This window comes from Erpetoichthys calabaricus, chromosome 1, assembly GCF_900747795.2.
Source record: "Erpetoichthys calabaricus chromosome 1, fErpCal1.3, whole genome shotgun sequence".
Classification (NCBI taxonomy): Eukaryota; Metazoa; Chordata; class Cladistia; order Polypteriformes; family Polypteridae; genus Erpetoichthys; species Erpetoichthys calabaricus.
Genome location: NC_041394.2, coordinates 165371543 through 165515721, shown reverse-complemented (window position 1 = coordinate 165515721; position 144179 = coordinate 165371543). Strand labels below are relative to the sequence as shown.

Here is a 144179-nt window from a genome sequence, read left to right as displayed (position 1 = left end):
TAACAGGTTTGACCACCCTAACCCACTCTCACTCTCACCTCGGAGTACTGCACCCTCCACACATCCTTCTGCTGATACCAGCATAGGAGAGACATCCCCACCCATAATTACAACAGCGCAAGTGAGCAGAGAGCTGAGGAGACTTCGTGCCAGCAAAGCAGCAGGTCCAGATGGAGTATCGCCACGACTGCTGAAGGTCTGTGCATCGGAGCTGGGGGGTCCTCTACAGCGCATCTTCAACCTGAGCCTGGAACAGGGGAGAGTCCCGAGGCTTTGGAAAACATCTTGCATCACCCCAGTCCCAAAGGTATCACGTCCTAGTGATCTGAATGACTTCCGGCCTGTTGCTCTGACATCACATGTGATGAAGACCATGGAGAGGCTGCTGCATCACCTCCTGAGGCCACAGGTTCAACACGCCCTCGACCCTCTGCAGTTTGCATATCAGGAGAAGGTGGGAGCGGAGGATGCCATCATCTATATGCTACATCGATCCCTCTCTCACTTGGACAGAGGCAGTGGTGTAAGAATTATGTTTCTAGACTTCTCTAGCGCCTTCAACACAATCCAACCTCTGCTCCTTAGGGACAAGCTGACAGAGATGGGAGTAGATTCATACCTGGTGGCATGGATCGTGGACTATCTTAAAGACAGACCGCAGTATGTGCGTCTCGGGAACAGCACGTCTGACATTGTGGTCAGCAACACAGGAGCGCCACAAGGGACAGTACTTTCTCCGATCCTGTTCAGCCTATATACATCGGACTTCCAACACAACTCAGAGTCCTGCCACATGCAAAAGTTCGCTGATGACACTGCTATCGTGGGCTGCATCAGGAGTGGGCAGGAGGAGGTATAGGGACCTAATCAATGACTTTGTTAAATGGTGCGACTCAAACCACCTACACTTGAACACCAGCAAAACCAAGGAGCTGGTGGTGGATTTTAGGAGGCCCAGACCCCTCATGGACCCCGTGATCATCAGAGGTGACTGTGTGCAGATGGTGCAGACCTATAATTACCTGGGAATGCAGCTGGATGATAAATTAGACTGGACTGCCAATACTGATGCTCTGTGTAAGAAAGGACAGAGCCGGTTATACTTCCTTAGAAGGCTGGCGTCCTTCAACATCTGCAATAAGATGCTGCAGATGTTCTATCAGACGGTTGTGGCGAGCGCCCTCTTCTACACGGTGGTGTGCTGGGGAGGCAGCATTAAGAAGAAAGACGCCTCACGCCTGGACAAACTGGTGAGGAAGGCAGGCTCTATTGTTGGCATGGAGCTAGACAGTTTGACATCTGTGGCAGAGCGACAGGCGCTCAGCAGGCTCCTATCAATTATGGAAAATCCACTGCATGCACTAAATAGTGTCATCTCTAGACAAAAGAGCAGCTTCAGTGACGGGGGGGGGGGGGGGGGGGGGGGGGGGGTTAATGGATGGATGGATGGATTAATAAAGTATCTATCTATCTATTGTTAGGTATAGCTCAACTCAGCTACCCATAATGAATGCCTACACAGAGTGTTGCATTAGCTACTCCACTGTTCTACCTCTGGACCGCTAAGAACTGTTCAATCTAAAATAAACAAATAAATAAAACTTTACAACCTTATCTGCTTCTACAGCCTCTTGTGCCAGAAGGATGGCTGCTTACCTACACACCGCTGAGCCTTCCCCTTTATTGTTTTGAAGTCAGCCGCTGCCTTTTTTTCTTTTCTTTTAAACTAAGGAATCGCTGTTATGATGTGGTTATTTGCTTACAAACGCTGATATCAGTTACTGCTGCTTTCTACACTACCTCCTCGATGCTAGTTCAGATACAGATAACAAGAACAAGTACATGTACAAGTACAAGTAACTTTTCCAGGCACACCTCATAACACCCAGCTACTTTTGCTCTTGTGCGGGCGAAAAAAAAGTAAAAAAAAGAAACCTTCTAAAGGGAAAAAAATTCCCACACGGTTCCTTAGCGGCAACCAAAACCTTTCTTTAGTTTTTAAGAGCAAAATGTATTTTTTTATTTAACTCTCACACCATAGAAAACACCGAAAACTCTCAGCAGCCTTTCACGTTTGCAAAGTTCACATCAGCCTCAAGCCTGGCACTGGGCACAAGACCCTTAGGATTTACCACTGGTTGGAAATTCTGCAGCAGTATAATTTTACATTATAGTTCATTCCTGGCCATGAAAATGTAGTGGCAGATCTGCTGTCCCGTACTTTTCCCTGCTCCACCACAGACCCAAGACCTGACAGCAATGAACCAGAACTTGTTCAAATGGTCCACTCTTCACATTGAGCCCCTGTCTCTTTACAGGAGTTTCAACATACCTCTGAACCTGACCCCTGTCCTCTGCTGTGGTCTTTCATTCAGATAGTTTGGCCCTCTATGATTTCTGAGGAGTTGTCTCCATACTACAGAATACATGCTGAATTGTCCTGTGGAAATGAATTTTGTGTAGCCAGTGGGACTCAAACAGTCATTCCTTGCTGCTTCCAATCACACATCCTGACAATGGCTCATGAAGGCCATCTGGCATTGAGTGAGTTAAACAGCACTGATGTGATCTGGTGTGGTTACCTGGGATAGACAGAGATATTGAACATCGTTTGTGACTACACTAGTTACCTGGTCAAGCGGAAGAATAGTTCTCCTGCTCTGCTCCTTCTACAGCCTAAAGTATGGTCAGAGTGGCCTTGAGAACACCTGCAGCTGTATATTTGTAGAGAATATACAGAATTTTAATCTAAAATTTTTAATCAATACATGGCAAGTTTTACAATTTAATACAAGTATATACTTAAATAAAGTTGTATCAATGGATTATTAAAAGTACTGTATAAGTAAAAGGACTAAAGATAATTAAAGAGTTAACTAAATGTGACTTAAAGCTTAAGCCCATGAGGGTTGCTTCATCTTAAGAGGAACCATCAAGGTAATTAAGGTTAAAATGAAATAAATGAGTAATAAATACCTCCTTAAAAAAGCAAGAACAAACTAATAAGAAAGCCCAAACACCTCTATTATGAAGCAGTGATAAAATCAATGGAAAAATCCATAGGACACACCTATAGTGTTTAGAATAATGGAAGAATTGACATGTACAGTATACAAAATTACTGGTGGCTGTAGTTGATTGGTTGAGATGATAGAATTCTGCATATTAAGAGTCAGATGACATGATGAATTAGATAATTAGGTAATGTTAATAGAAAAGTATAAAAGGAAATGAATTGTTTTATCGATTGCTCACTCCATGGACTGAGACATTTGTGCATACCTATGTGCAAATGAATGATTTTTCTGAAAATATAGGGAAGTTTTTTCCATAGCATAATTTGGTGAGCCAGCCAGGAGAAAGAAGAGGCTTAAGTCTCCAGAAAGTAGGGCAATGCTCTGAGAACTGACACAAACGTGGCACCAACAAAAGGTAAGCATTTTTGCTATTAAATTGTTTGTGTCGGTTTCACAGGGATTTCGCCCTACCAAAGGAGATGTAGTAAGAAACTTCTCTTTTTGATCTAAAAAGTGCACAACGGAGGGATCAATTGAGAGATTATTGTAAATAAGTTTGTAAATAAGGGAAAGCCTATAGGGTACTTATAGGTTGCTGTGATACTGCCTGATATAGTGGAAGTGTAATATTGGGGGACCCAGTAGGTAGACGCAAGTCCTCGAGTACCGCTTCATGGTAGGTTTACTCTTTCAGTAAACCTAATGAGGGGCTGAGTTAGAGACAAAAAATGTCTGTTTAATCCTGCTCCAGTGGGTTATTTGGGTCTTTGGTTCATAGTTGTAAGGTATTATTGTGCTGATCACTTTGGGAGAAACCCGGAGTTGGCTGGACGTGAGGCTGCCTTAGTGAATTACACTAGGTAGTTCCACTGAAGTGTGTGGAGAGCAGGTGAAAATCCTATTGAATACCGCTCTAAAGCTCAGGTCTGAGGGTGCAGGTTCATTCTTTGGTAACTGGCTATTGTGCTAGCAAATTAACTAGGGAGAGTTCTGTTATTCTGATGTTTTTAGACTTAGGTTTGTTTTGGTTTGTGGTAAACACATTAGGTGTTTGCTACAAGCCCAGGTGCCAGGCCAGTTTGGATGGGTTATCTCAAATAATGGATACTGGACTGGGACTGATTTTTACTACAAGTGAAAGAGCCTGCTCATTTTGTATGAGGTTAACCATAGGAGGCTCCAGGAGAAGTGCCGAATAGCATTAGCAGAACTTTGCTTTGGTGGAAATGCCAAGGAAGCATTCAATTAGGGAGGGCAGAATTAATAGGTCACTAAAAGAAAACAAAATAATAAAGAAAGAAAAGGTTAAAGATATAGTATAACTCTCTGTGATTAATGGGCAACATATACTTCAGCCCAGAGAGAGAGAGTGCAGGTTTAGAGGAGAAAATAAAATTGTATATCCTCTTTCAGTTTGTACAGGCTTTCTAAGAAAAAGAATAGGACTTAGACTAAAAAGTAAGATTTTTGTCATTGGTATGGATTTTAAGGTTTTTGTTTTCTTTGCATTGAAAAGTCAAGCAAAATGACACCTTTTATTGGCTAATTTGTAAATACATAGACAAATTGAAGGAAAAATAAATGTATGACTTTCGCGACTGAGAGCTTGCATGTATAAATTGAGGTTGTAAGTCTGGAAAAACAGTAAAAAAATCTAAGACTGATAATAAATATGTAAAGCAAAAGACCGGACTTAAATTTGGGAATGAATGTATTTAAGTGGTATAAACAGAATAATCCTCAGTGGCCGAAAGAAGGACCAGGAAATGAAAATGTTGTGGTGTTATCAGTGGCAACAGTAAAAATTCATGACATGAGAGAAAGCAGACTGATGGTGAAGAAGGAAGCATGATAAGATCGAAGATATTATTAACATACAGTTATGAAGGGATTGGTTCAAGTAAATACTTAAAAAAGAATTAAATGCGCCGTGAAGTTGCACAAGTGAGGAAACAGCGCAAGCATGAAACTTGAGAGTTGTCATTAAGAGAGATGGAAAAGGTGTATGAAAGGAATGAAAGGTGAAAAATGATGCTTTATAGTTATTGCATGACATGTTGAGGGAAAATGTTACAAGTGATTAGAATATCTTGAAGGAATGCTCTGTCTGTTTGAAAATATTGTTCTTTGATTAAGAAATGATATGTTAATGGGACTTTTTTGTCTAAAATATATTAGTATTCAATTGAATGTTCAAAGTGTTTGCTAAAAATATATTTTGCACACAAATAAAACCTGATATAAATTTACAGATCTCTATGTAAATTTGGGTTAAAATGAGTTTTGAATATGTGTAATATTTGGCAAAATGAAAACATCTCCACCTATACTTATAAAATTATTTATAAATATGCAAAACATCTTTCCTACAGACCGTGATCAAGTCTTAGGTAAAAAAGTTCTTTTGATAATTATAAAATATAAAGGAGACAATTTTGTTCAAGAATAAAATGCTGCTGGTATGTATGTGTGACACTGAGTTTGCTATGATGCTTTAGGAAAGTGCGGAATGTGTATCAAGCATAGATAATACTAGTGTGTGTGTCTGCTGACTTGTTAAATAAGTCATAAATGTGCATATATAATATATATATATATATATATATATATATATATATATATATATATATATATATAATGAATATTGTTTTAAATGCTTGACATTTAGGTAATTTAACTAGTAGTATTATGATGGTGCAGTGATTAGCACAGTTGCCCAGCAACAGGAAATAAAGGCTCAGACTTGTATGTTCTATATGTGGAATGAAATAAATGCTCTGAATTGCTAAACAACAACAATAATAAAAATAATAATAATAGAGTATGTTAAAATGCGTTAAAGACAGTTTATGTGACCTTGAAAATGTTTTGCAGTTGGATCTCTGTAACTGTAGCGCAGTAAACAAGGTTTAAGTGAGTCTCAGAATACTGTATAATTGTTTAAAGACAATTTGTGAGAATATGTGATGCTATTTGAAAGGATGAAGTGATTGATAAGACTGCATAAAATTGGGAACATACATATATATGATGCTTAAATTAAAAGAGCACTGAATTCAAACTGAAAATGATATGATTAGTTGCAATGAAAAATAATATGTGCACTACCTTCCTTTAGAGTAATGGCCATACTCTGATAAAAGGATGTTCTTATAATAATTTTATTAAATTTAAAGTAAAATGGAGACACATTCTCTAGGATAGCAAGGAACCTGATGATGATCACTAGCTTCTAATCTAGGCAGTGGCCCATACTAAGATATACTGTACAAAGGGAGGGTTAACTAACAAAAAAGGTAGACTGTGCTTTTCCCTACAGAATCAACTATCTGGGAACATGCAAGAAGCACCTCGGATTAAATCAACGAAAAAATGTACATGAACAACTAGCTTTAACAGGAGTTTCTGGGTAAAAGAAATCAAAATAATTAAACATTACTAAATTTTATATATTAGAAAATTCTTTTTAAAGCACTGCATGCAATGATGTGATGCATTAACTATCCTGAGAGCTTTTTTAAATAAATTTTACGGCATTTGATATAATATGATGTTGATTTATTTTTCCCATCCACTTGTGTTATAAACAATTTGCATACTTCAAATGTAAAATAGAAAAGAATGTTGTGTTTGAATGACTACATACCTGATGGAAGGTTTAGTTTTATTTCCTATAATTTGAAATTCTAATGAAATATTCCGGACACTTATTAAATTCTAAAGCCTAAGGTAGTAATGAATATGTTAATTTTATTAGTAGAAAAATAACAGCTAAAAGAAATATAGCTAGAATATGTATAAACAGACTGTTAAGTTTTAAGACAACATGTTAAGAGATATTAATAGATGTGTTTCAAATTTCTACTGATCTACATAACTACTGAAATAATTTCAGGAGCAAAATGTGGGAAATGATTCTATATTTTATACAAATTATCCTGCTTCTCTTTGATATAGTGAAATAGAAATTTCTTTTTTAAATGATTTATATCCCAAAACTGCATATACTTGTATGATATTCTGTAATTAGAAAATGGAAAACGGGAATGTGGATCTTAACTGTTTCAGTTTATTTTGAACTAATTTCTAAATTAATTAGGAATTACCAGTCCAGAGTGTGTAATTCTTTCTTAACTTTTGCCTGTTATGCTGACTGAGAGATGTTCTCTGGAGGATATTGGTATTCTATTGCCATCCATTTAGCGGAAAGGGTATAGTGAACACAGAGACAAATTTGGGCTTCAGAATAACTAGAAATTTTTTAAAATTTCTACACGGAACATGGTTCTTAACTAATAACTTCCACACCACTCTTTGGTAAAGTGAGGTCTTCGGGTGGTGGTCACATTTTAAATAAATAATTGCCGCTCTCACATCTTTGTGTGGGGGCGTGGTAGCGTGGCAAGAGCAGTTCCTGTGTGTGATGGAGTGGATGGCCCTGCACTCAGTGCACACGGGCAGGATTGCCCACAACCCTAATTGGCGCCAGGAGCTGCTGATTGCCGCAGCTGTGCCACGTCCCTGTTATAAAAAGGAAGCGTGAGTGTTAAGGAGAAAAGCAGATCGGAGGAGATGAAAACAAGAGAAAGAATGGATGTTAAAGAAAGGCAGGAGTGAGGTAGAGCTAGTGTGAAATGGAGGAAAAGTTAATTATCTGCAAAGCACAGCAAGGCAAATGAATTCTTTTCATAAATATGTACTTAATTGAATATTTGTAACCATTGTTTTTATTTATTATGATATTATATTATTTTAAATTTATGGTACTTGTAAAAGTTAGCTTTTTTTTCAGTTTTATTCTCTCAGCCATGTTCACGCTCTCCCTCCCCCCATCCTAATATGACCCTAACTAACATTGTCAGCATAAATTTACACCCAATCTGACAATGTTCATTTTCAAATAATCCTGCATTAGTGTGATAATGTTTTCTGATTCGTACTATTCAGGTCATCAAATTATTTCTTCAAAATGTCACATATATTTGTTTCTTTCTTTTTTGGCCCGGTGCTGTGTTGACATCATGGGCCCAAAGGTATGAGTTTATTCAGTGCGTGCAGGAGCACGCGGGTGGCCGGTTGCTGTGTGCTACAACATGTTTGACCTGCCGGCGATCAATGCACATGTACTGTGCAAGGCATGCACAGGGGCCACTGAGAAAAGAAGAGTTTTCTTTTCTCACCTTGCAGAGGAACTTCGTCGTTACTTCTTACAAGAAAAGGTGATAGAAAAAGAAAAAGAGGATGCAACATCAACAAGCTTCTGTTCTAAGACTGCCGCTTCCCCCAGGAAAGCAAGCTCAGTCAGTGTCAGGTGCCCCTTCAATATAATAGGAACCATAGCATAGAGAGAAGTGTGTACATTACAACAGGTACACATGTTGTAAATGTAGGAAGGATGGTCCTTGGGTGTGTGGGAACTGTTAACATTTGAATTTAATGATTGTATATAGCGCCAAACTGATCTCTCTGTACTATTCTTACCTCTGCATGTCCTGGAGAACAAAAGAAACACCACTATGCACCAAAATGTGGAGAATGGGCAAGATTGGGGTAAAAAAACAAAAAAACGCACTGATTACAACTGCAAGAAGGTATGCGAAAGAATATAAATAATATGAAAAATGCTGCATCAGTGCCACAATGTTTTCCTAAATGTACTATACGGGTCATAAAATGAATTATTCCAGATATCATATATACATATGTCTCCGTTTTTTGTCAGTGCGGCTTTGACATCATGGACCATGAGGTGCATACTAATTCAGCGTAAGTAGGAACACAAACTGAATAAAAAAAAAATCAAGTAACAGTGAGATACGAAGAAGCAGATTCACCAGTGTTTGTGTGTCAGCTTTTATCCCCCCAGATCAGAGTATTTCCAGTTCCATTGTCTCAAAACACCACTCACATCTACAGTTATTCCCGGTATCAAATAAAAACTAACAGCGTCAGACCTAGGTTTGGGTTGTATCGTGATCGTGACAGAGAATAAAAGTGAAAGAAAAAAAATGCTAACTTTTACAAGTACTATAAATTTACACTGGCTGTTACAGACGCAAATCAAATGTATGTTTTTATTGCATAATATTAACAATAAGAGCAGCTCACTACTCAAAACGGTAAATTTGCGAGACACCCAGGATCGAACCCGCGGCCTCTTGATTACAAGTCAGCAGTTCTTACTGTAGCACCACGGAAGCTGTCATATTATACTTGCAGCTTTTGTGAAAGTGTTTATTTGATATTTGGACTTCAGCCTTCAAACATTACACAGTTCATATCGACATTTTGTCATTTATTACTAAATCATGAAAAACGTTTCTGTTTCAACTATGTGTTTACATAGATTATTGTAGACACTGAACACACTTGAAATTATTTCCCTTATACAACTCTAGGTAGCTGACTCCAAGATAATCAAGGCTTGAACTGGGAGAACTTCTTGCCCTTTCTGTGGTGGTGGGGGGGATGGTATAGCAGGCTGCCTGCTGCTTGTGCGTATCTACACATTTACAAGACAAAAGATGCTGTTAAATTCTGCTCTGTACTTCTAAAATTTTAATTTTTATACTGTATTGAGTATTTGTTCTGTTCTGTGTATTGTATTGTATTGTATTGTATTGACCCCCTTCTTTTGACACCCACTGCACGCCCAACCTACCTGGAAAGGGGTCTCTCTTTGAACTGCCTTTCCCAAGATTTCTTCCATTTTTCCCTACAAAAGTTTTTTTTGGGAGTTTTTCCTTGTCTTCTTAGAGAGTCAAGGCTGGGGGGCCGTCAAGAGGCAGGGCCTGTTAAAGCCCATTGTGGCACTTCTTGTGTGATTTTGGGCTATACAAAAATAAATTGTATTGTATTGTATTGTGCGAAGGGATTTAAGGTGGGCCGATTTACGAGTTTTTTTTGTAGGCTTTGGTAATTCTGGTGTTAATATTAGGAGAAGATACATTTTAAACTACAAGACTCTTGCAACAAGTAAAATGTACCATTTGCTTAAATAACCATTGTTTTTCATGACAGATGTTAATTTTATTTGTGTAACAGTAATTGATACAGAAGGATGGAACAAATGTCAATATTACTGTATTAGGAACTTTGCATTAGGATTAGATATGACAGTCAAGTCAAGTCAAGTTGGGGAGCATGCACTGGTACAGTGTGTTACCGCACCCACTACATACCGAAACAACTCGGATCCTGGTTTGCAACCCCTCCAGGCAGACACGTGGTCCAGTCCCACCGTTCGGAGATGACCCTCTATCTGCCGCAGCCAGGTGTTACGTGGGCGACCACTTGGTCTGTTCCAGCCACTCGGGTCCCCAAAAATGAGGATCTTATAAGCCAGATCACCCTTGGAGAAACGAGCCACATGGCCGTAGTGTCGTAACTGACGCTCCCTCACAATGCAAGTAATGTGCCTCATTCGGGACTCCATGAGCAACTGCTCATTCGTCATTATAGGCCTGGATCTTGGTTTTTATACTGTCATACTCGGGGAGTAGCTGTTGCTGTAGCGGATTGGCTTCTTCCAATGGTGTCTGATGTCACTGCTTTCAACGAGCGTATTATGAGACTCAGATTATGGCACTCTATTGGTGCCTTGTCTGTTGTCTCAGTGTATGCTTCGACCGCGGAGAGTGATGTCTCGGTGAGGGAGACATTTTATTCACAGCTTCGCTCGGTGGTTGATGGGTGCCCACGAGGTGACACTCCTCTGGTCATGGGTGACTTCAATGCAACCACTGGCACTGACAGGGCTGGTTATGAGAATTGTCTCGGTCCCCATGGGTCTGGTGACCATGGTGAAAGTAGCTCCATGTTCCTTGACTTTGCAAAAGGTCAGGGGCTCCGAATCTCTGGATCCTGGTTCCAGCGCCCTGAACCGCATTGTTGGACTTGGTACTCCAATACTGGTGGTGCGGTGAAGGAGATCGATCACATCCTCGTGGGCAGACACTAGAGGCTCTTGCAAAACTGCAGGGTCTACAGAAGTACCCAGTTTGTGAATTCTGTCCACAGACTTGTTGTTGCTATTCTTAGGATCCAGCTTAGGTCCAGTTGGTTACCACCTACTAGGAAAATGAGCCTGGACTTGGACTGAGTTTGCACAAAGTTTGTGTGAGGAACTCTCAGATTTGGGTATGACTGCCGATCCTAATATGATGTGGGAGACCTTCCGTGACAAGACCCTGAAGGTTGCTGCGGGTTGTGTTGGTGTTACCGGTGGTCCCAGAAGGTGGTGTTTCATCTCTCAGGGCACCCTGGATATCATTGAGAGGAGTCACAGCGCACGGTTCAATGACAACTCTGGTCTGTACTTGGAAATGAGAAGGATGGCTGTGAGGGCTCTGAGGGCAGATAAAGAGGCATTTGTTACAGGAATCTGTGAGCAAGTGACGCACCATCTGTGGTCTAGTGACCCACGTCCTGCTTACAGAGGAATCGAAGCATTACGCACATCTGAATCTGTTCCTCGGAGAGTCGCAGTCAGGGCAGCTGATGGAACGGTCCTTACGGATGACACTGCAGTTGTGACCCGCTGGGCTGGCTACTTTGAGCAGTTGTTCAAAGCTGATCCTCCGGCTAGGACATTGGATATCTCTGAGTCCACGGTTCTTGAGGCTGATCCTCCAATTAGCTGTGAACCACCCAATCTCACTGAGATTGCACAGGTGATGAACCAGCTGAGGGGGGGAAAGGCTGCAGGGATCTGTGGTATCCGAGTTGAACTTCTCCAGGCTGGTTGTAAGGCTGTCCTCCTGGCATTGCAAGCAATCTTTGCCTCCATTTGGGAGACTGGCATCATCCCAACTGACTGGAAAACGGGACTTGTCGTCCCTATCTGGAAAGGGAAGGGTGATCGCCTGGATTGCAGCAACTACAGGGGGATAACACTGCTCTCGGTGCCGGGTAAGGTCCTTGCTAGGGTCGTCTAAAATAGGATCTGTGATCACTTGCTCAACTACCAGCAACCGGAACAGTCTGGTTTTACACCTAAGAAGTCTACCATCGACCACATCCTGGCACTGAGGGTTCTCATGGAGCGCAAACGTGAATATTGGCAGAATTTCTTTGCAGCCTTTGTCGATTTTCGCAAAGCGTTTGACTCAGTTCATCGAGCTGCCCTGTGGGACATCCTGAGGATTCGTGGGATCCCCTCGAGGTTGCTGGATATCATGGCCGGCCTGTACACTGGTACTGTGAGTGCTGTGCAGAGTGGTGACATTAGGACACAAATTGTATGATATTGGGTGTTAGGATTAAATGTGCTAAAATTAGATGCAATGTTTTGCAGAGTACAGTACAGTTTTTAAAATTAGTAGAACAAGGTATAACGAAAAAAAGTTTGTGGGATAGTGTTTAACAGTGGTTTTAGGAACGGGGATACATATGGTCATACAGACAGAAATAGTTGGTGGCAATACAGGACAAATTTCATACTATGGCTTCTTGGGCCTAATAATATAGAAAATAGCAAAATAAAGTATTTATTTGGCACAACACAGATGGAGTGCCATATGCAAAGAGTTGGTGAGTGTGCAGTTTGCGAAACTGGGAAGCCCAGATACAAATCAAGGAGCCCAGCTAGTGGTAGAAAACCTTAACATTAATAAGAAGCTTGGGTTGACATAACAGACATAACATTAAAGCAGACTCTATTTTAAATAGATTTGAATCTAATAAAAAAAACTGTTTAGCAATGGCAGAAAAAGAAATCCCCGTAAATGTAATTGGAAATAAGTTTCCCCTGTGTAGAGACAGAATTTGAGAATTGTCAAAAAATGGTATTAGAGAACACTAGAATTTAACACTAAGTGGCCAAAAGAGGGCTCATTTGATGTAGTGCTGTGTGAAGAAATTGGAATGTTAATTAAAAATTATAAACCAAGGAATATGAGTAGGACTACAATACAATACAATACAATTTATTTTTGTATAGCCCAAAATCACACAAGAAGTGCCGCAACGGGCTTTAACAGGCCCTGCCTCTTGACAGCCCCCCAGCCTTGACTCTCTAAGAAGACAAGGAAAAACTCCCAAAAAAACCCTGGCAGGGAAAAAATGGAAGAAACCTTGGGAAAGGCAGTTCAAAAAGAGACTCCTTTCCAGGTAGTTTGGGCGTGCAGTGGGTGTCAAAAAGAAGGGGGTCAATACAATACAATACAATACACAGAACAAATCCTCAATACAGTATAAAAATTAAAATTTTACAAGTACGGACCAGAATTTAACAGTAGATGATATCTTAATACATAATTTGCCTGCCTCCTCACTCACTCACTCACGTCCGTCCGAAGCTGAATGCACAGTCGCCTTCTGCGCATGTCCGAAGCCGAATGCGCAGTCGCCCGAAAACCTTATGAGACTGACATCCAACCCCAACATCGCGGCAGGTGGCAAAAATTCAAACAGAAAGGCAACTTCGATTAAAGCTCTAGAGGCCTGAAAGGTGATTTCGACTACAACTCGAGGCCTAATTACACATTCTGATTCAATTACGCATTCATTCAATACACCTATATCAGGTTTGTGGTGCTTATACTTATTACTATTCCATATTGTACTGGAACATTCATCATTCAATATTATACTATAGGCCTGGACAATTCATCAACTAACAGTACAAGCCTGTACAGTAATGAGTAAAGCGGACTACAATCATTACAAAACAACTTCTTCATTACTTATCATTTGTTTTTCATACACTGCTGACACAAACTCGTGCCCGTTTCATCTTGCGTTGTCAAAACGTTGTCTAGTCACATAATATGATTTGGATTTGTTTAGAGTTCTGGAGACTTCAGCCATCAAGCTGCCTCCCCCATTTGGCCATTCCACAGCTGAAACATTGCTTGGCCAGCCAATCCGATGAAAGGACCACTCTACCCCACAATTCCTGTGATCCTCCATCAGAGATGACTTTACCTTAGGCAGGCAAAATAACTTGGCAGGTGGGCCGTGGCACCAACTGCCACATTTGAGTACAGAGAAGAGAAACAGAATAGGTGAGGGTTAGTAACAAATTATAACTATAATGTTACTTATGTTTTAGTGCTAATGATTAACAACAGAGATGCAGTATGTACAGTTAATCAGCAGCTCTAGTCAGGATACGCTAAACTGAAGTAGTGAGTCTTCAGCCGGGATTTAAAAGCTGAGACCGATGGGGCATCTCTTATAGTAGCAGGCAGATCATTCCACAGTTTAGGGGCCCTGTAACTAAAAGCTCAACCTCCCACTGTTATTTTATTAATCCTTGGAATCATAAGCAAACCGGCATCTTGAGATCTTAATGTGCACTCTAGTTTGTAAGTCATGATAAGTTCAGACAAGTAAGCTGGACCTTAGCCATTTAATGCTTTATATGTTAAAAGGAGGATTTTGAAATCTGCCCTAAACTTAACCGGGATCCAGTGTAAGGATTTAAGAACTGGAGTTGTGTTCATACGTTCTTATTCTTGCAATAATTCTTGCAGCAGCATTTTGGATTAACTGGAGGCTGTATAAAGAACAGTTTGAACATCCGGTGAACACCGCATTGCAGTAGTCAATCCTACTAGAAATAAATGCATGAATTAATTTTTCAGAATCCTGTTTATTTAGAAAGCGCCTTAATTTCTCAACATTTTTATGATGGAAGAAACATGATTTGGACAACTTTGTAATATGTTGTTAAAAAATATTGTTGGGGTCAGCGTCATTCCCTCCAACAATTAACATCTCTGTTTTATCTATTTATGTGTTTAAAGACAAGTAGTTCTCATCCATCCACTCTTTTAATTCACTAACACAACTAATTAAAAATTAGACTAGACAGAATAAAAGGCACATAAAGTTAGACGTGCTGCATTTGTTTAAACAGGACAGGCAGGCATAATAAGAAATAGGAACAAAAGTGTGATCAGACAGCCCATTTGAATAAGTAGAAAAGGAAAAGAGGAGAGTAAGCTTCCCTCTGCACCACCCTCATAGGACATAAGTGAGTATCCAGTAACTACAAGAAAGATGGAATTTAAGTCAGAAATACAAATAGATGACAAAGAAGACAGGCCAGAGTTAAGTGAGGCAATCTGTACACAGACTACTAGGCAAGAACAAACTGGAAGAACAGGCAAGAAAATAGGAGTCCAGAAGAACAGGAGTCACACGCAGAAGTTAGAAGGGCATTTGATGAGTATGGGAAACAATACCAGAAGTCAGCACTAAGACAGGAATGTAGACCAGAAGCACCTGAGAAATTTAAAAAGGTTTTGAAATCAAGAAAAAAGGATCTCATTAATTAGACTGTTATTGATGAATGTGATCAGGAGAGTAATGATTTGGAGACTGTAGTAAATATACATCAAAACAAAGAAGAAATAGAAGAGGACATAAGGAAAGCAATGGAAAAAAGGAGTTTGAAGAAAGAATGCAGGCGAGTTGTTACACATGTACACTGGACTACAGATTTTCCTGTCCCTGCTAAGCAAAGTGGACTTCGGGACATAAAGGACCCGTACAGTAGATATGGTATAGGTGAAACTCAGATACCAGTTTTAATTAAAAGCAGATGAGCACATTATGTTTCATGGGGGATGAAAGATTTAGAGAGCCTGGCTGTTAGTCCTCCTGACATACATTAGGGTGGAGGAAAATGGATTAGAGCATTTGAAGAAAAAACAATGGGAAAGTCGCTGCCGCTGGCAAGAGAAGTGGGTACTAGCCAAATGGACAACACACTGGAAAACTCTAACCTTTCTGGCATCCTAGACACACCAGTGTTTGAACCAAATACCCATCAAAATGATGTATGGAGGGTCCTGAGACAGGAGTATCCTATGAAATTTAACATGAAGACACTAAAGGCAGAGGCAGTAGGAGACTCTGAGAATCCGGCTGCTTATGTCCACAAAAGAGAAAAAGACCCAGAGGGGGACCTACTAATGACTACACCATTTAGAATGACAATACTTAAACTGCTACCTGCTCCAGTAAAAAGTAAATTAGTAGATACAGTGGGACTGAACTCTAAACTCATTGAGAATTCTGTGACCATATCACTCATGCTGTGGAAAATATTGTAAAGAAAAGTGAAGAACAGGAAAGAGATGTTCAAAGAAAGTTTGCCCAACTACAATTGGGGGTATTGGTGAACAAAAATAAGAAGAAAGTGCAAACTCCATTAACAATTCTCCAGAGAAAGACAATAGAACAATGACACCAGTGGTTTCTCCAGTCCCTGCTCAATATCCGACACCTGTGAAAACTCCTGCTGCACCACTGGCTCCTGTTAATGTACATAAATAGCAACTAATATGGGGCAACAAACAGCCAAATTATAAAAACAGAGTGGGAAACATTCCTGTTGTGTGTTGGATATGTGGTCAGCTGGGACATTTGCAAAAGAACTGTCCAATAAACCCATGGGCATAAGGTTCTAATCAATTGCCTAGAGCAGAGGTCAGTTTTCTCGAAAATGAAACCAGAAAAATCGGTATTCACAACAACCCACTTTTGGATATATGAACCCATGGTTCAGGTTCAATAACTCTTGGGTTGCCCAGAGGGTCCTACTTGGGTAGGTCAGTACTCCATGTTAACATGGTGCTTAGATAAAGAATGTGATGGTATGGGTCGGCTCCATACTTCCTCTTCTATAATGGGAGTCTCTTGAATCCAACACCATCAGTACTGTAACCGAAATGACGTGGCAGATGAGGACAAAACACACAACCCAGCAAGGGGGTGGTGAAAAGTGCTCAAGTGCTTTTATTAAAACACACAACATTGTTCAAAAAAGTGCAGTGCTCAAAATGTTCCATAAATAAATAGTCCATAAAAGAAGTGAAAATCAGTGTTTAAAACACAGGCAAGAAACTTTTTTTAAAAACAGTAGCCTCAGTGCCCCTTTAAAACCGACTCCTCCTTGTCTAATCTCTTCCTGGATCTTGTAGACCGAGGAGAAGTCTACCAACAGACGCAGACAACCTTTTGCCCTGACTCGTGTCCCCATTGCCACTTTCTTAGCGTTCCATGGGGAGCCCCCGTGCCCTGCTCTGCTTGTACCGCTGCCAGTCCGTCAGCTCCTCCCAGCACAGGCTCCCTGTCCACCCACTGCTGCCAGTCCGACAGACCTTCCCAGTGAGACCACATTCCGGAGCACAATGGTCACTCCTGCTACTTGGTCACTCAACTGGAACGGCCATTCAGCCCCTTCCTGAGCGTGCTACTTCATGGGGCTCACTTTAAACTCCTTTTCCTTTCCTTTAGTTCATTCTTTTCATCTCCTTTTTTTGATTCTCTCCTTGCCAGCACTCCTGCTTCCCTTTGTAAATGCTGGGAAATGGCACAGCAGCAGCAATCAGCAGCTCCCAGCATCAACTAGGGGTGCAGGCAATCCTGCACCTGTGCAGTAAGTGCAATGCTGTACACTCCCACCACGCTAAGACACCCCCTCCTGAAGATGAGAGTCCGGTGATTATTAATTTAAAACGCCAATCAACCGCGGACCTCACTTTACTGCAAAGAACCAATGATGAACATTGAAATTGAAGGGAAAAATATCCCTGTGATGACAGATATAGCGGCCACATACACTTGTGTCAAAAAGGACACAAGCCACCTTCCTATGTCTTGCAAATATGTTAAGACAGTAGGATTTTCTAGACAACCACAGTTAATTCCTCTAACGGTTCCAGTGCACCTTTGAACAAATGGACTAGTTGCCTAAATCCCTATACTAATCTCAGACAATTCATACATCAATTTGCAAGGGAGAGATGCTTTGTGTAAATTAAATGTGAAAATCTGGTGTATCCTGAGGGCGTATATATTGATCCAGATGGTGTTCAAAAACAAATTGTAATGCAAAGTAGGAGATATTGACAAATCTGAATCTGAGTTTTGGGGAAAAGGTGGATTGCTTCTTGCAGCTACTCCTCCTAACATTTGAAAACCCACCTTAGAATATCATTGTACAATTTGAAGTTCAGACAAACTTGGGTCTGCGATGACAGCAGCATATCTTCAGTTCAAAAATACATTTAAAAAACTTAAAGTAACTGATAGTAATAAGTCAGAGGCTAAATGAACAATATTAATAATTAATATTAATAGAATAATATTAATAACTGCAAAAAAATTCAAAAACTGTTAAAAGAAAGGGAGAGAGAGAGCGTGCCTATAGAAAGGCTGCTATATGGCAGAGCACCAGGAAGAATTTTAAAGCAATCAAAGAAATTTTTATGAACATTATTCATTAATAACATATCAAAGACACATTAAAGAAAAGTTAAAGACCTTGACCTGCAGTACATTATATATGACATCTGTGTGATAGTTTTTCAGCTTTTCACATATCCAACGTTTCATTTTCTTGAGCAGTCCCTGATTTGATTCAATTACTTGAACAGACAGAACACTGAAAAAGAACTGGTCACTGAAAAAAAATATCAATCTTTGCTTCTCAGGTAGCATTTTATGAATTCGTGTCTGCTGGAGATAGTGGGGAGTTAGCATGACTGATGCATCACTTTAACATTTTTTCTGTGCCATTTTAACTGTGATACTAAACAAAGGTTAGTGTGCCTGTATAAACAGTATAACCAGTTATAGAAGACCATTAATCAGAGAAAGGAAAGAATTAACGAATTGATGGACACATTGAGATGAAGCACATCTCAACATTTGCTCACAAAACACATGTATGGAGTTTACTTGTCCTCCCGACAAAAGCTAATTTTTTTTTTTTTTTGTATGTGCTGAAAAGGGGCACACCTTTACTACTTCTGTTCCATGCTGGTTAGAACCCAGCTGAAGAATTATATGCAGCACTTGAAAGCCTAAATAAACAACAGGTAAACAGACTTAGGCATGAAAACTCAAAGACCTCAGCCTCCTCATCTTTGTGTAAATGTGGTTTGCACTAGCATGAACTGGCACAGCTTTTTGTCCTTTGGGGAAGAATATAACCTAGCACCTTGAGACTCAAAATTGAGTAAATAGATGGTATGAAAACTGGCATGAAATAGGGTTGCTTTGTAAGACTCCCTTTAGCCCTTCGCAACAGTAAAACAACTCTTCAGCCAGAAGATTCTGGAGCTCATCTGGATTTCTCATTTTAATTTTATGGCTGCTCAGCAAAGCCCACATGGGGTTAAGGGGAGGAAGGTCTTGTTAGATAATGTATTCACATAATGGGCCTCATAAAAAAGACACAAACTCCAAACATAAAATGTAAATCTACTTTGCTGTTGATACACATGAGAAAATGTTGCACAAATATAATTTATCTTTTGTCACCCACCTCTCTGAAGATGGGAAGCTCAATATTGATCCTAAGAGGAAATAAGCCAATTACAAATTTAATTAAAAAATTGTCTGCGGTGGGTTGGCACCCTGCCTGGGATTGGTTCCTGCCTTGTGCCCTGTGTTGGCTGGGATTGGCTCCAGCAGACTCCCGTAACCCTGTGTTTGGATTCAGCGGGTTGGAGAATGGATCGATGGATGGATTAAAAAATTGTGAACAACCTAGATGTGCAGTGAATTCAGAATATATTCAGAGTATTTGCTTTCTGCACACTTTATTGTGTTATAGGTTTAATTTTAAATAGATACATTTGCTGTTTGTGCCAATCACTTTATATTTAATAACTCACAATGTCAAAGTGAAAACATGTTTTCGGAAAGGTTTGCAAATTTTAAAAATCAAAAACTGAAATTTCTCATTTATGTAAGTATTCAGACTCTTTGCTATGGCTCTCCAAATTGTGGTCAAGTATATCTTGTTTGCTTTAATTATCCTTGAGGTGTGTCTAGAACTTAATTTGAGTCCACCTGTTATAAACTAAATTGATTGGACATTGTAAAGAAAAGCACACACCTATGTATAGAAGATCCCACAATTCACACTGAATGCCTGGATAAAAAACAATACATATGCAGTTCAAGGAACTCTCTATGGACCACTGCGATCAAATTGTGGTGAAGCATCGATCAGGGCAAGGGGATAAACCATTTCTAAAGATTTGAATGTTCCCAGGAGCAGAGTGGCCTCAATAACTGTGAAGTAGAAGTTTGGAAGTACCAGCACCTACAGTTGGTAATTGGGACAAACAGAGTAGCTAGACAAGGAGCGCATTGGTTAGAGAGGTAACCAGAAACTCAATAGTCACTCAAACAGAACTTCAAAAGTCCTCTGCTGAGATGAGTGAAGACAAAAATCTCGGCGGCACAGGAACTGGATGTATACCAATCTTGAGTAAAAGGCTTATGACAACCTGCATGGAGTTTGCCAAACAGCATGTTAAAGGACTCTAAAAGCATAAAGAAAATGATTATCTGGTCTAATTAGACCAAAACTGTGCTTTGGGTTGAACTCTAAGTACTAAGTATAGTGAAGACCAGGCACTGCTCATCATCTGCCCAATACCATCCCTATGGTGAACCATGGTGATGGCAACATCATGCTATGACAATGCTTCTCAGCAGCATGGACAGGAAGACTGGTGAGAACTGATAGAAGAGAAAAATGAATGCAATCAAATACACTGAAGTACTTCAAGAAAATCTGCACCAGAACACACACAACATGAGAGAAGGGCAATGATTCACCTTTCAGCACAACAATGACCCCAACTATACAACTCAGACAATGCTGGAGTAACATCAGGACAAGACTTAAACCCCATAGAGCCATCTGTAGAATGACCTAAAAATGGCAGTTTATAGACAATTCCATTCAATTTAATAAAGCTCAAGAGGATTTGGCAGGAAGAATGAGATATACTGTCCAAATCCAGATGCGTAAAGCTTGTAGAGTCTCAAAGCTGTATATGCTGCCAAAGAGGCTTCTACAAATTACTGAATTACAGGTTTGAATACTTTATATGAGTGACAGATTTCAGTCTTTTAAATTAGGCAAATTGGAAAATAACAGAAATTAGTTAACCCTTCTAGCAATAAAGGGTACTAGCAACCTTTCACAACCTGTGGAAAGATTGCTATGGCCTCAAAAAAGCATTGATACTCTTTCTCATCCAGTTCATTGTCACCGGAGGCCAAGTCTTTCTTGACAGAACTGGATACAAGGCAGGAAACCTTCCTGGATCAGGTGTCAGTCCATTCATACACACTCCCGCACTAAAGTGTTGGCTCCTAATATACAGTCATATGAAAAAGTCTGGGAACTCCTCTCGGCCTGCATAATAATTTACTCTACTTTTAACAAAAAAGATAGCAGTGGTATGCCTTTCATTTCCTAGGAACATCTGAGTACTGGGGTGTTTTCCGAACAAAGATTTTTAGTAAAGCAGTATTTAGTTGTATGAAATTAAATCAAATGTGAAAAACTGGCTGTGCAAAAATTTGTGTACCCTTGTAATTTTGCTGATTTGAATGCATGTAACTGCTCAATACTGATTACTTGCAACACCAAATTGGTTGGATTAGCTCGTTAAGCCTTGAACTTCATAGACAGGTGTGTCCAATCATGAGAAAAGGTATTTTACATGGTCAATTGCAAGTTGTGCTTCCCTTTGACTCTCTTCTGAAGAGTGACAGCATGGGATCCTCAAAGCAACTCTCAAAAGATCTGAAAACAAAGATTATTCAGTATCATGGTTTAGGTGAAGACTACAAAAAGCTATCTCAGGGGTTTAAAACTGTCAGTTTCAACTGTAAGGAATGTAATCAGGAAATGGAAGGCCACAGGCACAGTTGCTGTTAAACCCAGGAATGGCAGGCCAAGAAAAATACTGGAGCGGTATATGCGCAGGATTGTGAGAATGGTTACAGATAACCCACAGATCACCTCAAAAGGCCTGCAAGAACTTGCTGTAGATTGTGTATCTGTACATTGTTTTACAATTCAGCACAATTTGCACAAAGAACATCTATATGGCAGGGTGATGAGAAAGAAAAGCCCTTTCTGTACTCAAGCCACAAACAGAGTCGCTTGTTGTATTCAAATGCTCATTTAGACAAGCCAGATTCATTTTGGAACAAAGTGCTTTGGACTGATAAGACAAAAATTGAGTTATTTGGTCATAACAAAAAGCGCTTTGTATGGTGGAAGAAGAATACCGCATTCCAAGAAAAACACCTGCTACCTACTGTCAAATTTGGTGGAGGTTCCATCAAGCTGTGGGGCTGTGTGGCTAGTTTAGAAGTTTAGAAACTTCTCATTTCCATTTATCCTCAAAGCATTTGCATTTAATGAAATGACAGGGAGGGCTCGACTCATGTACCATTCCTATTACGAAAATAATGTCAAAGAGATCAAAATGACAATCTAAACAGGCCTATTAAAATATAAATAATACAGGCATAAACAAAAAGCAAATCAAAACCCTCAAGTTCTATCTTTATGTCATTTGAGTGCTTCTCACCAAACAATCCTCCTGACTCTGCATTAACTAAGCCATAAATAGTAAGGTAGCCTCAGCCTTCTAGAATCACATTCATGTGAGCCCCAAGGCCAAGGTCATTATAGAGACAGCTGTATGCTCACAACAGGTACACCAGGAAGGAGCTCTGTCCTTGATGTTCTAGCATGCCTGATCCTTCAGTCAGACATGCAGGACCAAGTATCGTTAGAATGGTATGTCTGTATAGATTTCCATCTGAATCTCAGGGCCAGGGCTGGTTGCCACTTGTAGCACTTCCTTTGTCACCTCATTCCTAAATTGTCAGCTTGGCCTCAGCTATTTCATCTATTAGCAATATCCTATTACATGTTACACAGGAGGTCCTGAAAACATTTGCCTGCTCTTCCTGGCTTCATTTTTGGTTTTGGCAGCGGTTCAGGTAACATGGGAAAATGCTGGATCATCTGCTCACTGCTGTTCTAGAAAAAATTTGCAATGCTCCCTCCAGACTGTTTCTCTCCCTCATGTATATTGTTGTCCTTACCGACCTCCAACTGCAGTATGTCTCATATGCAGATAATACTGGAACAAACCCACAATGAACTTTAATGGCTGCAGAGTTCTGCTCTTATTGAACAGGCACTACTATCCAATAAATAAGCAAATCAGAAGCTACTGAACTATTTGTTGATTTGGAGATTCACTATTGTCACTGACCCTGCTTTGTTTATTTGATTTTGTTTTTGAATGTCAATTTCTGTCACGCAAATTTTGTATATAGCCATCAGGATTTAATCGATATTGGATTACAGTATAAGTGAAACACTATAAACCACTTTCAGCAGATTTATGACATGCCAGAAGATATAGTGAGAACACCAGGGACACCATAGATTATTATTGTTCCCAGTAAACGACTGGGACATTGAAAGGAGAGGAAACAGAAGTGGGGATGCCGAGCGGGTCTATGGGCTAGGCTAAGAAAACAATCCCACAAACCTCTGTTACCTAGCATCTTTCTCACCAAAGTGAGATTGATTACTTTTAAAATGGATGATTTGAAGCTACAGATTGCTGCAAATGATTTCGTCTGGAATTGTTGCTTGATGATCATAACAGAGACTTGGCCTCACCTGCAAATCCCCAGCACTGCAATACAACTAGTGGACCACACAATCCACTGGCAGGGCAAGAACAAAAACACAGGTAAGAACAGAGGTTGTGGCTTATGTAAGTATGTGCACAATGGCAGGTGAATTAGCAGTTGCTGCCCTTGCTGGACATGGCTGCCCTGACTTAGAAGTTCTGTCAATCATTTGCATTCTTTTTAACAAAATGTAGAAATGTAATGTCATTTCCAGTAATGTGGAAATCAAAACTACACATCGTATTCAAGTTCAGCTCATTTAACACATGCAGCATCTGCACAAAAAATATTCTTTTGAAAATGTGATGCAAAATTTAAACACTGAATTCTTCAGCATTATAATCAAATTTTTCATTAAGAAAAATGGTTTAAGAATTATTTTTTTCATTATTAAATCAATTTTCAAATCAAATATTTGTCACACACAAAGTACACATACAGTATGGTATGTAGTGAAAGGCTTAGTTGCTGAACTCCAGTGACTGTGCCTTTCAAGAAGACTATAAAGGGACAATAACAAATGACTTCATGTTTAAGGCCTTTTAATTTGTTGGATTTTACATTTAATTGTAAATCTACACATTCAAAACAAACAAACAAACAAACAAACAAACAAAAAATTGGCACCATCTTCCAAAACCTTATAAGCGTCTTAGCAAAAGGGAATGTGGTTTGAGAATCTTATTGAAAGTTTATAATTGAATTTAAAAAATATAAAAATGCCTTTTTGCAGTAAACATTTGTTTTTTTTTTTATCTGTACAATGTTTCCTTCTTCAGTAAATTACATTTTAATAAAACTTCCTCCAGAGTCAAAAAAACTATGCAATGCACATTTTCAATAGAACACAATTAAATTAATAGCAAAAAACAATCTTTAAAAGTATTTGCAGAGTTTCATTGGTTCTTTAATAGAAACTGCAAGCCCAAATAAAGAAATAAGATAACTGCAAAAATACTGCTTTAAAGTTCAATAACATTAGGTAAATACAGGGAGCAAAGCAGCATATTTTGCCCAAAAGGTGGAACTTTACAGATGCCTTCCCACACATCACAGAATATATTATATTTGAGGAACATTATGTGCTCAAAACTAGATGGCAAGCTGATATCCCTGCTCATTATATAAATTCCATCATTGTGAAGTGTGCAGGTTAGGTTCAACCCAGATTTAGAATTGATTGCTTTCAAGCAGAGCCACTCTTGTGTTGAAATGTTATAGGACTGTACAGAAAGCATGTCTTCTGTCTGCCTGGTCTTTTTGTTTGGTTCTATCTTGTGGGTGTATCCTCCAACTAAGTAAATTGTGTCTTCAACAGAGAGCATTTGCTGCTTGCGCACATGAAAAGAACAGGCCTGAAAGCTGAACCAGCTGTCAGCAGTTGGACAGTAGCACAGGACTCTCATGTTTCTATCTGGAAAAAGAAAAAAAAACAGTACACACATTTTAGGGAGTTGTTTTACATAACAGCCATTGATTATTTTTTAACCTTAATCAGCAATTTGCATTAAAGATACCCATAAAGTACTACTCAAAATCTGAGAAAGCTTGTGTTACAATGTGAATCAATAGGTATACAGGTAAATCTTAAATTAAAACACAGCCAAATGAAAATGAAGACATTTTACAAAATAAAAGTTTGACAACATTCTGAAGCTAATTCTATTACAGCATTGTATGAAGCCAGAGACCATACTCTGCACAAAGCAAGAACCAGCTCTGTATGAGAAAACACTACACTGTTAAAGTGAATAACACCTCTACTCAATCCTTCCAAACAATAAAACAATTTAATTCACAAATGGAAACTGCTACATTTCAGAACATTTGTATGCACTTCCTTATAAAAGAAAATAGCGGCTTTTAATTATATAATAAATGCATTATAAGTCGGTCAATAGCTTATTTGATTTTTTCATTTTTTTTGTGATCAATTGTTTATTTTATTTAACAAAGTCAAAAATAAGAAGTCAAAATTTCAAATTGTGTAATCAACATGTAAAACAGACCTACACAGCATCATTCGCTCACAATTGCAACCATTCCTGCCCCTAGCCCAGTGCCATACCGCAAGGAACCATGGCAGTGTTAACTGACCAGACCACCACACACTATCCAGGTAGTGCCTGCATCATGAGTTCCTGCAAATAAATGATTTAATACACAAGATGCAATACACAACATAATACAAAATAATATCAACATAAAACACTAATATAAAAATTCTAGAAGCAAAAAAGCTTTAAATTAGAATAACAGGCAATAAACCACAATAAATTACAAAAATACATATACAACAAGAAAACCCTGAACAAGTAACAGAATTTGTTATACAATCATCCTGAGCACCTGGACTAGAGAGAGCAGGTTAAATGCCTTCCAGGACCAATCTGTTTTAAATTTAAATATTAAAAAATGTATTTATTCAGCTGATCTAATTCATTTAGACTCAGAATATCTATTGTGAAAAATAAAATAAGAATAAGAATAACTGAACAAGTAAATAACATTGTGGCAAAAGGTACTATACAGGCGTCGACCCAACACAGACTGACAACTGAGGCACAGGTAAAAATAAACTAAAATATTTTATTTTGTCTTCAGCCCTGGGACACGTCTTCCCCGTAACCCACAGACCCTAAACAGTCCATCAAAAACACCAAAAGAAAAACACCCAAAACACACTCTTCTTTCTCCTCCACTCCTCCAAGGCAGCTTTGTCCTTCTCCTGACTCTGGCGCCCTGAGTAGTGGCTGCAGGCTCCGTTTGTATTCCTCCCAGAAGTGCTCCAGGTGGTAGCTGGCCTAATTAGCAGGGCTGTGGAGTCGGTAGATAAATTCGACTCCGACTCCCCAACTCCTCTGTATTTAATATGCTAATGTATTTTCCATGTTGATTGAAGGAAGGCAACATACAGATCATTCAACCACAGAACTACTGGCTAGGAAGCTGACTCTCTACCATATTGGCCAGTTAAACAAAAAAATGAAAGCAACAAAGTTTTATTTATTGTTTTTATCAAGTGGCTATAAAGTAGTAGCATGCATAAAAATCAGTAACAGGAACTTTACCAGTTCAAAAAATATAAACCACATTCTTCGGTAGTTTTAAAACAAAAAGAAAGCTTAACTACATGAACAAAAAACAGAAAAAAAAGCTGGAATACCTAAAACAGTTTATATATTAGACTTGGACTACAGTTGAAGAGTAGAATAGCTGTTAAATGCAGTCCAAAATTAACTCAATGCAGTGTTCTAAGAAACAGAATTGCTTCTGTCAGATCCTCTTTCATAGAAGCTCTTAAATATGACTATATTATTTTTAGAGCTGAAAATAGTCGTGGGTGACGTGGGTGGGTGGCATTGTTGTTACATTGGTGACGTGTGTTCTAACTACATCACTAATAACCTCTGGATCAACAAGGATGGCTTCTTCTACAGTCAGTTTCGATGAGTGATCATACTTTTCAACTTCTTTTAATTCTTTAAAAAACTCCTGCTGGAACCTCTTTATTTGGACATTTACTGGTCGTTTATCTTTCACGCATAGGCAACGTTGCTTTGCTTATAAACCATTTTGTCCAAGTAAAATCAATTTCTAATTCTTCATTTGAAGAGGATGATTCTGAGTTACCAGTGCTTATAGCTTCATCTAGTGGTGGTGTTTCAGGTAGTAGTAATCCCTTAATGCGAACTGCTACATCATAGAGTGCCTGCCTTTTTTCCATTAGCAATCTGGTCACTGCTCAACAAAATTCGGCTCATAGGATTAACAAAAATAGCAGCTAAAAAGATTTGATTATCCAGTAAGACACTCTCTCTTTTCTTCATTTAAGATTTGATGCCATCAGCTATTAACCCTCCACTTTTGTTCAGGCAATATATCAAGCTCTTCCATCCCAAGAAAAATTTACCGGGCGTTAAATCTTCATACTGCAACCGCTTAGCGACAGTAAAGGGGTAGGAAAGTAGACTTTCCAGTTCTTTTACTTGTGCCCACTGGCTTTCAGTTGTTAAAAAATTTTCATTGTCCAGTTCTTCAAGAAAGTTTTTTAGTTCAAGAAAACGCTTTACCATCAACTAAGTGCTTCCCCAGCGTGTTGTTTAATCCAAAATGACTCCTTTTCCTGCACGTCTTTTCAAAATGGCATCTGTTTTGAAGGCCCTGGCTGCAATAGTTACTTGCCTCAATTTGCCAATTAGAGTAGCTGCATGACGATCTTTCAATCCATCTCTTATTGCAAGTTGCAGAGTATTAGCAGCACAATGCATATGTTGAATAGTAGTAAGCTTAGATGCTTCTTTAGCAATGTTATCCAAAATTTCACTATTCTCTTCGGTTTCACTTTTTCCAATACTTGCAGAACTGTCTTCCTCTAATATCTGTTTGTCACTTTCTTCATCTACTTTATTCATTTTCTCAATTGTGCTTAACATAATAGAAGCATTATCTGTCACAATACATAGAATCTGTTCCTTTTTAATTTCAAAATCTTCTAGAACAGGTGGTGTGCAAAGTTATGCTAAAGTTCAGCCCTGGGTGGGAGCATATGTAGAGAGTGCAGACAAAACCACTGAACACACATCAGGCCATAGCACATACCTACACCTACATCATTACACTTGGTTACACTCAAATGAACTTGTTAAACACATTATATCTGGGGGAAAAAATGAAAACACTTTTTGTAATGTACCATAATCCAGATTACAATATGTGAATGTCAGGTTGTATAATAGCTCAGCTGAACTTCACACTAGTAGTAACACAACTATGCACTAGGCTTTATTCTTACATCAGAGAAGTACTTAATTATGACTACTGTTTGTTAAATGGGACATTTGAACTTGCTGTATATTTTTTTATTACAATTTAAATTTATTAGGAGTCAGTACATTTTTTTCCGACTCCTCGACCCCAGGTACCCAAAATGGTCTCCGACTCCACAGCCCTGATAATTAGGCTGCACTTCCGTGTGTGGCTGCACTCCAGCCCCCACAGGCTCGTTAAGCCATGCAGCTCCTCCAGGTGGTGGCCACAGAGCCCAACAGGACTGAGCCCTGAAGTCCCATGCCTGTGGCCCCGATGTAACCCAGGAGGGCTGCCACCACGCGTTCCATGGGATGTAGTGTGCATATGCCTACAGTGCAGAATCACATTATCTCTACTAGATGCAACAGCTCCACTGTTTATAATGATGGGGAGGATATTTACACTTGCAGCTGCACTCAGTGATTGTGCTTTAAGTTTGTCTGCAATGCACCCAATAAATGCTGCACATGCAATGTCATTATCATACATGTTCAACACATCCATTTTGCTCTTTTTGATTAGGAAGAATTAGGAGGCATAATTTATGAAGATATCCTTTCAAAATGTTATTTTTAGTTATTTAATGTATTATGAACAGGTTGTTTTTTTTTCTTCTTTCCCGACAGGTGCAAAAAATGGCCAGGGTGGTTGTTGACCTTTGTCAAAATTCAGGGGTAGAGGATAAAATTACCAGTAAATGGCACCTAAACTCACTGCTGCATTTTAGTTTGATTCTCTTTGCTAGAAGGAAAACTTCATTGATTTGACCTCGATTCCCTGCACATGCACGAGTAGCGAAGAGAAAATAACCTCTAATAATGGCATCAACATCTGGCAAGAGATCAAAACAAATGCACAAAGCAAAATACTCTGTAGACAACATTTTGCATATTATTGTTGAATCAGACTCTGAAATGTCGGACTCCAATTTTGATGCAAGTAATCTGGAGATCGAAAACAAAAGTGAGGTACCAGAATCAGTTGATCAGTCCCCAGGTGGTCATGGTGCTGAACACATTCATGTAGCTGAAGTTTTTTTTTTTTTGTGGATGGTGTAGAAAGAAAGGAAGATTGCTCTTTAAGGGTTTGGCAACACATTTCTCAAAAAAGGGTGCAGATTAAAATAAATGGGGAAAAAGTTTAGTTCATAAATGCAACATGTCTAAATATAGTCCAAGATAACAACAACAACATTTATTTATATAGCACATTTTCATACAAAAAGTAGCTCAAAGTGCTTTACATAATGAAGAAAAGAAGAATAAAAGACAAATAAGAAATTAAAATAAGACAACCTTAGTTAACATAAAAAGGAGTAAGGTCCGATGGCCAGGGTGGACAGAAAAAACAAAAAAAAACTCCAGAAGGCTGGAGAAAAAAATAAAATCTGTAGGGGTTCCAGGGCACGAGACCGCCCAGTCCCCTTTGGGCATTCTACCTAAGACCAAAAGACTATTCTACAACAGTGCTTCTCAACCACTGGGTTACGACTTGCTGCCAGTGGGTTGCAAATGGAAACGGTTTAGTTACTTAGGTCAGCCAAAGTGATTGACAACATTGCATAATATTTTTCCCCATTTTTAACTGTGTTTGTTTCACCAATGGGAACCCTTTCTTCCCTGCTATTTTAACTGTGGTAGAATGATCCTTCAAATGCTGTCTGTGGGTAGTCAAGGAGCTTAAAAGGTAAAACTGAGTCCCAGGGCCAAAAAGGCTACGAAAAACTGCTCTAAGATACATGTTGTGATCCAGGAAGACAAGGAAATTGTTATCCCAAAGTAGCTGAGGAATTTACTACCTTTGATGACATACTGCATTTATCGAAGCTTTTATTTAAACTTTGTGAGAGCAGATGAAATTGTATATAGCAGCGCCCTGGCTGATAGGAATTTCAGACTCCATGTCAGCATTTGCCCAAGGTTGCAGATGTGGGAAGAAGTAATATATAATAAATACAGTTCTTACTGGATCAGTTGTATTAAATTGATTACGCTCACAGCTACAGCACCTGGTAAGCACTTCCTAAACACACCTTCTTTGATTCTTTGAGCTTAAATGTTCTTCCTTTCACTTCTGTTATGCAGATGGCCTTCTTTTGCATAAGCAGGTGTCACAACAATGAAAAAAAAGACATCATAAAGGTTTGGGGTAGCCACTTGTATAATGTGCCTTGGGTGCAAAAGTGTTAAAAATAATTGAGTTGTTCACAAGACTGAGTCTAAAACAGAACTGCCGGTATGGAGACAAGATGGTGGCTTTAAATTATGTCATCGGGCCCATGACCGGAAGCAACATCATTGGAGGCGCTGGAACTGTGCGGTATTTCCCGAGAAAGGTCTGCAAGGGATTAAGAAAGACAGTTAGTGCACCCTGCCTCCCCCTGGTCTAGCGTGGAATTACTATTACTCAGGCCCTTTAGCTGTCTCCTACTCGCACATGCATGACACAGGCATGCACATTTTCTACATGAGATCACAGTCAGCGCCGTGGGAGTGGAGCATCACAATATCCCACCTGGTAGAACATTATTAATGAACAATAACAACATTAAAAAAAGGTGTCAGACAATTTTCTTTTTTCTACTGCATCACCAAATTTTAATAAAATGAGTGGAAGCACTTTTAAGATTTTGGGATATTTAGTTTTTCTATTGGGGATTTACCCCTAAATATTGATACATCAAAATGCCCTTTCTTAGTGGATTCCTACTGTCCTCGATGGACCATCTTACCAAATTTCAGCTTCTTAGGCAAAGATAAAATGTTGCTTTTGTTGATGATTGCATGAATGTCTCATTCACTCAGTTTATTTTGTGACAGACAGACAAGACAGTGTGATGGACAGCCGGCAGCTCAAACCGGACGAAACCCCCAGGATGCTAGATGGCGACTTCCCTGCAGCTTAGCGGTGCCCCTGATTCCCGCAGGGCACTATGGGAGATGGAGTTCGGCTTCACAACCCTGCTGGGTACCGTGGGTGCCGCCAGGGGACGCTGCAGGGAGACACGGGGATTTCTGTTTCCAATATAGCCTGGAAGTACTCCCAAGTCATGGGGACAGAAGGGCAGAAGTACTTCCGGGCTGAAGAAAATACAAGTCTCTGTCTGACCCAGAAGTGCTGGTGAATCACATGGGCAGAAGGACAGAAGGACTACCGTAGATACTCGCGTATTAGTCGATCTCGCAGATAAGTCGAGTGTATTGTTTAAGCTAAAAATTACGAAATTTGTTATGACCCGCGTATAAGTCGAGGGTAAAACTTGACAATTGGCTCCAGCAGACCCCGTGACCCTGTGTTCGGATTCAGCGGGTTGGAAAATGGATGGATGGATAAAATTTGACAGCTATCAGAGATAGAGGGCGACAATCAGCTGTTAATGGCAACAAAACTCACTGTCACGTCACAGGCATTCCCTCTGTGCTTGGAGAAATGCTAGACTCGTTGACTCTGCAACTAATCCTTGTGTGTGCGTGAGTTGCGAAATGTAAACAAAGGCAAGATGGTGTCGATATGTCACAAGGGAGCTGTAATAAAAAAAGGTTTTCTCTGTAACAGGAGAAGGGATGAAATAAAGGAGTAAGAGGGGGTTGGTCGCTTCAGTGCAAAACCAGCTACAAAGATTGGAATGTCTGGGATGATAGTGAAAGAATGTGCAAAAACTTGTTTCTCATAAAGGGTTTCAGAATGTTTTAGGGAAAAGGTTAAATTAATGCAAGATGTTTTTCTGTAAGTTGTTTTGATGTCTCTAAGAAGGGTTGTTTTAGGCTTAGTAGAGATAACACATAAGTGTCCCGTGGGAAGAGGTGTGCAGAAACTGATCACTTCTGTATACACTGCTTACACGTAAGCCATTTTGGGCAAGGACACTCAATTAGTATATAAGGGAAGGTTCCGCCCTCAGTTTCTTTGGAAGCTCAACCGTGGGGAACGTGCACACCGCCCGGTATTGGACCAGGCTCACGAGTTGATCCTCTGACGAGACTGACACGCGGGCTCCCTCAGTCTACTGGTCTAGGATGATGGCTCTGGGTCTTTTGATATTACTGTAAGTCAATAGTATAATTCATATATCTATATTACTGTAAGTCAATAGTATAATTCATATATCTGTATTACTGTAAGTCAATAGTACAATTCCTATATCTGCATGTATATTGCTATTATATTGTATGTAACTGATATTATATTTGAACAAGTAAACAATTGAAGTATCGGACCTTTCCTCTCTGATTCCTGCCTGCTTATTTTCTGTTAAAACCTTTGAACCATTTTCCCAAAATAAAACAGGAGCGAAGCGAGCGCAGAAAAGAAAACACTCAGCAGACGATGTTTTGCACATTATTACTGAGTCAGACTCTGATTTTTCAGAATCGGATTTTATTGACAGTGATCAGGAATCGAGCAAGAGTGTGAGAAGCCGGCATCAGCTGATCGGACACCAGCCGATGCCGCGCCAGCTGAACGCATTCGCGCAGCCGATGCAGCTACGGCAAGGTTCGCGTGGGAGGAATACCCAGGCATTGATCCGTGGGAGCCGAACTGGCTACCGGACTTCACAAGACAGCATGGCTTGCTGTTGGACACGACAGATCACCCGCTGCTGGACTACTTCAGGCTGCTCTCTCTCCTGATGCTGCTTTTCAGCTACTGTCAGGCGAGACAAACAGGTAGGCAGAGAAATTTTTTGAATCGCAGGCTGCGCTTGCATCGCATTGATAGCGTGCGTTGCCTTGGTTCTTTTGATTCCAAATCTGGTTGCACGTGGCAGCTAATGGTATGTTTGTTATCCAAAACCTGCAAAAGCTAATGCTCAAATTTCACAGTTCAAAGTATTTCACAGTTTAAAGAATTATTTAATGAAATTAGAAAAAAACTAGCTAATTAGCAATAGTATTGCTGGCTTATAATTATTTCAAAGACCATGGGAAACGTGAAGCGTTGAGTGTACAATGTCATTACCCAAATTCTATGGACAACTGTGTTGCCCCGCAGATAAGTCGATTCTGTTTTTTTGAATGAATTTTAAGGCATAAATTTTTCGACTTATACGCGAGTATCTACGGTATATAAAGGACTAGTGGAGACCCAGCAAGAAAGCCGGAGTTGGGAGGGAGTGTAACGGAGCTGCTGGGAGGAGAGAATTGTTTAATTATTGTGTTATTATTATAGTTATTGCCAGTTTGTTGAGGTGGAGGTGGTTTGGGGCACTACTGCGAAGAAGTTAAAAATATTTTTAGCACTTTTAACCTGTGTCCAGTGTGGTTGTGGGGTAAAGGTGAGCAATAGTGCCACCTAGCGTCCACTTTATCACAATAGATTGATGTTTGGTGTACAAGTAATGGAACATTAAGTTAAATAGCACATGAGTAATGTCTCACCTGGAGTACAGTGTAGGGTTTTGGTTACTATACATATTAAAAAAAAAAAAAAAAAAATCCAGAAAAGAGCAACTAGTATCATTCAGAGACTAGCAGGTGTGAGCTATGAGGAAAGGAGGAGGAAGTGAACAGAGATTAAGAGGTGATTTGCTTAAACTCTTTAAAAATAAGAAAGGAAATAGTACAGTACATCACAGCTGTTACTGTAAAATTATTTATTTAACAAGAATAAGGGGAAACAGTTGGATATCTATTAAGATTTCAAACAAATGTTAGAAAGTTTTTCTTAACACAAAAATCACAGACACATGGAATAAATTACTAAGTAGTGTGTTGGAGAACAGGATTTTGGGATCTTCAAACCTCAACCTGATGCTGTTTTAGGCAATGTAGGTGAATATGATGGATAAGCCTGTTGGGCTGAATGACCTGTTCTCATCAAAATTGTTCTAATGTTCTAATTACATACAATTCTGGTCTTACCAACTGTCTAAGGCTCCACCACAGATTCCTTTCACTATGCAACCACAAATATAGATGTAAAGTGATTAGGGGACTTTAGAAATGACCCCAAGAGAGGGTTTGTATTATTTATTTATTTTTTGTATGTTCATCCCTAGTCTGCAAGAGTTTTCCCCATATATATTGTCTTTTCTTTACACATCGCAGACATTTTCACAATACATTAATTGGGACTGTATACTGAGCTGGGTTGTGTTTAAGTGTACCTGTACCTGAATTAGGAACTACACTGCAAAACATTTTTTCTTAACAAGTAAACATTTCTTATTTTAAGGTAATATATCTAATATTTTGCCCCAAGAGATTAAATATCTCATGTTGCAATGATACTTGCTAGATTATTTTTCTCAATTCAAGATAACTGCTCTTAAACTATCTGACTTACACTAGATATAAAGTGTAATTCCAAGACAATTTCGACTTAAAAAAAGCACAACTTTGAGAGAAAAGCCTGTTATCAACTACAGCGATGAACACAGCAGGACATGTATTCTTATTTCAAGAACCAAAACTTTCTAAGTTTGTCTTGTTTTAAGAAATGAGTAAGACACAACCCTGAGACTTAAATTAAACTCTTTATTCCAGAAAGGTTTTAGAATACAACCTTGATTTTGTTAACAACTACGCCATTTCAGATTAACACTTGCCTAATTCAGTGGCCTTTCTCTGTAAGTAGTATAATTTAACAGCTGGATTCCCTGCAAAGGGTAGTACTATATTATATTCAAATGGAAATATTTTTCTTCAAATCAAAATGGTTTCCACATTTAAAAATAAATGACCCTTGTATAAAAAATGTGTCTGGTGGTTTGATGCAAGAGTTTTTTCACTGTGTCAAATAAATGGCTTAATCCAAACACTGTTGCTCGAATTTATTAACATAAAAAGAAAAGTTCAAGAATTTAGGAATCTTTAAAAGTTTTATATAGTTCAATGATATCCCCATGATAGTACTTCACAATTACTTCAGTCATATAGTCTCACTGAAATTAAAATTAACCAGCTTCATAGCATCAACAGAAACGGGTGGATTTATCCAGGTTAGGGATTTTAATTTCAAATGAGAAAACATCTCTATCAAAGAACACAGCATCATGAAATTGAAACTCCAAACAATATAATGTGTAGTGTTGATATGGTTCAAAAGTCGTTTTAAACTCAAAGCCACAAACGAGCAGCAAATAAAACAATGCCACATCATCTTCGTGTTTAAACAGCAAAAAGCGTGAGTGCTAAGCGACTGTAGCTGTTATGTGATGTAATATACAGGATCGTTCCATTATTTTAGGAAAAAAAAAATATTTACGTCAATGACATCGTTGAGTATATGAAAAGCTAACGGTATAATTAGTTTCCTTGCAGTGTCCAATTGTTTTTGTTTGTATTTGTGTAAAAAAAAAAACAAAAAAAAAAACCAGTTAATTATTTTTTTTTTTCAAATATAATATCCAGCGCTGTTTTTGACCCCTTCTTTGTCATGTAATGGAACATACCTTTCTTTGAGCATGCGTAAACGCGTTCCCTGGGAAGCGTCCTTAGCTTTCCCGCGCATCAGATGTTACATTTTGAAACGTTCTCACTGTAAGGTTATTAATAACGTTACATAAATAGCTAAAATACTGCTTTGCTCTTCGCAGCTGATAAGTAACATATTTATGCATATAAACCAATGGATTCACTTGACGAAGTCACACTGGAAATATTAAAAGGTAAGTTTCTAATTGACATTTACTGTTGCTGCAGTGCATTCTGTTTTTATGAATCCACAAGAATTCACCTGTCCACGTTGATACCTATAATCATTACGACACAAAACAGAAGTAGTGGGGCAAGCTAGTTTCGTGTAACCATTACATAAAATTTTAAAAATAAATGTAGGTGTTTATGTTATAAATATTTATTTTTTCATTTCCGGTTTTCAGAGCTTGGTCCGCATTGCCAGCAGTAAGTCAAACCCATTTCCAGTGAGAGTTGGACTCCGCCAGGGCTGCCCTTTGTCACCGATTCTGTTCATAACTTTTATGGACAGAATTTCTAGGAGCAGCCAGGGTGGTGAGGGGGACCGGTTTGGTGGACTCAGGATTGGGTCACTGCTTTTTGCAGATGACGTTGTCCTGTTTGCTTCATCAGGCCGTGATCTTCAGCTCTCTCTGGATCGGTTTGCAGCGGAGTGTGAAGCGGCTAGGATGGGAATCAGCACCTCCAAATCCAAGACCATGGTCCTCAGCCGGAAAAGGGTGGAGTGCCCTCTCAGGGTTGGGAGCGAGATCCTGCCCCAAGTGGAGGAGTTCATGTATCTCGGGGTCTTGTTCACGAGTGAGGGAAGAATGGAGCATGAGATCGAAAGGTGGATTGGTGCAGCATCCACAGTGATGCGGGCTCTACATCGGTCCGTCTTTTGGAAAAAGGAGCTGAGCCGTAAGGCAAAGCTCTCAATTTACCAGTCGATCTATGTTCCTACCCTCACCTATGGTCATGAGCTATGGGTAGTGACCGAAAGAACGAGATTGCGAATACAAGCGGCTGAAATGAGTTTCCTCCGCAGGGTGTCTGGGCTCTCCTTTAAAGATAGGGTGAGAAGCTCAGTCATCCGGGAGGGGCTCAAAGTAGAGCCGCTGCTCCTCCGCATCGACAGGAGTCAGATGAGGTGGCTCGGGCATTTGATCAGGATGCCTCCTGGATGCCTCCCTGGTGAGGTGTTCCGGGCACGTCCAACCGGGAGGAGGCCCCCGGGGAAGACCCAAGACACGCTGGAGGGACTATGTCTCCCGGCTGGCCTGGGAACGACTCGGGATTCTCCCGGAAGAGCTAGAAGAAGTGGCCGGGGAGAGGGAAGTCTGGGTATCTCTGCTCAAGCTGCTGCCCCTGCGACCCGACCTCGGATAAGTGGAAGAGGATGGATTTCCGGTTTTCACCTTTGCAATTTATCCTGCAAACACTGGCCTGAATTATAACTTCCACTGCACGCAGTTCTTGCATTCGAACATGTTGGTACATTTAGCGCTTCTCTTGCCATTTTAGGCATTAATGAGTGGTTTGAGGCTGCCCAGCAATACTTGACTCTTTTTATCGAGCGCCATCATTGTTAAATTTCATATATACAAAGAGTTATTATGAAATAAATGTTAGTTGGAAATGTCGTTGATTTATTTGTTAGTGATTTATTTAAAAAGTTGTTAAAGACGTTCTGATACAGACTTCTGCTTGCTTAAAAATAAATTGAAATGTATCTTTTAAAAATGTGCCGAGTTCTAACTGCATTGCACGCGCCTCATGCTCTTACTGGTAGTAAAAGCGAACACTACCCAAGTCGCTTCTATTTGAGATACCTTTAAAGAAAGACTAAAATTTAGAGGCCAGTATTTTAAAATTATTATCGATTTTGAGGTATCCACAATTGTAAGCTTATTCCTTGAATATAAAAGATCGCTGCACTTGAAACTGCAATGGAAGCACCCATCCCCCTTAACTACGTTATCAATACCATACATGAGTGTGTCATATAAAAAAATCGAAGGTTTGGGAGCGACTTGTACAGCTTTGCCTATATTCTAGAGTCAGCCCTGAGTGAGACGGTGCTCTTTATTACTTTAATGGCACAGGTGAAGGCCCCAGTCTGAGTGAAATGTTAACGCCCTGCTAATTTTATACACTCACAAATTAAGTTAGTAAGTCGTATGTATCGTGTCCTTCATCAGGCAACACGGTAAATTCACCTCTGTAGGATATCTCTACTTGCCTAAAACCTCAGTATGATATACTTGTTCAGAAATGAAACAAAATGTAAAACATTTATAAAAAGGTATCATGATTTGCACTTGTACCATCTTTCAAGAAACTCTTAAACTTTTAAAAATTTGTAAATTTAGCATTTAAAGCCTAAAACCTGAGTTGGAAATGACTGCCGGTAATTGTGCAGATGACGTCCAAATATGAATGAATTACTGGTCTTCTCTGTTGCTTTCAAGTTGCAAATGTTACAGAAGATCTTCTAGGGACTCTTTCACATGAAGATCTGAACATTTCCTTCGAAGAAAACCTCATGGCCAGCAGTACATCAAGAGGTCAGCATTATTTATTTATTTATTTTAAGAAATATTGTTGAGCAAACAGTGTAGTTATTATTACTTTTGCTATGTTCTTTTTGTTGAGATTAAAGGCTTCTGTAGCAACTTTTATGTCAGAAGTGTCCATGTCTTGATGATATTTGAGATCAAGCAGGGGAGAAATATAAATGATAATAGGGAAAGGAGGACGTTTATGATATGAAAGTGATGACAACAAATATATATTTATAGATGTGGAAATCTGAAGAGTAGAAACTTGGGCTTTGTCCTTCTCAATTAAAAATTTCCATAATTCAATAAAAGCAGTTTGAAATGTTGCAGGCTTCACTGCTGTGCTCTACTAGCAACCCCACCACCATTTGTACTTGCATGTCAGAAAACAACTGTCTCACAACATGGAGGGGCATGACACACAAGTTACAACTGAAGACAAATTAGTATGTAAAAAGAAGAACAAAGGATCAATTACTTGGAGGTCACTTTTAATCATTTAAAACAGTGGCACAAAATTCAGTAATGAAGATGCTGTTAAACTCTGTTCTACTACTGCAGTTATAAAGCATTCGGCACTCAAAATGCCTAAACCATTTCAGAAGACATTGCAAGTTTCTTTTACCCCGTCTTGCCTTATGAAAAAAAAGTGCCAAGTAGCATGGCATTACTGAGGCAGTTTCTTACAACATAGCAAAAGATATGCTTCCCATCTCAACAGTGGAAAGGGATGGTTTTAAAAGACCAAAACTTTGACAAAGAATTCACTGCCTAACATGTACATTCAAGTCAGACTTACCTTAACTAACCTGATCACTAAACTAAAACAAACATTTTACGGTGACAACTGATATGAGGTTAATCCACACCTGCGAGCCATATTTAAGTGTAGCTATTCATTTCATTGAAGAATCTCATATATATTTCTCTTCTGGTTCGTCCTGCTTCCACTTCAAAACCGGTCCCGCCCACACGCAGCCGACACAGCATTTCTCGATTCCTATTCATCCTCTTCCATGTCATGCACTCTACTGGCCTGCAGAGCGTAATACATCCAACAAGTACTCGAGGTGCTGCCACGACAGTAAAGTAGCTTTACCACCTTTGCGGGAGCCACCTGTGTCTTTACTTCAGCTTCTTACACAGCAAATATCAGAAGCTAAAAATTATTGTGAACACAATCGAGAATACAACTCTTCTCTAGCGTTTGCTTCCATGGGTGCACAGATAACTTAACCTCCTGGCCACAGACCATACGGTTTTAAAATAAACGGGCAAATTTATCACCAAATCTCTCCACTATACCTTACACTTCTACCTCTCCAAGATATGGACAGTTGTGCGTTTTTGAAACAGCGCAAGCTACTTAAGTACGCTTACAACATAAAGCAAACTCTGCATGCAGCGAAAATGTACTTCTCCAGCTAGATTCCATGCTCAGAGCCATCAACCCCTTCGCTAAATCATACAAACACATGCATGAAATCGCTCAGTCCAATCCAACAGCATTTGTACAAATGGTTTTCAAGGAAAACCCTAGGCAGGATTTACGACGATACAATGCCCTGACATGTCACACCGATGTTGCAGCGCTTTTTGTTGGAGAAGATTGCGAACTGCCTGCTGAAAGGGACATTTGCATCTATCCCATAGGCAACTCCTTAAACAGATTTAAATGCTCAATATGAATTGCGATCCTATGGTTTACCCACTTTTATTCCCTTACAGAGACATTGGCTGGCACAAAGATTTACAACATGTTCCCGATAAAAGAACCGCCAAGCAAATAAGGCTTACTCAATGCCAATTTTATGCATACAGATTAGCAATGAGGAATACATTTAGTATTTTGCACTTCCAACAGCTCGTCGTAGATGCGTATGTTGAAACAGAGGGTGCATGTCTCAACTATCTCAGATTACATTAACAAGATCTGCGCATGGAATTATCAGATGCACTGCAAGCAAACACTGAAAATAACAGCGTACGTGTAGGCAAAATGATCATATTACCGTCTACATTTCCAGGAAGTCCAAGATATATGCAACAAAACTATCAGGATGCCATGGCCATAGTACGTAAATTCGGAAAGCCTGATTTATCACTTTCACATGTAATCCTGCTTGGCCAGAAATTCTACATGCACACTGAGTCTTTCAAGAAGTATTTATTTCTTCTTGATTTCTAGATTCCTTTCTCACCATTTTCCATTTCTATTCTTACACTGCCGTATGCTACGGCGGGCATCGGCTAGTGGGAGATTAATGTGTGTGTCTGCAAACAAGTTATTTCCCTGAAAACCACACTGGGGAGTACACAGCCGAAGCTCAGCAAGATACCCTTGCAAACACGAAGTTGAATGAAAAGAGGCTCGCTGCTTTTACAACCGACAATGGCAGCAAAGTTATCAAAGTGATGCAATTCCTGAAGTGCCATTGGATGTAGTTCTTTGGGCATGTACTTCATCTGGCCATTGGTAAGTGCAAGTTTAATAAAAAAAAAATTAAGTTAAATTTACCAAAAACAGAATTAAGCAGTAAAAGTGAGTTTTAAACTGCTTGCCTTTACAGTGAGTTATGTCAGTTCAACACCATCCAACCTCTGCTCCTTAGGGACAAGCTGACAGAGATGGGAGTAGATTCATACCTGGTGGCATGGATCGTGGACTATCTTACAAACAGACCTCAGTATGTGCGTCTCGGGAATTGCAGATCTGACATTGTGGTCAGCAACACAGGAGCGCCGCAGGGGACTGTACTTTCTCCGGTCCTGTTCAGCCTATATACATCGGACTTCCAATATAACTCGGAGTCCTGCCACGTGCAAAAGTTTGCTGACGACACTGCTATCGTGGGCTGCATCAGGAGTGGGCAGGAGGAGGAGTATAGAAACCTCATCAAGGACTTTGTTAAATGGTGCGACTTAAACCACCTACAACTGAACACCAGCAAAACCAAGGAACTGGTGGTGGATTTTAGGAGACCCAGGCCCCTCATGGACCCCGTGATCATCAGAGGTGACTGTGTGCACAGGGTGCAGACCTATAAATACCTGGGAGTGCAGCTGGACGATAAATTGGACTGGACTGCCAATACTGATTCTCTGTGCAAGAAAGGACAGAGCCGCCTGTACTTCCTTAGAAGACTGGCATCCTTCAACATCTGCAGTAAGATGCTGCAGATGTTCTATCAGATGGTTGTGGCGAGTGCCCTCTTCTACGCAGTGGTGTGCTGGGGAGGCAGCATTAAGAAGAAGGAAGCCTCACACATGGAGAAACTGGTGAGGAAGGCACGCTCTATTGTTGGCATAGAGCTGGATGGTTTGACATCCGTAGCAGAGCAACGGGCACTCAGCAGGCTCCTATCAATTATGGAGAATCCACTACATCCATTAAACAGTGTCATCTCCAGACAGAGGAGCAGTTTCAGCGACAGACTGCTGTCACTGTCCTGCTCCACTGACAGACTGAGAAGATCATTCCTCCCCCAAACTATGCGACTCTTCAATTCCACCAGAGGGGGTAAACGTTGAACATTATTCAAGTTATTGTCTGTTTTTTACCTGCATTTTTTATTACTCTTTAATATTTTTTGCTGCTGGAGTATGTGAATTTCCCCCTGGGATTAATAAAGTATCTATCTATCTATCTATCTATATTACTTATTTCATGAAGTGAACTTTAACTACAACATAAAATGCCCTTAGGCTAGACTTTATTTTTTTTTTCAAAAATTAAATGTGTTTTTTTACAAACTTAATTAAAAAACAAATGCAAGTTAAAATTGTAACAAATTACAAATACATGTTAATCGGATTTCTTTAGGCCTACGTTAGCTTCGTTTTAACATAAATGCACAGTATTAAAAAGTAAAAGCATGCCTTATTACAGAACATGTCATAGATTAAGACAGAGTGACCTGGCAATTTCTTCATGCAAAAGAATTGTCAGCAACTTCACCTACATCTGGAGGGGGAGGAGGAGGAGGAGGGAGCTGGCTGAATTTCAGATGCAGTTGGGTCTGCCTGTTCACCAATACACTGGAGACCAAGGCAGAAAGTAATTGGGAGGGCTCTAGAGCAAGAGAGAACACTTTCAATAATCTTGATTTAGAGGTGCTTGATGTGGTCCAGAAAGATCTGAAATCTCTAAGAATTCACAGATGCACTGTCAGGGGAGGACTGTGTCACCCTTTCATATGTCCAATCAGTGCACCAACTTTTCAACTCTATCATCCTGGTGCATGATGATGGAGACAGGGAGCTTGGCAAATCCATCAAATCTACCATTGTGGATTACCTGATTGAAAAGTATGTTGACCCTTCATTCAGCAACCTGTTGGAGATGGCATCATTTGTCAATCCACAATTTAAATTCACTTATAATGCAGCTGACAGGATCAAAGCACTGAAGTTCGGAGCTGTATTGGAAATGGAAACACTGGTCTTTGAGCAGAGCTGCTGCAGCACAAGTGACTCAACTGTGATCAACACTACGTCTAAGCCTACAGAACAGCCAACACGGGTACCACTTAAAAAGAAAAAAATCCCTTGCATGCTTTTTCACACAGACAATGACCTCCAACTGCCCTACAGCATCAAAGAGACAAACAATTGAGAATGAGTATCAGGGCCAGCAGAGTACAAAGCAGATCCCTTTTCATGGTGGAAAGAACATGCAGTCATCTTTTCCACTTTAAGCTGCCTGGCACAAAAATACCTTTGTGTTTCTGCCACCAGTTCCCCATCAAAGAGGGTGTTTAGTTGCAGTGGCAATACTGTCAGTTGTCAGAGGGCATCCTTGAAGCCTGAGATGGTTGACAGACTGGTATTTCTAACTCAAAATCTTTAGGCTAAGATGAAATGCTTAGATAAGGCTATCTTAGCAAAACCTACTTTGAAAGGCAGGCGACTTTACAAATTAGGGCTGTTTGCAGTTTTTTTTTACAATATTTTGTTAAGGAAAACCTAAATGCAGTTGTTATTGGCTACAGTTTGTTAACTCATTTGTTAAAACAGTGAAGAGCAAGTAAAAGACACGTCATATTTTTATTATTGTTATTATAATATTATTTATATTTATTATTTTATTTTAACCGTGTTGTTGGCTAAATTTTCATATAATTTTAAAAACTTTTTCAGAACACTTGGGCCTGCCATTTTTGTTTACATTTAAACATTTTATTTACATGTACATTGTGTTCTTAATCTGGAAGCAGATACAGCAGTTCTTTCAGGTACTGCAGATATACTGTAAATATATATTCATTTGTTATGTATTTCAACCTTTATTTTGATAGATAAATAAATTCTTGCAACATCTTGTATGGTGTTTTGTCTTACAAATGAAAGCCAACTCACTTCATAAAAATATCTAGATATCTATCATATATCGCCATTCAGCCAAAATATATTGAGATATGATTTTTTTTTTGTCTATATTGCCCAGCCCTACTGAGAACCCACTTAAATTTTGGTTCTGGGCAGTACTGGTTCCAGCTCCCTAAACTCCTGTACTAAAACAAAGGCAAGAACAGAGAATAGATTATGAATAAAATTACAATGGTATGAGACAGAAAAACATGTGGACTGCTAGGCTGGACAACAGCAATTCTAAAAATGTTTAGTGAAGAATTATATGTAATAAATACATCAGAATGCATAGCATTTAAAGAAAGAGACAAGTATTTTACATCTACCATTCCCTGGATTTCTTCAATGGCAATATCTTATTGGGGACTGATGCTCAGTCATTCCTTATCAAAAGCTCCCAGACTTGACATGGAATTTCCAAGTTCTAATGGTCAGCATACAAAAGGAACAGATGAGTGGCAGACCTGAAGAAAATGATTATAACACAGTAAAAAAGTGAAGCTCAAGAAGGAAGATCAATCCTCGATTCTGTAAAATCCTGGTCTGAAACTGTCAAAAAAGAAAAATAGTGTATACAGTTCCACTATAATTGCTTATTTATAGACCAATGGGTCTGAAATATTATACTTCATCTCATGGAAAAAAATGCAGCTTCAACAAAACATATGGTCATTTTTATACCACATTAAACCCATTTATGCCGAAGGTTGAAATTTTTGAGTTTGTGCATGAAATTCACATATGTTGTGTAGAAAAATATAAGGAACAAGAATTTGAAGAGAAAAAAATTTTATTACATTCCATTGTTGAGTTATGTGGCGTTCCAAAATTGGAACACTAGGCAAATCCACTTCTTACATTATACATAACTGTTGTGATGTGAGATTTTACATATAACTTGATAAATGTTTTGCATGTCTTTATTTCTAATTTAGGCAAAGGAATGTAATTTAGTGTTTGCCCCCCCCCCCCCACCCCTTAGGAATGGGTCTGTTTGAATTTTACGACAGGATTTGGGGGATGTGTGTTTTAAACCAGTTTGGCAAGTGTTTCTTTGCTAAAGTCATTTCTACCCCTGCAAATGGGCTAAGGTGTACTTTAACATATGGTTTGGGGGCAGGTGTTAAGATATTCTATTTCCCCCATTGGTCTGAGGTATGGCTGTTTGGAATTGGCTCGTCTCAGAGGCCTTTAAGTGCCATGATGTCCTATTGGCTCTCAGGGTTGGACAGAATATCTATAAATGTATGTGTTTAACCTCAGTATCTCTCTCTTACCAACCAACATATGATGAAGAAGCATCTCTCTTGCTAACCTGTGATGATGAAGACGACACAATGAAGAGAACAGCTCAGCAGCCATTTTGAACAGACATGTGGCTGAAAGCTGAGCACCAATGATGCCTTAACTAGAGATGTTTAAGTAACTGACAAGTCTGTGTGCCGCCTGAACTACATATTACCATTTAATTAGGTTGTATGGTTGCCAATATTCAAATGTACTTTGCATTTTGTTATTATTTATGAATATCTATAATAATAAAAGGCAAAGCCCTCACTGACTGACTGACTGACTCACTCACTCACTGACTGACTGACTCACTCATCACTAATTGTCCAACTTCCCGTGTAGGTGGAAGGCTGAAATTTGGCAGGCTCATTCCTTACAGCTTACTTACAAAAGTTAGGCAGGTTTCATTTCAAAATTATACGCGTAATGGTCATAACTGGAACCTCTTTTTTGTCCATATACTGTAATGGAAGGCAGCAAGATGGCCGTAGGAGACTGAGTTGCGTGTCGCGTCATCACGCCTCCCACGTAATCACGTGAACTGACTGTGAACTCAGTACGTAGAAAAGAAGGAGGAGCCCCAAAGAGCGCTGAAGAAAACACTCATTACACAATTGACAAGGCAGCGAAACAATAAGAAGCGAGTGAGTGACGCATACAAGCATCTTCATAAGACACGAGGTATAAAAAAGCACGGTGTAAACCATAAGTCTAAATTAACTTTATAGAAACGCTCCCGCTGCCGTTTGCAATACCATATTCGCGAGATACAAGTTTAATGAGAAGACACGAGGTATAAAAAAGCACGGTATAAACCTAACCTTAAATTAACTTTATAGAAACGCTCCCGCTGCCGTTTGCAATGCCATATTCGCGAGATACAAGTTTAATGAGAAGACACGAGGTATAAACGAGAGTTTGCATCACTTTGTAACAGAGTTAAAATTGCTGTAGCGAGAAACTTTTAACTGCCGGGTCTTAGCTAACATTAAATAAACCCGTGGACATCGCAACATCACACAAGAGAGCAGCTCACGTTAAGTGACTGAACGCAGCAGGAGTGATCACTTCCATGAATCAAACCTGTTCAAAAAACACATTACACAATTGATAAAGTAGGAAAAGAATATGAAACAAAGCACGGTATAAACCGTAACTTCAAATTAAGTTTATAGAAACGCTGCCGTTTGCAATACCATATTCGCCCCTGCGAAGCGCGGTGATTTTGCTATATATATTAAACTATTTCAACCATTGTATGATCTGCTTCTCGCAACTGAAAGAGGGCACCGTAGCAGAAGTTAGCCGACTTGCTCACCAACCACAAGCGTTACCTGGTAGGTAACCACCCATACAATCAGATTGTGAATCAGACTACGAATGCCTGCAATGTAATTACCCCGATCTACATGCTGTGAAATGAACAAACCACACGCCGTAGCACAACGTTAGGGGCTTCACCTCTACGTCCGAGGATCGATTCCAGTAAGGGAGTGCAGTGACTGTGTACTCCTAATGAGCCCACAATTACGGCGAAACACGTGTCGCATACTATGCATCTTCAAAGCACGGTGTAAACAGTAAGTTTAAATTGAGTTTATAGAAACGCTCCCGCTGCCGTTTGCAATACCATATTAGATGACTTTGTAACAGAGTTAAAATTGCTGGAGCGATAAATTTTTAACTGCCGGGTCATGTCGCGTGTTCTTGGGTAGGTACACCAAAAAATGTATACATTTATGCATGTAATGGGCAAACAAAAAATGTACTATACCCGAAAGCACTACAGTAGTACTCAATGTATCTTTACTTCTTAAATGTTAATGTTTTACTGTTTAATAATTTATACGCTTCTTATATGTTATTCGGATTCTTTTATCAAAATACCAGTAACAGCGCACTGCACGATAACGTGGAGTGAATATACTTGACATGACCATTCATAGTATTTATCCTCTTTCTCTGTACGTTTACCATTCGTTTGCTCAGAGGTTGATGCGCTTGCTGCTTAATGAGCAGCTCTTCACCCTAGCGTCCCGCTGCTTCTCTTCTTTCGTCGGCATCTTTTCCCGTTAAAACTGATTTTTTTTAAAACTTAGTATGTTTTCTTTAATTTTTCAGTTAAGCTGGCATTTAAATCTTCAATCTGCCTCAAGAATGATTAGCGGAGGTGGTAGACAATGAAAACGTCAGCCGTACGCATCCGCCACGCACGCACTGGTGCACGCAGCTGTGAGTTGACTCTACAATAAAATAAAATAAAGATAAAAAGAGCAATAACTTGCAGCACCGCTATTCAATTACACTTGCCTAACGCCTCTCCTAAGGGGAAATACTGTGGGATCTGGGCATCCGTCAAAGCAGCAATCACAAGCCCGATTACAAAGCGGGAAGCTGTGATTTGTCCTCTCCCTCCCATGTAACAATCGCAGCCCGTGTTGCAACGCACTATGTATGTATATGTATATATGTGTATGTGTGTGTATATGTATGTGTGTATATATATATATATATATATTTGTTCATATGTGTGGGAAAGCGAATAGTAGACGTGACGTAGTATATGTGTACCAAATTTCAAGTCAATAGGTGAAACAGTTTGCGAGCTAAAGGTGATTTAAAATCCTGGACAGACAAACGAATAGCCACGGTAGCGTATTATAGAAGAACATTTTACTGTTTAATAATTTAGATTTATATGCAATGTGCTTCTTATATATTACTTCATATTCTCATATGATAATGATGTTAATGTTGTTTATATTGATTTCTATGTTATTGTAAGTGCCCTTTATTTGTGGAAAAATAAATTTGGCAATTAAACTTATTTTATACATACATTTTATTTTTTTCTCTTGCACTCAGTGAGCGAATCCACTGGGTAATCAGCTATATATATATATATATATATATACATATATATATATATATATATATATATATATATAGATAGATATGTATGTATGTATGTATGTATGTGTATATATATATATATATATAGATAGATAGATATATGTGTATGTATGTAGATAGATATGTATGTATATATGTGTATATATATGTAGATATACAAATATGTATATGTATATATGTGTATATATATGTAGATATACAAATATGTATATGTATATATGTGTCTGTATGTGTATATATATGTTGATATATGTATATATATATATGTGGATGTGTATATGTATATATATATATGTATATATGTTTATGTATATATATGTTTACATAACCTCTTTAACACACTACTTCTCCGCTGCGAAGCGTGGGTATTTTGCTAGTTATCAATAATACTAATACATTGTTTAAACTGTAACTTAACTTCTGCTTGTCTTTTTTACTACATCTAATTGCCTAAGGTTATAGATATAGAAGGGAAGGTGGGGATAAGTTATATACAATAATACCTTATAAACAGTGGTAAGTCTGTGAGATTAGGCATTCTAAGGCTACATATTAATAATACAATAGGGGAAAGTAGAGAAATATATATTACTCTACCAAGACAAAACAATAACATATGTTACTCCAACCTGACTGTCGTTCCAATAATGGAACACGAGGCATAAATGGGTTAATACTGAAACACACCTGCCAAGAACACACTTGTTTGAAATTTCTAATTGTTCATCTGGTAGCTGTTGACTGACTGGTTAACAAAATATTCATTCATTCATTCATTTTCCACCGCTTATCCGAAGCTGTGTGACAGAGGCAACAGTCTTAGCAGTGAGGCCCCTACATCTTTTTCCCCAGCCAAACTTGCCAAATCAAACTGTGGGATCCCAAGGTGTTCCCAGGTCATCTGGAAGATATAATCCTCCTAGTGAGCCCTATGCCATAATTCACTCTTCTCTTCTACTGGTATTATTCCCTCATCTGTTAAAACTGCTGCTATAACCCCAATACTAAAAAAAACTTGGTGCTGATCCTACTAATTTCAATAATTTTGTCCCATTTCTAACTTGCCCTTTACCTCCAAAATTCTTGAAAAAATAGTAGCTATCCAAATTCACACCCACTTATCTCACAATAATTTATATGAAAAGTTCCAGTCTGGTTTTCGCCCTCTTCATAGTACAGAAACGGCACTTGTTAAAATTACCAATGACCTCCTTATGGCTGCTGACTCTGGTCTAATCACTATTCTCATCCTCCTTGATCTGAGTGCGGCCTTTGATACTATTTGTCATACCACTTTCCTTAATAGATTATCTTTGATTGGCATTACTCACACTCCACTTGATTGGTTTAGATCCTACCTCTCAGGCTGCACTCAGTTCATACAGCTTAAAACCTTTACATCCCAACCCACCACTGTAACTTCTGGTGTGCCCCAGGGCTCTGTCCTGGGGCCTCTTCTTTTTATTATTTACCTTCGTCCCCTCAGCAATATTTTTTGCAAATATAACATTAATTTTCACTGTTATGCTGATGACACCCAGCTCTACCTTGCTGGTAAACCCACCTCCTCTTCTCCACCACCCTCGCTTATTGCTTGCATTTCTGAAATTAAATCCTGGTTTTCTTCGAATTTTCTTAAGTTAAACGGTGACAAAACTGAGGTGCTCCTCATTGGTTCAAAATCATCATTATCCAAAACCAATAATCTTTCTCTTATTATTGATAACTCTGTTGTTTCCCCATCATCTCAGGTCAAGAGTCTGGGTGTCATCCTTGACAGTACTCTATCTTTCCAATGTCACATTAATAACATCACCCGGTCTGCTTACTTCCACCTACGTAATATTAATCTCATTCGCCCCTCCCTCACTCCTCATACCACTGCCATTCTTGTTCATAGTCTTGTCACTTCTCGGCTGGACTCCTGCAATTCACTCCTCTTTGGTCTCCCTAGTAAATCTCTTCATAAGCTTCAGTTAGTCCAGAATTCTGCAGCATGTATCATCACTCGAACCCCATCTATTCACCATATTTCTCCGGTCTTGCAGCAGCTTCATTGGCTCCCGATCAAGTTTCGTACTGATTTTAAGATTCTGCTATTAACATTTAAGGCCATCCATAACCTCACCCCTCCATATCTGTCTGACCACCTTCATGTTGCCATTCCATCCCGTAACCTTAGATCCTCTTCCTCCACCCATCTGACCGTCCCTCCCGCCTGTCTAACCACCATGGGGAGCAGAGCTTTCAGCCATTCTGCTCCCAAGCTCTGGAATTCATTACCTGCGGAGCTCCGAAACATCAAATGATATTCAATTTTCAAATGCAAACTTAAAACGCATCTGTTTAAAATGGCTTTTTCTTTATCCTTCTGATTATAGTGGTTTTGTTTGGTTTTAATTTTTAGATTTTCTGATGTTTTAAGTTGTTTATAATTGTGTCTTTTATTTATTTATTTAATTTATTTATTTATTTGTTTGTTTGTTTGTTTGGTGTCCTTGAGTTCTCTGAAAGGCACCTTGTATAAATAAAATGTATTATTATTATGTCCAGGAGGCATTCATATTAGATGCCCAAACCACCTCAACTGGTTCCCCTCAATGCAGAGGGTCAGCAGCTCTATTCTAAGCCTCTCCCAGATGTCTGTGCTACTCACCTAGAGTGGCCTAGGGTGCTCTGGTACTCTCTAAGAAAGAGCCAAGCCACCCTGCAGAGAGAGTTAATTTCAGCCACATGCAGTAGCAATCTCATTGTTTCCGTCATTACCCAAAGCTCATGATCATTGGGATGTAGATTCACTAGTAAACTGAGAGCTTTACCTTCTGGCTCCTTCTTCACCACTACAGATCGGTATAGCAACCATATAACTGAGCTTAACACCCCAAACTGTCTGTCGATCTCACCAATCCTTTTCCTCTCACTCCTGAACAAGACCCCTGGATACTTAAACTCCTCCACCTGAAAAAGTAACTCATATCCTACTCGGAGAGAAGAGTCCACATTTTTCCTACAAAGGACCAAGGTCTCTGATTTGGAGGTGCTGGTTTTCATCCCTTCTGCTTCATACTCAGTTGCAAACCATCCCAATATGTGCTGGAGTTCCCAGCCCAATGGAGCCAACAGAACCACATCATCTACAAAAAGTAGTGATGCAATTCTATGGCCCTGAACTGGACCCCATCCCCTCTCCAGCTGTGCCTCAGCATCCTGTCCATTTAAATCATAAACAAGACAGGAGACAAAGCACAGCCCTGGTGGAGTCTTACATCCACTGGAAACGGTGCTGAGGTTTATCCGAGTATGCAGACACAGCTCTCACTCTTATAATACAGGGACCAAACAGCCCTTATTAGGGGACATGGAAATCCATACTCTCCTAGCACCAACCACTGAATCCCTCAAGAAACATGGTCATATGAGGCGTTTACAAGTTTACAAAACACATGTACACTGACTGGATGTATTCCCATGCCCCCACCAGAATTCTCATGAGGGAAAAGAGCTGGTCCACTGTTCCAAGGCCTGGACAGATTCTAAATTGCTCCTCCCGGATCTGAGGTTCACGACTGGGCGGAGGCTCCTTTTTAGTACCTGGGCAAAAGCTTTTCCAGGGAGGCTGAGAAGTGTGATCCCAAGATAGATGGAGCAAACCATCCTGTCCCTCTTTTTAAAAATGATGACTACCACTCCATTCTGCCACTCCAAAGGCAACATTGAAAAGGCATATTATCCATGACAGCCAAACAACTTCCAGAGCCTTTAGCATCTCTAGGCGGATTTTAAGCAGCTCCACAGTGGCAAGGCTCCTGGGGTGGTTAACTACCTCAGTGGCATCCTTCAAGTAAATGATCATTGATCCCCCATCAGCTTCTGACTGTCTCCTCCTTAGAGGGCATGTTCATCAGGCTCAGGAACTCCTCACAGTATTCCTTCCACCACCACACAACATACACAGTCTGAGTCAGCACTTCTCCACCCTTACTGAGATCAGCCTGGGTGAATACCTGCCTTCCCTGTCTGAGTTGCCTGATGGTTTTCCAGAAACTGTTTCAGCCCAATCGATATTCGCTTTCCATGGTCTCTCCAAACTCCTCCCACACCTGGGTTTTTCCTTCCCTGACTGCCAGAGCCACAGCTGTTTTTGGCCAGTCAGTACCTCCCTGCTGCTTCAGGAGTCTCCTGTACTAACCATACCTGGAAGGCCTTTTTTTTCAGCCTGATGGCATCCCTCACCTATGGTGCTCACCACTGGGTCATGGGTTACCACCTCGAGAGGCACCCCCCAGTCCACCCTCATTACTTACTTGGGCTTTATCTAACCCAATTTGCCACCAGGTGATGATCAGTTGACAGCTCTGTCCCTCTCTCCACCAGAGTGTCAAGAACATACACCCACAAATCTGATGATGCGATTATAAAAATTGATCATAGATCTTTGGCACTAAGTACATTTTTGAGCCACCTTATGTTCAAACATGGTGTTTGTTATGGACAAATCATATCCAGCACAGAAGTCCACTGATAAAACTACACTCGGGTTTAGATTACAGATGCCATTCCTCTCAATCACACCGCTCCAGGTGTCTGCATCATTACCCATGTGGGTGCTGAAGTCCCTCAGAAGAACTATGAAGTCCCCATCGGGGACCCTTTCCAGGATCCCCTCTAGTGACTCCAAGGCGGCCTGGTACTCTGAACTGGCACTTGTTGCATAGACACATATGGCGGTCAGAGTCCTCCCTTACATGACATTCAGCCACACAGAGACAGCCCACTTGTTCTCTGGAACAAACTCCAACATGGCATCGACCAGGCAGGAACTCAATAAAAAATCTACTCCTACCTGACGTCATTCTCCCAGGCAATTCCAGAGTAAAGGAGAGTCCAGGCTCTTTGCAGTGGTTTGGTTCCAGAACCAAGCAAGTGGTTGGACGTGAGCCCAACTATATCTAGTTGGTGTATCTCTGCCTCACCAACCTGGCTCCTTCCCCCAAAGACAGGTTACACTGAACATCCCAAGAGTCAGTTTGTGTGTCTGGGTTCCAGTCCACCGAGGACCTGCCCTCGATCGCCACCCAGATCACACTACACCAGGTCCCTAGTCCTCCCAGGAGGTGGGTCCACAGGAGGGCAGTCCCACGTTAAGTTTTTGGGTTGTGCCGTCAGGCACTCGCTTGCAGAAACTCTTCCCAGGCTTGGCTCCGGTAACCCTATGCCGGGTGAGGTACTCTTTTTATCTTTATGGAGCTGCATTACTAGGGGCTAAAAATCGCTCTTTGTCAGACCCCTCACCTAGGAACAATTCACCTTGGAAGGCCCTACCAGAAGCTTCTGCACCAAATAACATAGCTCCCAGGGTCCTAGAATCACCATCTTAACATGGTGGAGAGGTTTGAGTGCCCCGTGACCTGGGCTAACAAAATATGTACACAAAAACATTTTAGATTTTTAAGTAATTTAAAGTATCTCAGCAATTTTACTAACATTTTCAAAATTAATTAATATATATTGCAATGTTTGTTTTATAACCTTCACATATAGTATGTACTCAAAGATCAAAACTGGGAAGATTCAGTCATTTGGACAAAAAGAATTAAATCATAAAATGACCAACAGGCATTCATACTGAAAATTTTTAAGTTAACAGATACAGTGGAACCTCGGGTCACGAACGTCTCGGACCATGTACAAACCGGGTTAGGACCAAAAAGTTCGGCAAATGTTTGCATCTGTTCACGACCACACACTCCGGTGACGAACATGCCAGTTTACCTTCCGGTTCGTATGTGCCGATGATTTCCGCACATGTTTAGTCTCTCCCTGTGCATTCCCTGTGCAGCGGCGAGCAAGAGAGAGAGAGTGGGCGAGTGAGCGAGCGCGAGAGCCCAAGCAGAAGAAGTAAACATTACAGAAGTAGTAAGTAAACATTTAGTTTACTATTACACTGTGCATTCTATGGTATAATTAACTATTTTTGTGCTTAAAAATCTTTAAAAAAATATATATTTACATACAGCTTGTACGGTCCGGAACGGATTAATTGTATTTACATACAATCCTATGGGGGAAATTACTTCGGGTCACAACCAAATCGGGTTGCGACCAGAGTTTTGGAACGAATTAGTCATGACCCGAGGTTCCACTGTATTGACAAAAGACAAATTCAACAATGCAAAGGAACATATCTTGCTGAATTTTTAATACCCTAAGTTCTTGTCAATAAGCCGCGGCTTATCTAAGGAAAAAAGTTGTGAAAATGAAAAAATAGAATATCGGCTTATACATAAGTCCGGCTTATACATCCATCGCGGGGGTTGCGTTCCAGAGCCACCCGCGAAATAAGAATATCCGCGAAGTAGAAACCATATGTTTATATGGTTATTTTTATATTGTCATGCTTGGGTCACAGATTTGCGCAGAAACACAGGAGGTTGTAGAGAGACAGGAACGTTATTCAAACACTGCAAACAAACATTTGTCTCTTTTTCAAAAGTTTAAACTGTGCTCCATGACAAGACAGAGATGACAGTTCCGTCTCACAATTAAAAGAATGCAAACATATCTTCCTCTTCAAAGGAGTGAAGCAAACAAATCAATATGTCTGTTTGGCTTTTAAGTATGCGAAGCACCGCGGCACAAAGCTGTTGAAGGCGGCAGCTCACACCCCCTCCGTCAGGAGCAGACAAAGAGAGAGAGAGGGAGAGTTTGTTTTTCAGTCAAAAATCAATACGTGCCCTTCGAGCTTTTAAGTATGCAAAGCACTGTGCAGCATGTCTTTTCAGGAATCAGCTTTACAAAAGATAGCAACGTGAAGATAATCTTTCAGCATTTTTAGACGAGCGTCTGTATCGTCTAGGTGTGCAAACAGCCCCCCTGCTCAATCCCCATACGTCAGGATCACAGATAGTCAGCGCAAGAGAGACAGAAAAGTAAGCAATCTAGCTTCTCAGCCATCTGCCAATAGCGTCCCTTGTATGAAATCAACTGGGCAAACCAACTGAGGAAGCATGTACCAGAAATTAAAAGACCCATTGTCCGCAGAAATCCGCGATATATATTTAAATATGCTTACATATAAAATCACAATTTAAATGACCGCTACGCGCTCGTGTTGACTCGGCGACGCCCAGAGCAGAAAGAACGCGCTCCGGCCGCTCCAACCGCACCATGCGGGGAGTGAGAGAGACGGCAATATCTCACACTCTCTCCCCCCTTAAAGAAATTAAATGGGCGTGAGTGAGACCACTGACCTCCCTCCCTTCTATTAGTTATAGGTTATAGTACGTTCGGCTTATCCATGAGTCCGGCTTATCTATGATACGATTTTATTTTAAAAATTCGTATGATTTTTGGTCTCCGGCTAATACATGAGTCCGGCTTATAGACAAGAACTTAGGGTAATAATATTCAAGAACTAAAAAAAGGATCATTACATGTCAAATCAACTGATTTGCCATAAATTCCATGCACTTTGGTCTCACAAATTTCTGAAAAAAATATCAGATGTACCCTCGTTATCCAGGAGACACCCTGTAAAATTATTTTAAGATCATGGTAAGATCAATAATTTCTAAGATACAGACAATTCTGCGAGGGGAGACAGGTGTCAAATTTGACATGGTTTTATTTTTTCATCAATTTCACAAGACCATATCTCAAGAACTAGAAAACCTAGCAGACTCAAATTGTGCAAACTCGTACCTTTATAAGTATGGTATGTAATGAAATTTTTGGTGCACATGACACCACTTGATAAGAGCAGACCTTCAAAAATGGAAAAAAAAATTGCATCTTTGGCTTTGCCATGTTTAGGCTTTCAGAATGCTTGCTGAATTTTTTTTAGATACTTATATAGGGCTTTTCAAAACTTTATAAACAAACAAGAAACTGCATCAGGGTTTGATCAGTTGACCTCTCAAATGGGAAAAAATCATGTTGAGTCTAATTTTCAGACCAGCTTAATGTACTCTGGGAACATCCAGATATTTTAAAAAATATTTTTCCTGTATTCTACATGATCCCTTCTCTCTCAAAAACAAGTCTTACTTTTCTTATGTGAATCTTTCATTTTTATTGTCCGTTTTTATTTAACATGGGTTAAATTCACCATTTAGCAGTAATGATAATCATCAAGTTCTTCATCACTAACTTGGATATAGGATTACTGGAAAAATTAAAATCACCAAAGGTACATAAAGCACAACACATGAACAAGAGCTGCTTGATTTATCATTACATACAACAGTACTTATAATGAAATATTAACATGCTGGTATTGCAGCAGTAGGAATGTGACCCATTTCATATCTGTTTCAATCAAAGTGCAGAGTGTAGGGCATCTTTGTCATTGAGATCAAGATGGTACTATCTCCCACTGACCTTTGTAGGTGCACTAAGCACTGCAATGACACACTGTAATGGCACCCAACAATTATCGTCTATAGTTGACCAGTGGAAAGACTGCAGGATATTTTGGATGCATAAAACATATCAGGATGTATGATTCCACTTCACTCCTGTCATGAATCACACTAATCCAATATTTTTCATCATACATGCACCAAACACAGCCGACACTCATCTAATGTGAGGGGCGCATCTGATCAGGAGTGTGACCATGAGCGGGCAGCTGACTTTGAGTTTGCCATCTTCTGTAGGGATGTAACAGTGGTATTCTAGAGTACTATGCACACTTTTGGCCATGAAGAATCACATTCTCTGTTCAAAGTCAAAGTGAACTTTATTGTCATCTCAACCATATACAAGTATACAGATAGACGAAATTGAGAAGCTCAGGGTCCACAGGACCATAAGATAAGACACTGTCATTTAATATGAAAAAAGTTTTACATTTGTGATAATTTACTGATTAAAAACTCAATGATTACTATTATTGACACATGCCACATTCAGCCTATGTTCAACACTAGACTTACCAGAGTCTACTAAAAAACTAGTAGATCCGACCCATCTTAAAACCGTTCGCACCTCTCCGCCAGCGTCTTTTGTCCTCTAAATGTACCGATAAAGACAAGCTGCAAGCAGCCGGCTATTCCATCCCCCCACTGACTTAGAACGTGCACAAACTTCTCCCAGCTCATGCCTTGATTGATTATCTGGGAGTGAAGTGGAGTTTTAGAGTGAAATAATAGATCATTATTTGGAACACATGCATTTCATGTGTGTTCTGTTTATAATCTGTGTAAACACACTGTTAAAACAGAAACTTTTTCATATTTTAGTAATAAATGTTACAAAATGTAGGCATGCTTTCATTGATTATAGCTAATACTGTTATCAATTGGTCGCTATTTTTGCCTGTTGTATACAGTCTATCTAGCGACTTTCACATCTATCTCCACTCTCACTGCCCGCTTGCCTGCGTGCAGCGTGTGTCAATTGATATACGATTTAATGTATTTCTTTTTGACAATTCTCCGAGTTGTAAAATACATATACATTATATATAAAACGAAAGTACTATATAGCTAATACTGTTATGTACTGTATCTGTCTAGTGCCTTCCCTATCTATCCATTTATCTAGTGCCTTTCACATGTGAATGTACTCTCACTGCCTGCTTGCCTTTCTGCAGCACCTGTCATATAGTGCCTTTCACATCTATCTATTTATCTACCTACCTACCTATCTATCTATCTGTCTATCTATCAACTTCTGTCTGTGCATTATTCAGTGATCTGTCTGACAGTTTGTGTCTTACAGAACTTAAAAATAAGAACAGTTATAAGGACACTTGTTCATGTTAATTGCAGTCTCAATTTTTAATTTTTTTTAAAAAGAGCAACCCACATCTATTATACAGTGACTTTCCTATTTTTCTGTCTATCTAGTGCCTTTCAGATCTATATGTACTCTAATGCCTTCTTGCTTTCCTGCAGCATGTGTTGAATAATAAACAGACTGAATCATTTTTCATTTATTTTACTGACAAAAATCTCAGATACACACACACATATCTATACTAATAAAAGGCAAAGCCCTCACTGACTGACTGACTGACTCATCACTAATTCTCCAACTTCCCGTGTAAGTGGAAGGCTGAAATTTGGCAGGCTCATTCCTTACAGCTTACTTACAAAAGTTAGGCAGGTTTCATTTCGAAATTCAAAGCGTAATGGTCATAACTGGAACCTCTTTTTTGTCCATATACTGTAATGGACTGCAGCTCGCTGGCCGTGGGAGGCGGAGTTGCGTATCGCGTCATCACGCCTCCCACGTAATCACGTGAACTGACTGTGAACGCAGTACGTAGAAAACAAGGAAGAGCCCCAAAGAGCGCTGAAGAAAACATTCATTACACAATTGAGAAGGCAGCGAAACAATAAGAAGCGAGGTTCGATTCCCGTAAGGGAGTGCAGTGAGTGTGTACGCCTGATGAGCCCAGAATTAGGGCGAAACACGTGTCGCGTACTCTTTGCATTATTTGACAGTAAGCTATTTTCAACTATTCTATGATCTGCTTCTCACAACTGAAGGCACCGTGGCGGATGTTAGCTGACTTGCTGGCCAACCATAAGCGTTACCTGGTAGGTAACCACCCATACAATCAGATTGTGATTCAGACTACGAATGCCGTGAATGTAATTACCCCGATCTACATGCTGTCAAATAAACGAACCACATGCCGTGGCGCAATGTTAGGGGCTTCGCCTCTAGCACTGACGTCCGAGGTTCGATTCCCGTAAGGGAGTGCAGTGAGTGTGTACGCCTGATGAGCCCAGAATTAGGGCGAAACACGTGTTGCATACTCTGTGCATTATTTGACATATATGTATGTATATATATGTATATGTATATATATGTTTACATAACCTCTTTAACACGCTACTTCTCCGCTGCGAAGTATTTTGCTAGTATATATATATATATATATATATATATATATATATATATATATATATATATATATATATATAATACAACTAATATATTGCTAATGCTGAAATCTGTCTAGTGCGTTCTCTGTCTGTTTTCTTATATAGTGCCTTTGCTGTCTGCCTATTATACAGTGAGTTCCCGGTCTGTCTGTCTATGTAGTAATAATAGTATTATTACTTTTTGGTTTCCCTTTCTGACTATATATTGCCTTTCCTATCTGTCTTATATAATGCCTTTCATGTCTGTCTCTTTACCTATCTAGGCAGGCAACTTGAAAGGTTGTTTAAAAAATCCGGACTCTTTGTCCACAAAGAGATGTATAAAAATCATCTACTCTATTACAAGGATTGTATAGCCCAAACCAAATCTAATTATTACACTCAGTTAATTACTTGTAATACAGGTAACACCAAGTCTTTGTTTTCTTTACTTAATAATGTTACACAACCTCCAGACTCTTTACTATCTCACCTTTACTCAACTGCTTTCTGTAATTCTCTTATGTCTTTTTTCAATGAGAAAATCCAAAGGATAAACAAGGCTTTTTCAGCCTGTATATTATTTACTGTATACCCTGTTTTTTTCTGACAGTTTTGTATCTGTTATACAGTGCCTTCCATATCTATCTGTCTGCCTAGTGATTTTCACATCTTCATGTACTCTCACTATCTGCTTGCCTTCCTAAAAGTATCTGTTGATTAATAAAAAGGCTGTATCATTTTTCATTTAGTAGTGCTTTCTCTGTCTGTCTTTTATACAGTGAACTCCCTGCCTATCTATATAGTAATAACAGTAATTTTATTATTATATAGCAGCTTCCCTGTCTGCCTTATGATAGTGCCTTTCCTTCCTATCTATCTATATATCTATCCCCTTAGCTGTTTTTTATATATTTATTATACAGTGCCTTCCCTGTTTATTTATATATCTAGTGACTTCTCTGCTTGTCTGTCTCCCTATTACGCAGTGTTCTGTCTGTCTGTGTGTTATGGATCTTAAAAATAACAGTTATACGGACACTTGTTCATGTTAATTGCAGTCTCAATTGTTAAAAAATATTTTAAAAGGAGCATCCCACATGAAAATATAACGATCTCATTAACTGACAATGTATACCATTTTATAAATTTTATGTCCATTTGAGGTTAAAAAGAAAAAAAAAAAAAAAAAAAAACACTTTTTCCCCAGTGGGAAATCGAACTTGGGTCTCTGAGGCACGGCAGGCCTGCTGCACTCTGAGTCGGCAAATCTTACCACAACATCACTGAAGCTGTTGTATCATTCTTGAACCTTTTGTGAAAGTGTTTATCTAATCTTTGGACTTCAGGCTTCACACATTCTATAGTTTATGCCTACATTTTGTAACATTTATTAATAAGATATGAAAAAGTTTCCGTTTTAACAATGTGTTTACACAGATTAATGTAGAAACGGAACACACATGAAATGCGTGTGTTCCAAATAATGATCTATTATTTCCACTCTAAAACTCCACTTCACTCCCAGGTAATCAATCAAGGCATGAGCTTGGAGAAGTTCGTACACATTCTAAGTCGGTGGGGGGATGGAATAGCCGACTACTTGCAGCTCGTCTTTATCGGCACATTTAGAGGATAAAAGACGCTGGCGGAGAGGTGCAAACTGTTTTAAGGTGGGCCGGATCTACAAGTTTTTTCGTAGACTCTGGTAATTCTAGTGTTAAGATAGAAAATAAACGTGAACATTTCTCATAAGAAAAGTAAGGTTTATGTGTAGAATAAATGAAAAATATTTTTAAAATCTGCATATTTTCAAATGTCATTACGATACTTTGAAAATGAAATCCAAAATATTTTTTTGGATTTGAGAGGTCTTCTGTTCAAACCCTGATACAGATACTTTTATGTTTATTGCTATTTCAGAAAGCCTATATAGTTAGTTACAGTATCTGAACAAGGAAAACAAAATCAAAAGTCTTTGTTGGTTACAAATGTGCGTTTCTAAGGCCTAAACATAGCTAAGCCAAAAACTCAAAATTAAATTTTGATTAATTTCAAGGGGCTGCTTTGACTTTACAGGGTCATCTGGACCAAATGTTTTAATTTTGTCACATACTATACCGATTAATGTACCAGCGTGCAAAGTTTGAGCCTGCTCGGTGGTTTAGTTCTTGGGCTATGGACTTATGAAATTTGATGAAAAAAAATAAGACCGGATAAAATCAAAAAAACACTCACCTCAGTCCAAAGTGTGTGGGCCATCGGTTGATTTGACATGTAATGACCTAGAGGTTTCAATGTAAGATATTTATACTCTCTAATCATGGTGCCACACTGTAAAACATTTTTTCTTAATAAGTAAAAATTTCTTATTTTAAGGTAATATATCTAATATTTTGCCCCAAGAGATTAAATATCTCATGTTGCAATGATACCTGCTAGATTATTTTTCTCAATTCAAGTTAACTTGTCTTAAGCTATCTGACTTAGATATAAACTGTAATTCCAAGACAATTTCGACTTAAAAAAAGCACAACTGTGAGAGAAAAGACTGTTATCAACTACAGTGATGAGTATAGCAGGACATGTATTCTTATTTCAAGAACCAAAACTTTCTAGGTTTGTCTTGTTTTAAGAAATGAGTAAGACACAACCCTGAGACTTAAATTAAACTCTTTTTATTCCAGAAAGGTTTTACAATACAACCTTGATTTTGTTAACAACTACGCCATTTCAGATTAACACTTGCCTAATTCAGTGGCCTTTCTCTGTAACTAGTATGATTTAACTGCTGGATTCCCTGCAAAGGATAGTACTTTATTATATTCAAATGGTATCATTTTTCTTCAAATCAAAATGGTTTCCACATTTAAAAATAAATGACCCTTTAATAAAAAATGTGTCTGGTGGTTTGATGCAAGAGTTTTGTCACTGTGTCAAATAAATGGCATAATCCAAACAGTGTTGCTGGAATTTATTAACATAAAAAGAAAAGTTCAAGAATTTAGGAATCTTTAAAAGTTTTATATAGTTCAATGATATCCCCATGATAGTACTTCACAAGAATATATATTTTGTTTTTCAGTCATATAGTCTAACAGGAATTAAAATTAACCAGCTTCATAGCATCAACAAAACTGGTGGACTTATCCAGGTTAGGGATTTTAATTTCAAATGACAAAACATCTCTATCAAAGAACACAGCATCATGAACTTGAAACTCCAAACAATATAATGTGTAGTGTTGATATAGCTCAAAAGTAGTTTTAAACTCAAAGCCACAAATGAGCAGCAAATCATATTTGGTGTTTAAACAGCAAAAGAACGAGTGCTGAGTAGTGATGTGTCGTTCGCAAACGAGCCGGCTCTAAGAGCCGATGCTTTGAAGCGAACGAGAGGAGCTGATGCCCGTTGAGCAGAGCCGAAGCTTCAGCCGCTCCTGCTCAGCTCTGCTGAAAATCCATTCGGCAGGGGCGGGACTTTACTTATATGGGTACACAGAACTATGGCTCATAATGCCGGCTCGTTCACGAACAACACATCGGACTAGGATCGTACCATTATGTGAAAGAAGGAAGGGGGGCAGACGCTCCGAAGACAGCGAGTGTTGGTACAGGCCAGGTACACAGAGCGACAGTGTCTCTCTGTGTACCTGTCGCTGCGACAGACGAGGAGCCAGATTTAAATGCAAGCGCATCGTGAAGAAAAAAAGAAGAGTGAAGAAATGAGTGAAAGCTGAAAAAGAAGCAGCATCTGGCTGCATTTCAGTGATATTGGAGACTGCAAAGCTAAGTGCAGAATTTGTAATATGAAAATATCCGTTACAGCAGGGTCAACAACAAACCTGCACAGACATACAAGAACCGCCCACCCATCCGTGCAACTGGAGGAGAGCGTGCCCTCTCTCCTGCCATCCACTGACCCTGGAAAAGAGCCAAGTACTTCTGCTGCAGCATCCACTGTCTTACCGAAAACTGCAGGTGTAACACGGACTTCAGTTCAAACCAAAATAAGCACATTTATTCCAAAACAAATGACGCCAAACAAACATATAAGTGTCGATGAGGAGTTGGCTAAAATGATAGCGACTTTCAACCATTTTCCATTGTGGAGGACAGAGGATTTACAGCTTTTGTACAGGCCTTAAACCCCATGTATGTTCTCCCTAGCAGAAAAACTTTGTCCCAAACAATTATTCCATAACTATATATCTGAGGATGGAGTACAACACTGTGCTTTCAGAAACCACTGCTCTGGAAAAAAGGTAGCATTTAATGACAACAGAGCTGTGGATGAGGCATTTCAAAGAATAAGTGCAGAAGCAGCAAGATGCAACCCCAGCAGTCTGTCTGCTCCTCCATCAGAGGGCCAAGAGGAAGAAATTGGAGCAGGGGCGTGTTCACAGGAACCACAAGCTTCTGCTGTGTGGAGGCTCTTTGACGAAAGAGCAACAGGAGACACTGCAAGGAGAAATCCCACAGCTGATGCAATGCTGGAGTTGAGGTCCTATCTTGAGGAGCCCCTCATCCAAAGAGCTGAAGACCCACTGAGCTGGTGGGAGGCAAAGGCTGCAGTCTACCCATGCCTGGTTAAGGTAATGGTAGGAAGACTTTGCATTGTCGCTACATCGGTCCCCTCAGAAAGAGTCTTCTCAAAAACAGGACAAATAATCACGGAGAGGAAAAATCGCATCAGCCCATCTAAGCTGAGGCATCTGGCATTTCTGAATGCCAACCTGACCTAAAAACTTTTATTCAAAGAGTCATAGGGTTGTGTTGTTATTGTTGAGTTTGGCCTTTATTTAATTTGTTTGCTGTGGTTTTGTGTTAAGTTGTTCATTTGAAGCTTTTATTAAAATGTTAAACAATAGCAACTGTGTATTTTTTGTAATGAAAAAATACATAAAATACGTAATGTCTGAAAACCATGAATAAGAAATTGCTTATACACAAACCATTCATAATTGCTTAATTAGGCTAAAATATAAGCATCCAACTGATACTAAACGAAGAGCCATTCGGGAGCCGTAAGAGCCGGCTCTTTAAAGGGAGCCGATCCAAAAGAGCCGAAGCTTTGAAAAGAGCCGGAGTTCCCATCACTAGTGCTGAGCGACTGCAGACGTTATGTGGTGTAATATATAGGATCGTTCCATTTTAGCAAAAAAATTTATTTACGTCAATGACATTGTTTATGGAGGACTATTTCGGACAAAATTAAATAAATAAATAAATGCGCAAATAAATTAAAGTTCTGTGAAATGTGAGCATAAATAAATAAATGTTTCATGAAATGAAGCCTTAATAAATAAATGTGCCATGAAATGAGAGCATAAATAAATAAATGTGTCACGAAATATGTTTTTTGTTGCTTATTTATTTATTTCATTTTGTCCGTAACATTCCTCCAAACCATCATGAAATACGACTTGAAATAAAACTGTCACTTTCACTCGTCAAAGTTGAGAGGGTGGGCTCTAACACACCCTCTAGTTATTGATTTGTTGAGTGTTACCTTCAGCCTAGAGTAATCGAACTATGAGCCATATGATTCTCAAGGTACCAAAGCGCATGCTTAAAGTTGTGCTTGTGAGTGTCCATGGCGAATATGACTGCTACAAAAAGTTGCCCAGAGTTGCTACGTGAAGCGGCAGTTTTAATTCAGGAAGCTCTAACCTCTTCATCCCCTCAGGAATCAGCACATGAGGTTTCAGCTGTAAGTGCCCCACTTGATAGCCGAAGACCTACCCCCACTTTGTCGAGTACTCACTCTACTCCTGTTCAAGATATACTACTGTATTTTAGGTGGCTGTGCTAATAGCGCTGTAAATTTGCAATAGTTATTTGTCTGCAAAATACAAACCTGCCTACAAGTAAACAGAAAGACCTGACGGTAGCCACATCACAAACGAAATATCAGTTGCTGAATACTGAAGAGCTATTAAATCTAACAGAAATATTTTGTGAATGTCGCACAATAGTTGAGTTGGAGCCATCATTTTATAAACATACTCGCCTCTTTATATTCACTGTTACAATGAGTATAATTGAACAGTGGTTATCTTAAAATGCAGTTTTCACCTACTGTCAAGTGATTTTGGTAGACTGAGAATGCAGAAATTAATTTGATGCAAAGGATGTGGAGGAAACAAAACAGGTTTATGTGCATTTTTAGGATAATAAACTTTAATATGAACAGTTGTTTTTCTTCTCACTTAACGGTATGTTATACACATATATTGTTGCAAGTGTTTGTTTTAGTACATTCAGTAACCCACAGCAGAAAGACTGTGGAAACCCTTTTGAGTTAATTTTTCATGCTATTAAATAGCTTTCCGTTACTAATTTCCTATGTTGTTATGCATGTATTTTTCCTTGATTTCTCAATATGTGACTGTATTTCATTTTTTACTTTTTTCTTAATTATTTTTCTATGTTTACCAATATGTTCTATTTTCTTATATCACATTGTTTATATTTTTCATGTAATTGTATTTTTAATTTTTTATTCTATGTAATTGTTAGTCTACTACCTTTGCCTTTTTCTGCTTTTTCTACCACTTTTTATATATAAAAATTTGATTCATTTTCATTTCAGTTTGTATTCTTCATACAATTGGTTTCTAGGGTTTTTTTTTTGTTGTTTTACCTGTTTTTTCCCCCCTTTTCGTAATTAAACAACACGTTTCTTTGTTTTTCACCACCACCCATAATTACTGTTTAAAGTAGGTTTTAAACATTTATTTATACTCTCTCTCTCTCTCTCTCTAAGACCTGTGGTTCCTTGCAGTTTAGTGAGCATATTTTTTATACAGTGTTTCCTGGTATCCTGATTCAGTTTTACCCTTCTGTAGTTATTTGTAGTATGTTGCTACTTCTAGCTTTCCTAAACAATCCTCAAAACATGGTGCCCACATTCCAGAAAGGATGATTCTACTCTACATTTAACTGGGCTTTCAGTGTTGCAGTGAAAGAAATACAGTGATGAGCACATTTATTGAACACATTCAATTTTATCTTGTTAAAAACTATATTGCTGCATGTCAAAAATTAAATGTGTTGCTTCTTTTAATTAACAGCAGAGGTAGCACGGCTATTTGCCCCGTATGGGGGCTCAAACAACCCAAGGAGGCAATTTAGGTCTACTAGAAGGATGCCTTCTCCAAGCATAGTACATCACATAATGTACACACATAATTTTTGTTGTCTAAGTGACCAGACTTCTACCAAAACACCAAGTCAAAGCCAGCCTTGCTGCCTCTGGACTTGGAGAAAAGAGGATCTCCTTCACAGGTATGTAATATTATTAGACCACAAATAAGTAGCCCAGTTAACATAATGTAAAGTATGGAAGGAGAGAAATAATTTTGGTTTTGCAGAATAATGTCAGCAGTGTGAAAAGATCATAAATGTGAAATTACATGGTTAAGTAAAATGTGTGATATTTAATTCAAACTGGAACGTCAGTCTTCTTGCATTCTTCCATTTCTCTGCAACAATTCTCTCTCTGAAATATGTGATATCTTCGGCAGAATCCATTTCATCGGCAGTAGTAAGCATTTTTCTAATTAATTCTTGTGCTATCTCGTTTACTTCCATCTCACACACAGCCATGTTGAATTAGGCATAGCCAATCTACAGAAGTCGATTAACCAATCAATAACTAGAGGGTGTGTTAGAGCCCACCCTCTCAACTTTAACGAGTGAAAGTGACAGTTTTATTTCAAGTCGTATTTCATGATGGTTTGGAGGAATGTTACGGACAAAATGAAATAAATAAATAAGCAACAAAAAACATATTTCGTGACACATTTATTTATTTATGCTCTCATTTCATGGCAAATTTATTTATTAAGGCTTCATTTCATGATACATTTATTTATTTATGCTCACATTTCACAGAACTTTAATTTATTTGCGCATTTATTTATTTATTTAATTTTGACCAAAATAGTCCTCCATAATTGTTGAGTATATGAAAAGCTAACGGTATAATTACAGTTTCTTTGCAGTGTCCAGTTGTTTTTGTTTCTTTACAAGTACGGTTACAGTAATCCCTCCTCCATCGCGGGGGTTGCGTTCCAGAGCCACCCGCGAAATAAGAAAATCCGCGAAGTAGAAACCATATGTTTATATGGTTATTTTTATATTGTCATGCTTGGGTCACAGATTTGCGCAGAAACACAGGAGGTTGTAGAGAGACATGAACTTTATTCAAACACTGCAAACAAACATTTGTCTCTTTTTCAAAAGTTTAAACTGTGCTCCATGACAAGACAGAGATGACAGTTCCGTCTCACAATTAAAAGAATGCAAACATATCTTCCTCTTCAAAGGAGTGTTTGTCAGGAGCAGTGACTGTCACAGAGATAGAGAGAAAAGCAAACAGATCAATAGGGCTGTTTTTCTTTTAAGTATGTGAAGCACCGCGGCACAAAGCTGTTGAAGGCGGCAGCTCACACCCCCTCCGTCAGGAGCAGACAAAGTGAGACAGAGTTTGTTTTTCAATCAAAAATCAATACGTGCCCTTCGAGCTTTTAAGTATGCGAAGCTCTGTGCAGCATGTCGTTTCAGGAAGCAGCTGCACAGAAGGTAGCCAACGTGAAGATAATCTTTCAGCATTTTTAGACGAGCGTCCGTATCGTCTAGGTGTGCGAACAGCCCCCCTGCTCAATCCCCCTACGTCAGGATCAGAGAAAGTCAGCACAAGAGAAAGAGAAATGTAAGCTGGGTAGCTTCTCAGCCATCTGCCAATAGCGTCCCTTGTATGAAATCAACTGGGCAAACCAACTGAGGAAGCATGTACCAGAAATTAAAAGACCCATTGTCCGCAGAAACCCGCGAAGCAGCGAAAAATCTGCGATATATATTTAAATATGCTTACATATAAAATCCGCGATGGAGTGAAGCCGCGAAAGGCGAAGCGCGATATAGCGAGGGATTACTGTATTTGTTTTTCCCCCAAATATAATATCCAGCGCTGTTTTTGACCCCTTCTTTGGATGTAATGGAACACACCTTTCTTTGAACATGCGTAAATGGGTTCCCTGCAAAGCGTCCTTAGCTTTCCCGCGCATCAGATGTTACATTTCGAAACGTTCTCACCGTAAGATTATTAACAACGTTACATAAAATACTGCTTTGCTCTTCACAGCTGATAAGTAACATATTTCAGCATATAAAGCAATGGATTCACTTGACGAAGTCACACTGGAAGTATTAAAAGGTAAGTTTCTATTTGACATTTACAGTTGCTGCAGTGCATTGTTTTTATGAATCCACAAGAATTCACCTGTCCACGTTGATACCTATAATCATTACGACACAAAACAAAAGTAGTGGGGCAAGGTAGGTTCATGTAACCATTACATTAAATTCTAAAAATAAATGCAGGTGTTTATGTTATAAATATATATTTTTTCATTTCCGGTTTTCAACTTTGCATTTTATCCAGCAAACACTGCCCTGAATTATAACTTACACTGCACGCAGTTCTTACATTCAAACATATTGGTACATTTAGCACTTTTCTTGCCATTTTAGGCATATATGAGTGGTTTGAGGCCATACAGCAACAACATGCTCTTTTTATCGAGCACCATTATTGTTAGATTTCATATATACGGAGAGTTATTAGGAAATAAATGTTGGTTAAATGTTGTTGAATTATTTATTTGTTACAGTGATATATGAAAAAAGTTGTTAAAGACGTTCTGATACAGACTTCTAACTGCATTGCACGTGCCTCATGCTATTACCGGTAGTAAAAGCAAACGCGACCCAAGTCGCTTCTATTAGGGATACATTTAAAGAAAAACTTTAAAATTTAGAGGCCAGTATTTTAAAGTTATTATCGATTTTGAGTTATCCACAATTGTAAGCTGATTGCTTGAATATAAAAGATCGCTGCACTTGAAACTGCAATGGGGCACCCATCCCCCTTAACTTCGATATCAATACCATACATGAGCGTGTCATATAAAAAAATCGAAGGTTTGGGCGTGACTTGTACAGCTTCGCCTATATGCTAGAGCCAGCCGTGCGTGAGACAGTGCTCTTTATTACTTTAGTGGCATAGGGGATGGCCGCAGTCTGAGTGAAATGTTAACGCCCTGCTGATTTTATACACTCACAAATTAAATTAGTAAGTCGTATGCATCGTGTCCTTGATCAGGCAACACAGTAAATACCACTCTGTAGGATATCTCTACTTGCCTAAAACCTAAGTATGATATACTTGTTCAGAAAAGAAACAAAATATAAAACATTTTTAAAAGGGTATCATGATTTGCACTTGTACCACCTTTCAAGAAACTCTTAAACTTATCAAAATGTGTAAATTTAGCACTTAAAGCCTAAAACCTGAGTTGGAAATGACTGCTGGTAGTTGTGTAGATGACATCCAAATATTAATGAATTTCTGGTCTTCTCTGTTGTTTTCAAATTGCAAATGTTATAGAAGATCTTCCAGGAACTCTTTCATGTGAAGATCTGAACATTTCCATTGAAGAAAAACCTCATGGCCAGCAGTACATCAAGAGGTCAGCATTATTTAAATTTTTTTTTTTTTTTTTTTTTTTAAGAAATATTGTTGAGCAAACAATGTAGTTATTATCACTTTTGCTTTGTTCTTTTTGTTGAGATTAAAGACTCCTGTAGCAACTATTATGTCAGAAGTTTCCATGTCCTGATGATATTTGAGATCAAGCAGGGGAGAAATATAAATGATAATAGGGAAAAGGAGGACATTTATGATATTAAAGTGATGAAAACATAAATATATATTTATAGATGTGGAAATTTGAAGAGTAGAAACTTGGGCTTTGTTCTTCTCAATTAAAATTTTCCATAATTCAATCAAAGCAGTTTGAAATGTCACACCTGAGCACAGGACAGCTCATGCATCCATCAAGGCTGTTGCCCCAACATGTTCACCTCACCATATGAATCTTTGTGTAAAAACATTTATGTATGTTTGTAATTTATACAAAGTCTACACTAATTTACAAATGTTTTGATAAACTTTATCATGGTGCCAGAGAATGATAGCATGTTACATGTTAATTAGCACACACTAGTAAGAATTTCACAGTACTCCTGTAGCACTTATTTAGTTCAATACAACATAATGTGAAAATACTCCATATCAATAGATAACTGAGCACATATTGTTTCTGTATTTTATCAGGAAGTAAAGAAGATGACTACTATCTTGTTTTTAGTTACCTAAAAATTTAACAATGAAAATATAAGCAGTCAGATATTTGAGCAATGCTATATTTGATTACAAATTTCATTTATGTTAAATAAAAGAAAATATTTCCATTTATGTCCAGCTTCACCAAAGTTCATAATTCATAAACAGTTTATTGATAACTGGTGACTATTTTCAATATCCTTTTCCTGTATTTAATTTTTTTTTTTAACTGGAGCTGCAGTTTTCTGTGCAGCAAGATAACTTATAAGACAGCTGTACATCTCCCTCCTCTTCTGAATGCAATGCTCTAAAAAATGCCAGACTTTCACCTACCCCTCAATCCAGTGAGCAAGGATGTTCCACAAACATTTTAAGAGAAGCCAGCCCCTCTAAAATCATTCAACTACCAAGCCCCGAATACGTACATACTTCAGTGAGTTGTGAGTTGACAGTGAGTTGGAGCAGGTCAGAAAACATTACTTTGAACTGCAGCACATAGGGAAAGAGGAGCATTGTATTCTTTCAAAGGATCTTCGCTGTAGATTAATTAGAAATACAGTGACCAACATAGTGCCCATACTGAGGACAACAACAAGGGAAGACAGATATACCTCCAAACATGAGGTTTCTTCAATGGCAAAACGTATAGTCAAGTATTATCCAATGCTACGTGCAGCTGAAGTTCAAACTTCATGGGTAAGTGTAAATAACTAGTTTTTATAGGGGTTTTAGACTGAGCAGTCACACCTTGTACTCACTTGCACACTTTTTAAAAAAGTGTAATCTCATTACAGGAACCTGTGTTTAAACAACTCCTGAAAAGGCTACAGAATATCTGCACACCTCAGAAGTGACAGGGCTCTATGCCTCAAATAAATAAAGAGATGTCTCGGCATCACCACTGACAAGCTTGATGCTGCTGAAGTCGAGAATTCAGGCGAGGCCGATTCCACTGCATCATTGGGGAATTCTATTGATTTAGCGACGCTTGTTAATGTGTCACCTTCTAGTCGTACCCAAGAAGTTACAGCAGAGAAAGAATGTGAACCATCTGGTAAGTGCACAATAGTGATGGTCATATCCCATCTTATTTCAGACTGTTTAGAAAACACAACCGATTTGATCATTCATTTATGTGTTTTTGCAGCTTTTGACACAATAGTTGACAGCCATCAAAATACAGGCCAGGCACTGCAAAACACTACAGGACCTTTACAAGAAGCCAAAGCCAAATACATTTGCAGTTACCTAGTGGCTTGATCATGAATTTAATGCACAGAGGTCATTTATAGATTCTATGGGAGGCTTACCCATGCTTTAAAGAACTGGATCATGTAAGTACATAAAACACAGACATTTGACAGAAATACTTTTGAAAATGGTTTCTTAAAACAAAATATGTGCTGACTTTGAAGAGTGTGCTTATTTTATAGGTAATGGATGAAATGTGTTGTATTCTTAGTTGGAATAATCTTAACTGCATCACAGAAGTTAAGAGAAGATGGACCAATTTTTATGGAAAAGCACAGTTTTATGGTGTAATGAAGAAGATCATGAAGCCTCCACATATGCACGATGAGGGCAGAATTTTTAGAATTCATTTTATAGTTAGTTATGCACTTTACTCAGTGTTGCAGCATGATAGGCCTAAATGAAAATAAAATTGAAGTTGTTTAAAAAGTTATGATATTTTGCAGTTGATGCTCAAAGGGTTGCACTTGTTTATGCCATATTTTTCCATGAAGACCTAGTCTATATTATAGTAAGCCAAACTTTGAGAAATTTTGATGCAAAATATTATTGCTGCTCTCTTTGCCAGTAACTGTTGATTTGTGAATTCCAGGTTCCCTTTTCTTCATTGTATTAGAAAGTTGTACTGTGTTATTCTGAAATAAATTTTTGCATTTAATTAGGGTTTTTAAAAAGCCATTTATTAGCATTGTAAATAGTTTTGTCTAGCATCATTTTAAGACACAACAGAATAATAAACTGACGGACACTATTTTTATTAGGTATAAATAATGAAGGAATATTTTAAAGAATACTTAAAACTTTAAATATGATCTATGTAAGGTTCATTTCAATTGTTCATTCATGTTCTAGCATATTAGCAGGTAAAAATAATACCAGACATCATATAATTTTTGTTATAAATCATTCTTAATTTAAAGCTTGCTGTATGTTGTTGTTTTCATTAAAAGGAAAATGTTCAAGTTATATTAGAACATAATGCAAAAGATATTTAATAAGAATTATGTTCTTTTCTTTTTTTTCATTAGTGAAAAATGCCATCACCATGTTTAGAGCTCTGCCATCCATGTTTCCTTCACTTTCTCTACCCCCAAAAAAGTTGGGAAACAAAACATGAGGCATTAGTTCATGTCCTTAAGGTAAAACTTTGCATTTTTACATTGCTTAAAGGACAAATAAAGACCGTTATTGCAATTTTATCCATCTGTGACTGGCAGCAATTTTCAGGGTTGTTTTTAATGTTAGCTACAGGAATGACATTATACATTAAACGCTTTGAATAAAAGGGCTTAACAGAATATAACAATCTTCAATTTTTAGTGATTTCATTGCTATTTCAATTGCAAGCTGTGTATAACTGCTTCTGTTAAAATTAGCACATTAATTCAGTATTTTAAATAGATAAATGTATAATAAATCTGTATAGGACTCCAGAGGATAAAATAAATTCAGCCTGTTTTCTTTGTTGGTTTTTGTTTGTCTTGAAGACCTCTGAGAACCCTGATGCCTTTCTACAGCAAAGATCACTGTGTAGCCCTGCCCTTATTGTGGACCATGATAACTGCATGCTGGCTATTGGAAGTGAGCCTGTGACAACTTTCCCTCAAGAAATGTTGCAGGAAGGTATCATGTACCTTATGGCATACTATTATGCACTACATCTAACATATCTCAAGTGCATTGCTGCTGTCCTCTCTGCAATTCAAACTGAAATATTACTGGACACAATTCATGAGAAGGATGTAACTGCGTCATAAAGGAAAGCCTTAGCTGAATGGAAACAGTTTATTGGTCAGTAATCAATGAGGCACTGCTTAAGCCTGGCCAACATAATTAACTTGATACATTTTGAAGCAAAATGATTGGTTAAGTGCAACTGTAAATTAGGTAAAGTGTGATTTAGAAACCATTAATAGAAATTGTACATACATTCCAAATAATTTGAAGGAAAAATACAAATATGCTAGAAGAAAAATTGTGTGAGCCAAATGCAGAACAGTAAATGCATGTCTAGGATGTACTGTATGTAATTACCATAATATTTGAAAATCAATTACATAAATTAATTATAAATAATTAGATTTTTTGTGGATTTTAACATGTTAAGTTGTATTTTCTTTGTCCTGTTTTTTGGCAAAGTTACCACTGTTAAAATTTTGCAAGTTTATGTTATGCATTTCTGACTGTGAGCTGTGACAAGATGAGACAGTCCTGAACTACAATGTACAATAATGATATGGATATAACTTTTGTGTTATATGCAAGGTAATCTTCCTGTGTCAACTAATTTTCATGTGCTTATGTTTTTCTCTGTTTCTGTATTGTAAACACACAAGTAGTGCTGTTGGATACTGATGTAATACTTAAATAAAGAGCAGTGCTAATGATTATGTCTTTATTGTAAGTTATTTTATGTATTCAGGAAGCCAACATACAGCGCATCACTTTTTCCACATTTTGTTATGTTACAGCCTTATTCCAAAATGGATTAAATTCATTTTTTTCCTCAGAATTCTACACACAACACCCCATAATGACAACGTGAAAAAAGTTTACTTGAGGTTTTTGCAAATTTATTAAAGATAAAAAAATTGAGAAAGCACATGTACATAAGTATTCACAGCCTTTGCCAAAATTGAGCTCAGGTGCATCCTGTTTCCCCTGATCATCCTTGAGATGTTTCTGCAGCTTAATTGGAGTCCACCTGTGGTAAATTCAGTTGATTGGACATGATTTGGAAAGGCACACACCTGTCTATATAAGGTCCCACAGTTGACAGTTCATGTCCAAGCACAAACCAAGCATGAAGTCAAAGGAATTGTCTGTAGACTTCCGAGACAGAATTGTCTCAAGGCACAAATTTGGGGAAGGTTACAGAAAAATATCTGCTACTTTGAAGGTCCCAGTGAGCACAGTGGCCTCCATCATCCGTAAGTGGAAGAAGTTCTAAACCACCAGGACTCTTCCTAGAGCTGGCCGGCCATCTAAACTGAGCGATCGGGGGAGAAGGGCCTTAGTAAGGGAGGTGACCAAGAACCTGATGGTCACTCTGTTAGAGCTCCAGAGGTCCTCTGTGGAGAGAGGAGAACCTTCCAGAAGGACAACCATCTCTGCAGCAATCCACCAATCAGGCCTGTATGGTAGAGTGGCCAGACGGAAGCTACTTCTTAGTAAAAGGCACATGGCTGCCAGCCTGGAGTTTGCCAAAAGGCACCTGAAGGACTCTCAGACCATGAGAAAGAAATTTATCTGGTCTGATGAGACAAAGATTGAACTCTTTGGTGTGAATGCCAGGCGTCACGTTTGGAGGAAACCAGGAACCGCTCATCACCAGGCCAATACCATCCCTACAGTGAAGCATGGTGGTGGCAGCATCATGCTGTGGGGATGTTTTTCAGCGGCAGGAACTGGGAGACTAGTCAGGATAAAGGAAAAGATGACTGCAGTAATGTACAGAGACATCCTGGATGAAAACCTGCTCCAGAGCACTCTTGACCTCAGACTAGGGCGACGGTTCATCTTTCAGCAGGACAACGATCCTAAGCACACAGCCAAGATATCAAAGGAGTGGCTTCAGGACAACTCTGTGAATGTCCTTGAGTAGCCCAGCCAGAGCCCAGACTTGAATACGATTGAACATCTCTGGAGAGATCTTAAAATGGCTGTGCACCGACGCTTCCCATCCAACCTGATGGAGCTTGAGAGGTGCTGCAAAGAGGAATGGGCGAAACTGGCCAAGAATAGGTGTGCCATGTTTGTGGCATCATATTCAAAAAGACTTGAGGCTGTAATTGCTGCCAAAGGTGCATCGACAAAGTATTGAGCAAAGGCTGTGAATACTTATGTACATGTGATTTCTCAGTTTTTTAATTTTTAATAAATTTGCAAAAACCTCAAGTAAACTTTTTTCATGTTGTCATTATGGGATGTTGTGTGTAGAATTTTGAGGAAAAAAATGAATTTAATCCATTTTGGAATAAGGCTGTAACATAACAAAATGTGGAAAAAGTGATGCGCTGTGAATACTTTCCGGATGCACTGTATATCGGGAAATTATATCTTAATTATGTGTCTTGTAGCAATGAATTCTTAATTCAAACCTCTGCTAAAATATTTGGTTTCAATTTGAAATGAAGACCATCCTGAAATGAGAGCACTGTGCTACTTTTACCTTATTCTTTTGTAGGTGGACTGAAATATGTTGTATATATCAGTCAAATATAGCTTAGTATGTGTTGAAATTAACTAATTTCAGGATTTTTTAAAAATCCAAGTCAATATGTCTCGCCCTATTGGCATATAATTTTACTTATTTCAAGCATTTATTTCTTAATAATCATATTTTTTTCTTATTCTGTGATTTTTGTAAAATAAATTTTCCTGTTTTAAGATATATGCTCTGAGATTAAATATTGGACTACCTATTTCAAGATGAGCTAACTTGTTTCAAGTAACAAGACTTTCATTCTCCACTGGTAGTAAGAATTTTCCACTTATATTAGTGATTTATTCTCTTGTTCCTTGGCCTTCATTTTTCAGTGTGCTAAAATTAAGAATGCAAAACTACTGAATTAAAAATTATTTTCTAATATTCAGTGTATTTCCACTGTAGAAAGTCTAATCTCAAGTAATTTTATTCTAAAAAACAGCATTTTCTACTTTTGAATACCTATCAGAGCTTTCTTATTTCTAGACTGGAACTAACTAATTTTAAGATAGTCTTGGCAAATAAAATTATCTTGCTGCATGGACAGATAATTTCACTAATATTAAATCATTTTCTCCAGAAATTCAGTGTTTATCTTATTTCTTACCTAAGTTTTTTTGCAGTGCAGAAAGTGTGAATTTCACTTTCATTTGTGATAACAATGACCCTAATAAGGAAAAACCAACCTCATTTTTTGTGCATCATAACTACCGTTTTATTCCTATCTATACTTGTGTGTTTAAATTGTACTGTATATCAGCCAACCAGAAAGGCACTGCTGAAAACCCTTATTAAATTTTAGATGTAACTCATGATCCACTGTTTCCTATTAGGCAATATGCAGATTACTTTCATTTTCTACACGTTTTGATGAATCTGGTTATAATCGTTGTACACCTATCTAGGTGTGATGAGATACTTTTCAAGTCCCAAAATACAGGATCAAAGCAATCCTGCAGCTTTACTCTGTCTCTTTAGTTCAGCTATGAAAAACATGTACTAAGTCCTCCTACTTCAGTCTCTACTTGTAAGCTGAAATCAGAGTACAGAAAGGTGGCCTGTCTGTCTTAGGTGAGGGCAGAGCAGAAGGTGGCAATTCTTTTTTCTTAGTGCAACAGTGATGCAGTGTGTTAGAATGACAAACTGATTACATAAACAGTATTTCAAGATGATTTTAAAATGTGTGCACCACACACCCCCTCCTCGAACCGCCACCTTATCGTGGTGGAGGGGTTTGCGTGTCCCAATGATCCTAGGAGCTCTGTTGTCTGGGGCTTTATGCCCCTGGTAGGGCCACCCAAGGCAAACTGGTCCTAGGTGAGGGATGAGACAAAGTGCGGTTCAAAACAACCTTCTATGATGAATAAAAATTTTGGACGACGTTTTCCCTTGCCCGGACGCAGGTCACCGGGGCCCCCCTCTGGAGCCAGGCCTGGAGGTGGGGCTCGATGGCGAGTGCCTGGTGGCCAGGCTTGCACCCATGGGGCTCGGCCGGGCACAGCCCGAAGAGGCAACGTGGGTCCCCCTTCCCATGGGTTCACCACCTATGGGAGGGGCCAAGGAGGTCAGGTGCAGTGTGAGTTGGGTGGTGGCCGAAGGCGGGGACCTTGGCAGTCCGATCCTCGGCTACAGAAGCTGGCTCTTGGGACGTGGAATGTGACCTCTCTGAAGGGGAAGGAGCCTGAGCTTGTGCGCGAGGTTGAGAGGTTCCGGCTAGATATAGTCGGGCTCACCTCGACGCACAGCTTGGACTCTGGAACCAATCTCCTTGAGAGGGGCTGGACTCTCTACCACTCTGGAGTTGCCCCCGGTGAGAGGCGCCGAGCGGGTGTGGGCATACTTATTGCCCCCCGACTTGGAGCCTGTACATTGGGGTTTACCCCGGTAGACGAGAGGGTAGCCTCCCTCCACCTTCGGGTGGGGGGACGGGTCCTAACTGTTGTTTGTGCGTATGCACCAAACAGCAGTTCGGAGTACCCACCCTTTTTGGAGTCCCTAGAGGGGGTGCTAGAGGGCATACCTTCTGAGGACTCCCTCGTACTGCTGGGAGACTTCAATGCTCACGTGGGCAATGACAGTGAAACCTGGAAGGGCGTGATTGGGAGGAATGGCCCCCCCGATCTGAACCCGAGTGGTGTTTTGTTATTGGACTTCTGTGCTCGTCATGAATTGTCCATAACAAACACCATGTTCAAGCAAAGGGGTGTTCATATGTACACTTGGCACCAGGACACCCTAGGCCTCCATTCGATGATCGACTTTGTGGTCGTGTTGTCGGACTTGTGGCCAGATGTCTTGGACACTCGGGTGAAGAGGGGCGGAGCTGTCAACTGATCACCACCTGGTGGTGAGTTGGCTTCGATGGTGGGGGAGGATGCCGGTCAGGCCTGGTAGGCCCAAACGTGTTGTGAGGGTCTGCTGGGAACGTCTGGCAGAGCCCCCTGTCAGAAGCAGCTTCAACTCCCACCTCCGGCAGAACTTCGACCATGTCCCGTTAACATTTAACATTATACAAAGTTATTGTCTTTTTTTCACCTGCATTATTATCATTCTTTAACTTAATATTATTTATTGTATCAGTATGCTGCTGCTGGAAAAATGTGAATTTCCCATTGGGATTAAAGTACTAGGGTGCTGTACCATGTTAGCCATTATGAATGTAGAGAAAAGCCAAGCAAAATGACACCTTTTATTGGTTAGCCAATAAAAGGTGTCATTTTGCTTGGCTTTTCTCTCCATTGGGATTAATAAAGTATCTATCTATCTATCTATTGAGTCCGAATGGGCTATGTTCCGTGCCTCTATTGTTGAGGCGGCTGACCGGAGCTGTGGCTGTAAGGTGGTCGGTGCCTGTCGTGGTGGCAATCCCCGAACCCGTTGGTGGACACCGGCAGTGAGGGATGCTGTCAAGCTGAAGGAGGAGTCCTACCGGTCCCTTTTGTCCTGTGGGACTCTGGAGGCAGCTAATAGGTACCGGCAGGCCAAGCGGAATGCGGCTTCGGTGGTTGCTGAGGCAAAAACTCGGGCATGGCAGGAGTTTGGGGAGGCCATGGAGAACAACTTTCGGACGGCTTCGAGGAGATTCTGGTCCACCATCCGGCATCTCAGGAGGGGGAAGCAGTGCAGTGTCAACACTGTATATGGTGGGGATGGTGCGCTGCTGACCTCGACTCGGGACGTTGTGGGTCGGTGGGGGGAGTACTTCGAAGACCTCCTGAATCCCACTTAAATGCATTCCAATGAGGAAGCAGAGCCTGGGGACTCGGAGGTGGGCTCCCCCATCTCTGGGACTGAGGTCACCGAGGTGGTCAAAAAACTCCTCGGTGGCAGGGCCCCGGGGGTGGATGAGATACGCCCGGAGTTCCTCAAGGCTCTGGATGTTGTAGGGCTGTCTTGGTTGACACGTCTCTGCAACATCGCATGGACATCAGGGACACTGCCTGTGGATTGGCAGACCGGGGTGGTGGTCCCCCTCTTTAAGAAAGGGGACCGGAGGGTGTGTTCCAACTACAGAGGGATCACACTCCTCAGCCTCCCTGGAAAAGTCTATTCGGGGGTTCTGGAGAGGAGGGTCCGTTGGATAGTTGAACCTCGGATTCAGGAGGAACAGTGTGGTTTTCGTCCTGGTCGCGGAACAGTGGACCAGCTCTACACCCTTAGCAGAATCCTGGAGGGTGCATGGGAGTTCGCCCAACCAGTCTACATGTGTTTTGTGGACTTGGAAAAGGCGTTTGACCGTGTCCCTCGGGGAATCCTGTGGGGGGAGCTCCGGGAGTATGGGGTACCGGACCCCCTGATAAGGGCTGTTTGGTCCCTGTACAACCGGTGTCAGAGCTTGGTCCACATTGCCGGCAGTAAGTCAAACCCGTTCCCAGTGAGAGTTGGACACCGCCAGGGCTGCCCTTTGTCACCGATTCTGTTCATAACTTTTATGGACAGAATTTCTAGGCGCAGCCAGGGTGTTGAGGGGATCCGGTTTGGTGGACTCAGGATTGGGTCACTGCTTTTAACAGATGATGTTGTCCTGTTTGCTTCATCAGGTCGTGATCTTCAGCTCTCTCTAGATCGGTTCGCAGCTGAGTGTGAAGCGGCTGGGATGGGAATCAGCACCTCCAAATCTGAGACCATGGTCCTCAGCCGGAAAAGGGTGGAGTGCCCTCTCAGGGTTGGGAGCGAGATCCTGCCTCAAGTGGAGGTGTTCAAGTATCTCGGGGTCTTGTTCATGAGTGAGGGAAGAATGGAGCGTGAGATCGACAGGCGGATCGGTGCGGCGTCCGCAGTGATGCGGGCTCTGCATTGGTCTGTCGTGGTGAAAAAGGAGCTTAGCCGTAAGGCAAAGCTCTCAATTTACCAGTCGATCTATGTTCCTACCCTCACTTATGGTCATGAGCTATGGGTAGTGACCGAAAGAACGAGATCGCGAATACAACCGGCTGAAATGAGTTTCCTTCGCAGGGTGTCTGGGCTCTCCCTTAAAGATAGGGTGAGAAGCTCAGTCATCCGGGAGGGGCTTAAAGTAGAGCCGCTGCTCCTCTGCATCAAGAGGAGTCGGATGAGGTGGCTCGGGCATCTGATCAGGATGCCTCCTGAACGCCTCCCTAGTGAGGTGTTCCGGGCACGTCCAACCGGGAGGAGGCCCCGGGGAAGACCCAGGACATGCTGGAGGGACTATGTCTCCCAGCTGGCCTGGGAACGCCTCGGGATTCTCCCGGAAGAGCTAGAAGAAGTGGCCGGGGAGAGGGAAGTCTGGGTATCTCTGCTCAAGCTGCTGCCCCCGTGACCCGACCTTGGATAAGCGGAAGTGGATGGATGGATGGATGGATGGATGCACCACACACCAATAAAATTTTAAAAATGTGTCCCTTTTATCTTAAAAAAAGATATAGTTACAAACCATATTGTAACACAATGTTAAATTGCTGCAACATGCTTAGGATTGTGCTTTTTAGTACTGCCAGCTCTGACTTATCATCTGTAATTAACATTTACTTCCTTGCTCTTACACTGCATTTGTAAATCTGGGTCTTTAATTTATCCACTGAGGAAGACAGGGATTGTACACAAGCTTTTCTTGACCCAAAATAAATGATAATTAATAAAGTCTATTCTTGTCTGAGCCTCTCATCCTCTGCAATCTTTCTCGGCCCTGGATTCCAATCACAATATTGTTATGTAAAAAAATTGACCTCAAATTTTAAGTACAAATGTAAAGAAACGGCAGCAATCCAAGCAATCCTTCATTCAAAATGTAAACTCTTTGCTTATAAAATAAAAATGCAGTCAAGCTTAAATAACAGTTGACTAGCCATCCTGTTGGCAGACGCATCACAGTTAGATATTGATATCATATGATGGGTGCCTAGACCACACCTGTAGGTAATCTAACCTACACACTGTTAAATCTGACTATGTCACCCAGTTTTATTAAGAGTCTGGGAACTCTAGAATTTTATTTAAAAGGCTAAAAATATAGTAATAAAAATGATTAAAACTAGATCTTAACATTAAGAACCTTTATAATTTAAAGATAATAGTACACAGGTTTCTTTATATTGGGTAGTGAGTAAGCACACAAAGACACAACCTCAATTTCAAGAAAAACAACAGTAACTTGTATTACACCAGACAATATAAAATCCACCAAGAAGACAAAAGTAGATAAGAATCTAAAAAATATCAGGAGTGAAAATGTTTTGACACTAGAATCCCTAAAGCCTACGAAAAAACTCATAATCCCGGACCACCTTAAATTCCATCGTACCTCTCCATCAGCGTCTTTTGTTTTGTAAATATGTCGATCAATACAAACAGCAAGCAGCCTGCTGTCTCATCCCTTGATGGAGCTCAACATGGACAAACACTTCTCCCAGCTCAAGCCAAGGCTCCTTATCTGTGTGTGAGGTGCCTGGAATTGTATAGGGTAAATAATATAGTATATTGTTATTTGGAATACATGCATTTCATGCCTGTTCCGTGTCTACAAAGATCTGATTAAGTGTAGGATGTAAGGAAATGTGAGGCAAGAAATGCTGAACACATACCTGAAGCAGAAAGTTTTTTCATGTTATACTAATAATGACGTGAAGTATATAATGTGTGACTTTAGTCCAAATATCAAATAAACACATGCACTTTTATTCAAAACTATAACCAAAGTAAAAAAAAAAACAAATATTCAATTTACATGTTGTTGTCGGTGAGTTACAAATCCAAACCCAAATTGTCAATCGACAGAGAGCTAATATGTATTCTTGAATGGTGCAAAGGTATGAACTGCTGCCTTATAACCAAAAGGTTGTCAGTGTGAGTCTCGGTGCTACGCGTTTTGCACACACACACTCATACATGAAAACGTCACTATTTGAAAACATGAACATGAATTGTCATTTGAACAGGTTTTTTTTTTTTCTTTTCTATTTTGCCTGTATTTAGCGTTATGGTGCATGCTACTGAAAATGCAGACAGACAACTTCTTTATGGGTGCATACACTATCAGCATGACACTGCCAGATCTAAACACTACCATGGCAAATTGCTCACATATTAAAGTAACTATAGTTGCAGGTGGAAGTTTCATTTTACTTATGGTGCCAAGCAGAGTTGTGTTGCGGTGCAGCAGTCTATTAGCCGACATTGTCGAGTCTCTCATCACTGCTCTTGTGAAAAAAATGGAGATAAATGGCATCAACTCAGAGAGGGAGAGGAAAGTTCGTCGTACCACACAAATGTCACTGAGAGAATAAAACTAAATAATAAAAAAAGTGCTAACTTTTACAAGTAGCTAAAATTTACACTATGTTTTACAGACTCAAATACAATACAATTTATTTTTGTATAGCCCAAAATCGCACAAGAAATGCCGCAATGGGCTTTAACAGGCCCTGCCTCTTGACAGCCCCCCAGCCTTGACTCTCTAAGAAGACAAGGAAAAACTCCCAAAAAAACCTTTTAGGGAAAAATGGAAGAAACTTTGGGAAAGGCTGTTCAAAGAGAGACCCCTTTCCAGGAAGGCTGGCCGTGCAGTGGGTGTCAAAAGAAGGGGGTCAATACAATACAATACACAGAACAGAACAAATCCTCATCCTCATACAAATCAAACGTATGTTTTTATATTATAATAGTAATAATAACAGCAGCAACCTTTTCGTATTAAGGCAGCAGCTCATACTTTTACACCATCCAGGAATATGTATTCGCTTTCTGTCGATTGACATTTGAGGTTGGGTTTGTAACTCATTGACAGCAACATGTAAATTGAATGATTTTTTGTTCTTTGGTTATATTCTTGAATAAAAGCGCACATGTTCATTTGATATTTGGACTAAAGTCTTCCCACATTATACACTTCACATCATTATTAGTATAACACGTTTCTGGGTTAGGTATGTGTTCAGCATTTCTTGCCTTGCATTTCTTTTCATCCTACACTTACCCAGATCTTTGTAGACACGGAACACACATGACATGCATGTATTCGAAATAACGATATACTGTATTATTTACCCTATACAACTCCAGGCACATCATACGCAGGTAAGAAGCCTTGGCTTGAGATGGGAGAACTTTTTGCCCGAGTTGATCTCCGTCAAGGATGGGGATGGGATAGCAGGCTGCTTGCTGCTTGTGCTGATCGACACATTTACAAAACAAAAGATGCTGATGGAAAGGTGCAAAGGAATTTAAAGTGGTCCGGGATTAAGTGTTTTTTGTAGGCTTCAGGAATTCTTGTGTTAAACAGAGAGCACACAGTCCACACTCTAAGATGTGTTAAAATGTAACAGTAGAAGTTAGACCCTTTGGTGGTGCTTCGTCCAAGTTGCTTGCTGTGTTACCACATCGATTACTCTTCCAACTGTCCCAATAAAAACACTCTGTTTGCTGAACACTTGCTTCCAAACTGAAGTCTTGCTAACTTGCAGAAACACTGTCGGCGTCTCTGCCTCAGGGAGTGAGTGTTTTCTTTCACATCCGGGCACCTCATGTTGCTATAACGACCTAGGCAAACCTTGCTTCTCATCTGCTGACTTTGACTGGCGCTGTCACAAGTCTTACCTGTCCTGGTGGACCCACAGCCAGTGTCTTTCTGGTGAAACTCTCTCTTTCTCCCTAAGGGTAGGCGACACTGTCCATGTGTCCCACATTTTGTCAGCTATGTACCCTCATCTGCCTGCGATTCCCTGCGCTCTTTGCAAGTGATCCGGACAGCATTCTTGGTGGACCGTCTCTCTCTACACCATTTGCCCGCTCCCACCATCTTCTGGTCTCAATCTGTCCATTCTGTTCATTCTCTCTCTCTTTACACCGTTCAAACACCACCCACTGCCTATAAGTATACAACTGTTTCAGTCATTTGTTTATTTTTTGGCTGCACATCACCAGCTGTTAGTATCTCCTTGCTTGCCTTCAAAGCCTGGTTTTACTGGAAGGTGCATTTCTGCTTAAACTAGTGAAACAAGTTTGCTGTGTTTTCACCTTTGGCGGTAACAGTTTTCTTGCATATTTTGCAAAGTATTGTGCTTTGTTGGTGGTCTTTTCCTGATTAAAAACAGTGAATGCATCAGAATCTACTTGCAATTTTGCTAATGGTATCAAAAGTGAAGGTTGCCATTAATCCCACAGAATTTAGAAATGTGTGTAAACCAGAACATTTGCCAATTTATTGATTTTTCAAAACCTTTCAGAATGGTGCAGTATGTTAAGCAAAGAACACAGTAGGATGTATGGTATTTTCCATGAATGAAAACTCCAGCAAGACCAAATCCTTAACTAGAATGAAGAACCAAAAAATAATTTCATACATTATTAATAATCTTCTATTACTGGGTATTTTTGCATAATCCACTGTAATTACATATATTTATATATATCATTGGTTTTATTTATTTATATTTTCTTTTAGAAAAACTAGTTTTGTTTCTATAAATATCAAAAATATACCAAAAAGGTGTTTTTTTTTTTCTTTAAACCACCTTAGTCAGACGTGTTCAAAGGAAAGGATGTTGCAAAAATGAGAAGAGAAGTTGTCCATAAATAATTAGAAAAAGTGCAACCTGGGAAGTTCAGCTACGAGGGGGAGTCCAGCTAAATTTACAAAATGGAACAAACTTTAACAAAAATAATGTCATTTCTCAATGTAGACTCCACCATTCTCAATGCACTTGCACCACCTGCCCGGAATTGCCTGGATTCCAGCAGAATGAAAGGTTTAATCTTGTCCTCGCAAACACTCATGCACTGCTTTCTTCAAGTTATCATCTGCTTTGAATCGATAACCACCCACATGTTTTTTTTTAGCAGTCCAAAAAGGTGGAAATCACACAGTGACAAAGCTTGCGAATAAACAAGAGGTGGCAATACCTCAAACAGTTTCTCCAGACAAGCCTTTGTGTTCTTAGCATTGTGGGAGTGTACTGTCTTGCAGCAAAAGGACTCCTTGAGACAGCAGTCCCCGCTGCTTTGATCGAATAGCAGGCACCAGTGACTGTAGTACCCCTCGGCATGCAGTGTTCGACAATAACTTGGGTGCACAAGTGGTTGTGAGGACAAGACAAAACCTTTTATTCGGCTGGAATCCAGGCACTTCCAGGCAGGTGGTGCAAGTGCATTGAGAAAGGTGGGTCTACACCAAGAAATTACATTCATTTTTGTTAAGGTTCGTTCCATTTTCTAATAAATCCATTTTCTAACTTTAGCTTGACTTCCCCTTGTACATTAAACCATCCATTTATGTTCAACTTTACTTTTAGTTGTGCACAATTACTGGTCTTTGCACAAGAAACAAATTATTGCAGCTACTTTATTTATATCAGAAGCCAGACTTCCACAACAAAAAAATGGAAAACACATACCTCTTGAGGTGTAGCCTCCCATGACATAGATCATTCCTTTACATTCACATGCTGAGAATTCAGCTAATGGGTCTGGTAATGGTGCAACAAAATTCCAACTATCCATGTCAGGACTGTAACACTCTACACTATTCAGAGATTGTCCTCCAACTGCATATAGTTTTCCATTTGCTGGCACAAGCTTGAAATTGGACCTGTACAAAAATAAATACTTATTATATAAACATGTAAATTTACATGTCTAAAAAAGTGTTTAAATATATGCAGTATTATACGTATTACACACAAACACACTCACATATTATATAAATAAATATTTGCAGCCTGAGATCCACAAAGGGAGAAAAACGTATCATAAAGTAGTTTTTATTCCTGAGCTTTCAACCCCTGCCAGGTGTCTTCATCAGAGGATAATGCTTAGACTTACAAGAATCAAAGGCAATATATAGCAAAAAAATTATGTGGAGGGGGTGGGGGAGGTGGCTAAGTCAGTGTGATCAGGGGGGGGGGGGGGTATTGGGTGTACAGTTTGTTTATTATGAACATGTTCTTCTTAAGTTTGCATATGCTGGATTTATGTCCACATAATTTATGTCACACTGACTTAGCCACCTCCCCCACGTAATTTTCTTGCTATATATTGCCTTTGATTCTTGTAAGTCTAAGCATTATCCTCTGATGAAGACCCCTGGCAGGGGTTGAAAGCTCAGGAATAAAAACTACTTTGATACGCGATTCATTTTTCTCCCTTTGTGCATCTCCAGCTGCAAATATGCAAACCGTATCACAGACCTTCTCTTCCATATATATTATTATATATTATATATTATATATACACACACAGTTACAGTTAGTTAAAAAAATGCTTTAGTTGCCTCACATTTTTATGCAATTGTTTTGTTCACCCCACTGAATTAAAGCTGAAAGTCTGCACTTCAACTGCATCTGAGTTGTTTCATTTAAAATTCATTGTGGTAATGTACAGAACCAAAATTAGAAAAAAGTTGTCTCTGTCCAAATATTTATGGACCTAACTGTATTATATTATATATATAAAAATCACCAGCGAAATAATAGTTTGAAAGGACTCATTCCAATTGAAGCTTGAGGGACCTCCTGGTCAGCAAACAGGAGGAAAGGAACTACAGTGCCCCAGGAAGTTGAATCATCATGGGCTACCCGTCGAATCATCTGTTTTAGGGTTTTATTAAATTGTTCTATCAGGCCATTTGTCTGCAGATGATACACCGTGGAGTGTAACTGCTTAATTCTGAAACTCTCGCATAGCTGCTTCATGATGCGAAACATAAAGGGTGTGCCCTGATCAATGAGGTTCTCGCGAGGGATACCAATATGTGTGAACATGTCTGAAAGTGCCTGAGCGCCCGCCCGTCACAGCATTGCTACTTCTGGGTATCTTGTGGCATAAATGATTAACACAGGCATATACCGAAAGCCACTTTTACTCCTGGGATGCAGGCCAACAATATCTAATGCCACCCTCTCAAAGGGGACGTCTAAAATAGGCATTGGTACAAGGGGTGCTCAGACGGATGTGTGAGCAGAAAACATTTCGCAGTCGAGAAATGCTTTACAAAATAGTACCACATCCTGGCATGTATTCACCCAATAAAAGCGTTTTGAAATATGTTCCCTCGTCTTTTCGGCACTGAGGTGAACCCCAAAAATATGAATACAGTAATCCCTCCTCCATTGCGGGGGTTGTGTTCCAGAACCCCCCGCGAAAGGTGAAAATCCGCAAAGTAGAAACCATATGTTCATATGGTTCTTTTTATATATTTTAAGCCCTTATAAACTCTCCCACACTATTATAAACATTTCCCGCACAATTATACAGCATAAACCCTTTGTATTCTCTTACATAATTTCAAAGAATCTTACCTAATATCTATGTAAACACAGTTTATATACAGTAAAACCTAAATATTATTTTAAAGAAATCGAGCGTCTCCGATATCATATATGTTACAGCCATTACAACAGACAGGCCACCAGCAATAAATACGTACAATGCAAGAAAAATTGTATACAGTAAAATGTGTGTACAGTGACACTAAACTATGCACATGTAATAAGTACTGTACGTAGATAATTATGGTTACTCACCAACAATGACACGACGACTTGTCCAATAACAATGAGTTTAATTTTACTGAACAACAAAGGAGAGTGTTACAGCTCTTCTAAAGGATCCTCTTCAGGCGACTGTGTAGCCCCGCCGTTGTTCTCCTTCCGGCAGTCTTCAATCCAATTCCCTAAAGCAGATTCCATCCAGACTACTGCCTTATCACGTCCACTTGCAACTCGTTTTGCGCCCTGGTTAAAGGACACTGCGGCTGTAGATCTTATATGTTTTTCCTCCTTTTTAAATAAAAAGAATCGTGGACTCATTGATGCCGTAATGGTGTCCTGCAGCGGTGTAGCTGTTCCCTTTCTTTAACATATCCAAAACTTTTACCTTTTCTGCAATCATTTGCATCTTCTGTTGGAGCTTGGACACGGCCCCTGAAGCAGTAGCAGGAGCACGTTAATGCTGAATGAGTGAGATGAGACTTCCAGGTTAATGCAGCACTCCGTCGCTGAGCCAATCAGCACACAGGAACTTTAACTGTGTGCTCTAATTAGGTAGCTTCTCAGTCATCCGCCAATAGCGTCCCTTGTATGAAATCAACTGGGCAAACCAACTGAGGAAGCATGTACCAGAAGTAAAAAGACCCATTGTCCGCAGAAACCCGCGAAGCAGCGAAAAATCCGGGTTATATATTTAGATATGCTTACATATAAAATCTGCGATAGAGTGAAGCCGCGAAAGTCGAAGCACGATATAGCGAGGGATTACTGTATAAGCATTCTCCCTATGCTCACTTGGTACTACCAACTGGTCGATACGTCCATCACCCATGCAATTAGAAATCGCCTGACACAGAAAACCATCTTTAAGCAAAAAAAATGTGGGGTTTTAAAATTTGGGACCTCCCTCTCCAGATAGTAAGAGTCATTTGCAACATGGGCTTCTCTGAATGCAAAATCCAAGTTGTTATTGGTTCTTTGTTGGCAAGCAAACTCCGTCTGGATGCCAGTCTCTGCTTCCTCTGTGTTTGATGCAGAGTCGCCCTCACTTCCCACTGTTACTGTGTGCAATGCAGCATCGCACTCACCTCCCACTGCCATTTCGTATTTGTCTGTCTATATTGAGTCTCCGGTCTGTGGAGGATGTTAGTGCGTGTGACAGGGTGGAACAGCTGTCCCGGGACTTCATTTGACGATTCATCCCCGAGCTTGCCGGACAACTCGGGTTCAATTTCAAACCCGTTTCCTTGACGGACATTGTTTGTGGCAAGCCCCTCTCTATCCACTATGGAGGTAGGTGCTCTGCAGGTGGGAATAAGGCATTCCTTTTTCCAATTAGGAGGGGCCAGGGTCAGTTTTCTGATATGGCAATTCAAGCCTTAAAGTTTTTCCCTTTAAATTTCAGAAGGAGTAATATAGTCTTGTATGTTTTAAAGTCCCCATGGATGCAGCAGAAGTTCACGTTGCCTGTGGCCTTATAAGGGGTCTGTCTGAGCAAGTCACAGCGGAATATGCAGAGGTCACTACCAGAGTCCAACAGCGCTGAAAATTCCCGCCCGGCCAATGTAATAGAGACCTTAAAATTCTCCTCTTTTAACATCTTAGGGGAATCTTGCGAGCCGCATACCTAGGCCAAACAGATAGACATTGTTTACCCAGGTGGAAGGTGACACTCCCGAGCCAGGTGTCCACAGTGAAAGCAGCTGTGTTTAGTCTGTACTATGGTGTTCACACTCTGGGTTCTTCTACACATGGAGCTGGTGACGCTGAAGGTCTGTGCTGGCTGGATCAAAATAGGGGTCAAGCGGATCACATTAAGCAGCGAGTGGACGTCGTTCCGTAGCAATTCATCACAAAGGCTCTTGTCTGTCCCTGACAGGACTGCATCGATAGCGTGCTTCTCCACAATGTGCTCAAATGGGTGTCCATGGATCCAGCTTTGAATCAGGTCCACTAAGCCCTGGATCTGTCCTTGGACAGGGCAATCCGGATCAATACGCCACAGCTGAAACTGGTGCCCCTTGACCACCAGGCTCACAGCCGTGAGAAGGAGGATCTGTTGCTTCCATACGGCTTGAAGGGCTTCTCCAGTTAAAAACGGGGCTAAAATAGCTGTCCAGGCTCCCCTCTCCCAGCTCATCAATGTTGCCATACATTCAAAGCAGGGAAACACTCTGGGTAATCTGAGGGAGCCATCTACAGCAGCAAATCTCGTGGCAACATCCAGGCAGTGGCCCCCATCACAGCCTCATCTTGCTCTGGGTTTTACTGTATTTCTTGGGGATCCATCTGTGCAAGGACCCCACTCCTGGTAACATGTGATTCCCTGTATTGCACTCCAAATAAACTTAACCCACGAAGTGTTCAGAGCTTTAAAAATATCTTCGTTATACATGTTTAATTATGCCATCCATTCAGGGTTGTGCCCATCCCAGTAAGCATTGTGTGTGAGGCAGGAGCAAATCTTGAGCGAGTCGCCAGCACATCGCAGGGTGAACACGAGCAAAACATACACTAGCAGGGTCAGTATAGCATAACAAAACCCCACATCCTACATGACTTTGAAAGGAAACTGAAGCACGCCGAGTACACCCACCAGAAAAACATGCAAATTCAAGGCAAGGAACACCCAAGACACCCTTGCTGCGAGGCAGCAGTGCAACCTCCACGCTGCCGTGCCCCCACATGATTAATACATGCTTTAATGCATTTCATCATGAAAATGATAAAGTATTTATCTTAGCATTCTAAATGTTTAGAGAGCAGGAATATCATGAAGTGAATGTATTCTGTGCGGCGATTGCTGCGGCGCCTCCTCATTACAAGAGGAAGTCAGTTTAAGAAGCACGTACCGATTTAACATGGCTCGGGGAACACTTAACACAAAGTATTTAATGTGCAATATAACTTATGATGGGGTTTGATAAAATCTAGTGAATTAAATATTCATTTTATGATGAAGTTTAGTTTACAATGTTCTACTTTAATGACAAATTACGAGAATAAAGTCAACATGTCGTCTTTAATCTTGACATAAATGGCGAGAATAAAGTAGAAATGTCGAGAATAAAGTCAACATGTCGTCACACTGTTACACAGTACCCAGGTACATTACACTGTATTGAAAACAAATACAACTTGGCTTGCAGTATTATCCAGTAGTATAGAAACAGTATTTATACATTTGAACATAATGGTCCACATCCGACCTTTTAAAATCAAAGAATCTCCAGGCAACGGACACGACTCCTTTTTTTCAGCAAAAGTTCTTCTGTATCATCATGTTCAACTTTATCGTCAGCTACAACTTCAGTTTCGGAATGTTCTCTGTCCATTTTCACCACGCAATACCTACACTACCTATTTAGCGGTGTAGCAGTGAAAAAGAGCCCCCACGCAACACCTCTGTGATTAGCGGTGCAGCAGTGAAAAAGGTTACCACTTGAACAGTTTCCCGCTGCGCCACGTTCCAAATGTCATTTAGGCAATTTAAACCGGTGTTGCGGTATAAGAAAAATCCGTATCATAACAAAAATAAAAAACAGTTTTTGGTATGAACCGGTATACCGCCCAGCACTAATCTGTAGCGTCCTCTGCCATTGCTGCCACTTTATTGGAAGGAAGGGAACCGCTCATGCAGCTTTAAGTTGCCATTAAACCTAACTTACAGTTAAGCTCCGGTGTATAATGTCAAGAAATTGACTCCTCTAGCTCAACTTTTAAAATATTGTATGGTTATTATTTGGGATGAGTGTACTCTCTCTCTCTCTCTCTCTCTCAAAGGGGCAACAGAAGCTCTGAACAGAACACTTAAGGATCTAAGAGATGATGAAAATTAAATGGCCGGCAATTTGACAAACTCTTCTAGCAATTCAAAGAGGTACCATTGCTGAAGAGGTGAGGGAATCCATAAAGTCATCCTTTACATGGAGTAAAATTCACAAATTAACTCTTACGATTAATATGAGAGTTCAGTTGAAGGGAGACTGTTTAGCTGGTGTATTTTTACAATTGCTTATGAAAATAGGCAATGGGCAAATAAAAGGGACTTCTAATGGAAATCTGAAATTCTGAACAATCTTGGAAACCCAGTCAACTCCGTTGAAAAAGTGGCCGAGAAACTTTACCCGAATATTATAAATTTACATAAATAAACTGATTCTTGGTCAGTTTATTGGTCAGAGCCATACAATTGCCTAAAAACGATACAGCCGATGAAATAAATAATTATCTGTTTGACAAACTACATAGTGATAAAAACTCTGTTTTAGATCATGAAGAATCAGTTCATTATCCTATTAGGAATGGCTCCTAATAAACTGTTCCTTAAAGTTGGTACACCAATACTCTTGTTACAAAATCTAAATGCTCCAAAACTTTGTAACTGTACCCGTTTAAGAGTGACTGCATTGCAATCCAATATTATCAAGGCCTCAATAACTGGGTTTGCAAAAGATGAAAAAGTATCTATTCCTCAGATTCCAATGATCCCCAGTGACTATTCCTTTGAATTTAAAAGACTTTAAACAAAGCTCAAGGGCAAATTCAATCAGTTGCTGGAATTGATTTGCACACATCCTGCTTTACCCATGGCCAGTTTTATGCGGCATGTTTAAGAGTCAGTCAGAGGGACAATTTAAATAGGACAAACTAAAAATGTGGTATATAAAAAAGCTTTGTGAATTTCCCATTGGGATTAATAAAGTATCTATCTATCTTTAGTTTAAATATTTTGAGAAATTTAATAAAATAACATTCACTTATCATTAAAACTGTATTTAATCCATTTCCATGTGCATAGAAGCACACAGGTCCTGCTAGTTATTACATACAATTATTCAGGATTCTTTCAACTACAATACCTTATTTGTAAAAGCTCTTTAAAACTGCTGTTGTAATGACACATTTTAAATTACATTTGTAAAAATTATGACCTCTTCTGTTGTGAGATTTATATTTGTATCAAAATAAAAGGCAAACATGATGGTTAATAGTCCTTGGTAAAATTATCCAATTAAATTAACTAGAATTTCAGATATCACAAACTACCAATTTAATTTTCTAGATTATTTCCACTTTAAGACCACCTTCATGAAATCAAATGCAATGAACAACAGTCCACTACCACAGAATTATTTTAAATATAGTCTTTGTTTCATGCTCTGGCTACCTTATATAAATAATCAGATATTTGTTGTTGCTGTTCCTATAGATTCATCTACAATGAACCACCAACTTGGTCTTAACTACATTAATTTACTCCATATTTGGAGGTTGCCTCACAGTTATTCTTGTATCACTCATACTGTATGTGCTTTAACTATGTTCTTCACATTCTAGTTGTTATAAAAATTGACACTGCTTTGGTTTCAAAAATACAACAATGCCATAAATGTAACATTTTCCTAATTATTTTTAGCAAAGTAGTGTGCTCTTTTTAGCAGGCCAACTGCCTGCAAACCTCTACGATTCCACATTGCTGCTAAATCTATAATAATAAAAGGCAAAGCCCTCACTGACTGACTGACTGACTGACTGACTGACTCACTCACTCACTCACTCACTCACTCACTGACTCACTCATCACTAATTCTCCAACTTCCCGTGTAGGTGGAAGGCTGAAATTTGGCAGGCTCATTCCTTACAGCTTACTTACAAAAGTTAGGCAGGTTTCATTTCGAAATTCAAAGCGTAACGGTCATAACTGGAACCTTTTTCTTATACTGTATACGGCCATAGCAGGCGGTTGCGTCTTGCATCATCACGCCTCCCCGCAGGCGGTTGCGTCTTGCATCATCACGCCTCCCCGCGGCTGCTGCGGAAATCACCACGCCCCTCACGTAGTTGACTGCCTGCCTATATAAAGCCGTTCTTCGCTGCGGTGTGTGAATTCCTTTCCTTGCTTCGCCAAGGAGGCATTCTTTTCAAAGCTTATCCACAGTTTTATAAACGAACGAGATATAAAGCCGTCCTTTTTCCTTGCTTCGCCAAGGAAGCTAAGGTGCTCTGCAGTTTGTTTGTGAAGCGGTCTTTACACATCTTTTTCGCTGTGTTATAAACGAGCGAGATATAAGGCCGTCCTTTTTCCTTGCTTCGCCAAGGAAGCTAAGGTGCTCTGCAGTTTTTTTGTGAAGCGGTCTTTACACATCTTTTTCGCTGTGTTATAAACGAGCGAGATATAAGGCCGTCCTTTTTCCTTGCTTCGCTAAATAACATAAGGCGCTCTGCAGTTCGCCAAGGAGGCATTCTTTTCAAAGCTTATCCACAGTTTTATAAACGAACGAGATATAAAGCCGTCCTTTTTCCTTGCTTCGCCAAGGAAGCTAAGGTGCTCTGCTGTTTTTTTGTGAAGCGGTCTTTACACATCTTTTTCGCTGTGTTATAAACGAACGCCATATAAGGCACATTTCATCCGCGGCTTCTCTACTTTTGTTTTCTTCGTTTATACAGTATATTTGAATCCCTTTCTTTGCCTGACTGCCTGCCGATATAAGGCGCTCCGCAGTTCATAAAGCACATTTCATCCACGGGTTCTCCGCTCTTTTATTGTTCATTTCTTAAGATTGTTATAGTTATTGTGTAGATATTTTACACTTACTTTAGTGTTCAGGTACCCATTTTCTTTATTTAATCCGCGACTTCTCTGCTGCTGTTTTCTTCGTTTATATATTTGAATCCCTTTCTTTGCCTGACTGCCTGCCCATATAAGCCGCTGCGCAGTTTATAAGGCACATTTAATCCACGATTTCTCCGCTGTTTTATTGTTCATTTCTTAACATTGTTATAGTTATTGTGTAGATATTTTACACTTACTTTAGTGTTCAGGTACCCATTTTCTTTATTTAATGCGTGACTTCTCTGCTGCTGTTTTCTTCGTTTATATATTTGAATCCCTTTCTTTGCCTGACTGCCTACCCATATAAGGCGCTGCGCAATTTATAAGGCACATTTAATCCACGGATTCTCCGTTGTTTTATTGTTCATTTGTTAAGATTGTTATAGTTATTGTATAGATATTTTACACTAACTTTAGTGTTCAGGTACCCATTTTCTTTATTTAATCCGCGACTTCTCTGCTGTTGATCAAGTACCCATTCCCTTTATTCTTGCAACTCTACCCCTATTAAAATGTCTATCGAGGTGATCACCATCAATCAAAGAACTATCACTTACCGAGTGGTGTGTATGCCCGGAGATGGCGCCTGCCTTTTCCATTCTGTGTGTTACATATTGCACGGACATATCAGGCTCTCTTTTGATATCCGCAGGGACATTGTGTCTTATGTATTAAATGACTGGGACAGGTTCAAAGTGTGGACTGATGATGGTACAGGAGATAATTATACTACGCAGGAGCACTATAACACTGAAATGCTTAAGCCCTTCACCTATGGTTCTGCATGTGAGTTGATGGCTGCTGCTGAATTGTTTGGTTGTCGCTTTCAAGTATACCGAAATGGCCAAATATTTTACACCTTTGGACAACCGTCAATGCCTCTTAAACATCTTAAACATCTTAGATTCACAGATGACGATTTGAGTAGTGGACACTTTGATGTTTATGAATATTTCAACTCTCAAAACATGGATGCGAAGTTATTGATGAAGCCAGTTGTATGCTTATATCGATTGACACATACCGAATGTCAGTTCAACACAAATCCAGCTCGAGCCGATTATGACAGCAGCAATCCAAGCTGTGAGAACACAGTAAAAAGGAGGCGTATCAGACGTGGTAGATTTTCTGATGCAGCTAGACAGAAGCAACTTCGTGCAGCTGCCGCCAAATACTCGCACAAAAATCCACAACTTAATAAACACGCTGTGGCTAAATACTCAGAAGCAAATCCACAAGTTCATAGGGACGCTGTGGCTAAATACTCGCAAGCAAATCCACAAGTTCATAGGGACGCTGTGGCTAAATACTCGCAAGCACATCCACAAGTTCATAGGGACGCTGTGGCTAAATACTCGCAGGCACATCCACAAGTTAATAGGGACGCTGTGGCTAAATACTCGCAAGCACATCCACAAGTTAATAGGGACGCTGTGGCTAAATACTCGCAAGCACATCCACAAGTTAATAGGGACGCTGTGGCTAAATACTCGCAGGCACATCCACAAGTTAATAGGGACGCTGTGGCTAAATACTCGCAAGCAAATCCACAAGTTAATAGGGACGCTGTGGCTAAATACTCGCAAGCAAATCCACAAGTTAATAGGGACGCTGTAGCTAAATACTCGCAAGCAAATCCACAAGTTCATAGGGACGCTGTGGCTAAATACTCGCAAGCAAATCCACAAGTTCATAGGGACGCTGTGGCTAAATACTCGCAAGCAAATCCACAAGTTCATAGGGACGCTGTAGCTAAATACTCGCAAGCAAATCCACAAGTTCATAGGGACGCTGTGGCTAAATACTCGCAAGCAAATCCACAAGTTCATAGGGACGCTGTGGCTAAATACTCGCAAGCAAATCCACAAGTTCATAGACACGCTGTCGCTAAATACACGGAGGCAAATCCACAAGTTAATAGAGCTTCTGTTTCTAGATACGATCCCAATAATGCAAAGCGGCTCATACGAAAACAACAAGTTTGGCTCAAAAAAGCCAATTGTGGATTTGCGTATGACCCAAACATACATTATGAGTCTGACAAAACAGTACACATTGGATCCATTGATGTTCACTGTGACTATTGTCAGGCTCAGAAGTGGAAATGCGAGTCTCCTGGTTTGTGCTGTAATGGTGGTAAAGTCTCTCTCACTCCTTTACGTAAGCTTCCTGACCTTCTTGAGAGCCTGCTAAATGGCGAACATCCTCAAACTGAGCATTTCTTGAACAATATTCGAAAGTACAACAGCGCATTTCAAATGACGTCATTTGGTGCTAAACAAATCGTTGAGGGAAATTTTATGCCTTCATTTAAAGTTCAGGGACAAGTGTATCACTTGATTGGCAGTCTTTTACCTATGCCGACAGAGGAACACAAATTTTTGCAAATTTATTTTGTCGGGGATGATGAAAAGGAAGCACAAATCCGCTGCGCTAATTTTTCTGGACTTAACATACCCCTGGTCAAGCAATTACAAAAAATGCTCCATGACTGTAACACTTACATCCAGGACTTCCACTCCACAATGGACAGTATTTCAGATGATGACAAACACTTCAAAGTTGTCATTCACGCAGACAAAAAACCATTACATGCACACAAAGGCAGATTTAATAAACCCACAGTTCATCAAGTTGGTGTTGTCATCGTTGGGCAAACGTTCAACAGTAGAGATATTGTCTTGAAAACCAGAGACAATAAACTACAACGCATTAAGGAAACCCACAGATCCTATGATGCACTTCAATATCCTCTCATGTTCTGCTATGGTGAAGACGGCTATTCTGTGTCTATACCTCAAGTTCATGCTACCAGTAAGTTACCTATGAACAAAACCGTCTCTGCAGCAAACTTCTATTCATACCGCCTTATGATCAGACAACATCATGATAATACTATCCTTTTCTTCCGAACTTTATTAAATCAGTTTTTAGTTGATATGTATGCAAAAATTGAATCCGAACGAGTCAATTATATCAGACTAAATCAGAAAAAACTACGAGCTGAAAATTACGTTCACTTAAAAGATGCTATTCACAAAAAAGACACTGATTTAATAGAACTTGGTCAAGCTGTGATATTACCATCTTCCTTCACTGGAGGACCTCGCTATATGCACGAGCGTACACAAGACGCAATGACATACGTACGTCATTATGGCCGCCCTGACTTATTCATCACATTTACTTGCAATCCTAAATGGCCTGAGATCACTGAAATTCTCCTTCCACGTCAAAAACCTCACGATCGCCACGACCTTATCAGTCGTGTATTTCATCTCAAGATTCGCAAAATCATAGACTTGCTCACGAAGAGTAACATTTTTGGCTGTACAAATTGCTACATGTACACCATACAGTGGCAAAAGCGAGGTATTCCCCATGCACACATTCTATTGTGGTTAAAAGATAGGATTAAACCAGCTCTCATCGATGAAGTCATCCGTGCAGAAATTCCTGATCCACAGACTGACCCTGCCCTACACAAAATAGTAAAATCCACCATGATTCACGGCCCATGTGGACCTCATAATATCAACTCACCCTGCATGATCAACAGAATATGCACTAAGTACCACCCGCGTCCGTTCATCTCAGAAACTCAGACCGGAGAAGATGGTTACCATCAGTACCGCCGGCGCGGACCTGCTGATGGAGATCATACAATTAACATCAAAGGAGTAGATATCGACAACAGATGGGTGGTCCCTTATAGTCCTGTGCTGTCCCGCTTCTTCAATGCTCACATCAATGTTGAATTTTGCACTTCAGTAAAATCAATCAAATACATCTGCAAGTATGTTAACAAGGGAAGTGACCAGGCAGTATTTACAATACAAAATGAAAATGACGAAGTATCTCGATACGAAGCTGGTCGTTACATTAGTAGCTCTGAAGCAGCCTGGCGCATTTTCTGTTTTCCCATTCACGAACGTTACCCTCCGGTCGTTCATCTTGCTGTGCATCTTGAGAACGGACAAAGAATTTATTTCACAGAAGCCAACGTTGCCGATAAAGTACACAATCCACCACAAACCACCCTTTTAGCATTCTTTGACCTTTGTAAACACGATGATTTTGCAAAACAACTTCATTATAATGAAATTCCATCATATTATGTGTGGGCAAACAACATGTTTCGTCGAAGAAAACAAGGCAACCCTGTATCAGGACATTCGGGAGTGAAAAAGCATAATGTGCTGGGACGGGTCTACACTGTACACCCGAATAACTCTGAATGCTACCATCTTCGACTGCTGCTCAACAAAATCACAGGTCCCACATCTTTCAAATCTCTCAGAACAGTTGATGGTGTCCTACATCCCACCTATAAGTCAGCCTGCAGGGCACTCGGTTTATTACATGACGATATCAACTGGGACGAGACTCTACAGGAAGCTGCTCTGTCTCGCTCACCTCAAAAGATCCGTGAACTGTTTGCTGTCATGTTGGTGTTCTGCCAAATGGAAAACCCCTTAAACCTATGGGAAAAACATAAAGACAGCATAGCAGATGATATTAGGAGACAGACTGAAAAAGATCATATACGAACAGAAGTCCACCAGTGGTTAAATTTGATCTATAACAACTGTCTACAGTTGCTTCAAAACTACGTAATTGGTATTGGAGGTCAATCTCTTCATCATTACGGTTTGCCTTCACCTTTAACACAACTGGTACAACTTACGTCAAATCCCGAGTACTTGAAAGAGACATCTTACAACACCTCGCAATTGGCCAATATAGTCACAAATAACGAGCGTTTGCTAAATAGTGACCAAAACTCAGTTTATGACCAAATCATGAGCAGCGTTGCGTCAGCCACTGGCACAGTGTTTTTCCTTGATGCTCCAGGAGGAACTGGTAAGACATTCCTAATAAACCTTCTCCTTGCAAAAATCCGAGCAAAACGTAACATTGCCATAGCTGTGGCTTCTTCTGGCATTGCTGCAACTCTTCTAGAGGGTGGCAGAACTGCTCATTCAGCTTTCAAGCTGCCTCTGAACCTCAACCATACTGAATCCCCCATGTGTAACATATCAAAGCAAAGCAACATGGCTGAAGTGCTGCGACATTGTCAGCTTATTGTCTGGGATGAATGCACTATGGCACACAGAACAGGTATTGAGGCTTTAGATAGGACCCTCCAAGACATCCGAAACACCAACAAACTTATGGGAGGCTTGACAGTGTTACTGGCTGGAGACTTCCGACAAACCCTACCAGTCGTGCCCAGAGGAACACGCGCTGATGAAGTTAAAGCATCTCTGAAATCTTCATACTTATGGCCACAAATCAATGTTGTTACTTTAAAAATAAACATGAGAGTTCATTTGAAAGGCGACAAAAAAGCCGAGGAGTTCTCTGCTCTTCTGATGAGTATAGGTGATGGCACCTTCATACAAGAAAATCGTAAAATAAATATTCCTACAAATCTCTGTCTCATCGTGAATACCTTACAAAGCCTTCTTCAAAATGTTTACCCCGATCTACGAAATCTCCACCAAAATAACGTGTCATGGTTAAGAGAGAGAGCTATCCTGACACCAAAAAATGACATGACTACGACTATAAACCACATTTTACTTCAAGAACTACCTTCACAACCAAAAACATATCAATCTGTTGATTCAGTTGTAGAAGTAGAAGACGCGGTGCATTATCCGATAGAGTTTCTCAACACTCTAAATCCTCCAGGCACTCCTGAGCATAATCTCATTTTGAAGGTCGGGGCACCAATAATGTTACTGAGAAACTTACAGCCACCAAAACTTTGTAACGGCACGAGACTTCAGGTCACATCTCTACAAAACAACCTGATTGAAGCAACTATTTTTACTGGCAGTGCCTCGGGTGACACAGTTTTTATTCCTCGCATCCCCGTTATACCATCTAATCTCCCATTTCAATTCAAACGCATTCAATTTCCAGTAAGGCTCTGCTTCGCAATGACAATTAATAAGTCTCAAGGACAAACACTACAAAAGGTTGGCATTGATTTGAGGCAGGATTGCTTTTCACATGGCCAACTGTATGTTGCATGCTCAAGAGTAAGCTCAGCACACAGCTTGGTCATATTACAACCGGAGGGACGAACTGACAACGTCGTGTACAAAGAGATCCTTAACAAATAATTATTTGTATATTTTCCCTCAGTTTAAAAATGTTTACTTTTTTCTTAATTTAAATATTCAGCCAGTATTTCGCCGCTGCGAAGCGCGGGTATTTTGCTAGTATCAAATAAAATACAGTGATCTACCTTGTGCTTCAAACCAGCATAATGACGTGAGCCAATGTGGGAGTTAACTTTAGAATGAATGCTGTAGATTAGCCTTTGGTACACAGGAAGCCACATAGGTTTGAATCATGTTTCAATTTTTAATTTCTACTATTTTAGCTGGCTCTGTCTGTATTGAGTTTATTTGTTCCTCTCACATTTGCATGGGTCCTTCTTCAGTTTTCCTCCCAAATGCCTAAGGCTTTAGGGTAAAGATAACTGGCATCTCTAAATTCTCCTGATTTGTGTAAGTGTGGATATGTTTGTGAATGTGCTGTGCAAAAGAGCTGAGCTACATCCAAGGCTTGTTGTGGCTACTGCATCAAGAAGCTAGGAAGGTTTTACCTGCTAGTTGGAGAAAAATAAGTGTCCTAAAGCAAACTATTACTTTTTATTGTGTAAGTGTTTATTAAGTTGGCATCCAAGATGAAATTTCATTGCATTGTGTGTTTTTCCAACTTTGTATTTTTTCTAAAATAATGTGCTCATGCTTGGGGAGAAAAAAAAAAAAAAAAAAACAAACTACTGCCCAGATTCCTATTTTGAAAAATTATTTTCTTGGGAGTTTAGAATTTTGCACAGTACTGTAGTGCTGGGCGGTATATCGGTTCATACTGAAAACCGTTTTTTATTTTTTTTATGATATGGATTTTTCTTATACCGCAACACCGGTTTAAATTGCCTAAACGACATTCAGAACGTGGCGCAGCGGGAAACTGTTCAAGTGGGGACCTTTTTCACTGCTACACCGCTAAACACAGATTTGTTGCACTAAGGCTCTTTTTCACTGCTACACCACCAAATAGGTAGCGGTAGCATAGGTATTGCGCGGTGAAAATGGACAGAGAACATTCCGAAACTGAAGCCGACGATAAAGTTGAACATGATGAACAGAAGAACTTTTGCCGAAAAAAAGGAGTCACGTCCGTCGCCTGGAGATGCTTTAGTTTTAAAAGGTCAGATGTGTAAATACTGTTTCTATACTACTGGATAATACTGCAAGCCAAGTTGTACTTGTTTTATTTGTTTTCAATACAGTGTAATGTACCTGGGTACTGTGTAATAGTGTGACGACATGTTGACTTTATTCTCGACATTTCTACTTTATTCTCGCCGTTTATGTCAAGATTAAAGTCGACATGTTGACTTTATTCTCGTAAATTGTCATTAAAGTAGAACATCGTAAACTAAACATCGTAAAATGAATATTTAATTTACTAGATTTTCTCAAACCCCTTCATAAGTTATATAGCACATTAAATGCTTTGTGTTACGTGATTCTTAAACTGACTTCTTCTTGCACTAAGAGGACGCGCCGGCAGCGATCACCATGATCTTCCTGCTCTCTGAACATTTAGAATGCTAAGATAAATACTTAATATAATTTTCATGGTGAAATGCATTAAAGCATGCATTAATCATATGGGGGCACGGTGGCATGTCTGCCTTGCATTTGCATGTTTTTCTGGTGGGTTTACTCGGCGTGCTTCAGTTTCCTTTCAAAGTCATGTAGGATATGGGGTTTTGTTGTGCTATATTGACCCTGCTAGTGTATGTTTTGCTTGTATTCATCCTGCGATGTGCTGGCGACTCGTTCAGAGATGGGCACAACTCTGAATGGATGGCATAATTAAACATGTATGGGCTAAGTTTATAACTAGTTTTAATTTCTAGTTTCTTCTCTTAGTGCGGAGGAAGTCAGTTTAAGAAGCGTAGTGATTAACCACTGGGTCGGGGAACGTAACACAAAGCATTTAATGTGCTGCATTAATTTATGACGGGGTAAATTAAGTAATTGATTAAACATTGATTTTAGGAAGAAGTTTAGTTTACGACATTCTACTTTAATTATGAAGTAAACTATGAGAATAAAGTGAAAATGTCGACTTTAATCTCGACATAAACGGCGAGAGTAAAGTGGAAATGTTGACTTTGTTCTCGACATATAGTTTGTTTTTTTCTTCCCAGTATAGCTTAGCTTGAAGCAAGGTCCATATTAATGTAGTTTGCCTAAATGATGGTTCAGTTGGTAAAGATGTCATCACCAAGTTGCACTTGTTTTATTTTATTTTAATTTGGTGAATACTGTGTAATGCACCTGGGCTTGAAGTAATAGTGCAACTATCAGTAATAATACTATTATTTATTTTATTGTTATTATTTATTAGTTTAAATATTATGCAGTTTAATGATGATAAAGTTGTTTAAAAAGTCACTATAATGTGTCAGTGGACAGAGATTGTTAACATTAACAGAAAGTGTAGTTGGTTTACAAAAAATATTTACTATTTATTCCTTTTCTAAGACATATTCGGTGCAATACAATTTTTGACAAGCACTTCTGGATATTTTACTAAGTCTAAATGCCTCTTTGTATGGTTGAAAATATGTTGTCAAAATTATAGTTTGTTTTTGCAAAATTTGTTCAATAAAAAGGTTCTATATTTTGACTGCATCTGTCATGCAATGTGATACCTTCTCCATTAGTGCCACCCCCTTGAAAACTATCACTTTATGGGGCAATGCAAACCTGTATTAATACTTGTGTGCACATTAAAATTTTTTTTTTGTACAATGTACAATACTCTTGACAGTGGAATAGGTTATTCTTAGCCAGTAATTGCAGTGGAAAATGTGGTTAACATCCACTCATGCATGGGGAAAAAAATACCGTCGAATACCGCGAAACCGGGATAATTTAGAAAAATACCGTGATATAGAATTTTGGTCATACCGCCCACCCCTACAGTACTGTAATAATTTTAAGTTACTGCTACATTGAAAATATCACCAAACTGGTAACATTGCCACATAGTATGATAACAAGACTCTAATAAGACAAAAAAAAAAAAAAAAAAAAAAAAAAAGAACTATTCCAAATGTATTTAGAACAAAAAGTCAAGTCAAGTCAAGTTGGCGAGCATGCACTGGTACAGTGCGTTGCCACACCCACTACATGGCGAAACAACTCGGGATCCCGGTTTGCAACCCCCCCAGGTCCAGTCCCACCCTCTGGAAATTACCCTCTATCTGCCACAGCCAGGTGTTACATGAGCGACCCTTTGGCCTGGTCCAGCCACTCGGGTCCCCAACAATGAGGATCTTACGAGCCGGATCACCTCGGGGAAATGAGCCACATGGCCGTAGTGCCGTAACTGACACTCCCTCACAATGCAGGTAATGTGCCTCATTCGGGACTCCATGAGCAACCACTCATTCGACACAAAGTCAAACCAACGGTACCCAGCGACCTCATGACCCCCCATGCTCTCCCAGTCCGTCTACTGACTTCACAGGAAGAGTTACCAGAGACATGAATGTCACTGCCAAGGTAAGTAAACCTCTCAACAAGGTCAACACTCTCTCTACAAACAGGCACACTGCTGATGGCTGTGCCCAAGAGGTCATTAAAGTCCTGGATCTTGGTTTTTATCCAGGACACTCGCAAGCCCAGACACTCAGACTCCTCGCTCAGTCTCTCGAGTGCCCCGATCAGAGCCTCCATTGATTCCGCGAAGATCACAGCATTGTCAGCAAAGTCAAGATCTGTGAAACTTTCTTCACCAACAGATGCCCCACAGCCGCTGGACCCCACGACCTTGCCCAACACCCATTCCATACAAGCATTGAACAGAGTAGGAGCAAGAACATACCCCTGACGGACCCCAGAATCAACTGGGAAAAACGCAGAGGTTCTGCCTCCACTCTGCACAGCACTCACAGTACCAGTGCACAGGCCAGCCATGATATCCAGCAACCTCAAGGGGATCCCGCAAACCCTCAGGATGTTCCACAGGGCAGCTCGATCAACTGAGTCGAACGCTTTGCAAAAATCGACAAAGGCTGCAAAGAAACTCTGCCAATATTCGCATTTGTGCGCCATGAGAACTCTTAGTGCCAGGATGAGGTCGATGGTAGACTTCTTAGGCGTAAAACCAGACTGTTCCGGTCGCTGGTAGGTGAGCAAGTGATCACGGATCCTATCGAGGACAACCCTAGCAAGGACCTTAGCCGGCACCGAGAGCAATGTTATCCCCCTGTAGTTGCTGCAATCCAGGCGATCACCCTTGCCTTTCCAGATAGGGATGACAAGTCCCGTTTTCCAGTCAGTTGGGATGATGCCAGTCTCCCAAATGGAAGCAAAGATTGCTTGCAATGCCAAGAGGACAGCCTTACCACAAGCCTGGAGAAGTTCACCCCGGATACCACAGATCCCTGCAGCCTCCCCCCCACCTCAGCTAGTTCATCACCTGTGCAATCTCAGTGAGATTGGGTGGTTCACAACTAATTGGAGGATCAGCCTCAAGAAACATGAACCCAGAGATATCCAATGTCTTACCCTTAGGATCAACTTTGAACAACTTCTCAAAGTAGCCAGCCCAGCGGGTCACAACTGCAGTGTCATCCGTAAGGACCATTCCATCAGCTGCCCTGACTGCGACTCTCCAAGGAACAGATTCAGATGTGCATAATGCTTTGACTCCTCTGTAAGCAGGACGTGGGTTGCTAGACCACAGATGGTATGTCACTTGCTCACAGATTTCTCTAACAAACGCCTCTTTATTTGCCCTCAGAGCCCTCGCCGCCATCCTTCTCAGTTCCCGGTACAGACCAGAGTTGCCATTGAGCCGTGCGCTGTGACTCCTCTCGATGATATCCAGGGTGCCCTGCAAGATGAAACACCTCCTTCTGGGAACACCGGTAACACTAGCACAACCCTCAGCAACCTTCAGGGTCTTGTCACGGAAGGTCTCCCACATCACATTAGGATCGGCAGTCGTACCCAAATCTGAAAGTTCCTCACACAAACTGCGTGCAAACTCATTAGAAACAGCCTGATTTTGGAGTCTGGCCAAGTCCAGGCTCATTTTCCTATTAGGTGGTAACCTATTGGACCTAAGCTGGATCCTAAGAGTAACAACAACAAGTCTGTGGTCAGAATTCACAAACTGGGCACTTCTGTAGACCCTGCAGTTTTGCAAGAGCATCCAGCATCTGCCCACGAGGATGTGATCGATCTCCTTCACCGCACCACCACGTTGGAGTACCAAGTCCAACGATGCGGGTTCAGGTCGCTGGTACCAGGATCCAGCGATTCGCAACCCCTGACCTTTTGCAAAGTCAAGGAACATGGAGCCACTTTCACCACGGTCACCAGACCCATGGGGACCGAGACAATCCTCATAGCCAGCCCTGTCAGTGCCAGTGGCTGCATTGAAGTCACCCATGACCAGAGGAATGTCATCTCGTGGGCACCCATCCACCACCGAGCGAAGGTGCGAATAAAATTTCTCCCTCACCGAGACATCACTCACCATGGTCGGAGCATACACTGAGACAACAGACAAGGCACCCAAAGACTGCTCTAATCTGAGTCTCATAATACGCTCGTTGAAAGGAGTGACATTGGACACCATTGGAAGAAGCCAATCTGCTACAGCAACAGCTACTCCCCGAGTATGACAGCCATCAGACCGACCAGACCAATAAAAGGTGTATCCACCTACAGAGATCTGGCCAGTCCCTGGTCTGCGCACCTCAGGGAGTGCCGCCACTGAAATGCAGAGTTTACGTAGCTCCTCCGACAGCAGAGGAAAATTATCATCTTGCCGGAGAGACAAGACTTCCATGTGCCCACCCGTATGGGCCGCCTCAAATTGGGACCCGAGTGCTGCCGTGCAGCGGGCGACGCCTCCGCACCACACCAGTTCTGATCCCCAACAGACACGATCCTGTTGGCTCTCCAACAGTTTCGACTCTTCTGGGGATGGGGCTCTTGAGGGCTTTTCCCCATCCCCTTCATGATGCAAGCAGCCTTTCTTTGGGTGGCTGCAGCAGAGCTGCTCCCGCGGAGAGCAAAAAGGAGTCCTTTCTGTAGTCTCTGAGCTTTGTGAAGTTTTTTCACAGTGGCTGGAGTGCCAATCCTGCCACCAACCCCCATGATTTCCCTGCAAGTTGGAGGACCGCTTGCAGGGCCGGATGCAATTTAAACATCATACCCAAGACACAATATATTATATTCCTATGCAAAAAATTACTTTCAAAAGAGCCGCTATGTTACCTCAGCATTAAAGCTCAGGTGAACAGGTTAAAAAAAATTGAATTACATTGTACAATTCCAAAATAGAGGGTCTAAAAGCAATCAGCCAGTTTATATCATTTTACTTACTTTCTTTTTTTTGTCTGTCATTACTACTTGCTACTGAAAGACCAAGAGTGAATAAAATCATTACATGTTACTTATAAGGTTATAGGCTAAACCAGGAATCTCTCTTTTATCATTAAACTATATTTTATGAAAACTTGATTAAAACTTTACATTCAGTCCTGAAAACAATTTTCCAAAAAAGATAGCTTTTACAAACAGAATATGGTTGGTAAATTTCAAGAATGTTAGTCTAATTTGTAGCAGGGCTACATAGTAGTAATAGTGTTGTCAGTGTTAGTTTGAGTATGTCTTGTTTCCATTGTCCCGTTTGCTGTTTATGTGTGTGTCAGTGAATGTTGTCCCTGTAAAGGGGGACGGATGATGGAAAGAAACCGCAGCCCCAAATTGGAAAACACCTGTTAACTATCAATCAATTATATCCGGCACAGGACTATTTAAGCAATCGGGAGGAAATGAGGAGGGGAGAGGAGAAAGAAGGAGACCATTTTTCACCACCATGAACCAACTTACTTGCAATTTTCCACATTGCACTTTTGCACTAGTTTGTTTTCATTCCGCCGGACTGTCTTCCATCCCTCATCACCACAGACCCCGGGGTCGGATCATCATCCACCACGCGCCAAGGATTCATGGTGAGGTTGCTCCATTTGTTGGGAAATTCAAACAAATCACTAATCTCTCATACAGTCATCCGTATTCAGGCCAGTTTTTATACCCGGACTCTAATTCACAATCATCAGCACTTCCATATCCATTTATTTGTATTCGTGTTTTGTGGTGTTATATGTTACTGGGACAAGGGAGGGTTTTGTTATTATATTTATTTATTATACTATATATATATATATATATATATATATATATATATATATATATATATAAAAAATATACTGATGTAATACTTAAATAAAGAGCAGTGCTAATGATTATGTCTTTATTGTAAGTTATTTTATGTATTCAGGAAGCCAACATACAGTGCATCCGGAAAGTATTCACAACGCATCACTTTTTCCACATTTTGTTATGTTACAGCCTCATTCCAAAATGGATTAAATTCGTTTCCTCAGAATTCTACACACAACACCCCATAATGACAACATGAAAACAGTTTACTTGAGGTTTTTGCAAATTTATTAAAAATAAAAAAACTGAGAAATCACATGTACATAAGTACTCACAGCCTTTGCTCAATACTTTGTCGATGCACCTTTGGCAGCAATTACAGCCTCAAGTCTTTTTGAATATGATGCCACAAGCTTGGCACACCTATCCTTGGCCAGTTTTGCTCATTCCTCTTTGCAGCACCTCTCAAGCTCCATCCGGTTGGTTGGGAAGCGTCGGTGCAGAGCCATTTTAAGATCTCTCCAGAGATGTTCAATCGGATTCAAGTCTGGGCTCTGACTGGGCCACTCAAGGGCATTCACAGAGTTGTCCTGAAACCACTCCTTTGATATCTTGGCTGTGTGCTGTCCCAGATGGATGGGAACCCTACCCAGCCGGGACGCCTGGATGGTCCCCGTGATGGACAATACCTCCCCTGGGCCACGAGGGGGCAGCCGCCTGGGTCTGCTTATGGGCCACTGGACCAGAGTTGGGACACTCTTCCCTACCGGAGGACGTGGCCACCACCAGGGGGCGCCCAGACAATGGTGAAGTCCTGGATGGCAGCACTTCCGCCACACCAGGAAGTGCTGCCGGAAGAATTCCCAGGGGCACCCGGAGTGCTTCCGGGGGCTCTCTTGACACTTCTGCCACACCAGGAAGTGTCGTCAAGGGGAGCACCTGGAGCTCATCCGGGTCAGTACATAAGGGACCACCTCCCTCCAGAAGCTGAGCCAGAGTTGGGAGGAAGGAGACAAAGCTTGTGAGCAGGGGAGAGGCGGTGAGAAAGAGAAAGAAGAAAAGAAAGAGAAAGAGAAAGAAGAAAGAGTTGGTGGAGGAAGGATTGTGGTGCGAAAAGAAATAAAGAAGTGTGTTTTGGACATTCTGGTGTCTGTCTGTCTGTGTCCGGGGGTATGCTTTCCACAGTGCTTAGGATCGTTGTACTGCTGAAAGATGAACTGTCGCCCCAGTCTGAGGTCAAGAGCGCTCTGGAGCAGGTTTTCATCCGGGATGTCTCTGTGCATTGCTGCAGTCATCTTTCCCTTTATCCTGACTAGTCTCCCAGTCCCTGCTGCTCAAAAACATCCCCACAGCATGATGCTGCCACCACCATGCTTCACTGTAGGGATGGTATTGGCCTGGTGATGAGCGGTGCCTGGTTTCCTCCAAACGTGACGCCTGGCATTCACACCAAAGAGTTCAATCTTTGTCTCATCAGACCAGAGAATTTTCTTTCTCATGGTCTGGGAGTCCTTCAGGTGCCTTTTGGCAAACTCCAGGTGGACTGCCATGTGCCTTTTACTAAGGAGTGGCTTCCATCTGGCCACTCTACCATACAGGCCTGATTGGTGGATTTCGAACTTCTTCCACTTACGGATGATGGAGGTCACTGTGCTCATTGGGACCTTCAAACGAGCAGAAATTTTTCTGTAACCTTCCCCAGATTTGTCCCTCGAGACAATCCTGTCTCGAAGGTCTACAGACAATTCCTTTGACTTCATGACTGGTTTGTGCTCTGACATGAACTGTCGACTGTGGGACCTTATATAGACACAGGTGTGTGCCTTTCCAAATCATGTCCAATCAACTGAATTTACCACAGGTGGACTCCAGTTAAGCTGCAGAAACATCTCAAGGATGATCAGGGGAAACAGGATGCACCTGAGCTCGATTTTGAGCTTCATGGCAAAGGCTATGAATACTTATGTACATGTGCTTTCTCAATTTTTTTATTTTTAATAAATTTGCAAAAACCTCAAGTAAACTTTTTTCACGTTGTCATTATGGTGTGTTGTGTGTAGAATTCTGAGGAAAAAAATGAATTTAATCCATTTTGGAATAAGGCTGTAACATAACAAAATGTGGAAAAAGTGATGGGCTGTGAATACTTTCAGGATGCACTGTATATTAGATATATGTATTGTTCGCATGAAATTTGTATTTTTGTTATTTCATTTAATATAATTAGTCATTTTAATTTTACATATCTGCTTTTGTGTGCCTATGTTTAATCCATCGATTTGGGGGAAAAATTTTGTGTGTTAGAGGTACGGCTTGATATTTAGATTCAACCTCAGTAATTTATCCAGGCCACAGGTCTTGGAGGTGTAGTTGCCGGCTGGGTTAGGGGTCGGCCGTTACAAATTTCTTAGATGAAAAGGAAATGGCAATTATTTAAAGGGTACATCTAAAGGAGTGCTTTATAATCCACTTCACAATATTTGAGACAATGTGAGTGGGGCATGAAACAGTAAAAGAATTTTTCATGCAGGCCACGGGATGTTCTCTGCTGCTGAGCAGACTTCAAAAGGTGAGCTATAGAGGCACAAAATTTGAAGGATGCACTGGAGCACACATGTTTAGCAAGGACAGATCCTAACTGCATTTAAAACTAGGATTGTAACCTATTAGCATTATTTATTTATTTAAGGAGAAACTGTGCTTTCATTTTGAAAACTGGTTTGTTTGAAAATAAAAATACTATTTGTACATTTGAACCACCTCTAGTTCTTATGTGTCCCCATTGCTGAGCCATCCTTGGTTTACGTCTACTGCTGTCCCAGGTTCAAGGGAGTATATCAGCTGCAACCATCCTGGACATCACACCATCCCAGAAACTGTGCTGTATTTTTAACCCTACTTTGATATCATACTCAAAGTGTAGGCGAAGCAATTAATGCAGAGGTTCACATCAACCAGCAAATCCACTGTGCACAATCCCAATACAGTTGGTTAAAAAGCCAACATTTTTTTTCCAGAATTGACGATATGTAAGATGTTTTTGCAACAACAACTAGTATGTATTCCATTAAGTGTTTGTTGAATCAGACATCTTAAAAGCACTAATAAGGCAGTTGTGCTTCCCAGATGTTTAAATTTCTGTTTTGCAAACAGAATATAGTTGAACTTTGAAGCCATTTAGAACAAAACACATTTACTGACATGGTGGGTAAGCTTCTTTTCATAGTACATAGGGCAAACTGCACTTTGTGTGTTTTCACAAATTATATCTTGCTGCATGTTAGCAACACAGAAGATTGAAGCTCCAGAATCTAACTAAAAAAAAAATCATAAAATCTTGCACATTTGCTTTTCACAATGTGGGCTATATATGATAAGTGACAATTTAAATAATCAATGAAGGACCAAGCTACAAAAAAATAACTAACAGCTTCAATAACAATTATCATACATGTTTTCTAGGGTTGTGTGGCATACCATTACTAGAAAAGATTCTGAAAAACCCAAACTGTACAGGTAGTCCCCAGATTACGGACATTCGACCTACGACTTACGAACGAGGATGCAGCTGCGACGCATGCGCCTCAGTAACTGCCGCTCCGTCATCTTCGGCCTGTGGATGCTGCAAGCGGTGGCTGGAGGCGGGGCGATTTAGCTGCTTTTGCAGTGTAGTGTCCCTTGGGCGGCTCCCGGGGGTAAGCGGTGACCCATGGTTCATAGTCACCGGGGCCACAGCTATCGCTCATGTGCAGGATGATGGTTCACTGCCCGCCCACAACGCCGCCGCTGCTACTGCTCCTGACTGGACGCAGGCTGGATGGAGCGGAGGGGGGCATTTCACTGCCCGCCCAGCACACACGGCTGATAATGCTGCAAGCGGTGACCCGGTTGTGGCTGAACGGGGAGGCGGGGGTAGCATTGTAGTGTGCTTCGGATGGCTGGCTGTCGAATCAGGGTTGGGCGATTCACTACCCGCCTTTGGCCGCACCGTGTTCGTTCTTGGTGGGCGGACACTGCACAGAGCATACTGTAGTGGAGGTGACTGTGAGGTGGGCTGGTGATGAACCGCCCCTTGCCGCCCCCATTCATTCTCAATAGCAAGCCTGCTTGTACTGTTACACACATAGCAGGAAATTGTCCCTTGTCAGTACATCAGACATGTTAACGGGTGCCTTCCTGCTGTGATAACATGTACAGTGCTGTGCAGAAGAGCTCATCTTAACCTTTTGTCTTCACCCTTCAAGAATGTCTCTGAAACACAAATCTGATGCAAGTGCTGGTGATACAGTAAAGAAGAGAAAAAACATCACCATTGAAAATAAAGTAGAAATAATAAAAAGGTCAGAGAGAGGTGAAACTCCATCATTCATTGGCAGAGCACTTGGTTACAGTCGGTCAACAACAGCATTTATTAAAATAATGTACCTGTTCCGACTTACATACAAATTCAACTTAAGTACAAACCTACATTCCCTATCTTGTATGTAACCCAGGGACTGCCTATATATTGATATGGTAACAGCAGTTTAGGATTTTAAGAACAAAAGGCAAAGGTCAACTTTTTTTGTCCAACTCCAGCCATTCCAATAGCACTCGCTAGTGTAGTTGTGGAAAAAGTCCTTTTGTAGACTTCACAAAATGAAACCACAGGCTTAGACGGGATCAAGACTTCATGTGAGACACACTATTGTGTTCGGAGGCTGAAATAAGACAGTGGGGAATCAGAGTTATGTTGTTTGCTTTGGAACCATTTTGGTACCAGTATGGAGGTCTGAAAGTTGGTATTGCTATTGAAGTCAAAATTTTCGTAACAATCCAACACTAATATGTTTAATTTCATTATTAGAGCACTGATTTCAACAGATGCATTGTGTAATTTAACATCAATTTATGAATAATTCCAAGGAACTGTTAAACCGTAGTTATATGTTAGAGGTGTTTTACTTTATTTGCTCAGAATCTCGCTCTCTCTTTCAGGCCACACCTCTTTTGAGCAGCAGAGAGCAAAATCAAAGAGCAGCAGTGTCTCTCACAGGCATGTAGCCCTTTGCAAACACCCAAGTAAGTTCTGGAGTAAAGTTCCAGACTCCAAACTGGAGTAAAGCCAACTGTCGACCAAGAAAAATAACCGGCAGTGAGAAATCAAAGTCAATCGCCCAGCGGGTGGCGGAAACTTAAAGCCGACGGTCCCTCAGTGATTCAGCTTAACGTGGAAAGCGCAGAAAGCACAGAAGTTACTGTAGAAACAGATGATATCAGCACTAACATAAGTTCCATCTTTTCTCTGCCCATCGAGGGTACGTTTATATGTTGTGTGTCCTACAGCATAAACAGTTCAGGTTTTCTGGCTGACAATATAGACAGATTCACCTGCCAAAAGTGTTTAGTTAATTTAGAGTTGGTCAGGAAAATACGCAAATTGGAGGACTGTGTTAGGAATCTGACAGCAATTAGACAAACCGAAATTTGGACTGACTCGGTTTGTATATAATTCGGCTAATTCTGATTCAGTCTCTCCAGGTCCCACTGTAGTCAGTGCGAGGCCGAAATCAGCAACACCAATTCAGCCACAGAGCGAGTGGGTAACAGCAAGACTGAGGTCTAAGAAGCCAAAATTTAGTCCCTCTGCACCCAGGTCACCAATTCAGATCCAGAACAGATTCTCAGCACTCTGCAGGGCGCCTGTGGGTACTGAGAACAACAAAGTGCTCATAATTGACAAATCCATAGTGCAGAATGTTAGAATTCCAAACTATGTTGAAACAGCAGTTAATCTTAAATGCCTCGCAGGAGTGAAGATTTCTGACATAGAGGCCGCATTGGATCATGTCACCGACGATGAAGTATCTACCTTATTGCTGCATGTTGGCATTAATGAGATTTATTTATAGCAATCTGAGGTATTAAAGAGGACCTTCATCTCACTATGCACCAAAGCTAAAAGAAAATGTCACAATTTAGTTGTATCTGGTCCGTTAAGATTTTATAGAGGGGGATGTGATTTATAGCAGATTGCGTTCCCTTCACTGCTGGCTAGAAACCTGGTGTGCAAATAAAAACATAGCCTTTCTGAACAATTGAGATGATTTTTGGGAAAGGGCTGGATTTTTCAAAAGAGATGGTCTTCATCCTAACTGGAGGGGATCTTATGTATTATCCCAAAATATGGCAGCAAAACTGCCTGGCTGACTGATTAGAGTACCATCCAGGACACAGTCATGTGATCTTAAATCACAGGCTGATGGTTATCCCATCTGTTACTTTCCTGAAGCTATTACCCATAATCCCTGTTATGGGGCATTCAGTAAATTTAGTCACGATGCCCACCTTAAATTACCTGATAACCAAAGAATAAGGGGCATAATTAGACCAAGAGATACAACCAGACCCTCCACCAGGAGCACCTGTAATAGAAATGTATATCACCAGTTCAGAAAGAAGTATGCAGTTTTAAATGCTGCTTATTGAACATTCGCGCTCTTTGAAGTAAAGCGGTTTTGATAAACAATATTATATTAAGTACAAAATCTGATCCGTGTCTTCTCACTGAAAATTGGCTTAGTAAATCTGACACTGTTCCCCTAGCTGAGGTGTCACCAGATGGATACACATTTCTTCATAAGTCTAGAGATTCTGGTCGAGGAGGCTGCCTTGGAATAATTCATTGTAACAAAATGCAAGTCACTTCTAAAAATGTAGACAATTTCACATCCTTTGAGGCATTCGTTTTAAATATTAAAACAGATTCCAACACAATTGTAGTGCTAGTCTACAGAACACCAGGGCCAAACTCACTGTTTATGACTGAATTTGGCAACTTTTTATCCGATTTAGCTATAAATTATGATCATGTAGTATTGATGGGGATTTTAATGTACACATTGATGTTGAAACTAACACTTTTAGCAAATGTTTTACTTATTTGTTAAATTCAGTAGGATTTTGTAAGATTGTCAAAGGTCCAACTCATAATCAAAACCACACATTAGATTTAATTATATCTTATAAAGTTGAAATTCAAAATTTAAATATTGCTCCATTAAATGAAGTTCTTTCCGATCACTACTTAATTATGTTTGATTTGGTGCTGCCCTTACCAATACACTCACAGATTAAAATGAAGACAGTGCGACATCTAGACCACAATTCTGCTTCAAAATTTATAGATACTTTGTGTAAGTCAAGTATAATTGTGGAAAACCATTCAGACCAGTTAACATTGAATGTAAACATGGGAAACAATTTCAGCTAACATCACATTACAATACGACCTTGAGTGATGCTCTGGACACAGTGGTGCCCCTTAAAACAAAAGTGATCAAATCATATAGAAACTCTCCCTGGCTTAATGAAAACACTCAAGCTCTTAAATTAGAGTGTAAAAAACTGGAGCGCAGATGGAGAACAACAAAGCTTCATGTCTTTCAAACTGCATGGACAGTGAGTGTTAAAAAAAACATAAAAAAGCTCTCTTGAAAGCTCGCTCAGACTACTATTCTAAAATAATTGATAGCAATAATAAAAATCCTTGGGTACTGCTTACAACAGTGGCTAAATTAACAAATGGGAATTCAGAGGCTACAGTGCAAAATACCAGCAGATAATAGCAGTATAGACTTTATGACTGTGGTGGGTTGGCACCCTGCCCAGGATTGGTTCCTGCCTTGTGCCCTGTGTTGGCTTGGCTCCAGCAGACCCCCGTGACCCTGTGTTTGGTTTCAGCGGGTTGGAAAATGGATGGATGGATGGACTTTATGAACTTTTGTAATGAGAAAATTCAATATATAAGATCCTAGATTTCAGCATCACAGTGCAAACCACATACTAGCTTTGCAGATCATGTCTCACATTGCATTCAACACTTTAGAAATTTTAATCCTGTAACTCAGCAGGAAGTCTAGGCTTTAATTTCTAAAATTAAACCTACTATTTGTTCATTAGTACCAGTGGCAACAAAACTAGTAAAAAATACTTCCTTAGAAGGCTGGCGTCCTTTAACATCTGCAATAAGATGCTGCAGATGTTCTATCAGATGGTTGTGGCGAGTGCCCTCTTCTACACAGTGGTGTGGTGGGAAGGCAGCATAAAGAAGAAGGATGCCTCACGCCTGGACAAATTGGTGAGGAAGGCAGGCTCTATTGAAGGCATGGAGCTGGACAGTTTGACATCTGTGGCAGAGTGACGGGCGCTCACCAGGCTTCTGTCAATCATGGAAAATCCACTGCATCCACTAAACAGTATCATCTCCAGACAGAGGAGCAGCTTCAGAAGACAGACTGTTGTCAATGTCCTGCTCCACTGACAGACTGAGGAGATCGTTCCTCCCCGACACTATGCGACTCTTCAATTCCACCCGGGGGGGTAAATGTTAACATTATACAAAGTTATTGTCTGTTTTACCTGCACTTTTATCACTTTTTAATTTAATATTTTTTTTTATCATTATGCTGCTGCTGGAGTACTGTATGTGAATTTCCCCTTGGGATTAATAAAGTATATATCTATCTATCTAAAAAGTGCAATGGATGTTCTTACAGCGCCTATTCTTAACATTATTAATAGTTCATTTTTGCATGGCACAATACCTGCTGCACTAAAAGCATCAGTCATTAAACCATTATTCTAAAACGTCAGACCTAGACCCACACATTCTTAATAACTATAGACCCATTTGAAATTTACCCTTTCTCTCTAAAATACTACAAAAAAATAGTTGCCAATCAGCTTCGGTCACACCTTACACATCACAATTAATTTGAGGAACTCCAGCCTGGTTTCCGCACTGGCCATAGTACAGATTCTGATATCCTCTGATGAAGGAAACTCCACTGTAATTATGTTGGCAAACTTAAGTGCAGCATTTCACACCATTGACCATTCCAGTTTACTGCACAGGCTAGAAAATGACATTGGGCCTACAGGAACTGTCCTTGCCTAGTTTAGTTCTTATTTATCAAATCAATTCCAGTATGTACAGAAATGTGCGGACAGTACTCCATCATTATACACAGAATTGAGGTATGGTGTCCCGCAAGGCTCAGTACTGGGGCCTTTACTGTTTTCACTTTAATGATAGATCCCAGTGGAAGCATGTAAAGAACATAATGTTAGATTTCACTCATACCTAGATGACACCCAGTTATACCTTTCTTTTAGACCAAATGAAGTTTCTCCGATGTTGTCTTTAATTAGGCATGTTAGTGAATAAAAGGAGTGGATAGATGAGAACTACTTCTCTTTAATCTATATATCCTCTTTAATAAAACCCCTGTGTGTGTCCAGTGTCTGTGTGTGTGTCTTCTGATAAAGTGCGCACGCGCAGGGCATGGTGCTATACTTCAAAGGCCACCTGACGCGTCACACAAGACAGAGAGGGCGGGACCTATAAAATATCGCGCAGCCGATCCAATCAGATTTCAGTAAATGAGGCAAGACCTAAAACATGAGGCACGAAAAATCCAATCGGGTACTGAGACGCGGAGACCAGCTTCCCCAAAGAGGTGGGATTAGTGTTTGTGGTTGTGCAAGTGTTCACTCTGAGGATGTCAGCTTGGCCCGGTAAAGTGTGAAGTGTCAGTCGTTGAAGGAGTGTTCCTAAATATATGAATTTTCATGATATTACAATAGGATGACTTTTAAAAGTAGATTTATTTTCGCGCACATAAAAGCCGTTGCTGGGGAGACGCCACACATACAATAATCAGCTGCATGCCAGCACAGATTAAAATACTTGCTAGGGGACTGCACAGTACTTGCTGGAGAGACGCAACAGGCACAATTATCAGCTGCACGCCACATATTACATCAGTTGCTGAGAAGAATCTGCTGATTGCCCACTGTTGTGACAGAAAATTAAACACATATTACAGACATCAAAGCCAGTATTACGGTCAGAGAAAATTACATGCATTTTACGGAAATACAAACCAGTATTACTGCGAGAGAAAATTAAAGGCACACAATACAATGACGCATATTACAGCCACATACAAGCCAGTAAATATACAGCCATTTAATATAGACTGTTCCTACTAATGTTTATGCACTACTGTTCTAGCGCCTGTTATTGTAACGAGCTTAATGTCTAGCATATTATATATATATATATATATATATATATATATATATATAAAGCCAAATACCACTGACTCACTCATCACGAAATCTCCCGAACCATGAGGATTTGGAACTTAATTTTGTAATGTAGGTTACCCTTGGCCCATAGGTGCTCACTAAGAAAAGGTTTTAAAAATTTTGTGATCCAAGCACGTTCTGTCTGTATGTCTGTCCACTTTTCACGAGAGAATTACTTACCGGATTTAGATCTGGTTGTTTTCTATAATTTGCTTGAACTTTCCTGTTGATTTTGCGACTTCTCTCATTGCGCTAAGTACCATAGTTTGCTTGCAGTACTGATGTATTTATGCAAAACAAAGAAAGTGGCCGTGGGCTAAGAGCAGGGGGGTGGGGTCTTCCTCATTCACTCGCCAGCCTCTGTTCGAGTTGGTCTACGTCTCACCACGTGTTGGACTGCTTCTTGCCTCCGCTTAGCTAGCAATACCAGTTTGTTCAACAGACATTATCATCTACAGATTGTTAAGAAGTAACAGCTGAAGTTTTTGAGAGAGAGAGAGAGAGAGAGAGAGAGAGATCAGAGCTCCATGTGTTTTAGAGGGTAGCTGCTTATTGCCAGAGATATCACAGCCATGTGCTTTTCTCCCCGCATGGGGAAAGCTCTCCCGTAACAGCTGAACACGATCGGATATAGTGCCAACGTCTATTGATTTTTAAAGTTTGTCCTGTTTCATTACTATGTGGGCGCAGCCACGGGATACAGTTAGTCACTGATAAAGCAGAGATGTTAAATATTGGAGGGAATTATGCTGATTCCAACAATATTTTGTCATCAGTTGGAATCACCATTAATTTTATTGAATCAGCCCACAATCTAGGAGTTATCTTTGATTCTAGCATATCATTTAAAGCACACATTACAAAGTTGTCTATATCAATTTTTCTATCTTAAAAATGTTGGGAAATTAAGGCGTTTTCTAAATAAGTAGGATTCTGAGAAATTAATTCATGCATTTATTTCTAGTAGGATTGACTACTACAATGCAGTGATCACTGGATGTTCAAACTGTTCTTTATACAGCTTCCAGTTAATCCAAAGAAAATACAAACACATAACTCCAGTTCTTAAATCCTAACACTGGCTCCCAGTTAAGTTTAGGGCAGATTTCAAAATCCTCCTTTTAACATACAAAGCCTTAAATGGCCAAGGTCCGGCTTACTTGTCTGAACTTATCATAACTTACAAACCACAACGTAAATTAAGATCATACTTTAAGATTAAGATGCTGGCCTGCTTATGATTCCAAGGACTAATAAAATAACTCTGGAATGGTCTGCCTGCTGCTATAACAGATGCCCCTCCAGTCTCAGCTTTCAAATACTGGCTGAAGACTCACTACTTCAGTTTAGCATATCCTGACTAAAGCTGCTGATTAACTCTACAGACTGCATCTCTGTTGTTAGTCATTAGCACTAAAGCATAAGTAATATGATAGTTATAATTTGTTACTAACCCTTACCTATTCTGTTTCTTTTCTTGGTACTCAAATGTGGCACTTGGTGCCACTGCCCACCTGCCAAGTTGTTCTGCCCGCCTAAGATAAAGTCATCTCTGATGAAGAATCACAGGAATCATCAGGTAGAGGGGTTACAGTAATCCCTCCTCCATCGTGGGGGTTGCGTTCCAGAGCCACCCGCGAAATAAGAAAATCCGCGAAGTAGAAACCATATGTTTATATGGTTATTTTTATATTGTCATGCTTGGGTCACAGATTTGCGCAGAAACACAGGAGGTTGTAGAGAGACAGGAACGTTATTCAAACACTGCAAACAAACATTTGTCTCTTTTTCAAAAGTTTAAACTGTGCTCCAAGACAAGACAGAGATGACAGTTCAGTCTCACAATTAAAAGAATGCAAACATATCTTCCTCTTCAAAGGAGCAAACAAATCAATAGGGCTGTTTGCTTTTAAGTATGCGAAGCACCGCGGCACAAAGCTGTTGAAGGTGACAGCTCACACCCCCTCAGTCAGGAGCAGGAAGAGAGAGAGAGATAGAGAGAGACAGATAAAAAAATCAATACGTGCCCTTCGTGCTTTTAAGTATGCGAAGCACTGTGCAGCATGTCGCTTCACGAAGCAGCTGCACACAGAAGGTAGCCAACGTGAAGATAATCTTTCAGCATTTTTAGACGAGCGTCCGTATCGTCTAGGTGTGCGAACAGCCCCCCTGCTCACACCCCCTACGTCAGGATCAGAACAAGTCAGCGCAAGAGAGAGAGAGAGACAGAGAGAGAGAAAAGTAAGCCGGGTAGCTTCTCAGCCATCTGCCAATAGCGTCCCTTGTATGAAATCAACTGGGCAAACCAACTGAGGAAGCATGTACCAGAAATTAAAAGACCCATTGTCCGCAGAAACACGTGAAGCAGCGAAAAATCCGCGATATATATTTAAATATGCTTACATATAAAATCCGCGATGGAGTGAAGCCGCGAAAGGCGAAGCGCGATATAGCGAGGGATCACTGTATTTCATAGGATTGGCTGGCCCAGCACTGACTCGGCTGTGGAATGGCCAATAGGGGGAGATAGCTTAATGGCCGCGGTCTCCAGGACTCTGAACATATCTAAATCGTATTTTGTGATTTCATCTACTGTTGAATTCTGCACTGTATTATTATTATATTTCTCTTGCTCTATTATATTGTATTGAGGATTACTTGCTTTCTATTCTGTGTATTATAGTGTATTTACCCCCTTTTTTGACACCAACTGCATGCCCAAACTACCTGGAAAGGGTCTATCTTTGAATTGCCTTTCCCAAGGTTTCTTCAGTTTTTTTTTTCCTGGAAGGGTTTTTTTTTTATTTAAATAGGAGTTTTCCTTGTCTTCTTATAGAGTCAAGGCTGGGGGACGGTCAAAAGGCAGGGCCTGTTAAAGCCCACTGCAGCATTTCTTGTGTATTTTCAGGCTATACAAAAATAAATTGCATTGCATCATATTGTATTAATATCGTTTTTACATAAAAGAAGATAACTGTTTCATTGGCAGAACTTAATTGCTCCTGTGTCTTCTTTAACATAATATATAAAACTTTGCTTTTTAATGCTATACAGCATTAAAATACTCCTGCCACATAAAATAAATACATTGAATAACTAAGACACCAAGCCTACTTTCTTCCTAAGTTGAACATTCAATTTATGTTTGTGGTATCTGCTCTGTAATTAAATATGAAGCACCTTGAAGAAAATAATGCAAATCAAAACTAAAGATGCAATATGCTAATTGAATAAACCCTTCTTTTTTACAGCTTTAAAATATATTTTAGCTATAAACTTGAACATTCTTCTCAATATTTCATTAGGTGTTGCAGATGACTTGCTTTTGTGCTGTTTTTGCAGGTTTTTCCAGTGTGCTCTGGAATTTGTTTTCTTCCTTTCTATCGTTTTTGCTTTGGTGGTTAGTTTGTTGCTGTTAATAACATTTTTCGTACATTATAAGCTTGGATTCCATGCAAATTTACCAACATCTGATGTCATGACTGCTGCCATTTTAAATAAAAGCTGGTGGTAAGTAGGGCTGGTGATTTTTGACAAAAACAAACATTAAAATTAATCCAAAAATGAAAATTTAATTAGTTTTTTTTCTTTTTTAAGAAAAAGCTTTATGAGAGTTCATATATGGGTTACTCACATGTATAGCATCACCATTGCTCTAAGAAAAAAAAAACACTTTTTCCTCATTTCAATTGTAAGCTTCAATCTGTTTAGTGGAATGTTTACTTTCTGTATTATTGGCTTGGGATATATGGTAATGTATTGAACCATTCACTTTTTCTGGCCAGCTAGGTCATGCAATGTCAGATAATAACATTCTGCTGTATTACTATGATCTTTTACATATTCAGGAAACAGCATAGGATGATATACCTGTAAAATTATTAATTTGAGAATGTTGTTTTTTGCAAGTACATTATATTGCTTTGTTCCATTGTAGGATTTCAGCATAGATTGCTTTTGCTCTATAGGTACTGTACTTGAACATATTCAAATTAAGACTGATCTCATGCTCCTTAAGGAAAAATATCAATAAGTTTAAATGTCAAAAGTGAGTGTGTGAATTTCAGTACTTTTTGCAGTTCATAGAAATATCATGCCATACAAAAATAACATATTTAAACAATTTTCTCAAATGGCTCTACTTCTAAGCTGTGAATGTAATTTCAAAAGTAAACCAGTGAACCCCAACATTTATGACTGGCAGATATAGAATATGCATTTTTGTTACTAAAATCAACTTGGCCCCACACATTTCTCCTGCTCTCCTTTAACATCCACTCTATTTTCATAAAACAGTGCCCCACCACATAACATTTATGACCCTCAGAAGGAAGGCAGGTAACAGCTCTGTACAGAGCACCAGTCCATTACAAGGGCCACTCAGGGGCACAACCACATTCACACAAGAAGCAATGTCAAATGGGGAGTACAGTAGTCCAAATCAAAGACTGTGAAAATCTGCATGGGTTTATGTGTTTCACAATATAATTGTGTTATGCTGGCATGTCTTTTTGTTTAATAACAAAAACCTCCAACCTGCTTAATACACGGCTGACCGGAGCCTATATTGGCAGGCTTGGACACAAGACAGGCAATAACCCTGGACATTGTGCCAGTCCACTGCAAGCCCCAACCTCATTCACATACAAACACGGGGGCTAATTTCAAAAAATCAGTTGAAAAAATTTGGAAAGAAAACTCATGAAGATGTAGAATGTGCAAACTTCACATCAAATCCAAGCGACAGGATCAATGAGATAGTAGTACCCACCAATATTTCATCATGTTTCCCAAAAATAACTCATTTTAAGCAAAATAATACACTCTGATCTGACATTAGCATTAGCCCATTTCTTTATCCCAGATGCCATACACGATTAACTTTGCAACCAAACTAATTTACTGTTGACATGGGCATTTGGAGAAAGATTGTAAGGCTGATCCAAATTCACTGGTAGTAAATTTCTTCTGGAGAGATAATTTATATAACACCCAATGTCAGATTAAAGAAGCATAACTCCACAAGTATTTGTACAAAAGGCCAAAATCTGGGTGAATGCTTACTGTACATGACTTACTAAGCCCATTGGACAGAGTATGTGTTCTAACTGTAGGAATGCTAGGAGGACTGCAGCAAATCTACCTCTGCACTTTTTAGGGAATATTACTCAATTCTATCTACATTATTCGAAGTTCATGTTAAAGGATGCCACTTGTAATTATGGTATTTTTTTTTTTATTTACAATTTTGTTTTATAATCCCAATAAAGGACTAAAATCTGAAACAAGAACAGGCAACAATACAAAATACAATGCATCCTTCTTATCCGATTTGATTGAACTTTTGACCCACCTAAGCTCTTACTCTCAGAGAATTATCCTTCTTGGTGATTTCAACATCCATATTGACATCCCCACATCTAAACTGAGGAATGAATTCCTATCCTTACTGGACTGCTTTGACTTGACACAACATGTTGATTTTCCAAACCACTCTGGCAGTCATATATTGGATCTGATCTGCACTTCTGGACTATCTGTTGCCAACATTTACAGCACTGATTTGGGACTCTCTGACCATAAAGCAGTATTTTTCACTGTTTCACTGCCTTTCTCTCCTCTTACCTATAAACGACAAATTTCTTACAGAAACCTTAAAAATATCTGTCCCTCTATCCTTTCTGGATCCAATTCTGATCTTTTACTGTCTTCACCTATTCCACCAACACTAGATAGTCTTGTTGACCACTATAACTCAGCCCTTCATTCAGCATTAGATAAAACAGCTCCTTTAAAACATAAGGAGGTTTCCTTTAAACGTTCGGCTCCTTGGTATAACTCAGAATTGCGATCTATGAAAGCAGCTGGCCGATGCCTTGAGAGCATGTCACGTAAGACTGGCCTCACCGTGCACATCCAGGCTTTCTCTGACCACCAAAGAGCTTACAGAGAAGCACTAACTTCTGCCAAGAACACCCATTACGGCAGAATAATAGAAAGTGGCCACGACAACCCAAGGGTTCTGTTCTCTGTAGTTAATAAACTACTCGAACCCGCATCTGGCCCAACTACCTCTTCTACTGAAGTCTGTGAGGAATTCCTCCACTTTTTCCGTAACAAAATTAATGATCTAAATAATTCAACTAACATAAATACATCATCTGTTTATATCTCTCCCTGTTTTCCCACTCCATCCAGCTCCTTCTCTAAGTTCTCACCAGTCACATCTGCGTCTGTTAATAACCTGCTTTGTAAGATGAGGCCGACTACTTCTGTATTGGACCCCATCCCCACCACACTACTTAAATCCTGCCTTCATGCCATAATCCCGACTGTTACAACAATAATAAACTCATCCCTTGACACTGGCTCTGTGCCGCTCACTTTTAAAATTGCTTCTGTAACCCCAATGTTAAAAAAGTCTGGTCTTGATGCTGACAATCTTAACAATTTCCGGCCTATTTCCCACTTACCTTTCCTGTCAAAAGTTCTTGAGCGTGTTGTAGCTTCTCAACTCACCAATTACCTAACCTCTAATAATTTGATGGAATCCTTTCAGTCTGGTTTCAGGGCGCGGCACAGCTGTGAAACTGCTCTGCTACGGGTAACCAATGATTTGCTTATGGCAGCAGACTCTGGACAAACCAGCATATTAATTCTGTTAGACCTCAGTGCAGCATTTGACACTGTCAGACATGACATCCTACTGTCCAGAATGGAGAACATGCTGGGTATCTCTGGCACTGCCCTCCAGTGGTTCAAGTCCTATCTGACTGATAGGCAAGAGTTTGTTAGTCTTGGCAAGAGCAGATCCAGCTCAGTGCCAGTCACACAAGGAGTCCCTCAAGGCTCTGTCCTCGGTCCTCTGCTTTTCTGTATTTACATGCTTCCCCTTGGCCATATTATCCATAGCTATGGACTGGGTTATCATTTTTATGCAGATGATACTCAACTCTATTTCAATGTTAAAAGTGGAACTTCATCAGAGCTTTCTCAGCTCACAACCTGCCTTAGTGAAATTAAAACCTGGATGGAGCAGAACTCTTTAAACTTAAATTGCAATAAAACTGAACTCCTGCAAATTGGGACTAAAATGCAACTTAATAAAATGAGCTCCTTCCCAGTCTATCTTGGCAGTGATCTCATCAGACCTGCCTCTACTGTAAAAAATCTTGGTGTCATTTTTGATTCCTCCCTCTCTTATTCCGCCCACATAAATCACATTAAGAAACTTTCTTACTTTCACCTCCGTAACATATCCCGTGTTCGCTCCTTCCTCTCCTTTTCTAACGCTGAGAAACTTGTCAATGCTTTTATCACATCCCGCATCGATTATTGTAATTCCCTACTGGCAGGTGCCCCTTCTAATCTTATATCACAGCTCCAGCTTATTCAAAACTCAGCTGTAAGAGTCCTTACTCGAACCAGCAGCAGCAAGCACATCACACCCATCCTGCTCCGTCTCCACTGGCTCCCTGTGTCTTACAGAATCGAATATAAAATCCTACTAATAACTTACAAAGCCTTAAATAACCTCGTGCCAAACTACATCAGTGACCTTCTCCATCACTATGTGCCTGCCCGCCCACTAAGGTCCTCTGATTCTGGCAATCTTGTTGTGCCCCTCACTAATCTACACTCCATGGGTGACAGGGCCTTCAGCTGTATAGTGCCCAGACTCTGGAATGACCTACCAAAATTAATCAGGTCAGCTGACTCCATGAATTCTTTTAAAAAACAACTCAAAACTCATCTGTTCAGGAAGGCTTTTAGCTCTATTTGACTTTATTACCCTTCTCTCAGTTTACTTCTCTGTCAAGATGCTAATGTAACCTGTGTGTGTGTGCTAGACCTTCAATTATGTTGTCTATTTCTTTTTTTTTTTTCAGAATTCACAGTCTTAATCTTCTTTATTTATTTATCTGGTTTGTACAATGCTATATACTGTATACGCTGCCATTCTTTATTATATTCTGTAAGTGCCTTGAGCATGGGAAAGGCGCTATATAAATAAAATGTATTATTATTATTATTATTAACAATATTTTCTGGAATAGCTTCAAGTTTGTGAACTACCTTTGGAAATGTAGAAATGGTGAAGACACAGTATGGTAGCCAAAAATTATTTGCAACAAACACATCCCACTTTTGTTACAGGCTGAAGAAAAATACTTTACTACAAGTCCCATTTATAAAACTTGCTAAATCCTGAAAGCACAAGTATATTATATTTGCATACTCCTCAACAGAAGCTCTTACGCTTCCCAAAGATTTAATGCATTTTTCCTGACACACAACCCACTTGTGACACCAGCACTAAACTATACACATCTTCTCTTAAAATGTTGGAAGCAGTGCAACACGCAACACATTAGACCAATTCACAATAAGAACTAAAAAAGAAACACAAAAAAGCTTCACTGAAGCTTGACGTACTGTGACCACTTACAAAAAAAATATTACAATATATTACTGCATCTCAAAGACAGTAAGTACTGAAATAACTGGCTATGCTGAAAATAAAATTATAAACCAAAGTTTATTTGCTTCAGCATTCAAAAAATGAAGGGGAACAGGAATTATATTACTATGTGGGATGTGACATGCTGCCTAAGATATTATTTTGTCTCCAAAACAACAATGGGCATATTTTTAATTATTACAATTTCATCTACCAAACAGCTGAAGAAGAATGAACCCATCTGTATAGTGTATTTGTTTGCCAAATTGAAGCAGAAAAATCTGTTAACAAGTGGACTGTATTTAAACTGGGAATAAATCTTTTAAGCATTTATGTATTATATGACTTGTTGCTAATATTTAACTTATTAAAATTAAACTGCCCTGGGTGACGTTTTTATGTATCAGAAGTTCCCTGTGGTGTATAAAGGATATACCTAGAATAATCTCTAACTGATGATGCAGATGGTACAAAAATAAAAACATAAAATCTCCACTTCAGAAATTACTCATTATTGTGATGTTCTGATTCTATCAGGTCAGACCCATTTTTGCTTTAAGAGGTGGAACACTAATGTGCTATATTTGTGTCATGTTAAAAAGGTAAATACAATATATTCAGATTTGCATTATGAGACACACTTTTCTAAATGATATCCTTTAAAGACTGGCTATACAACATTTTGTCTCAGATACTTTAGAATACATTAGAAACGTCAACATCATAAGTTATAATTTATAACAGCTAAATCAAACAGCCTTTCTGTGGTTTCTAATGGTGTGTCTTTCTTTTTAAGAGTTGTACTTGCAAAGTGTCATGATACTCTTTAACCCTAATGTAGTTTGGAAAAGGCACAGTGTAGTGTAGTAAAGTTTTCACCGACAGTGACAAAAAGTTTAAAATAAAATATGTTGGTCTTTACAGAATACACTATGAATTGAAGGAGGTACGCTGCCCATCCAGGAGTCCAGAAGATCTCTTACCTGGACAGGAGGCCCTGAATAAATGGACAGGTATCCCCACCAGACACAGATTTTATACCTACCCTGCCCACAACAGAAGAAGACAAGAAAGAACTGTCGCTGGGGAATATTTATTCCCTCCTGACATTAGATTGCAGCTGTCCTCCATATCAGCACCCATTCAGGAACTAGCAGGGAAAGCCGGGAGTTGTAGTCCAGTACCACAGTCCTGCTGGGGTCCATGGGTGCCGCAGGGAGATGTGCTCCCTAAAACATGGGACTTCCATATGACCTGGAAGTAGTTCCATCGAGCAGTGGCCCTGGCACTGGAAGTACTCACAGGTCCTTAATAAAAGGGACCGCACACCCTTATCTAGGCAAGTTGGAGCTGGGAAGACGTGGAGCAACACTCGACTGGAGAAGGGCAGTGAGAGAGAGAGAGAGAGAGAGAATTGTGAGAAAAGAGAACCGGTTTTCTGCTTGTGTTTTTGCAACTTTGGAAGTAATTTGGTTAATATACCTTCCATTATTAGAACCCAGGACTCTGTGTGTGTTTGTGGTTGGGGGCTCGCTGATGGCCCAGTTTCTATCACAGTATATAGCGAAAACAACCTAAACAGTTAAACTCATGGACAAAAAAAAAAAAAAAAAAAACTACAAATGTGGAAGAACAAATAGTTTAAGAAACAATTCTTGAAATGGTCCTATGGCAATAAAGCTTTTAATTAATATCCAGCAACCAATACATAAGAATCATTTTAAATTATTTTCACATTAGTGAAAATATCAGTTATTCGCATATAATAATTTGGTACATGGAGATTTATTGTACAGTACACTATCCCATTACATATGGTTTTCAAGTTTCTACGCAGAATTCCAAAATCCATCATTATTCTTTTACGACTTCAGATAATTTATTAAGATTCAGCCTTGCATGTTTTTAGTCACAAAATGTTCTTCTGATTAATTAAAGACAACTTTTACTTTAACTATGCCTTGTTATACTTGTTAATCTAATCATTTCTGAACTCAGGAAAAACACAGTAACAACTGCCTATTTAACTGTTCCAAAGCCTTTGCAAAGAAAAATATACATTACACACATGGACATTTGTAACTTTTTTGTAAAATTACTTGATATATTTATTCTTTCCAACAACTTTGGATACCAAACTTACTTTAGTAAGCCCCCACTTGCAAATGTTACTTAATTTGTTTCTTCTGCACAGAATTAATATTTTCATTCTCCTTAAGTGGATATTGAAGAAAAAACTACAATTATTAAAATAACACAAAATTCTGACTGTACAAAACAAAACTGAATAAAAAGGTAACACTTTGGTACAGATAGTGCAGAAATGCATCTGTTTATTAGGCTACTCTGTACAGATGGATAATTGCTAAAACCAAAAGATGCCTTTGTTACGGTCTTGTTACATAAGACTAAAGGAGTATTTAATGAATTTTGCAGTACCTAAGGTGTTAACCAAATAAATGCAAAAGGTTAACACTAAGAAAACTGAATTAGAGAAAATAAGAAATGTCATTGGTCTCCAGTGAATCAAGTGCTCTTAAACAGCTTTAACTCACATAAACACTAATGAAATCTGGTTCTGTGCAAAAAAAAAAAAAAAAAAAAAAAAAACCTACTGAAAGTAAACTCTCAGCGACAGAACACTATTAGGAAATCAAATGTATTTTTTGTGAACTAAAAAAAATACCTTTTCTGGTTTAGAGATGCAATCTGAATCCATTCATTTTGACAGGCGTTGTAACAATGAGCTGCGGAAATTTCCTGACTGGTTATCCTATAGCCCCCAACTATAAAGAAATAGTTGTCCAAGACGGCTGATCCATATCCCCTGACGTTGACCATGTCTGAAGGAAAGTTGCAATCAAAAGGAAGCCACCGTTGAGCGACCTCCTCATACCTCAGCATTGACAGCAATGAATCCTGTGATATACCACTGAAGTCTCCAAATGCCATCAAGGTGGCTCTACCTTTCATCCGTAGATCCTTCACTTGTTGCCCAAATGCGGCTGGCAAACACCTGAACTCCTCCCTCCTCAGCATTACATGGTAATGGCAAGCCATGAATGTGAGACAGGCTGTCCTGAGATCAACAAGGCCATAGAAGTCGGCCAGACTGTACAGCTCTAAACAGTTGTCCTGGCAAATCTCGGAAAGTAGCAACTTATAGATGGCTGTTACCTGCAGGAAAGTTGCAGTCTCGATTAGGTCTTCCAAGTTATCGTTATCGACCTGAACTTGGGAGGTGTTGATGAAGCTGAGGACCATCTCCAGGCCGTGAGCACTCAGGCCCTGCAGCTGGACACGGTTTTCTTCGGACTCCCGCATGCCAGAATTGAACAAAGCACGAAAATAATCGCTGTTCTCAATCAGTTTGCTTTTGCTCACATTGTATGTTTTATCCTCCATAATAATGGCAACGATTTGGTCAGTTGACATGTTTGACTGGGTACCTCCGTCAGTGAGCCTCCCTCGTTCTCACCAAATACGCGCAATCTCGTTGTTTACATTTTTTGACTTAAAAGTTGCTACCCGTGTTCGTAACAAACTGAACGCAGAATGCATCTATATAAGGCGATGTTTAGCCATACCGCACTGCCGCCTTCTTCTTCGTCGTCTCCCTTCTCTCATACTTATGCCGTATCTCACAAAAGACTTCTTGCCTGGACATTTACTCACATCACGGCTTCATTTGTATTGTGCTACATGTGAAGAGCTTCTAAAACGATTCACTTCTTAGCGTCTGTCCTTCCTATTCCGCAGGAAGAGAGTTCACATTAAGTTCTCTTAAAGGCGTAGAACCCCGCGCTTCGTATTCTGCGGTAGTCTATTCAAGTAAAGTGGATTCATGCCTTGAAATGTGAACAACGGAAAAGTAGAATGTCGCCCACCTTTTTGTGATATTATATTAGCAAAACCCCTCCTTAATAATATGCGTACCCCGATTGATAGCAGATATCGGCTCGGGAGACCGGAATGAATTTAAGAGGCACGGATGAATGTGTCAGCAGGAAACAAGGGATTTATTTAGGTTCACTGAGCATATTTAATCAAGAATATCATATAAACCTCACATGAAGTGAATGAATTTGGTACTATATAAAATTATTTTAAAAATACATATATATATATATATATATATATATATATATATATATATATATATATATATATATATATATATATATGTGTGTGTGTGTGTGTGTGTTTAACACATACAGGGGTGTAGCATAGAATTCTGGGCCCCCTACATAAGCAGTCTCTGTTGGCCACTTTCTCTAGAAAACAAACTTTTCATTCCAAGCTTCAAGGGCCTTCACTCTGGTTAATCATTATTTATATATAATATATATAAACTCAAAAAATGTAAAGAAACACTTTGAAAAAACATCAGATCTCAATGGGAAAAAAATCATGCTGGTAATCTATACTGATATGGATTGGGTACTGTCTTAGAAATGAAAGGATGCCACATCATTTGATGGGAATGGAAATGATCAACCTACAGAGGGCTGAATTCAAAGACACCCTGAAAATCAAAGTGAAAAAATTATACGGTAGGCTAGTCCATTTTACAGAAATTTCATTGCAGCAACTAAAAATTGTACTCACTTGTTTGTATGGCCCCCACGTGCTTTGTATGCATGCCTGACAATGTCAGGACATGCTCCTAATGAGGCAACAGATGGTGTCTTGGGGGATCTCCTCCTAGGTTTTGGACCATGGCTTCACTGAGCTCCCAGACAGTCTGAGGTGCAACAGTGTCGGATGGACCGAAACATAATGTCCCAGAGATGTTCTATTGGATTTAGGTTAGGCGAGAGTGGTGGCCAGTCAATGGTATCAATTCCTTCATCCTCCAGGAACTGCCTACATACTCTCCCCACATGAGGTCAGGCATTGTCATGCACCAGGAGGAACCCAGTACCCACTGCACCAGCATAGGGTCTGACAATGGGTCCAAGGATTTCATCCCGATACCTAATGGCAGCAAAGGTGCCGTTGTCTAGCCTGTAGAGGTCTGTGCATCCCTCCGTGGATATGCCTCTTCAGACCATCACTGACCCACCACCAAACCAGTCATGCTGAACAATGTTACAGGCAGCATAACATTATCCATGGCTTCTCCCGACCCTTTTATGTCTGTCACATGTGCTCAGGGTGAACCTGCACTCATCTACGAAAATCACAGGGTGCCAGTGGTGGACCTGCCAATTCTGGTATTCTATGGCAAATCCCAATCAAGCTCCACGGTGCTGGGCAGTGATCACAGGGCCCTCTAGAGGACGTTGGGCCCTCAGGCCACCCTCATGAAGTCTGTTTCTGATTGTTTGGTCAGAGACATTCACATCAGTGGTCTGCAGGTCATTTTGTAGGGCTCTGGCAGTGCTCATCCTGTTCCTCCTTGCCCAAAAGGAGCAGATACCATTCTTGCCAATGGGTTAAGGACCTTCTACGGCCCTGTCCAGCTCTCCTGGATAACTGCCTGTCTCCTGGAATCTCCTCCATGCCCTTGAGACTGTGCTGGGAGACACAGCAAACCTTCTGGCAATGGCATGTATTGATGTGCCATCCTGGAGAAGTTGGACTACCTGTGCAACCTCTGTAGGGTCCAGGTATCGGCTTATGCTACTAGTAGTGACACTGACCGTATCCAAATGCAAAACTAGTGGAAAAACAGTCAGAAAAGATGAGGAGGGAAAAATATCAGTGGCCTCCATTTGTTAAACCATTCCTGCTTTGGGGGCCTTCTCGTTGTTGCCCCTCTACTGCACCTGTTGTTAATATCATTAACACCAAAGCAGCTGGAACTGATTAACAACACACTCAGATACTTAACTGACCAGATCAATATCCCAGAAGTTTAATTCACTTGATGCTATACTCTGATTAAAAGTTGTTCCTTTTGAGCAGCACTTATATATATACTGTATATAGGTTCATGTAGGTTGATTAGGTCATTATTGTAACATGGGCAGAGTCCAGTGAAATATTTACTTGCATGTGCTAATCAACATCAATTCCCTGATGGTATGATTATTAATTTACATCAAAATGTCTGACTTCCTCCCCTTGAAATGTCTGTTTTGCTTATCTGAAATAACTATATTCAGTTAACAAGTTACATAGTGTGTATTCAGCATTATAGTAGTGTTTTTGTCACACCTTTTTGTAAAATAACATTCTTATACCCGTTTAATTCAATTCAAAGTCTGCATACACCGACACTCAAATTCACTAACAGGTCAATTTAGAATTGTAAACTAATCTAAAAATCATGTATTTTAGGATATGGGAAGAAGTCACACTGCACACATTGAATGATGAGCATAAGATTTGTGAGGCAGCAGCACTAACCTATGATGTCCTGTGTACAAGCACACTAAACGCTCCCTCAGACCCTGAGCATCTGTAGTCGTACCCAAACAGATCGGTGGTGGATTAAACGGAGACATACTGTATATCAAAGTGTTGTTCTCACACAGTTCTGTTTTTGTTTTGTTTTTTAAATTTACAGTACCAAAAACAATAATTCAGTGTATTGCAAACTAAAAATAATCTCAGTCCTCTGTAATGACTCTTATCTGAGATGTTGTAATGTCCACCTGTGTATCCATTCCAACAGGTGGATGCCCCTGTATCTTTGCCTACTCCATCCACAAAGCCGTGCACAAAACCTTGCGCACTGTATTTTGTTGTTCAGCAGACGCTTTTATCCAAAGCGACTTACAAAAGAGGATAATAATCGAGTAACCTCAGTCTGGGGACTTTTTGGGAACAAAAATTACAGGTTAAGATTACAACATGTTACGTATTGCTGTGGGGTTATATGTTGAAGTGAACTTAATAGGAACACATTGAACTGAATACTGTCAGAATTGCTAACTTTTTATTATGGAATTAAAAAATTAATCAGTCAATATTTTAGACAGCCTAATCATTACCTGTGAAAGTGTTTCCTGTGTACTGTATATATGAGTCTTTACCCAGGTACTTGATTTTCCCTTTACATGTCTCCATGATTTACTGTACATATTAGGTTAATTGGTAACTCTAAATACCCTTGAACTGAAAGGGTAGCATGAGTGTATGAATGAGCCCTGGCATGGTTCCTGGCTTGTACTCAATGCAGTCTAAATGACCCTATGACCCTAAATTTGATTAAGCACATTAAAAATGGATGAATTTATATAAGAATATTTAGACACTGCTGTATGCCATCCTTCACTTATTTTACCATTTTGTGTTTTATACAGTAATCCCAATGAGGGTAGTTTATATGCTTTGTCAATGAGTAGTTACATGTTAGGACCATTTTTGATAACACTTCAAAGCAATATTAACACTATTAAATGTATTGGTATGACGTTCTTGTTTCCAGTTCATTATAGAGCTCTTGATTTATCATTTTCCCTTTTAAGAAAGTAACTACCCGTGTTTCTAAAAGTATTTACATATAACTTACAGGATACAATAGAAAATCATCTATTTTTAAAATTACAAATTTAAGTTTTCTCCTCTATTGTGACATTTTCTAACTCACTGTAGATTGACATACATCAAGCGGAGGCCTGTCACCAACAATCATTTTATATGGTCTGTTCATCCAGACTGCAAGTAAGATGGGCCTGCTATCAGAATTGGATCATCATACTGCACATAGCAAACATTTGTCAGGTATACGGCTGTTATCAGTCCACTGTCCACATTCCCTTGGAAGAGCAGACATCCCATATCATTTGTTGATATACATCAGGGAAATATTAATGGAACTGGTGCCTGGGCTCTGAGCAGTATTTATGTCTTGCCCTCCTCTTGTGACCTGAGAAACACAATCTGAGCCATCATTACATCAGCTTTATTACAGTTTATTACAGGTAAGCTATTTAAGTGATCTTGATGTAATATTGTTTATATTCTTTTCTTCTGAAATGTTTCCAGCCAATCAATCAACCAACGTCTGAAGCGTGGATATGGAATAATTACTTTGAGACCTACCTAGTTTTGGCAATCAAATATGTGTGATGAATGTGACCATTCTGCTGGGGCAATGGAGACTTCAAAGGTACAGAGGAAAAGTGTATTTAGAGGCAGAAAAGTGATGTATGTGTCTGTTGACTTAATTTCATAGCTGAGTATACGAAACATTTAGTCATCATTACCTGTGGCACAATTCATGCCATCTTAACTTTAGCTACGCCAGGCTAAGCTAGCAAAGCTATGCATTTATGTGCTCAAGTGAGCCTCCAAACAACGTTTTTGGCTAAACGTATTTAGTCACTAACTATGTAGATTGTTGTTAGCTGTTAACATTTCTCAAACTTTGAAGGTTTCCCAAAGAAATCCACCTCAGGAAGCAGTGCAAGGTAGCCCTTAGACGGGATTTTGAGAAAGCTGTCCTGTGATGTGTGCCGTGCTAGTCTGGTAACAGATGCTGTACCGGCATCATATGATCAAAGCTACCACTTGCTCACATTAAAAAAACAAAGGAGGTTTGATGATTCCTTCTGAGAGTAGAGTCAAGGCGGTCAAAGTAGCTGAGTGTGTTATCCGACAGTCGATATTAGGGCAAGCTGTCAGTGTATCTTTGATCAATCAGTTTATTCGGGCTGAGATTGATTCAGATGATGTGTTTTTTCTCAAGGAGCACATTGAGGAAACACAGTTTGAAATTGACAACCATCATTTTATGCTCATGTCTTTAGTTGTGCCTGTCTTCCTCAAACTAAGGCTGCACCATACTACCAGACTGAATACTCTCAATTTACAGAGTGGCAACACATGGAAAAAGCTATGTAAGACAGTTCTGTTTCATGGATTTTAGATCCTATCCTGTATATATTTAAGTAACCACATTATGTGTGTGCGCGCGTGTGTGTGTGAAAGAGAGAGATTAAGAGAGGAATGAGTGAAATGTTTTCGGAAATTATAAAGCCAATTTGTATACAATAAAATTGTTTATTTTTGTCATTGAGTGTATCATTTCACTGTTAAAAGAAAGACAAACAAAGATAACTGGCAGTAACAGTGCAAAATTCACAATTGGTATACCAGTTTGAAAAGATAAGTTTAATAAGTTTAGAGGGTAGTTTTAAAATGTGTTATTGAATCGAGCTGACATATATGAGAGGGAAGAGAATTCCAGAGTTGAGAAGCACTATGAGAGACGCTCGAGCTCCCATAGAACTGAGTTTGATGTGTGGTACAGAAAGTAGAGCTGCAGATGAGGATCTGAGTGAGCGAGAGGAGTGTAAGTCTGTAGGTGATCAGTGAGGTAGGGGGAGCCTTAAATGTTAAGAGCAGTATTTTGTATTGTAGTCTGTAGTTAATAGGGAGCCAGTGAAGTTGGGAGAGAATAGGAGTAATATGTTCAGTGGATTTAGAACAGCAGGTTATTATCCTGGCAGCAGAATTTTGAAGAAGTTGTAAGCGATGGATACGTTTATATGGGATGCCAGATAGAATAGCATTACAGTAATCTATACGTGAGGTGACTAGGGCATTAACCAATACTTCTGTACTGTGTTGGGTAAGAACAGGACGAAGTCTGGAAATGTTTCGGAAACGGAAGAAGGCAGTCTGAGAAATGTTACTTATATGGGAGGAAATATTTAATAATAATAATAATTATTATTATTTAATAATTGTCATTATTAGTGTATAAATGGATATAAATAATTGCATTTAAACGATTCGCCAAATACTGTTTTAAACGTTATTGTTTTTTCATCAGAAAACCCGGTTTCCACGTTTACCTGTATTAGTTTAAATGGCACTTTTGCCACTCGCAATATAGCGTACGCGCTGATGTATCGTGACGTCTGGGCAACACAGTGAATGCGGCGTCTATCTATATATGTCTACGGTGTAAACAGCCCGCGGAGATGGGCAATACAGTGAATGCGGCGTCTATCTATATATGTCTATGGTGTAAACAGCCCGCGGAGATCTACAGTAGTGATAGGCCGCTCGATACTCAGGTTTCGACACTGTGTTTAGGTTTCTAAGAAGATCGAAGCGCCGCTTAGAGGCTTGCCTCAAATTCACCGGTCACGTGATTTTGAGGCTCGCTAGCGTAATGACGTCATTGATATCTGCGCAGTCAGCAGTCGATTTGATCACTCTCTAGTCTGCTAAAGTGCTTTGGCTCAAAGTGTAAAAACAGTTGTTTCTGCTACAGCGATAAGGTTCGCTAACCCAAGTTCAGATCCTAATTGGGGCTCGTATATGTTGAAATAGGTTTTTTGTATAAAACAGTTAAGTAGTACTTGTCTGAAAGTTAACAAATATATTTTGGAGACATTATGAACGATTTACATGGGGCACCATTTTCCTTGGTGTGGAATCGTGTCCATCTGGAATCTGTAACAAATTAATGAGCATATTTTGCGTAAGGTAGCACGTATTATAACAATCCAGAATCTACTCTACCCCATGTCGATCATATTATAGAGGCTAAGAAACGCTTCACTAAAGCAGACGTGGTCATTACACCAGTATATGCGCAAGACACTCTCATTAAACGTTTTTACTATTCAGTGATTCCCAGATCAGTAGCTGACTTGTATTATTGATTTCCAAAAAGCAATGTGAGTAAAAGCGTTTGCTGCATAACTAATCACAACTGTCTTTAAAACAGAATCAGCGCCATCCATAGTATCTTCTGCAGTTTTAGGAAAGCTTCGGGATTTCTGCGTTAATGAGACAAAAAAGTTGTAAAGAAACTTTGCGAATTCATCCAGAGGTGAACATAAAGATCACTCAAGTACTGACAAGAAGGAGCAGCTGGATAAGCATATCTGGAGCCAAACTTCAAAAAAGCACCTGACTTTGTCAGCAACATCCTTTCCTTCTGAATGCATCTTATTAAAGGCTGCGTGTTTTGGGGGGGGGGGGGGGGGGGGGGGGGGGGGGGGATGTAAATAAGTAATCTTCCAAACTGCAAAACAACAGAGTAAATCATTGAAGTAAATAGAATTGCAGATAGCGTAAGTTTTTGTCGTTTCTGTATTCTTAAACCATCTTCCAGTTCCACAATCCCCCGCAGTCACTGTCCCGTTTAACGTTCCCTGCTCCTTACCTGTCTTGTTACCCAAAGCATCAACACTCAGTTTCATTCAAGGCTTTACCGTCCTTCCTTTCATAGACATAAAATAAGACACATATTTCCTCTACATACGTGTCCAATAATAATAGTAAACTGGCAGGAACGAGAAAAAGCACAAGATGGGAATATTCATGACAAGAGCCTCGGCATCAGGGTGAGAATGTGCCTTGTCACCCATTACGTGAGCTCGTCTGCCAACCTGTTGCACTGGCACACGTTACACTCGGGGGCAAATGCAATGTAGAATACCGACAGTGTACACCTTCAGAAGTGGAATAATTCGACTGTATAAGTAGAACATTTCAAATAAACTATGAATTTTGTTAATCATAAACAATGCAACATAACTAGGCCTATTATATGTGTTGTTACTTTTTATTTATTCTCACCAAACGTTACATATCTACATGGGAAATGAACATGGGTAATATGTTTATAATTATTCTCACTAAAATACACTGTCAAAATATATTAATGAGCAAACTGAGACACATTGGCCTTTAGGAAATATCAAAAGGCGTGTGCGCTGTCATTTAGGACAGAATGCATTGTTAACTTGACGCACTCTCTACTGAAGCGATGTCACGAAAAAAAAAGAAACAGCACAGTCCAAACAGATGCTTCGCAAGGTAGTCAGCAAGGATGGGAGGAACTGGGACCAGCTCCTCCCACTCGTTCTTTTTACATATTGGAAAGTCCAACAAGCCTCTATGTGGTTCTCAGCTTTTGAGTTATTATACGGATGACAACCCCGAGGCATATTGGATATTTTAAAAGACGGGTGGGAAGAAGAGTCTCTTCCCTCCACAAACATAGAATATGTTGCACAGTTACACGATAGAGTTGGAAAAATTCAGCCCATACTAAAACATCACATGGAAGAAGCACAAGCAGCACCGGTCCAATATAATGACTGAGATACGTTTCTCCAAGAATTCCACCCAGGGAATCGAGTTATAGCTCTAGAACTGAAGACTGATTGAGGTCATTTATGTTAGGTAGAATGCCTAGAGTGGGCTGGGCGGTCTCATGGCCTGGAACCCCTGCAGACTTTATTTTTTTCTCCAGCCGTCTGGAGTTTTTTTTTTGTTTTTTCTGTCTTCCCTGGCCATCGGACCTTACTTTTATTCATGTTAATTAGTGTTCCCTAATTTTAATTATTTATTTTGTCTTTTTTCTCTTTCTTCATCATGTAAGGCACTTTGAGCTACCTTGTTTGTATAAAAATGTGCTATATAAATAAATGTTGTTGTTGTTGTTGTAGTACCTACCTCTCATTCTAAATTACTTGCCCATTGGCAAGGACCATATGTAGTTAAGGAGAGGAAAGGACTTGTCGACGATTTGGTGAAACAGCCTAATCGTCAACTGAGCGAGCATGTTTATCATGTGAACTTGCCATAACCATAGAAGGACAGGCATACCGATCCCTCCTCTAGCCAGCCCTGCTCACTCTTTACTCACAAGGAGAACCTTAACATTGGCCAGAATTTAAGCCCTAGGCAATAGCAGGAGCTGGAAACAGTCATCCTGTCCGTTCCAGAGGTAGTAAGTGAAAAACCCGGAAGGACCTCTCTAATTGCGCACACCATCATGATAGAACCTAGGGTTATAGTTCAGGAATGCCCCTATCATCTTCCTGAAGCATAAAGAGATGAAGTGGAGCTTGAGATCAAGCACATGTTGAAACTAGAAGTGATAGAGGAAAGTTATAGTCCTTGGTCCAGCCTGATAGTCTTGGTTAGTAAGCCTGATGGAAGTTGAAGGTTTTACAATGACTTCCGCCGACTTAATAAAGTCTCCCAATTTGATGCCTATCCAATGCCACGAGTGGACGACCTCCTCGAGAGTCTAGGACAGGCTAAATACTTGACCACACCTAACATGACAAAAGGGTATTGGACTTAACGGACTCCGCAAAGGTTAAGACCACATTTAGTACCCCTAGCGGACACTGGCAGTATCGTGTCCTTCCATTTGGGTTACATGGGCCCCCAGCTACTTTTCAACATCTGGTGGATAGAGTACTATGACCTCAAAACGTAACTTTTCTCTGTCTTTTATTTTCCAAACGGATACTTAGGACATAGGCCTGGGAGCCGTGCTGAGCCAGAACGTTGATGATGTTGAACACCCTGTTATGTTCCTGAGTCGGAAACTGCTGGAACGAGACCATGTATACAGCGGTGGAGCGGGAGGCCTTGGCGATCAAATGGGCGATTAAACAGCTGAGGTACTACCTCTTGGGTTGGGAGTTCACCCTTATCACAGATCATGCACTGTTACAATAGATGGCGTTACACAAGGAGACAAACCCACGGGTCACCTGGTGGTCTCTTCACCTGCAGCCTTAAAGGTTTTCACTCGTCCATTGTTGTGGTTCTCTTCACGCCAATGCCTTTGCTCTTTCTCGTGTTCACGACCTCTCTGTCAGGGACACCCGACCCCATGGGTCTGGGCTGAGAGGGGGCCTTGTCACACACGTGCGCATGGAAGGGAGCTAAAGGGTCTAAATGAGAGTAACTCCATGCCAGACCAGCGGGTGGCGGAGTGCACTGACCTTTTTTTCTCACTTTATGTCTGTAAAGACAGTTTTTTTTGCCTTAAATACATCAGAATCCTCAAGTAAATGGGGTGGCTACCCCAAAACTTTTTCTGTGTTTCTATTTTATTTTCAGTGATGCAGTCGACATGATTTTGCTCCAAGATGAGCAAGGAGCAGGACCAAAGAGCCAGTGTGACAGCCATGACAATGGAGCTCCAGTCCATAAAGGTCCAGGTGGAAAAGTATCACACATAGAGCACTGAATATGAGGTGCGTGTTGCTGTTCAAAAGGACAAGGCACAAGCTCCATTCCAGGTATTATCCTCTTGTAAAGATAATTATGATATCAAGTCCTAGTTCCTGGTTTTTTGAACAGATAGCCACTATGCACCACTGGAAGCATGTGAAATGGGCTAACATAACGGCACTGTTTCTAAGGGGAGGGGTGGGGGGTGGGGGCGTAGAGAGATTTATTATGATGTCTCAGAGGAGAATGCTGCTAACTATGACCTCCTGAAGGCAGAGATCCTATAGAGATATGGTAATTCATATGGTAATTTCATGTGTGTTCAGTGTCTACAAAAATCTAAGCAAGTGTAGGATGTGAGGAAATATTGAACACATACAGTGGTGTGAAAAACTATTTGCCCCCTTCCTGATTTCTTATTCTTTTGCATGTTTGTCACACAAAATGTTTCTGATCATCAAACACATTTAACCATTAGTCAAATATAACACAAGTAAACACAAAATGCAGTTTGTAAATGGTGGTTTTTATTATTTAGGGAGAAAAAAAAATCCAAACCTACATGGCCCTGTGTGAAAAAGTAATTGCCCCCTGAACCTAATAACTGGTTGGGCCACCCTTAGCAGCAATAACTGCAATCAAGCGTTTGCGATAACTTGCAATGAGTCTTTTACAGCGCTCTGGAGGAATTTTGGCCCACTCATCTTTGCAAAATTGTTGTAATTCAGCTTTATTTGAGGGTTTTCTAGCATGAACCACCTTTTTAAGGTCATGCCATAGCATCTCAATTGGATTCAGGTCAGGACTTTGACTAGGCCACTCCAAAGTCTTCATTTTGTTTTTCTTCAGCCATTCAGAGGTGGATTTGCTGGTGTGTTTTGGGTCATTGTCCTGTTGCAGCACCCAAGATCGCTTCAGCTTGAGTTGACGAACAGATGGCCGGACATTCTCCTTCAGGATTTTTTGGTAGACAGTAGAATTCATGGTTCCATCTATCACAGCAAGCCTTCCATGTCCTGAAGCAGCAAAACAACCCCAGACCATCACACTACCACCACCATATTTTACTGTTGGTATGATGTTCTTTTTCTGAAATGCTGTGTTCCTTTTACGCCAGATGTAACGGGACATTTGCCTTCCAAAAAGTTCAACTTTTGTCTCATCAGTCCACAAGGTATTTTCCCAAAAGTCTTGGCAATCATTGAGATGTTTCTTAGCAAAATTGAGACGAGCCCTAATGTTCTTTTTGCTTAACAGTGGTTTGCGTCTTGGAAATCTGCCATGCAGGCCGTTTTTGCCCAGTCTCTTTCTTATGGTGGAGTCGTGAACACTGACCTTAATTGAGGCAAGTGAGGCCTGCAGTTCTTTAGACGTTGTCCTGGGGTCTTTTGTGACCTCTCGGATGAGTCGTCTCTGCGCTCTTGGGGTAATTTTGGTCAGCCGGCCACTCCTGGGAAGGTTCACCACTGTTCCATGTTTTTGCCATTTGTGGATAATGGCTCTCACTGTGGTTCGCTGGAGTCCCAAAGCTTTAGAAATGGCTTTATAACCTTTACCAGACTGATAGATCTCAATTACTTCTGTTCTCATTTGTTCCTGAATTTCTTTGGATCTTGGCATGATGTCTAGCTTTTGAGGTGCTTTTGGTCTACTTCTCTGTGTCAGGCAGCTCCTATTTAAGTGATTTCTTGATTGAACCAGGTGTGGCAGTAATCAGGCCTGGGACTCATTGCAAGTTATCGCAAACGCTTGATTGCAGTTATTGCTGCTAAGGGTGGCACAACCAGTTATTAGGTTCAGGGGGCAATTACTTTTTCACACAGGGCCATGTAGGTTTGGATTTTTTTTCTCCCTAAATAATAAACACCATCATTTAAAAACTGCATTTTGTGTTTACTTGTATTATATTTGACTAATGGTTAAATGTGTTTGATGATCAGAAACATTTTGTGTGACAAACATGCAAAAGAATAAGAAATCAGGAAGGGGGCAAATAGTTTTTCACACCACTGTACCTAAAAGACAAACTTTTTTATGTTTTAGTACTAATGACAAAATTTTGACATGAAGTGTATAATGTGTGAAGTCCAAATATTCAATAAGCACTTTCACAAAAGGTACAAATAATATAACAAGTGCGATTTTATTCAAGACTATAACTGAAGAAAAAGAAATTGGGTTACTGTACTTTGTTGTCACGACCACTTTGGTAGTACAGCGGTAGTGCTGCTGACTCATAATCATAATCAAGAGGTTGCGGGTTTGAGCCTTGCCGTGTCTCAAAATAAACATTTGGAGTAGTGAGCTGCTCTTATTGTTACCAATAATACAATAAAAACACATATTTCATTTGAGTCTAACAGCCTGTGTAAATGTATGGTACTTATAAAGGTTAGTGTTTTTTTTTCTCTTGGTCGCGTTCACGCTCCCCCTGATCTGACACTAATGTTTTCAAATAAAGACGTGCTATAACAGAGATGAACTCAGATGAGGATAAGGGTTCTACATCAGAGAAAGAGAACAGAAGCCTTCCCTTCAAGAAACGTCCACTCACATATAAGAACAATGCAGCTGCACCAGGCATAAAGGCGTACGATGTCACTGTTTGGATGCAGCAACAGGTCGGGTGTCATCCTGCCAGTCAGTCTGCCAGCACCTGTCCTTCAACAAAACAGCATGGCTTACAGAGCTCGCCACGGTATCGTGCAAAGTTCAGTTTGTGATTATGTTTTGTGATGGTCTTTATACAAAAACATTTAAATGTTACTTATATAAAATCCAGATCGAATGTTATGCTATTTACTTCTCTTCCTACAGCGTAAAGCTAACCTATCTCTCTCTCATTCTTCCTAGGGCACGAAGCGGAAGCAGAAGCAGAAACAGAAGCGGACAATGGCCGATAGTGAGGTGAATCGTGTTGAAATTGTAGTCGAGGAACTCCAGGCACTCGATGAACAGATTCAGAAACTTCTGTCCAGACAAAGATACCTCAGAGATCTGAAGGCTCGGCTGTTGGATAAACCGTCCTCGCCATCTGTTATCAGCGTAACATCAACCCTGCGTTGCGCCGCTCAAGTCACCTTCACCCCCGCGCCTCGTAGGAGCAACACCGATGATGACCTCGGTGTATTTCAGCAATGCAGGCGGGGGTTCAAGGCCAGAACACCTCCATCGCCACAGGCAAGCATCGTAACGCAGAACCGGTTTGACCCTCTAAGCGTCCCCAGTTCGCCTTCAGCTCCTAGTGATGTAATAGTGGTAGGTGATTCTATTGTTAGGAACCTCAATATCACTTGCCCTAATAGAAAATCTTTTGTTTCTTGTTTTCCCGGTGCTCGTGTCCGAGATGTGACGAGACGTGCGCCGGCGATCTACAAGAACAGGGCAGTTGGAGCAATTGTTTTACATGCTGGCGTAAACGACATAAGGCACCGACAGTCCGAGATCCTCAAGGCAGACTTCACTGCATTAATTAAAGACACAAAGGAGAGGACCCCATCGGCAAAGATCTTCATCTCGGGTCCACTCCCTCTCGTCAGACGATCAAACGAGTACTACAGTCGTCTGCTTGGTTTAAACAACTGGCTGCAGGGCTTCTGCAAGAATCAAGACATCGGTTTCATCAACAACTGGGACCTCTTTTGGGAAAGACCGCGTTTTTTCAAGCGAGATGGCCTGCATCCGAATAGATTCGGCGCCCGGGTCCTCTCCGAAAACATATCCAAGGTAATTCGTTTATCTTGACTATCTATCTCTGCTTTTAACCCCTTCCGAAATGCCACTCCTGTGCTTGGTCATGATAATGGTTTAATAAAATCTTCCATAAAAGTGCACAACATAAATACTGTAATAACCAATCTTAATGCACATAGAAAATCTAGGCAATACGGCATAAACACCAATAATTTAATTAAAGTTACTACTTTAGATGAACAATGTATTAAAACTATAAAAACATATCATAGATTAAACAAAAAATACACGCAGAGCGGCGCTAATAAAAATAACTTAGTTCCTGTTCCATATATCAATAACGCACATAGTATTCATCTCTGCTCCTCCGAAAAACATTGAATATGGCTCTATTAAATGTTAGTGCTTTAACTAACAAGACGTTTTTTATCAACGATCTTATTAGTGATAAAAAAATAGATTTTATTGCACTAAGTGAAACGTGGCTTAGCTCAGATGGCGCAGCTGTTTTAATCGAATCTGCGCCTCCGGATTACAGTTTTACTCGTGCTGATCGCCAAGGAAAGAGAGGTGGAGGGCTAGCAAACATTTACTCAAGCAGGTTAAAATGTAAAAATATCAGTTTTGGTAAATTCAAGTCTTTTGAGTATCTCACCATTATTATTCAGGGAGATTCTCACGTTCTAGTATTATCCGTGTATAGACCTCCAAAATTCAACGCGTCTTTCTTTGAGGAATTCTCTGACTTGATGTCAATCTTAATTACGAAC

The 144179-nt window shown here is 40.0% G+C and overlaps 1 protein-coding gene across 1 annotated transcript; it reads right to left on the bottom strand.

Annotated features, from left to right (window-relative positions):
* Window positions 1-24041: 24041 nt before the first annotated feature.
* Window positions 24042-129667, bottom strand: klhl42 (kelch-like family, member 42). Its single transcript, XM_028808233.2, has 3 exons — window positions 128507-129667; window positions 85230-85423; window positions 24042-24924 (listed from the first exon to the last, which is right to left on the bottom strand). Exons 1-3 carry the CDS (start codon window positions 129253-129255, stop codon window positions 24473-24475), a joined length of 1395 nt encoding a protein of 464 aa, XP_028664066.1. The 5' UTR covers window positions 129256-129667; the 3' UTR covers window positions 24042-24472.
* Window positions 129668-144179: the final 14512 nt, after the last annotated feature.

What these genes read in the sequence shown, in the direction of transcription:
- klhl42 (XM_028808233.2), bottom strand. Translation starts at nt 129,255, where the DNA reads ATGTCAACTGACCAAATCGTTGCCATTATTATGGAGGATAAAACATAC. An exon ending in GCATCTCTAAACCAGAAAAG is followed by an intron (nt 85,424 to 128,506) that starts GTATTTTTTTTA and finishes ATTTTTGTACAG; the next exon opens with GTCCAATTTCAAGCTTGTGC. An exon ending in GGGAGGCTACACCTCAAGAG is followed by an intron (nt 24,925 to 85,229) that starts GTATGTGTTTTC and finishes TTCTTTTTCCAG; the next exon opens with ATAGAAACATGAGAGTCCTG.